Source organism: Symphalangus syndactylus, chromosome 7 (assembly GCF_028878055.3).
Source record: "Symphalangus syndactylus isolate Jambi chromosome 7, NHGRI_mSymSyn1-v2.1_pri, whole genome shotgun sequence".
Classification (NCBI taxonomy): domain Eukaryota; kingdom Metazoa; phylum Chordata; class Mammalia; order Primates; family Hylobatidae; genus Symphalangus; species Symphalangus syndactylus.
In genome coordinates, this window is record NC_072429.2 from 80,946,182 (window position 1) to 81,090,360 (window position 144,179).

Genomic DNA, 144,179 nt, shown 5'->3' on the forward strand with positions numbered 1-144,179 from the left:
CCTAGTTCAAACTTCCTGGCAGCTTTGTTTACACTGTGAGGGGAAAATCACCTACTGAAGCCTAAGTATTGGTGGATGCCCCTCTACCCACCAAGCTCGAGCATACCAGGTTGACTTCAGACTGCTGTACTGGCAGTGAGAATTTCAAGCCAGTGGATCTTAGCTTGTTGGGTTTCATGAGAGTGAGATCCGCTGAGCAATACCACTTGGCTCCCTGGTTTCGGCCCCCTTTCCAGAAGAGTGAACGGTTCTGTCTTGCTGGCGTTCTAGGTGCCACTAGGGTACAAACAAAACAAAACAAAACAAAAAAACTCCTTCAGTTAGCTCGGTGTCTGCCCAAATGGCTATCCAGTTTTGTGCTTGAAACACAGGTCCGTGGTTGTGTAGGCACGAGAGGGAATCTCTGGTCTGTGAGTTGTGAAGACCATGGGAAAAGCATAGTATCTGGGCCAGATAGCACTGTCCCTCACAGCGCAGTCCCTCATGGCATCCTTTGACTAGGGGAGGGAGTTCCCCGACCCCCTGTGCTTCTTGGGTGAGGCGACGCCCCACCCTGCTTCAGCTTGCCCTCCGCCATCCGTGGGCTGCACCCACTCTCTAACCAGTCCCAGTGAGATGAACCGGGTACCTCAGTTGGAAATGCAGAAGTCACCCACCTTCTCCATTGGTCTTGCTGGAAACTGCAGACCGGAGTGGTTCCTATTTGGCCATCTTGCTCAAAACTCCAAGTCAAGGGTTTTCTAACCTTGTCTCGTTCTCCACTCCAGCTTGTCTTGTTCCTTTAAGTGCAGGAAGAGACTCTGGAATTTTCTTAACTGACCAAGAAAGTCTCTTTCCAGAAGAAATGCAATTGTCTTTTTTTGTTGTTGTTGTTGTTAGACAGGGTCTCACCCTGTTAGTTTGTCACCCAGAATTCAGTGCACACTTTTTAATTCCACAGCTTTCATTTGGTTTTGTACATGGTTTATATTTCTGTTCTAAGATTCCCTACTTTACTACTTATGTCTATTTTTAAATCTTTACTAAAATATTTCTAATAGAGATTTTGAAGTTTATATCTGATTATTTCAACATCTTTGTCATCTTGGAATCTGTTTCTATTTACTGCTTTTTTGATTCATTGTTTGTAACATTCTAGTTTCTTCTCATATCTAGTAATGTTGATTGAATGATGGACAATGAGGATTATATTAATTATTGTGTTTATGTTCTCTTCCCATTATGTTTTCATAGACAATCATATTACTTGATGATCCTGCTAATGCTCTCATCCTTGACTTTATATTTCTGCTAATTTTTCTTGGGGAAGATCTGGCTCAGTTTTGGATTTTAGTTGCAGTGTGTGTTCCATTCACCTAAAATGTTTCTGGAGACTTTATTTTATTTCTGGGGTGTCAAATAAATGCTATGGATAGTCATCAAGGTCTCTATCATCTGGCTTGACTAAAACTGTAAAACCTCCCAACACTACACAACCTTCATCTTCTTTTGCATCTCACAGAAGTTGATTTCTGCTAGGACTCATGAAGACTTCATTATACTTGTGCGTATTTCTGTCAACCAAGAACTTATAGAAAACCCCACCCAGACTTCTGGTGCCTTCTTTCTGCTCAGCTGTTATTCTCTGCAACATCCTACTTCACAAACCCCAGCCACCTAGTCCCGATCTCCAGTATTGGTCTTTAGCTCAGCAAAGCCATACACTCTGGTTGGCCTCCATTTCTCCGCACCAGTCTGAGAATGACTCTAGGCCAAAAGTTTAAACAAATATGGGGCTCTTTTTTATATTTTTCCCTCTCTCATGCATCAAAGTTCTGCATTTTGTTTTCAATATCTGAAAATAGTTTTTTTATAGCTTTAGAAATTCATATTATAAAGGTGTATATTATATATACCTAATAGCAGGAAATCAAGCTGCATTCCAGTTACTCCAACATGGTCAGAGGCTTCAAAAATTTCTAGGAATTCCTGGCTGGGAGCTGTGGCTTATGTCTGTAATCCCAGCAATTTTGGAGGCTGAGGTGGGCAGATTGCTTGACGTCAGGATTTCGAGACCAACCTGACCAACATGGTGAAACCCTGTCTCTACTAAAAATACAAAAAATTAGACACTTTGGCACATGCCTGTAGTCCCAGCTACTCAGGAGTTTATGGCAGGAGAATCTCTTGAACTCGGCAGGCAGAGGTTGCAGTGAGCCGAGATTGCACCACTGCACTCCAGCCTGGGTGACAGAGTGAGACTTAGTCCGAAAAAACAAATAAAAATAAAAATAAAAATATAAATTCTAGGAATTCCCAAAGATGCCACAGAAAACAGTGGATGTGAGTGAACTTGCAGAAAGTTCTATACCTATAAATTGTAATGTGTTTGACTCTGCCTACAATTATGTATTGTGGTAGCCTTCTACAGATGTTGAATTATTGGAGTGTTATAAAAGACAAGGGAGATGATATATTTAATTTTAAAATTCATTCAGTTCTCTAAAAGAGTTGTACCATTAAATTTTTTTTTTAAAAGAACTGCTCTTTAATAAGACAAGGATTTTAACTACACCCACTGAAATGCTTGGAAATGAAATCTGATTAACAGAAAAGACTAGTTTTCATAATAACACAAAAAACTAAAGATAGGTGTGTTTTCAGTAGTGAACAATCCTACTTATTATATCAGTGGTAAAACTGAAATGAAAAACTTCCAAATACAAGTTATTCTTAGAAAACTATTTCATGCAATGTACTTATTATTCAAAGTTTGTTTCAAGATATTTCTAGTATTAATTGAATTCTGATTCCATTACAGAAACCAAACTAACGAATAGCCCATGTCAGTAATTAGGTAACAGCTTGATGAATGCTTCCTCAGTTTAACAGTTTTCCAGAATAGACATGTACTATAGGTGAAAAAAATTAAATGTGGATGGCTAAAGACCATTTTACTGATTTTTGTTTGCTTTTAAAATTTAAAATAGTTCATCATAAATGTTCTTCTATATGCCAAGCCTACTGACAAAAAATCAGTTAGCTGTCAAGTAGAGTTCATGTTACTGAAGCAATGTGAATTATTATTTTTGTATATGAGGAAAAAGTAACACAAATGGAAAACAGCTGTCAGGCATAATTCAATTCATTATTGTTTAATGCAATATACAGAGATAGAAATCTTATAAAATATTAATCCCACTAAAAATAGAAGCACAGTCATGGACATTTCTCTTAGTTCCTGACAGCACCAGGGGAGCCAACATAAAACTGTGTGATTGCCATGAAATTCTGGGTTATCCAATTTTCACCGTGTCTCAGGAAGGATTTAAGAATGGTCATATATTTGTGGGCAGTGATGTCAGAAGTTTCTTTTTTTCTTATAATGCAAACAATATAATTAGTATGCGGTGTTTGAAAAGATCACATATTTGAAACCTTTAAGATATCATAAATCAATTACAAGATAAATTTCATAATCAGTCTTAAAGACTATCTGCTTTTTATGAGCTTGTTCTGATCTGGTCAACAAAGTAGTTGTTAATTCCATAATTTAATATTTTTCCCAAATAATTTCCCAAGTAAGGCAATGGATCTCCACTCTTACCAAGCAAAAGGTGAGCAGTACTAATAAAGCCATGAACTGAATAGTCTTCCACTCTTCTAATGCCTTCTTAATCCTGAAGAACAAATCTATTTAAAGCACAGTTTTACTTATTTTCCTACCTAACATCTGTCAATGGCTTCTGCATTTAAAAAAAATTACAAAGAATAGTATCATGACACATGAATAAGATTTAACATGACTTGACCTTTGTTTGTCTCTCCAGGTTCACCCAAAACATCTCATTTTTCAACTGGATTCTGTGAATTTTTTTTTTTTTTTTTTTTTTTTTTTGAGATGGAGTCTTGCTCTGTCGCCCATGCTGGAGTGCAATGGCATCATCTCGGCTCACTGCAACCTCAGCCTCCCAGGTTCAAGTGATTCTCCTGCCTCAGCCTCCCGAGTAGCTGGGATTACAGGCACCTGCCACCACGCCCAGTTAATTTTTACATTTTTAGTAGAGACAAGGTTTTGCCATATTGGCCGGGATGGTCTCAAACTCTTGACTGCAGGTGATCCATCGGCCTTGGCCTCCCAAAATGCTGGGATTACAGCTGTGAGCCACCACGCCCAGCCCTTTTTGTGAATTTTCATTACAAAATTTTTTCACATTATACTCTTCAGTCCTCAGAATCTGTGAACACCCCTCACCACCTGCCCACCACACCCACAAACTGTATGATTCTATTATGACTTGCTTACTCATTTTCATTCTCTAAACTTCAAAATTTCAAACCATCATTTACTTTCAGAGGTCGAAGGAATTGTCTAAACTCCTTCTGCTCTCCATGATAAAATAAATAACCTATTTTTTTCTTCCTCTCTGAATTTTTTTCAGAACTCTTATTTTAAAATCAAATATATAGCATAAATATTTGTTTAACATACATCCCTCTCATTATAGTGGAAACTCCATAGGGCCAAGAACTATGATTGTTTTGATTGACCTCTTTATAGAATGCATGGGAAGTAATGTGCTAATATTAGTTGGATAAGTAAGTGAAAGTATTATACTAATTCATGAGCCACAGATTAGCAGTGACATAAAAGAGAATGTTTTAGGGGCTAGCTATATCATCAGTAGAGTAAATACAAATATTTTCATCTAACCATAAGGCAACCGATATCACACATATGGAGAATATACATACTAATTTGCAAATCATTTGGTCTTGGTTTTATTCAGTTCATGACTTCTTCACACATTTTTAGTTGTTTAATTCATGTAGAGCTATCTACTCAATAAGGATTGACTACCTTATCTGCAATAATAGGTGCCCTACTATGTCTTTCTTCCACATATTTTGTGGATCCTACTCCTGTTTTTAGTACCATGTAGACATGTAATGAATAGTTGACTTATCACATTGAAACAGATTTCGCATCCCTATATTTCAATATAAAAATAGTAAATACAACTGAGGAAAGTTATAAAAATATACAAGCTGATTATCTGTTTCCTCATAGACAGAAAAATAGTTTATACTTTAAAATTGGACTTCAAATCTGTTGCTTTAGCACTTTGCAGACACAGATATATAAATAGTGCCTTGAACATCCCCTTTGCAGTGACTCTTCTGAAGGTGGTGAGGGAGAGGAGAAGATGGGCAAGGAGCATCATTTTCAGGCTACTACTTAATAATTTCTGATTTGATATGTGGTTATTTGTTGGGGAGAAGTAATTCATGACAATCAGCAACCAGGCTTCAGAGGAACAAATAAGGTCTGTTTTGAAGGAGTGTGTGATGAGAAAATGGTAGGCATATGATGATAAGGAAAAATTGAGTCTCTGCCTAAGAAATCAATTTTAATGTTGAACTATACATTTTGTGCTGGTACAGATGCCTGAGAAGAACATAGAAAGTAAAACTAAGATCATATTATATGTACAGAAAATTAGAGAATTAAATTAATTTTAATTAAACCATTTCCATTTTTTCTTTATTCTAGAATCTATCAGATCAGTTTCCATATGGGTTTAGAAATTATAACAACTGCAATAATTAAATATTCTACATTTTACATAATAAGAATCCTACTTAAAATTTCATGATATTCAAAGTGGCATCTCTATCAGAGTAATTTTCTCTCAAAAAGCAGAAAGATTATTGTCAGGAACATTTCGCTTTGTTGAAAATGAGAAAATTAAAAGTGCAATTATCTTTCCTTACTTTCAAATTAAACTACCATAGGTATAAAATTGTCAATTAGACAAATAACTATGGGTTACAAATTACATTTTGGAGCCCACAAAATACCTAGTGTCATTAAATTGGATTCAATTTATTGCCATAAGTTAAAAAGTAGGTTTTTTCTTTTGTCAGACAATATTATTTTCTTTGCTCAAAAATACTTAGAACAAAATATTTATTTTTCCAATTCTACGTTTATGTCTTATACCGTAACTAATTTTTTACTATCATATAGTACCAGGATAATGAAATATGTGAAGTGGGAAATGTTTGTCTGTGTCTTCAATTCTCTATCTCAAATCCCTTCATGGTATCTAGCCTTGAATTTTAATCATTCAGTTCTCAAACAGTTTCTTCTCTCTCTCCTCACAACAAACTTACTCCAAGAGAAGAATTTTCTCTCAGTCATGTATTCTTTAATATGTGTTTTCTTCTTTTTCCTCTTTCTCTCTCTCTCTCTGTCTTTCCTAGAAAGTAATTTACATGCAATACCTCAACTGGTTTTTGTTGGTTGAATATAAACCTAGTGGGCCAACAGTTCTTCTTTAAAATTAAGCTGCTCTGTGAGCAACTTACTCTTAGTTCAAACTTTTAAAACTCTCTCTCAGCAAGCTGTACCCCAAAGTGTCTAGAAATACCCAGATGTGTAGGCACATTTTTCTGGGTTCTCATTGCCAAGTGCTATGGTGGTGTGTGGGTGTGTGTGTCTGTGTGTGTGCATGTGTATGCAAATCTTTGTATACTTACGTGAATTAGACTTAGACTGGCAGCTTTCAGCCCAAGCTCTCTCTTCCTTTTTGACACATATATAACCCGACATTTTCTTGCACACTGTCTTTTTTCATAATAAGAAATTTACACTTGAGGAAATATACAATGAGTTCATTCTTGCATTTTTAAATTTCCAGTCAATGATGGGCCTTTCAGTTTTTAAAAGAAGAAAATGCTTCTTTCTGTTTTCCCCTTTCTGGGCATTAATTAAAGTGAACTTTATCATACAAATGTGTGACTATTTGTACAACACGAAAATTGTGTTGAAAACACCACATTATTTGAGATAAGATATTAACACTTATTAGATATTAAGTTCATATTAAATATGAGGTTCCATGAAGTGAATTTTTAGTCTTTGTTATTTAATTTGGTTTCATTGTTTGAATAATGTTTCATGTTCTTTTCTCTCTTAAAAGAAATTACCTTGCATCTGAGTCTTTAACTGCAGAAAACATATCTATATTCTACGTTTGTGTATCCATTAGAAATATGTGCAATCTTACTTCAGACCTGGAAAGATATAGACTGTTAACTCTTCAAATGTTTCACTTAACTTGGCGTCTCCTATAGCAGCTAGCACAAAATCTCCTTTCAATGAATATTTAAGAATCAAATTATTGAAAGATGAGGCTTTTATAGGTGAGAAATATAGTGTTCATCTAGTAAATGAAATATATGTGAGCCAAATGATAATAAACCAAAATGTATGACCATTTAGCTCTGAAAGGTGACTTTACACTTAAATTAGTTAATTCAAAAGCCTGTGACAAGTGGCATTGATCACTCACTAAAGGATTAGCATGTGGTATTCAAAAAGGAATGAGACCTGAACTATGACCTAATGGATCTTCAACCTAATAACAGAAAAAAAGTTAATAAATTACTATTATAAAATTATATGCCACATAAAATCTAGAATAATGTAATATGGGTATTCAGGGGTGATAAAAGAATACCTTAAGTTGGCTTTGACACTTAAGAGATTAGAAGTATTTTCTCTTGATGATATTTCAGGTATATATATTTTTAATATCCCTATTTTTTCCTGACTTTCAAAAATAAAAAAAAGACATCTCATTATATTCAAGTTGAGATGAGCAGAAAACCGTAACATTTGGTAAAACACATCCATTATTCACAGTACAGAAACATTTGAACATAATACCAAAATATTGTTTCAACATGTAATCAATGTACATTATTAATGAGATATTATCTATTCAATTTTTTATTAAGCCTTTGAAATCCAAAACTATGTATTTTACACTTACAGCACTCCTCAATTTGGTATGCTCAATAACTACATGTGGGTGATAGAAAATATTGGACAACATAGCACTATATAAATATTTATTAATTTCTTTGTGTTTTCCAGAAGTCATAAATAACTAGAGTTTAAAATATGCTACAATCTTTTTGTTTTTGTTAATTTACATTAATGACTAGTAATGTTTTCTGCTAGGCTCTTCAGCTACAAAACTTTTATGGCCTTTATGAATGTCCTAGGTACTTTTTAAACTGTTATGTAAGTACTTTGTTTTCATTTAGTAAATTATGATTTAAATTTTACTTCAATTTTTTTAATATTCTAGTTTTTCCTTTGATTTCTTTTTTAGCCTAGAGTATTTAGATATGTGATTTTTAAATTTCCAGCTATTTAAGGGCATTTTATTTATTTATTTTTAACTTTCAGTTTAAATCCATTGTGTTCTAGAAATTATACTTTCTATAATTTCAATCCATTTAAATTGATTGAAACTCATTTAATGGCTTAGTATATGTTCTGTCCTTTAGAGTAGTCCATGTGAAACTGTGAAAAATGTGTATTTGGTAGTTTGGAGAATGCTATATATGTCAATTAGGTCAAGCTAATTGATAGTATTGTTCCAGTCTTCTACATCTTCTTGACTTATTGTCTAATTATCCTATCAATAATTGTGAGGTGGTCAACCACTGTGGCTTGCAGCTGTTGTCCTAGCTTCTCAGAGGTTGAAGAGGGAGGATCGTTTGATCTTAGGAGTTAGAGGTTACAGTGAGCTATGATTGTACCACTGCACTCTCCAGCCTAGGCTTAAGAGTGAAGTGAGACCCTGTCTCTAAATAATGATAATTGTCTCTAAATAATAATAATGCTATCATTATTATTCTGAGAATTGAAATCTCCAACTTCTATTGTGGTATTGTCTATTTCTCTTTTCCATTCTGCAAGTTTTTGATTTGTCTATTTTTAATCTCTCTTTTTAAGTGTGTATACTTTTATAACTTTTATATATATCTGATTTGTGAACACTTTATCGTTATGGAATATCCCTCTTTGTCAATAGGAATATTTGTCTTAAGTCTACTTAGCCGATAGTAATATTAAAGTTACTCTTCTGTTTGAGATTTACATAGTTTACTTTTTACACTCAATCTATTTTGTTATTGAATTGAAATCAGTTGTTTTCCATAACAGCATATAGTTAAATCTTGGATTTTTATTCAGTTTAGCAATCTGTGCTTTTTAATTGAGGTGTCTAAGCCATTCACGTTAGTGTAATTATTTACATAAGTGGATTTATGTTTGCCATTTTGCTGTATGTTTTCTAGATATTTCCTTTCTTGTCCTTCTGTTCTTATTTGACTACTCTTTTGTGATAAATAATTTTAAGAATATCATTATAATTCTTCTGTTATTCACTTTAACTGTATATTTTGGAGGTTTCTTTATTGGTTGATTGAGGGATAATAATAGACATTTTAACCAATCACAGACTACTTCAGATTAATACTACCTTAATTCTAGTTAAATATGGAAACCTGTCCAAATATAGGCCTGTTCCTTCCCTCTCCTTTTGGATATTATTGTCACATATACTAATCTTTATATAATATGCACCTAATACTACTTTGTCACAATTATTCACTTATGCTATCTTGTATTTTTAAAGTATTAAGACAGTAAATGATTTAAAAATATTTGGCCGGGTGCGGTGGCTCACACCTGTAATCCCAGCCCTTTGGGAGGCTGAGACAGGCAGATCACCTGAGGTCAGGAGTTCGAAACCAGCCTGAGCAACATGGTGAAACCCTGTCTTTACTAAAAATACAAAATTAGTTGAGCATGGTGGTGCATGCCTGTAATCACAGTTACTAGGGAGGCTGAGGCAGGAGAATTGCTTAAACTCTGGAGGCGGAGGTTGCAGTGAGCAGAGATCGCGCCATTGCACTCCAGCCTGGGCAAGAAGAGTGAAACTCCACCAAAAAAAAATTAGAATATTTCATACTAACCCATATGTTTACCATGTCTGGTGCCCATTCATATCCTCCTTTTGAAATTGAGTTACAATCTGAAGTCATTCTATCTCATTTTATAAAACTTCATTTAATGTTTTGGGTAAGGTGGTCTATTAGTTATGAAATCTTTCATTCTGCATATGACAATGCCTTTATTTTACCTCCATGTTTAAAGAACGTAGATTTTTGTTGGATATTTTATAGATATACATATATATGCACACACATATAGATGTATGTATATATGTTTGTTTATCCTTGGTTCTCAGGTTTTGGGATTTTTTTCCTTTTTTTCTTCCAGCATTTTAAGTATGCCTTCTGGCCTCTGCTTTACTTAGAGCAAAAGTCGGCTATTAATTTCACTGATGCTCTGCTGTGCTTAATGAGCCCATTTTTATCTTGCTGCTTTCAAGATTTTGTATTTATCTTTGGTCTTCAACAGCTGACTATCATGTGTCTATGTATTGTTATTGGATGTGGGGATTGTTCTTAATCAAATTCGGGAAGTCTTCAGTCATTATTTCTCCTGATTTTTTTCTCCCTTTCTCTACCTTCTCTCTTTACGTAATTCCCCTTACACATATGTTGGTACATTTTATTGCTACTTCACAGGTCTCTGAGGCTGTCCTTATTTTTCTTCAATCTTTTTATTTCTGTTCTTCAGATTGTATAATTTCTATTTATTTGTCTTCAAGTTCACTGATTCTTTTTTTCCTGTCAATTCAAATTGAGACTCTCTCATGAATAATTTTTGTATTTATTATTGCTATATTATAGCTGTGTATTTTGGGGGTATATGGAATTTTGATAAATGTAGACAATGTGTAATGATTAAATCAGTCCATCACTTCAAATGTTTATCTTTCTTTGAGTTGTGAACATTACAATTTTTCTGTTCTAGCTGAATTGAAGAATACAATAAATTATTGTTAACTATAATTCTATTAATATTAGTATACTTTTCAACTTGAGAAATTCCATTTTCTTATTTTTCATAATTTTTGTCTCAATTGTTGTGTTTTTTTCTTTAATTCTTTAAACTTGGTTTCTCTTAGTTTTTTAAATACATTTGTAGCAGCTATTTAGAAATGTTCATCTATTGTCTATTAAATTCACAATATGAAGGACACTCAGAAATTGATTCCATGAACAATTTTTATCCTAGAGTATGGGTTACACTTTCCTGTTTCTTTGTCAACTGAGTATCTTAGATAACATGTTGTAGCAACTGCAGATTTGATTTCCCCACTGATACCTGTTTTGTTGTTTTGTCTTTATTTCTTTGTCTAATAACTTGTTAAACTAAATTTATGAAATTAATATTTCTTGAAGTGGGTTACTGCTGATAGTACTGTTTCGGATTTTTGGAAAAGATTTTTATTTTATTTTTAAACCTGGCTTCATATATGTCACCCCTCTGTGTTTTTAAATTAGTAGTCAGTTCGATAGGGATTGTGGTCAACCATTATAAGCTAGCAAGGCTTCTTTCTAAAAGATCTGTTAGGGAACGCATTGAGAATTGAGGCCATTTTTAAGTCGTCTTAGCTGTTACTTTCCATTGGGCCCTTTTGAATCTTGTATTCACATGTGTACAACCCAGGACTGGCCAGGAATATGAGTCTGACTTAGGGTTTCTCCATTCTTGGTTGCACATATACACAGACTGAGACAGGCATATGCTTTTCCCAGTCATGCAGCTTTTGATGGTTAGAGCTGTTGGCCCTCCTCACTTTCTGGCCTCAAAGTTGTCAATTCCAGAAACAATGGCACTGGGCATGGATGTAATACACCACTTCAGTCAAGTATGTCTACTTCCAAACAACAGAAAACTTAGTATTCCTATGGCCTTCTGAGTTCTTATAGAACCTCCACATCAGGGTAAAGAAAATGTGGTATATATACACCATGGAATACTACTCAGACAAAAAAAAAATGAAACAATGTATTTTTCAACTTGGATGGGGCTGGAGGCCATTATTCTAAGTAAAGTAACTCAGGAAAGGAAAACCAAATACCGTATGCTCTCACTTATAAGCAGGAACTAAGCTATAGGTACACAAAAGCACACAGATTGCAGATTGGTATAATGAATACTGGAAACTCAGAAGCAGAGATGCTGGGAGGGGGATGAGAGATAAAAAACTGCATAGTGGGTACAATGTACACTACTTGGGTGATGGGTACACTAAAATCTCTGACTTCACCACTACAAAATTTACCCAGGTAACCAGAAACCATCTGTACCCCTAAAGCTATCGAAATTTAAAGAATAAAAATAAATAAATTTCAACAAGGGTCTAAAAAACTACATCAATGTTGTACATGTTTTAGAAATTGCTTTCTCAATCAGCTTTGTTTTTGAGATTTTTTTCCAGGTTCATACAGACATATCTAGACAATGTATTACCATGCAGTAGTCCATTGTATGAATAAACCACAGTTTATCTATTAAGATAAAAGAACCTCCACGTCAATGAAACTGAATGGTGAAGATAGGGCAGAGATGGGAGCAGCTTTAAAACAGAATGCCACAAATTCAACTGTTCTTACCCAAAGTTCAGCAGTTTTTCAAGCATAAATACTTCTCAGAATTTTGTGTGCCTTGGTAAATTCCACAGAAATTAAATGGTTGATTTTGTCAATTTTTCCAGCTTCTGGACAAAGGCTTTTCCAGTCTCTTCACTGGGACATAGCTAGATGTGGCACTCATTGCTTTTTTCTTGTATGCAACATAATATACATTATGTTTTCAAAGTTGATTTTTTAGGAATAATGTGAGCCCTAGAATGATGTTATGTTTTTCCAGCGACTACTTGCTTTTCTTCTCTCAGTTGCCCAGGTACAATAGCACTCTGGATTAAAATGAGCTGAGGTTGCTTTGATATCTTGCTTGTAACCCAAGTGTACACCAAGGTGGGAGTGCTTTACCACTGTTTTCTCCTGCCCTCACTTGTTTGTTAGAACAAATCTTGTTGTCTTAAGTCTTTAATGGAAGCAACAGTGCTGCTCAGCCTCTGGGTCTCCTACCATTCATTCTTGGAAATCACCTAATTTTCAAGAGTAAAAAAGTGGTCCCAAATGTTGCACTGAAATCCACGACCTTTTTATGGAACAGTTGTTTTCAATTACTTAGTATCATTATTAAGCATATTTTTGTTGTTTAATTTTAGTCATTTTCATTTTAAGCAGTATGTTTCTCTTTTTAATTCAATTTTCTTTTGTATGCTTGCTATTTAGGTTATTATTTGATTTGAATGTTAGGCATCTAGTTTTTAATTCTACTAATAACTATCTGTGCACTTGTAGTGATTATAGTTAATATATATTTATCCAATGATGATGTCTAAGAAAAAAAGGTGTTCTCCACCAGAATTATTATTATTATTATTGAGATGGAGTCTGCTCTGTCACCCAGTCTGGAGTGCAGTGGCATGATCTCAGCTTACTGCAACCTCCACCTCCCAGGTTCAAGCAGTTCTCCTGTCGCAGCCTCCCTGGTAGCTGTGACTACCGGCACATGCCACCATGCCTGGATAATTTTTGTATTTTTAGTAGAGATGTGGTTTCACCATATTGTTCAGCCTGGTCTCAAACTCCTGACCTCAAATGACCCATCTGCCTCAGCCTCCCAAAGTGCTGGGATTACAGGTGTCAGCCACTGTGCCCAGCCTCACCCAGAATTATTTTAACTGCTCTTGAAATCTACCTATTTTCCACTGTCTAGAGGACTGCATTGTTTTAATCTGGACTTGTAGAAAATGTAATTACTCTAACATTTTCAAAAATATTTCTTGGATTTTGCCTTTAAGTTTGCACTCACATCTGTAACAGTTCTATTTTGCTTCATATGTTTCACTGGTCTCGTTTCCTAGTAGTCCTTTCATACACTGATTTTCTTGTTTCAAAATAATTAAACATGTAGATAAACATTCTATATGCAGACAAATTTTCATCCATGCATGAAAGCAACAGTGAGATAATTTTACATATGCAATGATGCGAAGAAAAAAAAGCACTCATGAGCTCCTCAATAATAAATATAGCTGTTAACATGCTTAACCAAACGTATTGTATGTGGATGTATTCATTCATTAATTTTTTTCAATTCAGTGATAAGATGTGAATATTTACATCTGTCATTAAATATTTTTCCAAATTATATTTTAATGACTATGTCGAATCAAGGTGCATAGACACATCACAATATATTTAACCATTAATTTCTAAGGTAAGGCAAAGGAGTAGCTAAGAATGTTGGCTCCAGGGACCTGTTTACCTAGTGTTGAATCCCAGCTCTGCAAGTTAGTAAAAATATGAGGTAGTGGGTAAGTAACAGATTCTCTGTTCTTTTTATAAGAATATCTACTTCATGGTGTTACGAGAACTAAATAAGTAAATACATGTAAAGTTCACAGAAAAGTGCCTGGCAACTAAGAAGTAATAATGTTAAGCTTTTCATTTCTCATTAAGCATATTGCTGCCCTCAGGCTATCAAATTAGATTATCTCATTCTTATAGTATCTAGCAGAAATTTCTTATAATTTCTAGACCATTCATGAATGGCATTCCTCCTTAGTGCTTATGCTGATTTGATTCCTATTTTTTAACATTATTTTGGCCATTACAATGAAAAATGTTAAATGTGTGTGTGTTCATATCACCATCTCATCTGAAAGTCTGCCTTAGCCTAGCTTGCATTTAAATAATTCACCATTTTTTAAATGTCCTATCATTTCCCACTCTTATTTTTTGAATTCAATGAGATTTTTTACTTTTAAATAGGTCATCAGTATATCTCCTTCATTAATAGGCATGTGCTTATTTTGAATTCTGACACAAATTGTAATCTTACATGCAAATTTTCACTGAGGCTTTTCTTTAGAAAACGTTACGCTGGGGTAGAATGCAGTACTTTGTACTAGGTTGAAGTGAAGAAATTTATCCACCCAGTTGCAAGTTGAACCCAGTTTCAGGCAAAATATTAACTGTGGGACCCTCAGTTCCTATTGAAATTATATTGCCTTTTTTTTGAAAGCAAAATGAGGTTAGTAATATGTAATGTACATTTTTAAAATAGAGAAATGAATTTCATGAAGAAGGAAAACATTAACTAGAAATCTTCCACTCAAATGAAACATGATCCTTGACATTTAAAATGTTTTTTATCATATTATGTCATATTACTGAAAAATTTTCTGAATGAATATGGGCCATGGTATTTTGTGGCACACAAAATAATTATACTGATTGAAATATTCATCAAATATAATGGTAAGAAACTCATTAAATGCAAATATCCAAATGTATATACTCAAAGTGCCTAGGCCACAAGATTATGCCCTTATTACTCTTTTCCTCTCTAGGTCCCCTTCCTTGTTAAGTGATAACATTAAGTCACATACTTGGAATTATTATTTATTCACCAATAATCTGAACTTTGACTTTTCTCTAAATTATATAAAATCAAAAAACATTTCTCAGAAGAAATAGTATGGAGCTAAGTCTTCAAAAATTAGTAGAGGTTAACCAAAGAAGAGAGGGACTCTGAAGCAGAAGAATCAGAATTTGCAAAGGCATAGAAAAAAAAACTAAATTATTAAAACTAAATTTTAAAAATCGATGTTATATGTGGTTTTCCCAAAAACTAAATACAAGTTATGGAAAAAATTAAACACTGAATTAAAGTTTTTGTGAAATGCAAGTTTAGATTACCAGCTCATTTGTAAAACATATAGATTTAAAATTGTTGTGATTTAATTAAAATGATTTCATACTTCCTGAGTATATTTTCTTAAATGTGTACAAATTCTGTGCAGAAATACACTTTTAATACCATCCTTAAATAAATATTAGTCATCATTCCTGATCATACTATAGATGCTGCTCTTACTGGCTTGAATTCAAACACGTATGATTGGTCAATAACCAATTCATTGCCAACCGTAATGTTCATTAACTTAATCTCATTTTTTTACAATGAAAAACACCATCTACTCTGCTGCCAGGAAACTGACTCAATCTCATTTATATCATGCATTCCTTTTAATTGGCCTTGTCTCTCTAGATAGATGCCTGTGACCCAAGCAGTAAATGCCCTGAGCCTACTCCTTCAGGTCATAACCCTTTGATAACATTTCTTGAAGCAATGCATCCCAGTACAACAAGGTTTATTGCTTAAGCACATGTACACCTATATGTTTATTCACTTGGTTCTACCCAGGGAATCAGATTTTACTACTTTTCTGCTCGAAACACACCAACTTTTTATCACACTTAAAACCACATACATATTATTTCCCTGGCTCTTAAAACCCAAGTAGCTACTAGGTGCATCTGATCCTTTACCACAGCCCTGCTGGCTTTCTTGAAGTTCTTTAAATACACTGCAGCCCAGGGCCTTTTCACTTTCTACTCTCTCTGCCTGGATGCTCTTTTCTCAGATACTCATTGGATCCATTCTCTTACTTCATTTAAACCTCAACTTCATATTAGTTCCTCAGAACTAACCTTTGCTAACCACACTATCTGAAATAGACAGTGAGTCTGTTTCCAGTCTTTCTGAGTCTCTTCCAGAAGCTCCTTCTGAGTCTTTTTCCAGCCTTATTTGCTCTGCTCCATTTTTCTTAGAATTTGTCACAATCTAATATTGTGTTGGATCCTTTGTTTATTGCCTTTAATCCTCACTGAAATATAATATACTCTATGAAGGAAGACACTGATTTCTTCAATAGTCTAGCCTCAATGCTTAAAACTATGCTTTGTATGAATACACAGTAAGAATTCAATAAAAATTTGTTGAATGAATATTTGAATTTAATGACCTTCAACAGGAAACAATATTCTGAGTGAAGTAGCATAGCAATTAAGATAATTTTACTAAAGAGAGGTTAAGAATGAGTGGGAATGGGTAATGACTGAACAGGACCTCTTAAAATTAAGGAGTCAGGCTGATGAAAGTAATGACAAAATATTCATGAAAAAGCCATGAATCAGGCTGACTACACACTTTAGCTTTCAATCATCAGAGGAAGCATATCTGCTCTGTTTAGTTAATTCCTTTACCCAATGATCTTATAGACATATTCCATTCTTTCATTTTATTTCAATTTATCCATATTATATTTATTTTAATTTATTAATATTTATTTCATAATTATATTTATTTCACTTATTTCAATTTATCAATATTATATTTGGACTCCAAATTTGGTTCATGAAACCATATATATGCATCATTATATATGTGATGATTAGTGCTATATGCTTTAAATTTTAAAATCCTATTGAGAAAGATATATCTGAAAATGTTTTTTAATGAAAAATAAGGAACCATATATATATATACATTTTAGGTATTTTATTTATATTTTAATATCATAGTATATTATTCATCATAATATTTCTATTCTTTTAAATATAAGTATTTTGTTTCGTAAAATTTAGATTGTGTTGTTTGCTGAATTCTTTAAATGTGTTAAAAATTAGCAAATTGCACATTTATTAGGAGTGAATTTTGTGTGATACCTTGATACCTTTATAAATCACTTTGAAAAGTTAATACTCATGCTTGGTATTAGATCATTACATCAGAATTCTGAGATCATTTTCTTCTTGAATCTTGTACACAGTTTGACTGTTTGCACAGACACACACAGAAATATAGAATAAATTCCTCAAAAATGTCAGTTAAAACAAATTTTAACTATTTCCCTAAATAGTGTGAATTGTGCCAGAAATTGGATGGTTTGTTTATTAACTTATGGTTTCCTCTGGATGGCTGTTCTCTGGCTACTATGACCTGATTTCTAAAAGAGAAAACTATTTAAACTAGTTCAACTAAAGCCTTACTTACCTCGACTGATATTCTCTCCAAACTGTCTTTCTCTGCTTATACACCAGTGAGCTGCTTGTCCTGATGTAGCATTTCCAGGCATCAGCTATTTAGTATTTTGTCTCTTAGTTCAAATTCTCACTCGCAGGGATCTCACTGACTCCGGGCTAAAGGAGGAGGAGAAATCACAAGCACATCAATTGCTCCCTCCTGATCCAATCAGTTTGTGTCTTGATTGTGGCTTCCCATGGCCTTTTAAGCAACATCTTCAACACAGCAATGTCATGAGGGCTGGCAGACACTCCAACTGTGTCTACTCAAAGATGAGTAAACCATGTTAGAGTTTAAAAAATCTTATTTTCAGGCAGCGTGAGATAATTTGCCCTCAATCAACATGGACTACCTTTACATAGAGAAATAAATTTTAGAAATCATCTGGCTTATTAAATCAATGGAAAATAGGATCTGATAACAAAGCATTGTCTATTCCAGCTGAAAAAAAACCAAAAGCTTTAAAACTACAAAATTTTTATAGCACTTATTATTAATAGCACAATTTTTACATTTCTCATACCATAATTATAATATTTATCTAATTTGTCTTATAGTTTTGCAAATTTACTACCTGCTGTTTTGCAAAAAGTATTACATATTATGCTCTTTTTTTCTAGAAAATGTTGTTAGAATAAATACCTGCTTATTAATGTACTCATCATGACATGTGTATGGTGACTATTTACATGTCATTCCTTTGTCTGGTAGATAATTCTCACTTCTTCCTTTCACACTGTGGTAGGTAATCTTTTTTTAAGAAACAGAGTCTATAATAGTAAGAAGTAAATTTTCTTCCACTTACATTTATATGTGATTTAATTATGCTCATAAACAATCATGAGATTTATAGGATGCATCACATCAACTAAGCAAACTGCAGTGTCCCCTGGCTTATTTAAGAATGATTTTTAGGCCGGGCGCGGTGGCTCACGCTTGTAATCCCAGCACTTTGGGAGGCCGAGGCAGGCGGATCACGAGGTCAGGAGATCGAGACCACGGTGAAACCCCGTCTCTACTAAAAAATACAAAAAATTAGCCGGGCGTGGTGGCGGGCGCCTGTAGTCCCAGCTACTCGGAGAGGCTGAGGCAGGAGAATGGCGTGAACCCGGGAGGCGGAGCTTGCAGTGAGCCGAGATTGTGCCACTGCACTCCAGCCTGGGCGACAGAGCGAGACTCCGTCTCAAAAAAAAAAAAAAAAAAAAAAAAGAATGATTTTTAGTATATCATCAAGATTCAAAGTAATGTAAAAAAATGAAAAACTACTAAGAAAAGAAATCACTGCTGCAGGAAAAGGAGTGCTTATTTAGACAATAATCAGTACTACAAAGAAAGAAAAATCAAAGATAAATTACACAGGTATATCTGAGATCTTTGAAACTAGAGAAGAAAAATGAATATCTTATGAGATGAATATAGGACACACTAAAGGGCAGTTTAATAAAACATATTAGAAATGGTCTTGAAATTTTTTTACCTAAACCATTAATATTTTAAACAATAATTGTAAACATATTTTTGTATAGATTTTTTCCTGCACTGAAATAGATTCCCTCCTCCATCCTATCTTTCTAATAAAAAAAGGAAACAAAAACCAAAAAATGTAAAACCATTTTTTTTTCTTTTCTTTTGGGTTAGCAGTAAAATATATGCATATTTGGTGGTTAAGTGACCTAAAAAATAGGAAATTATTACTAAAATAGATCTAATGGAGACAAAAGTCTTTTCAGTTTGTCTTATTCATCTTTCTCACTAAATAGGCGCTCACAAATTCAAATAGTAGATGGAAACCTATTCAAAATGTATGTAGATTTGTTTTGGAGGGCATAGAATAGTAGTTGATAGCTGAGCATCATCAGAATTCAAGCAAACCTGTACTAGAATCCAACTTTTATACTCTCTGGGACTGTGACCTTACTCAAGTTACTAACTCTTGCAAGCCCATGTTTTCCCAGCTGTAAAGAGGAAATTATAATGACTCAAATATCAAAAGTTAATTAGAAAATTAAACAAGATAATGCATGTGTGAAAGATTGATTACAAAAATAATTGTGATTTTTCACTCCATCCTGTATCCTCTACAGTGTGATTTTGAAACTCCTCTCATTAGGCTGTGTTGTCTCTTTCCCTCTCCTTGAGTGGGCCAATACACTGTGGCAAAAGTAACTGAGTGCTAGTTTTCAGGTTTTGCATAGAGTCTCGTAGACTTCTTTCTCTTGAAACCTGGCAAACTATCATGAGCATAAGCCCATGCTAGACTACTGGATAATGAGAGAAAATTTGCTCATTCATACCACCCCAGTTGATAACCAGCCAATGACAAAACATGTTCATAAGGCCATCTTAAAACTGCCAGTTCCAGTTTCATCCATGTCCCTACAAAGGACACGAACTCATCATTTTTTATGGCTGCATAGTATTCCATGGTGTATATGTGCCACATTTTCTTAATCCAGTCTCTTGTTGTTGGACATTTGGGTTGGTTCCAACTCTTTGCTATTGTGAATAGTGCTGCAATGAACATACGTGTGCATGTGTCTTTATAGCAGCCTGATTTATAGTCCTTTGGGTATAATAAAAAAAAAAAAAAAAAAAAAAAAACTGCCAGTTCCTGGATGACCACTAAGTGACTGCAGAGTATATCTACTATAGACGGTAGCATGAGCTCACCCAGACTCTGGTGTGAATTCTGAGGAGAAGAATCATCCAGTTGAAACTATCTCAAATTGTCCATTAACAGAATTGTACACTACTACTAAATTAGTCTATGATTAAATTGCCATTGTTTTAAGGCGCAAAGATCAGGCTTATTTGTTATGTAGCAATAGCTAATTGATAAAGAAATCAAAGTACTCAGAACAGTGTATGACACATATTAAAAATGCAAATATTCCACCTAATACTATCAGAAGTTAAAATTTGTGTTTCAGTTGTTTTCCTAATGAGTAGAAAATGCAAACTTTTTAAATTAGTATTTATAAAAAGTTCACACACACACTTGGGGAGGCCGAGGTGGGTGGCTCACGAGGACAGGAGATCGAGATCATCCTGGCTAACATGGTGAAACCCCGCCTCTGCTAAAAATACAAAAACAAAATTAGCTGGGCATGGTGGCAGGTGCCTGTAGTCCCAGCTCCTTGGGAGGCTGAGGCGGAAGAATAGTGTGAACCTGGGAGGCGAGCTTGCAGTGCGCGGAGATTGCGCCACTGCACTCCAGCCTGGGTGACAGAGCGAGACTCCATCTCAAAAAAATAAAATAAAATAAAAATGAAAAACACGCACAAAAATAAAAGTAAAGGTTTCTTAAAATTTGCCCTGTACTTCATTAGAAATCTCTTTATCTTGTTATACATTAGTAATTAATTGTTTGCAAAGCTTTCTTTTTGATGTTTACATTTTTAATATCCAATGCTGCATTTATTTAATTGAAGTTAATTTTAATGTCTGGATTAACATTCTTCTCTGGGTAAAGCTTCAGTATCCTTTCATCTCAGATAATACTTTAACACATCACCCTGACAAACATATGTGGTAAAAAATTTATATTTAGTCCTTCGTATCAACTAAGAACTTTCAGTTTTCAATTGTTTCATTAGTAAGCAGATATCCCAGGGGACCAACTACCAAAGGGGAAAAAAAAAGGATAAATTCTGGAACAACAATCTACTCGTCAAAGTTCACCTCATAGGAAACAAGATAATGTCAAAGCCTCTTCAAAGACCTGAAAGAAAAATTAATCCTTAAATTAAAAAAATCTGACATTTAACTAAAGTTAAAAGTGAAAAACTTTCCCAAGTTTTATAAATTAAATGTGTCATTTGTGATTCTTAGGGCTCACTGTCCTCAGCTAACTTGGTTAATTGATTATGAAACTAAATACAATGTTGGCAATCTTCTCAATAATGAGTTAACTCCTACTGTCCTGTTTGAGTCATTTCAATGTTTACTATTCACCCTACATTTTCATTGACATCTCTGAGGACTTATGGGAATAAAAAGAAAGCAGAGAAAAAGATGTCAAAAGATATCTTCAAACTTACTATTAGAAAAGGACTTTTATAATTTTCTGCCACCTTGACATTTCTGTTTATAAAAATAACATAAGCAGCACATAGTGGTATTCATCTTGAAGGACTATAAAATTATAACTTTTATCAATCATAATTAAATAAGTGAAGATGTATAATTACAGGAGGTCAAGTAGGAGCTAGTAATTATCCATAGCTTGTAATGTTAAGTCTTTTTCCACATAAAGGCATGGGTATAAAAAGTTGTGTATTTTCAGTGAAACCCTGTCTCTACTAAAAATACAAAAAAAATAGCCCAGTGTGGTGGCAGGAGCCGGTAGTCCCAACTACTCAGGAGGCTGAGGCAGGAGAATGGCGTGAACCCAGGAGGTGGAGCTTGCAGTGAGCCAAGATCGTGCCACTGCACTCCAGCCTGGTGACAGGGCGAGACTGCACCTCAAAAAAAAAAAAAAAAAAAAAAAAACAAACCAAACAAACAAAAAAAGTTATGTATTTTGAAATTTGGAAAGTTATATTAGAACAAATGTGAAGAGTCTGAGATTTCATCCTACTTACAACCTAACAATTTAGCCTGCCATGGTTTCATAGATGCTGGTTTCATAAATGCTGGAAGATAGCACAACTTTTTGACACAAGACTTGTTGCTTACAGAAATAGTAGCTTGCGTACCAGCACTTTTGTGCCAGCTTTCTGAGTCCCAAATTCATGGACAATGTGAGGAGTGTGAAATTAGTATCTACATAGTAGTGGATTGTGTGTTCCTTGAGCTTAGGGAGCCCAAATCTTTCATAATGGGCCATAACTTGCCTGCCTGTATAGTTTTCTGTAATACTAACAAATTACCACAAATTGAGAATCTTGAAACAACACAAATTATAATTTCACAAGTTTTATAGGTCGGATGTCATGGCATAGAATGGATGGGTTCTTTGTTCTGGGTCTTACTAGGTTGAAATTAAGGTGTCACTTGGGCTGTAGTTATTATTTGGGGTTCAGAGGTCTGTTCCAGGCTTCTGGCTATTGAAACAATGTGTTTTCTTGCAGTTATAGGACTGAGGTTCCCATTTTCCTGTTAGTGATTGGTAGGGACACATATCAGCTCCCAGAAGCTGCCCACAGTTTCTCACAGTGTGGTCCACAGAGGCAGTTCAAAAAATGGATGTTTGGTTTCTTTCAGGTCACCCACTATGAGTTTCTCTGAATTTTTTTTGTAATATCTGCATTTAAAAGGCTTACCTGATTAGGTAATGCTTGTCCAGGATAAAGTCCCTTTTGCCTCATAATGTAACATGATTGCAGCAGTGATATCTCACTATATACACAGGCTCTTCACACACTCAAAAGGGAGGAGTTTGTAGAGAGAGATGTGTCATCAGAAGACATCTTAGAATTTGGCCTGCCACATTGGCTTTTTCTCAGGTAGGAGACACTATCTATATCTTCCAAAGAGGTAATCAGGCATGTCCTTCACTTCTTGGGGAGAATTATCTGTATCTTCCAGTGTAGCATTTGTCTACATCACTGAAAGATGAGGAATAGCAATGGCACTGGGAAAGAAACCTGCAGACAGTGTGACATGTTTACATGGCAAGTTTAGATTTTAGAGCCATCCTTGCTTACTTTGATAGACTTATGATAAAAGTTAACATAACTCAATCAGGCCGGGCGCGGTGGCTCACGCTTGTAATCCCAGCACTTTGGGAGGCCGAGGCAGGCGGATCACGAGGTCAGGAGATCGAGACCACGGTGAAACCCCGTCTCTACTAAAAATACAAAAAATTAGCCGGGCGTGGTGGCGGGCGCCTGTAGTCCCAGCTACTCGGAGAGGCTGAGGCAGGAGAATGGCGTGAACCCGGGAGGCGGAGCTTGCAGTGAGCCGAGATTGTGCCACTGCACTCCAGCCTGGGCGACAGAGCGAGACTCCGTCTCGAAAAAAAAAAATAAATAAATAACTCAATCAAATCATTACCAGTCATCTGGTAATTAATGGCTGATCTAGATAAGTCAATTAAATTTAAAGCAATTGAGACTTTAGGAGAGATATGCCAGGTCATTTTCCTTAATGAGGAATGTTCTAAGGCAGTTAAGAATTCTGGATGATAAATGTCATTAATACGCTTCTCTCCTTGAGAACTCTTGGTATCTGAGATGTTAAATTCTAAGACTGTTGTTCTTCTACTGTAAAAAAAAAATAGTATGTGCCATTCTAGTAGCAAATACTTTGCATATTGTTTCCAATCGACCCTATATGTACCTGGACGTTTTGTCCAATGTCAAGTGAAGGAGAGGCAAGGGAATTTTTACAAAATTTATAAATACCCGTGTAAGCATATGTAGAGATGCATGGTGCACAGTATACTCAAACATAAAATTATTATCCTTATGATCTAGGGCCATGAGAATTCAATAGGAAATCCAGGTAGTAAACTGGAATTAAGTTATAATTTTCTAGGCTTCCCTCTGGATAGCCTGCCACCTAGACGGTATTTGAACAAGTCCAACCAGGGATTGTCAGTAGGTAAGAAAGATATAAGATGCCCCAAAATAGTCTGAGCAGAATCTCAAATTCATAAAATAGATTTTTTATGAACTCTTATCACTTTTGTTGTGATTATTATTCAGAAATCAGCCGATATAATGTGTTCTCTTTCTGAGGACATCCACATTTAGTGACCAACTTGCCTTACTAAGGTAGAGAACCAGGAGGAAATAATGAAGGTAGAATCAGAACTGTTTTTGAGTCAATTACTGAGGAAGCCATTTCAATACTCCACCAGACTGGATGACTGTGGAAGGTAGGAGACATGGACAATTTGCCTATAAGCCCATTATTGTGGTTTTTCTTTGTTTGTTTGTTTATTTGTTTTGTTTTTTTGCAATAAAGTGTTAGATTACAAATAGTCTGTGAAGCAAAAACATGACAAAGATTAGTTTTAAGGGCTACAATGGTGTAGCCAGAATCAACCAAAATGCTAATTAATGCTGGTAGAAGACATAAGACTCTTGAGTCAGAGATGGACAGCTTATTGCTCAGAGCAAAAGCAGTAGTCAGAGTATCAGGATTCTTTTTCTGGTTTCTTGAACCCCAATGACTGCAGAGTGAGGTAAAGGCCAGTTAACACCTGCACACACAGTGAGTTGCTTTACAGGGAAAGAACACTGATCTTGGAGAACTCATATCTTTTAAAATAGAAATTAAACATTTATTTGCCTTCAAGGAATGCAAAGCTGTAAGATTCTTGATAGTAGCCTTTGCGTTTTTACTGGAGGGAGAGTGTAATTCCTCTAAGACTGCAGGAAAACTTGTTCATTTTTATAAGTCACTATATACACATTACGTCTGTAACTCAAGTTTGTTCACTAGAAAGATATCCTTGAAGAGATAGTCTAGGACAAAAGGGAGCACATGTCTTCCTTACAAGACCTACCAGGCAAAAAATAAAAACAAAAAACAACAACCAAAAACAAAACATGATAGACCCACATAGAACTGTCTTCCAACACTATTTCGAAATAATATAAATTAAGGACTCAACTCTTGAGCCTTTAATCAGTATTTGGCTAGATAAATACATCTACATGTTTTCATGTAGCAATTTCATCACATTTAATCGAATACAATTTGCAATTTATATTATTATTTTTATTCAGCTTTTGCAATCGGTTGTCAGAATTGCTTCTCATGAAAACATCTATGAATAAAGAAAACTATTTAGTATCCTCACAAGTGGCTGTGCAAAAGGCATGTCTGGATCATGGCAAATCCATTCACTGTAGGACAAAATGATGAATATTTTGGATGGCTTCCTGTTATCTGTACCAACTGAGTTGTCTAACTAGTTGAAAATGCAGAGTTCATGTTTTATATGTGATCTTAGAGCTGACAAGTTCATTCCTGGTTTTTCCAGAATATGTTTCCCTTTTTTTCTCTCAACAGGAAGTATTACCAAGTTAAAAAAATGAATTTGATATATTCTGCAAATTTGTAGTTTAATAGAAGATCTATAGTTATTGGATCACACCATTTCAATTCTAATCTACTGCTTTATAATCCATTAGGAGTACTCAGTTTTAATAAATATATCCTAGTAACAGATGACTGTTTGTCTATTATTTTATTATATTGGCCCCAAACTTCACTTCAGTTACCAATGACAAAATAAGTGTTAACTATAGAATATATTTTCCCATGGTATGATACATTTCAAGTGAATTTTTAAACATGAATAAATCAAAACTTATATAAAGACATAAAAAGCGAGGGAAATTTTCTGATGGGAAATTTGTTTATTTAATGGTAGTACCAAATAAGCATAAAAACTGCCCATTGCACACAGATAGATCTTGGTACAAATGCAATTCTTTTGTCAGTTGAGATCTGGATAATGTAAGGGACTCAGGTGGGAGAAGGAAAGGAAAGAATTGACAATGACTTGTGTCAGGTTAGCCTGCAGTCTCCTTGGGGGTTCTGTAACTACTCCCTGCAGAAATATATTTTACTAAGTTTCTTTTGAAGTAGAAGCAAGCACTCAGCACTTCAGGAGATAAAGAGAGATTAAAGAAAGGTGGAAGATGACACCTCAGAGTGAGCAGAAATAAAAATCTCTATGGCAACTCTTTTTTAATTTAGCATATTCTTAGACTGTTTTAAGTCAGGAAGTCTTTCGGTACTTAATGCAAATCAATAGCAGTGGAAGAATCTGAAATTTCAAAAATCAAACGTACAATTATAATTATTTCAAGTGGGATGATTTTCAGAAGTATAAAGATACATCTTAAGAATGCAACATAATAACCCAGTCATTTAATGAATTATGTGTGACCTGACTATTGATTTATTATCAACATTTAGACTCAGTAGTATAAAAATATTTAAAATGTAGAATATTAATAGTATTCCCAATTAACCGTGAAAAATATGAATATATTTACATATAAAACATAATATTCTATAATACAGTGATAAAATTTAAATGTTAAAATAAAGAATAATAACAAATAATGCATTCATGAAGGGAAAGGAAAGGATGAGACAATCACAGCATCAATAAAAACAGAAAATAATTTAAAAATCAGAAAAGAAAAAGAGAAAACCCATTTTCTAAGCTCTAATATGGAAGAAGATCTATGGAAGGCACAAGACAGAAAGCAAGGAGCAAATAGTTCCTCATATAATCACACAACACTAATATTACTTCACCTCTTCTTGTCCTCATTCCACTTGCCAATAGTGCCTAGGAGAAGGAAAACAAAATATAGAGATACAAAGGACACCTTTTAATGTATTTACCACTTTTATTCTAAAGTAGATATAAAATAATCTAGCCTCTTAATGGAGCATATCCTGATATGATAACCTTCATTTGGTGTACAGAATAAGACATATTTGAGAAGATAATGACTTATAGAGGTAGAGCAAGTTTTCTAATTTTTCTTAAAAAAAATGCCTTGATAAATTTTGGCTGTTAGATTTCTGTAGAAATTTTAGGATTGTCACATCGATTTCCATGAAACATCATGCTGTGTTTTTGAATGAAAATTGACTGACTCTAGTTAGGGGGTGGCCACATAAACAGGCTTGCCTGGAACATTCAAAATTTACTCTATTGTCCTGGTGTAAGTATAGCATCACATTTCACTTTTTAGAAGTTACACAGAATATAATAAATCATACTAATAATTCATCTAATTACTACATACTAATAAATCAAAATAATTTATAGATTATTTTGACAATAGTTCACATCTTCACAACATTGGTGTTCTAAAACATGACATATCATATTTCTCATAACTGAGTATTCAGATATTGTTCAATTTTTTTCTCAATAATTTCTTGTAGTTTTTTGTGGTGGGATCTTGTTAGATTTTTTCCAACATATATGTTACATGAAGTTTTGAATAACATAAATTATATGCAGTACTGAATAAAAATAATGATACCATACTGTGAGATTTCCTAATGCAGGGAAATTGATTTTGAATTTTAAGTATTATGTTTGATGTTTTCCATAAGCTTTTTCTTGTACATGACGTTCAATTCATTAAAGAACTTACCTCCTAGAAGTGACAGTTTCTGTGAATTTGCTATTACTATGAATTTGAATTTTATCAGATACTTGTATAAAATGGAGATCACGTGAATCCTTATGTTGTGATATAATTTATGTATTGAGTTTTGAAAACTAACTTAAACTCGCAATAATGGGATTAACTCATCATGGCATATTTTTTTTAATCTAAAACTGTATTGGCTTGATAACGTTTTATTTAGCATTCTGCATTTATATCCATAAGTGAAATTGGCTTCAAAACTTTTCAGAGGTCAATATTTAGAAATACTTTACAAATGTTTTATCTTCGTCTATTTACCAAAGAAATTTGCATAATATTGCTCTTATTTCCACCTTCTATATTTGAAGTAACTTACTGATGTAGTTGTCTTGGCCTGGAGATTCATTTTGTGGTAAAGAGCAAATTAAAGAAAAATTTTGCTTAATAGATTTAGGAATATTTAAATTTTCTACTTATTGTTATTTTTACAGTTTGAATTTTTCCAGAAATTTGTTTATTTTACTTAAATTTTCAAATGTACAAGCACGACATTCTTGGTTATATTATCTCATTCTTTTTAATGTCAGTAAAATCTTCAGTAATATTCCCCTTTTAACTTCTACTACTGCTAATTTCCTTTCTCTCTTCTCAGCTAATCAGAGGTTTATTGCTTTGGCTCATTTTTCCAAGGACAAAGATTGTTTGTGGCATATTTATTTTATACTTGAGAATTACTAAAAGAGTAGATTTTAAGTGTTCTCACCACAAAAAATAAGCATGTGAAATAATAAATACATTCATTAAATTGATTTAACCCTTAAGAAATAATCCAATTAAAATGCAATAATGTCTAAAGAAATTTTACTTTTAATTATAAACGATCTTTAACAAACTTTAAAGATAATTACTCAAAGAGTTTGAAAGCAAAATAATTAAAATACAGTGATGATAAATTTGATTTAAATATACAAATTCATTGTTTTCTCTTTGTTCTGTTTTATATTTCATTTTCTTTCTATTCTTGTCTTTATTTATTTATTTATTTATTTTTGAGACAGAGTCTCACTCTATTAACCAGGCTGGAGTGCAGTGGCACCATCTTAGCTCACTGCAACCTCTACCTCCCAGGTTCAAGCGATTCTCCTGCCTCAGCCTTCCAAGTAGCTGGTACTACAGACACACCACCACGCACAGCTAATCTTTTTTTTTTTTTTTTCGTATTTTCAGTGGAGACTGGGTTTCACCATATTGGTCAGGCTGGTTTTGAACTCCTGACCTCGTGATCCATCCGCCTTGGCCTCCCAAAGTGCTGGGATTACAGGCGTAAGTCACTGTGCCTGTCCTGTTGTCTTCTTTTTAATTAAAATTGTATTTTTATTATTTCATTTTAATCTTACGCACTTTTAGTTAAAATATGTTGATGCACTTTTAATAATAACACTGAAAATTACAACATGCATCTTTGGCTTATAAAATATTAATTTGAACACTTTTAACACTTCCCAGACCGGTAAAAGACATTAGAAACACCTAAGATCCATATACCTCCCCTGCATGCAAGCAAATGCATGTAATTGTTGCCATGCATTTGAAAGTCCATATATAATTGTATGTCAGTATCCCGAGGTGATTAGTTCTAGAACCCACTCCCACTGATATCAAAATCCATGGATGCTAAAGCTCTTATATAAAATGGCATAATAATTACATATAACCTACACACATCCTATGGTTTACTTTAAATCACCTTTAAATTGCTTATAATACCTAACACAAGATAAATGCTTTGTAAATAGTTATTATACTGTACTGCATTATTTTCAATTTGTGTTATATTTTGTTGCGGTAATGTTAGTTTGTTTTTTTTTTTTTGGTTTATTTTTTAATATTTTCATTTCATGGTTGGTTGAATCAGCAGATGCAGAACCCATGGGTAGGGAGGGCCAACTGTATAGTTGAATTCCACAAAACATTATTATTTATGTTTTAGGCAGTCAATGTTCATTTATATTTACCTAAATATTTATTTTTTCATTTGTCTTCATTTTTTTATTGCATTAAAAGTTTCCTCCTTTGATCATTTGTCTTCTTCTAGGAGAAAACAAAATTCTTTCTTATATCTTACTGTTGTTTTTCATGAGTCTTCTCCTTAATTTTGAAAAGTTATTGAGTATTTTTATTATAACCACAATTCCATCACCACATCTATTTGATATTTAACAATAACAACTTAATTTCATCAAATGTCTACCCATTGTTCATCTAATTGTTTCATAATGTCACAAATATCTTTTTGACCAATCATTTGACTCAGAATACAAATACATTGCTATTGGTTAGCTGCATTTAACATTTATTTCAATATATGGCTGTTCCCTCCATCTCTCTTGATTTTCCTTGCAATTTTTTTATGAGTAAAATATCTATTTGTCCAGTAGAATTTTATATATTCTGGATCTTAGTGACTGCATCCCATGGAAACTTTTAAAAATATCCCTCTTCTGATCAAGACCATCCTGGCCAATGTGGTGAAACCCCATCTCTACTAAAAATACAAAAATTAGCTGGGCATGGTGGTGCATGCCTGTATTCCCAGCTACTCGGGAGACTGAGGCAGGAGAATTTCTTGAACCTAGGAGGTGGAGATTGCAGTGAGCCGAGATTGTGCTACTGCACTCCAGCCTGGCGACAGAGCGAGACTCCATCTCAAAAAAAAATAAATAAATAAATCCCTCTTCCTTTTTATGTCTTCAAAAGTGTTAAATTCATTATGATTAATCATATGTAGATCTATCATTAGGTTGGTGCAAAAGTCATTGTGATTTTTGCCATAATTGTTATCTTTGATTTTTGCAAGACAACTGTATCAGCAGTGTAAGATTCTTTAATTAGCAGACACATAATCTCTCTGTGATTTTAGCATCAACTGATATGTAGTGCCTGTTAATTCACTTGAGATTGAAAAATAAAAATATTGTAATTCTATTATTTTTATTCATTTATTAGCTGGAATACTTCTATAATGAAAGCCTACTACTCAACAACTATTTCTTGAATAGAAAAGGCTCTAGAGAAAAATGGACTTTTCTTATCATTTTTGTTGTTGGCAGAATTCAGTTTCTTGCAATAATTATGTAAGACAGAAGTCCCCATTTTCTGGCTGTGTGCAAGTCTTTTCCAACCTCAAGAGACAGCTATCACTCATGGTCCCCTTCTTCCATCTTCAAAGCCAGCAACAGCAGGTAGAGTACTTCTCAGGCCAAATCTCTTTGAACTCACTGGGAAAGGTTTTCTGCTTCTTAGAATTCATATGATTACATTGGACCTACTCAAAGTGTCCAGGATAATTTACCCATCTTTAGATCCATGCCCTTAATCACATCTGCAAAATTCCATTTGTCACATAAATAACATATTCACAGGTTTTAGAGATTATGGCATGGGTAAATTTGTGGGGCCATTATTCTGACTAGCATACACTGAAAAAAAAAATCCTCCTCAAAATTGTGCTTCAGGACATGTGGAAGAACAGAAACTGGATTTACCATACAACAATGATCAACAAGAAAACCAGGCAAAACATATAAAACAGTGGATTTTAGCCTTTAGTCAACAGCTGGTACAGGGCTATGATTCCTAGTTGTAGGCGAATAAACAACATGAGCGCAATACAGTATAAGCCACCTACAGGAAATTTCCAGACTACAGTGCAGAGAGAAGGAACTCAAATAGATCCCAGATTTCTCAATGCAGACACAAGACAGAGACTGGAATTCAATGAAGCCAAGACAATGAGAATTTTTAAGCAAAGTATTGGAGAGGGGGAAACCAGATAGATAAATGTTCAAAACGGCCACTCAAATTGCTGACTCAGAGCTGATCTTCACAGTAATGAGAGGAGACTACTGAAAGCACAGAAAAGAATCATTGGCAATGACTAAGCTGAAAAGTATCCAAGACAACACAGGACTGGGAATAGTTTAGATTTCCACCAGACAGAGGAAAACACTTCCTAGTTATGAGGCATTTAGGTATTATCCTCTGAAAGATATTTTAGGGATGCAGAAGGAACAATATCATTAAAGTAAAAGTTGCATGAGAAATATTTAGAAAAAATAATTTAAACTTAATTCTTGAAAATATCCAACAGATCCCAAGAAAATTAAACGTGAAAGAAAAAAATATATAACACTGTTTAAAGAAATATAAAAATCCAGCACCTAAGGTATAAAATTCACCACTTCCAGGTTTCAGTGGTAATTGGAATTGTCAGGCACACAAAAAAATAGGAATATATGACCCTAAACCAGAAGCAAAATAATCAATAGGAACAAATCAAAATGTGACATAGATGGTCAGACACACAGCAAAGACCATTGTAGTATAAATTATAAATATGTTCCATAAGTTCAAGACGATACAGGGCATGATAAGCAAAGAAATGCATGATACTGTAAAGGCTGAATGAAGCTTTTTATGTTAAAGAATAAATATAAAATTTAAAATACATCATGTACCACTAGTAGCAAAATAAACACTGCAGAAGAATGATTCTGAATGTAGTAATGTAAATTTTCCATACTGAAAGATGCAGTGTATAAATACATTTACAAAGTGTATTCGTTGCCCAGAAAAAAACTATTAAGCCTTCCAATATACTTGACCAACTGAAACTAATTATGAACCATCAAATTCCAGACTCAGCAAAATATGTTTCAAAATTGAAGACAAAATAAAGACACTTCTGGGTAAACAAATGCTCAGAAAACTCATTGTTAACAGACTTGCACAACAAAAAAATACGGAGTCATTTTAGGCAGAAAAGGAATGATACCAGACGAAAATTTGAATATACATAAAGAAAAAAAAAGTTGATGCAAGTGGCATAGATGGATGAATATATAAAACACTTTTCTCCCATGTCTTAAATTTCATAACAAATAATTTACTCTTTAAAGCAAACATAGTAACAACATATAGAGGGATTTATAGCATATTCTAAAAAAGCAAAAAATATAGAAGGCTTGAAATGAAAATACGCTGTTAAACCTGGTATTAGACATGGAATAATATATTATTATTTGATGATTGAGTATTATATCATAAATTGTAGAGAAAAAATTTTAAAATTCATAGCGGTATAGCCAATAAATAAATAAGGCATATAATTGTATATAACCATTAAAATATTACATGTGCAAGGCAAATGTAAGGCAAATAATATCTAAATCTAATAATCTGTAAGACAAATGTAAGGGAAATAATATCTAAATCAAATAATCTATTAGACAAATGTAAGGGAAATAATATCTAAAATAATCTATAAGACAAATATATATTTATTATGATAAAAAAACTAGAAGCTCCATTAATAAAAAAGGCAGAAAAAGAAATAAAAGGAGGATATTAGTAGCAAATTAATACAAAACAATAGATATGAAACCCAATTATAATTATATTAACTATAAATAGCCTAAACATACTAATTAAAAAGCATAGAAGGTCAAACAGGTTTAAAAAATCTGTCTGAAAAAATATCTACTGATAGATGGCTTAAAGAATTAAAAATAAAAATATATGCAGTTTGTAACTAAAAGAAACATGAGGGAATAATTTGAACATCAGTCAAATAGACTTCAGAAAAATATCAATGATAAAGACAGGTATCACCAAATAGTGAAGAGTTAGCATATCACAAGGACATAATAAGCCTAATACATATGGATCTAACAGCAGAAATTCTACTTACAGAAAGACAAACTGTTAGAACTAAAAAGAGAAATACCAATCTATATTCATCTTATAGTAATTGACAAAATAAGCAAGCAAAAAACTAGCTAATATACTTGAAAATACTATGAACCAAGTTAACTTAATTGATAAGTTTAAAAAGCTCTTACCAACAACAGACGCATAAATATTTGGTTTAAGTGGACACAGAGCATTCACAGATATAAATCATTTTCTGGAACATAAAACAAATCACAATACCTTCAACAGGATGAAATTATACAAAGTATATTCTCTGACTACAATGAAATTAGAAATAACAGAAATATATCTGGAGAATCTGATAATATTTAAAAATAAAAAAGCACACATCTAAATAACTCATGGATCAAAAGATGAATTTTTAAGAGATGTATAAAAATACTTTGAACTGAATAAAGATGAAACCAAGACATATGCAAACTATAATATACAGATAAATCAGTGCTAAGATGAAATTTATATCATTAATGTATAGATAAAAATAAAAATTATTTGAATCCCAAATTTGAATATACAGATAGAGAAAAAAGAGAAAATTAAACCCAAATTACATATAAAAAAAAGATAAAGCTATAAACCAAAGCAAAGCAAAACAGAAAATCAATATACAAAACAAATAAAAATAAAATATGTCATTTTAAAATAATGCATAAACTTGATAAATCTCTAATAAAACTAATCAGGAAATCAGAATAGAAAGAATATTCAGAATATCTATATATATGGTGGATGAAAGTCAGAAATATTGCAGATCCTTAAAATGTGAAAATGATATAAAAAAATTATGGGGAAACTGATCCCAATAAATGTGTCATTTTAGATAAAATGCTTAAATATTTTAAAACACACAAGCTACCAAAGCTCATTAAAGAAGAAATATGTATCTTAAACAGGCTGAATGGACTTAAAAGAATTGAAATTATGGACTTCACTGCATAATTATAACACATACTTAAATATGAAAATAAACCTATTCTACTCAAGCTCTTTCTGAAAGTTAAAGAGGAGATAATGTTTCCTGACTAATTTTATAATCACAGCATTGCCCTGCTTCCAAAGCAAGTACGTTATAAGAAAAGAAAATGAATCCAATAACTCTATTGACCATAAATGCCAAAGTCCTTTGAAAATATTTGCAAATCTAATCAATTAATATATAAAGTTTATTACATCCTGTTCAAATATGGTTCATCCCCAAAATACAAGATTGGTTTAATTTCAAAAATCAATTGATTTCACCACATTAACAGACATTACTTTATATACTTTTATTAGATGGTTGAAATTTTCCATAGTAAAAGTTTTAACACATAAGTTATTTCACAGTAATGAGATCATGTGATCTGTACTTCCAGACATTTTTGTGCTACTGCCTCAAATAAAGATTCTGCATTATTTGTTTAGAAACTTGACTATTCTTTATTAATGTGTTTACAATCTGCTCAAATAGGGAAGAGGGGAAATAAAAGTAATTAATATTTATTGATGGCCAAGCCAGAAAAAAATTACTTCTCTAAGCTTCACAATTATTTTAATTCTTCTATAAACTCTTAAAAAAAGTCTTCTTCAACTTTTAGATTAAAAAATAGAGACTCAGAGATACCACCAAATAGCAAGTGTGATTTCAACATAAAATAATACCATGAAAATATGATTTCCAGCCTAACTAAAAAAACAAATTTTTTTATCTTATCATATATGAAAACATAAAATTAATAGAGGATTTACTTTATATTATTTTTGGAGCTCAATAAATTGTATTAAAGTTTAGAGGATACTTTTGAAAAAGAATAAAAAATTATTTTCTCTAGGACATCTCATGCACATAAAAGGAGTTATCTCAACTAAGTGATAGAAAGATTTTACCGTATGACCATACACAAAATCTGTATTCTATTTTCAAATTCTTTGATCCTTCCCTGAAAATATAAAAGTGATGACACAATGGAAAAATTTGCACGTCTTCTATATTTTTTCTGAGATTTAATAGTTTATTTACTCCTTTCTTATCTCTTAATCAGAATTTCCATCAAATCCTGCCTCACTCAAGTAAGATTTTGTTTGTTTCTTCTTCTCTCTCTAGTCAAGAAAACTACTTTTGAATCAGGTATGTTGTTAAAACATGTATTGACAATTATTTCTTTTTTTTTTTTTTGAGACGGAGTCTCGCTCTGTCGCCCAGGCTGGAGTGCAGTGGCGCAATCTCGGCTCACTGCAAGCTCCGCCTCCCGGGTTCACGCCATTCTCCTGCCTCAGCCTCTCCAAGTAGCTGGGACTACAGGCGCCCGCCACCACGCCCGGCTAATTTTTTGTATTTTTAGTAGAGACAGGGTTTCACCGTGGTCTCGATCTCCTGACCTCGTGATCCGCCCACCTCGGCCTCCCAAAGTGCTGGGATTACAAGCGTGAGCCACCGCGCCCGGCTGACAATTATTTCTTACTCTAACATAAAACAGTGTTGGCAACATTTAAAATCTCAGTAGTTAATCTTGCTTAGTGGATGTTCTTGTACTTGCTATTGATTAATTCTTAATACTGGTTTTCCTCTTGTGTAAATCTTTTCTCAATCATTAAGAATAGTTTATTTGATTGTTTTGGAATGGATTTAATTCTGTTTTTCAAATTTACCGTATCTCTCAATCTTACCCATTAAATTGAAAATTGGTTTTCTCTTCCTTAGTGAAATATGATATTGTTTATCTTTAAATTTTGGTGAGGGCAGGGAGCTAATGCCTCTTTATATCTCTGAGCTGTGAATTCAAAACTTAAGTAAAATTCTGATAATAGTCTCTAGTTCATTTAACAAATAGATACTTAGTTCTGAATTTTCCTTATAGACTATTTTAAGAACTAGGAATATAACAAAGCCCTTAACCTATATGTCTGTGCTATGTCATTATGTATATAATTTATTTTTTATTCAGTAAATTATTTTTAAAACCTAGTATAATCAGGGTACTGTCCTTGCACTGTTGTTAAATAAGAAAAGATATGGTTCATATCCAGATGAGGAAAAATGTTAAGAGATCTACTTGGTAAGGTAGATATAATATGAGTACAATGATACTATGGTACAGTATATGTGTTATAATTAAGTAGTTCCAAAATGTGATATCAGCATTTAGAGAGTAACAATTGTGTGTGTGTGTGTGTGTGGTGGGTTTGGTAGAGGAAGTTTGAGTCGAAGAAGTTGGCTATTGGCAAAATTTCTTCTAGCAAGAATTCTAGGCTGAGGTACTGGCATGGGTTGCAATACCTAGAAGAATCAGTGTGTTTCACAAAGGTGAGTACCCACACCCACACTTCTTTCTCTACTGCTCCCTTTTTGGCAACTTAGAAGTATTAAAGTAGCAAAAGTAAAACCTCACTTTCCTTCCAGAATGTTGTGTTATCTTCTCTTTTACAGCAACATATCTGCTTCAATTTTCTCAGTTCTTTGTCATCTTTTATCTCCAAACAAATCTGTATTCACATTTCCCTGTTTCTCTGACCGAGGATAGTGTTCCCACTCTTCTCTAGATTCCGTGTGATCTTGCTCCCTTTACCTTCTGTGGGGCCTTGCCTTCATAGTGGCAACAAATCTTTTCAGTATGCCAGCCTCTTTTCACCCTGTCTTATTTCCTATGCCTTTTGTATATTTAATGTATTTCTATCTACAAAAGTGAATTATACTCCTAACATAAATCCCTCTTTGATGAGTGTACTCTTTGTTAACTTGCACAGCTAAGTTTCCTGAAAGAATAGTCCAAATGCACTACTTCCATTTCATTATCTCTCATTAACAATTACATTCATTTTAAAAAGACATATTGAGTGCATATGCTGCTCTAGTCACTGTTATGATGCCAAGGACACAGACATAAGGCACAGTCAGATTCCCCTAGAGAGAGAGAGAGAAAGTAGATCGATAGCTTTAAAAAGGTCTGTTTATGTTACAAAGGTTTAGAGAAGAGACATTTAAACCAGAATACAGGATTTAAATTGGATAGCCAGTGAAGGTAATATTTGAATTGAGTTTAGAAAGATGATAAGTGGACAGTAAATAAGGGTGTTTGCCAAATATAATAAGCATAGTATTGAATTATTACATAATAATAAAGTAAATATCCATTGATTCATCCTGATATAAATAAATGAATGAATAAATAAATGAGGGAATCCTTCCTTACAAAATAATTTTAAATGATAAATATGTGGAATCAAGGACACAGAAAATCACCATTAGAACACCATAGAGACAATCACCTTAGGCAAAGTCCACTGATGAATGCTAAAATTAGAGATGGAACTTTTAAAGAAAAATGAGATACTCAAGGCCTCTCCTCTGAAATACTTATAACTTACTGTGATGGTGTAACACATGTCCACATACTTTTTGATAATGTTTTTTTTTTCCTAGAAGGTAAAGCTTAATTTTCTCCCCTCAAGTAATGTCTGAATTTAGTTACTTCCATGAATAAAGTATGGAAAGAAACTGCCTTACTCTGCTCTAACTGCATAACAAAATGCCATAGACTGAATGGCTCAAATGACAGAAATTTATTCTCACACTTCTAGAGGCTGGAAGTTTGAGATCATAGTGACAGCATGTCTGGTTCTGAGCAGGGCCTCTTCCTGGCTTGTAGATGACCACCCTCTTACTGTATATGTATGTGGTGAAGCAAGGAAGTTCTGGTGTCTCCTCTTCTTATGAGTGCACTCATCCCATCACAGGGTCTCTACCTTCATGACCTCATCTAAACTAATTATCTTCTAAAAACTTCATCCCTTAGTATTATCTTATTGGGTATTAGGTGTTCAACATACGAATTTTGAGGGGACACAAATATTCTGTGTATGACATTCTGCCCCGACCTCCCAAAATTCATATCATTCTCACATGCAAAGTGGATTTATTTTGTTCCAAAAGCTGCCAGTCTTAACTTGTCCCAGAATGAACTCTAAGGTCTGAAGTCAAAAGTCTCACCTAAATATCATCTACATCATCAGATACAAATAAGAGTAGAGCTATGGTCCATCCTAAGGCTTTCCCTCCAGCTGTGAACCTGTGAAAACAGGTAAGCTACACACTTCCAAACTACAATGGTGGACAGGCAAAGGATAAACATTCTTATTCCAAAGGACAGAAATCAAAAAGAAGAGAATAGTGATAGTAAGAGGTCTCAAGGAAGTCCACCACCTAGCAAGGCAAATACTTAAGGCTCGGAATAATTCTCTTTGGTCTGATGCTCTGCCTTCAGAACTCGGGTGAGGGGTGATTACTCCATAACCCCACTAACCACTTCATCTATGAAGCTGTCCCGGGAACCATATGGTATTTGAGTTACCTTAGGGGCCTTTCTTCCCTTGTCTTGAAGAGTAACACTGTTCGAAGCCAAATAGCACTCCTATAGGCTCTAAGAAGTCTGGCAGTCTTCCTTAATTTTGTTCGTTCAACTCAAACTGGCAGTGTTTCTAAAGTGCTGGCTGTTAGGTCTGTGGTTCATATTTCTATTAATCTCATCAAAAGAGGGTCTTCAGTCACACTCTTAATAATTTTTGCAGCATAGATAGGCTGAGAATTTTCCAAATTTTTAACTTCTGGTTCCGTTTGGCTTAACAGTTTCATCTTCAATTAATTTATTTCTTCTTGCATTTTACTATAAGCCTACAGGAGAAACTAAGCCATTCCTTCAAAAATTAGAAATCTTATAAATCTCCTCAACTGAATATTCAATTTCATCACCTGCAAGTTCTACCTTGCCTGAAACACTATAACATAAACACAATTCAGACAAGTTATATATCACTTTATAACAAAGATCACCATCTTCATCTGTTTCTGATACTATCACTAAATACCTAAGTCTGAGTAAATTATTATAAAAGAAGAATTTATTTGTTCACAGTTCTGGAGGTTGGAAAATCCAAGACCAAGAAGTTGTCATATTTGGTGTTTGGCAAGGGTCTACTCTTTGCTTTCAAGATGGTACCTCTTGCTGCATCCTCACATGGTACAAGGGACTGAAGAGAATCAATCCTTTTCCTCAAGCCATTTTATGAGGGTGCTAATCTCAGGGATCCACCCTCATGAATTAATCACTTACATAAGGACTTACCTGTTAATATTATCACATTCAAGATTAAATCTCAGCATATGAATTTTAAGGCATATTCACACAATAAGCAATCTCCTTTTCTCCGTTGTCCAATAACATATTTCTTATTTCCGTCAGAGACCTCATCGGAATGGCCTTTACCATCTATATTTATATCAATATTCTGTTCATGATTATTTATTATCTAAGAAGTTGGAGGCTTCCTGTCCAGCTCTTCTCCCTTTTTTTCTGTCTTCACCAGAATCACCAAGTAATGTAGGCTTTTTCTAGCATACACCTAAAGACTCTTCTAGCTTCTACCAATTACCCTGTTTCAAAGCCACTTATCTGATTTTACATAACATATTACAGCAGCACCCTACTTCTCATTACAAATTACTTAGTGTGCTCAGGCTGCCATAACAAAATACTATAGAATGGGCAGCTTAAATAAGAAAAAAAAATTATGTTTTTGCAGTTCTGTAGGCTAGAAGTCTGAGATCAATGTGTTGGCATGTTCGACTTCTGGGGAGGGCTCTCTTCCTGATTTGCAGATGCCTCCTTCTTGTGTATACTCAAATGATGGAGAGAGGAAGCTCTGATTTATCTTCCTTTTTAAAACTTGTTCTTCCTTTTGGTATTAGGGTGCTAATTACATCATGGATGCTCCACTCTCCTGACTTCATTTAAACTTAACTAATTCCAAAAAGCCCCACCTCCTAATACCATCATGTTGGAAGTTAGGGCTTCAACAGATGGCGTTTGAAGAGACACAACTCTCAGTTCATAACAAAGACACATTGTAATTTTACAATAGAGAAGTGTTTCAGACACCACTATAATCAAATGATCAAAGTTAAAATTACCAGTAATAAATTATTTGATATTATTTAATATGATGTGATGAGAAGGGCATTTGACATCTCTGATATTGTTCCCTAAAATTATATTCCTTGTGTAATCATAAGAAGAAATATAAACTTGAGAGATGTTTTACAAAATGCTTGACCAGTATTCTTCAAAATTATCAAATGTATAACACAAGAAAGAGACTGAGAAGCAGTCATAGATCCCAGGAATCTAAGGAGCCATGATAACTAAATACAACCTGGCATCCTGGATTAGATGCTGGAACAGAAGAAGACCTTAGTGGAAAACTGGTGAAACCTGAAACAAGTCTGTGGGTTAGTTAACAGTATGATACATATGTTTGTTTCTTGGTTTTGATAAATGTATTGTGGTTATTCAATATATTAATATTAAATGAAGCTCAGTGAATAATATATGGAAACTGTATTCTACTTGCAAATCTCTGAAAAATATAAAATTATTTCAACATAAAAGCAGGCATCAAAAGAAAGTACGTGTACAGCAAATAATATTTTAAATGGGAACAGAAAATCAGTAATCTCAACAAAAATAATAACAACAACAAACAAAAACCATGACCCAATTAAGGGGCTTCAAGATGGCTGACTAGATAGATTTGGTACTCACACATTCCAGAAAGTAAAACCAAAACAGCAAGTAGATAATCACACCTTAAATAGATCATATAAAAGAGAACACTGAAATTCAACAGATAAGTGACAGAAAACACCTACAGGAGAATAAAAAGAGGAAAGTGAGGCAGCCTGATTGGCCAGGATCAGCTGGAGGCATGAGGAAACTCTTCAATGTGGAGAAAGAATAAGTGAGATACCCCCAGTATTCCATATTCTCACTGTGGACTCCCGAAACCCTAGACATGGAGAGCCCCTTGACCCTTACATGCCCTGAAGCCAACATAGGGATATGCCTGAAGACTACACAACTGCATTACTCCAGAGAGAGAGCTCATGCTGAGTTCCCCGAACCTCCAAGTCCTAAGCAGCTACAGCATGGCATCATTTTGAGAGCTCAGCACCTCACCAGATTGTGTCCTGCTCTGGAGCTGAAGAGCCCTTGTATCTCCACACCCCTGTAGCTCCACTGACATTCCCTGCCTACTGCCAGTGCCACCAGGGCCAAAACAGGAATTGTCAACAGCAACCTCGCCCCTCCAATAGAGTGGCAGCTGTGACTAAAGGCTATCTTGCCTGCAGCCACTGATACTGCTGCCAGCAGATGTCACCCCAGGGCCAAAGAGTGAGCCATCACTAGCAAACCTGACGCCATCAGTTTTTTCAACACTTATTTGTATAGAGACTCTGCAGCAGTCTATAAACATTTGCTGAAATCTGTAGTATAAGGCTTATAAAAGAAAAAATATAAAATATTTGTAACATTATACTTTTGGTTAAATAAATCTTGTCTGGCTTTCTGATAGTAGTGTGATTTTCTAACATACCACACTGAGAAACTGGAGAGACAGTTATTTGACTTTTTTTTTTTTTTTTACAAATTCCTACTTTATTATGAACTGTGTAAAACTTTATTGACTTACTTGCTAAAATTTTGCTGCATGGACACATAACTCTATACATGCTGAATTTTCCCCTGGGCATATTAGTTATTAAAAGATGATGAAGAGCATGGGCTAACTCCAGCTGTGCTGGGTTGATCACATGCTTATCTTCAGATTTGTGTGAAGAAACATGATGGTGAATTTTGGCTAAGAATATATAGAATGTATCAACTAGAGATCGGTGATGTTCTATAATCATGAATCTGTTAGCTCTTTTGGAGGCAGGATGCATTAGCATGTCAGCATTTTTTGATAAGAACAGCTAGATTTGTGATTGAAGTAGAAGAGCTGGGAGTTCTTCTACTGTAAAAGCAGGTCAGGCATTTCTGCGACCTGCTTAGTATAAGAGAAGTCCAGCAGGAGAGGACTTCTGGTTTTCTGATCACAAGGGGCTTCAAGACCTGGAGGCAAAGTTTGTCCTGTGAGACTCAGTGATATAATGAAGAAGTCTGCACCTGCTATCTCTAAACCATTTTCAATGTATGTCCTTTCCTTGCTGGTGCTGCTGTGTTTCCTTTGCCTATAATAAATCTTTTTCAGAATAACAAAAACAAAAACCAAACAAACAAAAACCAGAGTCTTGTTTTTCCAGCAATTGTACACTTAAGGCAATTACTGCAGAATTAATATTAATATAAACAAGAAAGCCCAAAAACCAGCAAAAACAAAAATCCTAGCAGTAAAGTAGAAGAGTGGACCAATGATATGATTGAAGAAACCGTAAAGATGTCTTTATAATACTACAAGTTAACAGTGGTCTTTTTAGAAGAGTTTAACTGAAACAAGTTTTGGTATGGAGGAAGAGATGATCAAAAACTAACTGGCCTTTTAGAATTGCTACTACATAGTCCTCTGTATATCTTTTATTTTATTAGTACACTTGCATGTTTATCTCTTAATTACCTACTCTTAATTGTATATTCTTAATCTCAGGGTTTATGTTATTTTAACATGGAGACAAATTGTTATTTAATTAATAATATTACCAAATATGAGTCAATTTAAATTACTCTGTTTGTTATAGAATTATTAGAGTGTAACTGCTTTAACTAGGGCATCTCCTTCTTCAACCTTCCTTGTGGAAGTGAAAGTAAAAAGGAAAATTCAGATCCTTTGAATAAATAGGGTAAAGAGAGAGACCGCCTTGCTTACAATATCCATGTTTAAGGTTGGTGCTTGCTATGGATTGAATTGTGGTCCGCCAAAAATCTGTAGTGTATTTGTCACCCTTGATTTGATGGTACTTGGGGATGGGGACTTTGGGATACAATTGGATGAGGTCATGAAGGTAGTACCCTAATATGATGGGTTAATGGCTTTATAAAAAGAGGAAGATTTTTGTCTCTCTTTCTCTCTCTCTCTCTCCTCTCTCTTTCTGCTATGTGAAGACACAGTCAGGAAGAGATTATATGCAAGCCAGGAAGAGAGCCTTCACCAGAACTCACCCATGCTGAAGCTCTGATCTTCACTAGAACTCACCCATGTTGGAGCTCTGATTTTTCACTAGAATTCACCCATGCTGAAGCTCTGATCTGGGACCTCTAGCCTCCAGAATTCTAAGAGATACATTCCTGTTTAAGCTACCAAGTCCATAGCATTTTGTTATGGCAGACTGAATAGACCAAGACAGTCTTTTTAATGTGTTCACTGTTAGTGTTGTTTCAGGACACCAAATTCTGAAAGAATTCCTATTTGAGCCTGAGCTGACTTTAGGAAAGTTGAGTGACTAAGAATGCTAGCATGCTTTAAGTATGACTTGTTTGAGACTACTTGGAATTTCTTCATTTATGTAAGTCATTCTGAGGAAAAAGAGCAGTCAGTTAAAGAAAGCTTGACTTAACAATGAATACCCAGTCACTGCATGGCTAATTTTTTTAACTTTATAATGGAAATGTTACTCAAATTCACCTCAATCACTTCTCCATATGTATCTTATAATTATATATGTAATATATATTATATATTAAATGTACATAATTTTATATATCATTTATATATTTATAACTATATTAATTTATATATAGATGATAGTTAAATATAATTATAAATATTATTTGTATTTCTATATATTGTATATAAATATATATTATATAAATAAATTATATTTTAATTCTGACAGCGAGAATTGAAGAGAGGAGGACAGGGCAGTAGTATACAGTAATGAAGATGAGAGATGTTTTGGAGAAATAGTTTTCTAATTCACGCTTATTGCTATCTAAGGATTAGGTTTCCAAGAAATGCAAAACATAAAACTTCTAAGCAGGAAAAGAGAAATCTGGAATTAACATTACAAATCTAAAATGAAAGTGGCCAAGCTAGTTTGTATCTTTGTGCCTATCATTGCTCAAATGTATTCGTTTCAGTGTGAATGTATGTAATATACTGAATAAAAGTTAATACAATTATCGTCCCCATATAATATCTATTTATTTCACTTGTACAGTTTTGATTTTGTATGTGTGACATAATTTGTTCGCCATAATAAGGGCAATTTTTCTGCTATTTGTTTGTATAATTTATTTTACACAAGAGAAAATGTCATCTTATCATTCCTTCAGTATTAATTTGTATTATATGACATAAGCATATATGCTCATTTATGTTCTGATATTATTTACTTGATTCTGCTACTCTCGTTTTCCTCTTTGGTAAGGTGAGCCCATAAGCAGCAGGGATTCTCCTCTGATTCTCCATGCCATACAACGTACCTGGGCAATCTCTCCATGTGATAAAGGCCCACCCCATTTTGGAATTGTGCTATTTGGTTGAATTTATAGGAAACAGCTCATTTAACTCTCAAACCATATTCCCTGCAACTTTTACTTTGTTACAGATGAAAATGATTTCCATTTGCCATTCCCACCTTTCTGCCCTTAATTTTGGAAAAAGAAGACATGTTCTTTATTTGATTCATTTTGAGACAACTTTTTAATTTTGTCAATTTGATGCCTGTGTGGTGCATCTCAATGCTATACTGGCTTGCATTTCACTAATTTCTGGAGTGATCAAATATCTCTTCACTTTCTCTTTTTTCTTTTTTCTTTCCCCCGCCCCCTGCCCCAAGATGGAGTCTCGCTCTGTCACCCAGTCTGGAGTGCAATGGCACGATCTTGGCTCACTGCAACTTCCATCTCCCAGGTTCAAGCAATTCTCCTGCCTCAGCCTCCCGAGAAGCTGGGATTACTACAGGCGTGTGCCACCACATCCCGCTAATTTTTGTATTTTTAGTAGAGACAGTGTTTCACCATGTTGGCCAGGCTGGTCTCGAACTCCTAACCTTGCGATCCTCCCGCCTCGGCCTCCCAAAGTGCTCAGATTACAGGCTTGAGCCACTGTGCCTGGCCCTTTTTTTCTTTTTCTTTCTTTTCTTTTTTTTTTTTTTTTGTGTGTGATTTTGGATTTGTTTTCTGCGTCTTAGTATTTTCAGGTGCTACAACAAATGACCATAAACTGGGCGACCAAATTTAGTTCTCATGGTTATGGAAGCTGGAAGTGTGAGATTAGGGTGATACCATGGTTGGTTTCTTGGTGAGAGAGAGAGAGAGAGAGAGAGAGAGAGAGAGAGAGAAAGAGAGAGAGAGAGGAGAGAAAGAAAGAGTGGGCGTGGGGAGAGAGAGAGATATCTACTGCCTCTTTTTTTATTTATTTATTTATTTTTTTTATAAGGCATTAATCCCATTAGGGGACCTAACTAGCTCTTATTACCTCCTAAAGGTCCCAATTCCAAATACCATCACACTGACAATTTATTTTACACGAAAGAGAAGATGTCACCTTATCATTCCTTCAGTATTAATTTGTATTATATGGCATAAGCATATATGTTCATTTATCTTTTGATATTATCAACATATCAATTTTGAGACACAAACATTCCTTCAGTCCATAGCATTCTGAAAATCAACTATTCTAAATTTTGTAGTTTTTTTTCTGTCATTGTCTCTTCATGATTTGCATGAAATTCTTGTGTATAAAAATTATTTTTCTTCAGAGTTGGGTGCAGTGGCTCATGCCTGTAATCCCAGCACTTTCGGAGGACAAGGCAGGCAGATCTCTTGAGTCAAGGAGTTAAAGACCAGCTTGGGCAACATGGCAAAACCCCATCTCTACTAAAAATACAGAAAATTAGGTAGGCGTGATGGATATCTATATATAGATATATATGTGTGTTTATATACATATTTTTTCTTGTCTATGTTACACATTCAAACTATAAATGTTTTTAATATATTAATTTTAACTTTCCCTTCCCTCTTCCTGAAAAACAATTCTTAATTTTCATTAAATCAAGTTTAGCAAATATTTGACCAATACTTTGTTTTGTTTTGTATTATTTAGTAAGTCTTTCCATTCTCCACATCCACAAGGATATATTTTTATGTTCTCTTTATTTGATTAGATTTTTAAAATTTATAGTTTGCCTTTCCTTTAGGCATATAATTCATATAGTTAACTTTTCTATGCAATGTTTGTAAAGAGAGTTATGATATAGTTATATTATTTTATATATGTCATTATCTCCAATGCCATTTATTAAACATGCCATTTCTCCATTGATTTGTGATACTTTTATCATACATTGTATTCATATACAGATAAATCAGATTTTAGTCTTTATATCCTATTATTCTGATTGTCTTTTATCCACAAGCATATTTTGTTTGGTTTTAATTTTGAAGTCTTTATACCAAAATTCTTATCTGATGTAAATTTACCATCTATGCTGTTTTTTCTCCAAACTTATTTACCTATTAATGAAAATGTAGTGTTGTATATAAATCATAGGATGTGTTTTATATTTATACATATATATGTTATTCATAATCCAGGTATTTTTATTTGGATTTATTTTCATGAATAAGTTAAGGTGTAGAGAACTGAACATGAACATAGTTGGTTATATCTGTCTTATGAAGTGTGTTTTCCCCAAATGCAAAGGAGTACTTGGCATGTAGTAGACATTGAATATATGCTGAATTGTTTTTTACATTTGTTTTTCATGTTTTTGCATTTTTTTTTTGCATTTACTCAGGCCATTTACTTTTGTTAATAAATTTTTTTCTAAAGATCTTGAACAGTTAAATCCAAGAAAATTCACAGATTTTTCTGAAAATATAAGCATTACTATTTTCTAACATAAGTTCTAGTGTGCTATTATGCTAGAAAGAAACAGTACTTTATGGTTGATCTTGTATTTTAGAGCATTGTTGATTATCTTAATTTATTCTAAGATTTTATTAATTATTTGTGTTAGCTCTTTCTCTGACATTTTCTCGTTCAGTCCTTATTTCTCTTATTTCTTTTCTTTGGCTACAGATTTTTAGTATTGTTGATAATTGTTGTCCTCCCTTTTTAAAATGATCTTTAGAGAAATATATCTACAATTAAATATAATGTCTACCATAGGTTATCTGTTCTTTGTTGTTCCGCTTCCATTTTTTTCTTTCTTCATTTTTGACTTTCTTACATAAATAAATTTTCTTGTAATTCAACTTGTTATTCTAGCCCATAAAATGAATTATACTTTAAAAAATGTGTTTCTTTTAGTTCATTAATATAAATTGTATTGACAGAGTTTCTATACCACAGCTGTCCTTGCATTTCTTTTTTTTGTTGTTGTTGTTGTTTGTATGTCTTGTGTCCTTGCAGTTCTGTGATGCTTTTTTCTTTACCTTTATCTAACTTATAATTATATGAATGGATTATAATTATGTAATAGATTGCTAGTTATTGTTAACTTGTATTTTAGACAAGTATACACACTGTATCACTTTACTTTCATGTGTGAATAGGACTTTTAACTTATTTTATTTTGTACACTCTCAATGTGTGGATTTGAAACCAATATTTTAATAGACACTAAAAATGAAATGGAAAATTTTCTTTTTTATTTTTATTATAAAATATATAATGGAAATTTTAATGTTTCTCAAAATTGTGCACAAGTTGATTACTAACTCTGACTAGTGTGGGGATATTTAAGAAAATTTAATTTATATATAAATTTTACTAATTATTGTTAATCAATTTTTTCTTCCACTATTTTGAAAGTTAATATTTTTCCCAAAATATACAATTTTAGCTGTTTTTCTAATTTATTGGTATGTAGTGATTTATAAATAATTATATTTGAAAGACATATTTGTACTTGGTGTTTTCTCTTAGTCATCTCATATATTGTTTTACTCACAATCCCTTTTTATTTTTTCAGTGTTGCCATGAAATATGTTTTATTCGTTCATTCAAATGTCATCTTTCATTTACTAACCCTTTCAACTGTTGTTTGTTTTATATTTCATTGATTTATTATCTTAGTTTTTGCTTCATAGTTTTTAATTAAAGCTGCTTCCTTTTTTTTAATTATTTAGTGAAATATTTGTCTTATTTTTACCCTTTTATTCTTTTTCTTTTTTTTTTCTTGAGATGGAGTCTCCCTCTGTTGCCCAGGCTGGAGTGCAGTGGTGCGATCTTGGCTCACTGCAAGCTCCGTCTCCCGGGTTCATGCCATTCTCCTGCCTCAGCCTCCTCAGTAGCTGGGATTACAGGCGCCCGCCGCCATGCCCGGCTAATTTTTTGTATTTCTAGTAGAGACGAGGTTTCACCGTGTTAGCTAGGATGGTCACAATCTCCTGACCTAGTAATCTACCCACCTTGGCCTCCCAAAGTGCTGGGATTACAGGGGTGAGCCACTGCGCTGGGCCATTACCTTTTTTTTCTATTGTTTTGTTTATAGCAGCCTGTCATTTGGGATAGAAGATACTCTATCTTTGTCCACTATATTATCAGCAAGTTTTAAAAATATGTCTTGATATGAAATATGTGGTCATAAAATTGCAAGTTACATAATGTTAGCTCTGAAGTAAATATATTTAGTGAAATTTCAATAGCTGATTAAGTGGAAAAAATAAACAGATATATGCATTCTGTAAAAACATGTTGAACACTTCAGACCAGCTCATCTGTCAGCTGACAACTCCGTGAAGAAAACAACAAGCATCCCAGCTGAGTCTGTCTACGTGCCTGACTCACATACAATCCAGGAGTTAAAATACAATGGTTTTATTTTAAACCACAACAAATTTTGGAATATTTAATTCAGCAATAGATGTATGGAACATAATTTGTAACTGTAGATAAGGCATTTACAAATAAAACTTAAAATATTTGGCCTTGGCTTTGGGACTGAGCAGCTGAAATGCTAGCAGGGCCTGGAGGAAGACTTGAGAAATTTGATGGTTCTCATTATGTCTGTTGGTGAAAGTTTAACGGAGGGAGGGAAAAAAATAGTAATTGGAAGCTGAAGGAAAAGAAACAGTGTTATATAGTGGCAGAAATTTTAACAAAATTTTCAGCTGTGATAACATGAAAAGTAGAAAAATGTACCTAATGAATAGATGGATTTGACTGAGACTATTTCCAGGCAGGATGTAGAAAGCGTCAGTTGGTTTCTTTTAGTTGAGATTCGTAAGATGCTAATAGAGATATGATAAAGGAAGAATTATTCAGTTATAGAGCAGAATGTAGAGGAAATATAAAGGAATAAGGTTAGCTGAGTTAGAAAATACAACTATATATCATTCTAACTCTCTCAAGCAGAAGTTTCTCTAACTTGGAAAGGGCCTCTGGTTAAGGAGGAAATCGCTGTCGTTCTCAGTAAAATATTCTTCAGATAAAGATGAAACCAAGTGTTTACCTATTACACCCATTTGATCCTCAGAAAAATTTAAATTGGTTCCTAATAGACCATTTCCAGCAGAGAAAATGACTTTCAAGGTTTGCTTTGGCCCTCGGGTTAATCTTTGGGTCGAAATTTAGAACTTCAAAGATTCTCTCATGTTTTCTCCTACAGCCATCTCATAGCGACCCCAAGGTAGAGGATGGCTCCCAATAGAGACTGTGCATGTGTCCTTTCTCTCGAATAGAGCGGATTATAAACTGCTTTATAAAAATTACACAAAGTTTTTGAAAGACTTGTAGAATTGAACTGAAAAGGACAGAGACAGTAAATAGTAGATAATTAATAAAGATCTATAGATCACAGATTTTTTTTGGACGGAAAGCACAGTTAGAAAAGTACTCAATTGTAAAGATGGCTTATTTCTTATGGAAAATAAAAGAGGATTTAATGAGAGAAAATAAGAGCTGAGAGGGTGGAACCAAGTCATTCAAATGATCTCGAGAGAGCAGTCATGTGTCTGCTTGGTTGTCAGATATTGTACAGAACAGTGACATTTATTTCCATTTTCAAAGAAAAATGCCTTGTACCTTTGTTGTAGAATGTGGATATGAAGCAGATAATTTTAATCTTTAGATCATAGGTCTTTGGCAGAAGGGCAAATGTATCTGACAAGACATGAGACCTCCAGAGCCTATATTTCAATGCTAAATAGATGTGTTGAGAGAGGTAATCCTTGCTTTGCTACTGATAATATAGGGAAATGATGCAGTCTTTCAATATTTAATGTGATATCAACTGCAGATTCATGGTATATGCCCTTTATCAGGTTGAGGAAGTTTGTTTTATTCTTAATTATATCATGATTGGGTGTTGAATTTTGTCAAGTGCTTTTTTTCTGCATCCATTATTCAAAAATAGAAAAGAGGCATGTTCTGAGGTGCGTTATTTTCTTCCTTCTTCACGTTTTTGGTTAAGATTGCTTTTCTTTTTCTAGTTTCTTGAGATTGAAATTTAGATCGTTCATTTAAACAATTATTTTCTAATAAGAGTATTTAGTTCTATGAATGTCACTCTGACAGATTTTATAAATTTTGTTATGGTCTATTTTTATTTTCATCAAATTTAAAATATTTTCTAGTATCTTTTATGATTTTTGACTTATGAGACATTTATATGTTTACTTACATTTCCGATATTTGTGAGTTTTGACAAATATGTTATTGATTTCTAGTTTAATTACATTATTTCAATATACTGTGAATAATTTCAGTCATTTTACATTAATTGAAAATCATTTTGGCATTAAATGTTTTATCTTGTTGAATATTAACTTGTACAATTAAAATGAATATGTATTCTAGTGTTTTGGGGTGGAGTTATCCATAAATAATTGGATCGGTTTGCTTAACAGTTTTGTTCAAAAGTTGTATATCCTTTACTAAATTTCTCAGTAATTTTAATAAATTATTGAGAGAGGTATTAAAATATTCCATTATAAATGAGATTGTTCTATTTATTCTTTTAATTGCCTCATTAATAATTTCAATCTCAGTTATTAGGTATATACACATTAGTTTTGTTTTAGCCTCTTGATAAATTGATCTCTTCATCATTATGAGAAGTACTGCTGTATCCCTGGAATATTCCTTTCTCTGGAGTTTACAATGCCTAATATTGATATGGATACTCTAATTTTTATATATGTATTCAGTGTTCTCATAGTATAACTTTTGCATGCTTTTGCTTTTATCAGAAAAGTATATTTATATGTAAATACATTTCTTAAAGATAGGACATAATTGAGTCTTTAAAAAAAAATTCTAAGGCCGGGGGCAATGGTTCATGCCTGTAATCCTAGCTCTTTGGGAAGCTGAGGCAGGTGGATCACTTGAGGTCAGGAGTTTGAGACCAGCCTGGACAAATGGAGAAACCCCATCTCCACTAAAAATACAAAAAGTAGCCAGGCACGGTGGCACACGCCTGTAATCCCAGCTACTTGGGAGGCTAAAACAGGAGAATTGCTTCAACCTGGGAGGCAGAGATGGCAGTGAGAGGAGATCACACCACTGCACTCCAGCCTGGGCAACACGATCTCACACCAGTTAGAATGGCCATCATTAAAAAGTCAGGAAACGACAGGTGCTGGAGAGGATGTGGAGAAATAGGAACACTTTTACACTGTTGGTGGGACTGTAAACTAGTTCAATCATTGTGGAAGTCAGTGTGGCGATTCCTCAGGGATCTAGAACTAGAAATACCATTTGACCCAGCCATCCCATTACTGGGTATATACTCAAAGGACTACAAATCATGCTGCTATAAAGACACATGCACACGTATGTTTATTGCAGCACTATTCACAATAGCAAAGAGTTGGAACCAACCCAAATGTCCAACAACAATAGACTGGATTAAGAAAATGTGGCACATATACACCATGGAATACTGTGCAGCCATAAAAAATGATGAGTTCATGTCCTTTGTAGGGACATGGATGAAACTGGAAAACGTCATTCTCAGTAAACTATCGCAAGGACAAAAAACCAAACACTGCATGTTCTCACTGATAGGTGGGAATTGAACAATGAGAACTCATGGACACAGGAAGGGGAACATCACACTCCGGGGACTGTTGTGGGGTGGGGGGAGGGGGGAGGGACAGCATTAGGAGATATACCTAATGCTAAATGAGGAGTTAATGGGTGCAGCACACTAACATGGCACATGTATACATATGTAACAAACCTGCACGTTGTGCACATGTACCCTATAACCTAAAGTATAATAATAAAAAAAATAAAAAATAAATAAAAAATGTTTGAGATCTGATAGTTTAAAAACATATAGTATATATGTGGAGAACACATATGTACTATGTTCACCAAGAGGAGATTTACTACAAATATATTTTTTATTTCTTGTTTCCTTCAAGCTCTGAGTGAGTTTCAAAGTGGATCTTCTGAAGCCTTCCAACAGTCATGTGACGAAATCTGGAAGTGCATTTTTGAGGCTTTCCCACAGCCATCTGAGTGAGTTGGTAAGTGGATTATTTATAGAAATTTAGGATGACTACAGCTTCAGTTGATGTCTTGATTGCAGGCCTGTGAAACCTATTGAATCAGAAGCACCCAGCTCAACTACGCCCAGGTGACTGACCTACAAAATATGTGAGATTTTTAAAAAAGTTTTTTTAAGCTACTAAATATGTGATAATCTGGTATACAACAATAGTTAATGAATTTACAGATTCTCATATTTTATGATAGAGTTTTTTCAAGACAATTCAGGACTTGAGTGAACACTTTAAGATTAAAGACAAAAAGGATGCCATACATATGTTGTATGTTGATAAATTTCTCATAAAGGTATGAGTTAAACATTCAGAAATAGTTGTTAGAGAGAGACATTATAAATAAAAAGTGGACAGGCTAGAATAAATGGTGTGGTGTTAGATTGGAGTCAGTGGTATCAATATGTACTCATTTTATATATAAAAATACAGAAAAGGTGGAATAAGTATATGTCTGTGTATAAGCATGTGTGATTATACATGTGTCTCTTCTGTGAGTAGAAGCAGTGACACCACAATAGCATTGAGCACACCTGGCACCAAGAACGTAGTTCCTAAATACAATTCTTTAATTAAAGGAGTCAAGATTCCTTGGAGAACTGATTGATTTTAAGCCCCAGCAGGGAAAATACTAAATAAACTTGAAAAAGAGCCTGTTGGCAGGCTTCAGGAGGTCCACTTTCAAACTCAATCAGAGGCCTCAGGTCCTTAGTAAGCATTAGTCAGAGCTACTCACAACATGTTATTTGCTTCCCTCTTGTTTCCCTGAGGGAAACAAGATGTACTAAAAGAAATTCTTTTTAGAATGATGAGCATTGGATGTAGTATATTTGAGGAAAAAAAATTTATGCCGGGCATAATAAGTGGCATATTAAAAATATGGACATTATGAGAAAACCACTGAATTTGGAGTAAGTCTATGCTTTAGGAAATAGTGCTGGGCCAAGGTTAATTGCTTACGGTTTTTAAAATATTTTATTATTATATAAAACATCAGTGTAAGTAGAAGCTGGAAGAAAGATAAATAGAAAATCTCTGCATTGTTTTTGTACATTTCTGTAAGTCCAAAATTATATAATTACTCTCCCCCAAAATTTAACATCAATGAAATTTTCTTCAAAATTGCCTTTTATTTCGCAAAAACTCTTCTTATAAAAAGTGAAATTTAAAAGAAATAAAAGAAAATAATCTGCCTCATATAGGAGTCAATGAAGAGACTTAATAAACATTGCTGTTGGCTGCTATAGTAGTGTGTTACAATAAAATTAACTATAATATTTCAGATTGTTAATAAGGAAGGTGGCAAAGATACTCAAGGATTTTCAGATATAAGCCTGATAGATGAACAGAAGCATCACTGTGTAAATTGAAATTACTTTAGCATGGATATGCAGAACAGATTCTAGCAATTCTTTCATCGAGATATGTGGCAGATGGACTCACAGTGTATGTGGCTTAGTGCAGGGGAGATTCTGTTAGTAGACCAATAGTTCCAACAGCTGACATGTTCCGGAGACATAATGGTCCATCATATCAATGATCAGTGACCTTAAAGGCTATAAATATACCGTAACTGTCTTTTGTGTCAAGAATCTGCAAGCTAAAGGATGCCCAGGAACCATACCTTGCTTACAGTCCCTAAATATGACTCTATGTGATGGACTGTGACTGCTGAGAATGAGCCGTCATCGTCTACTGGATCAGTAATCGGCATTGTTAATATTCACAGGAGTTGTGCTGCAAAATCCTCCATACTTGACAGTAAAGGAAAAATGCACCCTTTGTCCTTCCCTTGTCTAGGTTAATTGTTTTTAAAAAATGTAAACTACCATGTCTTGAAATGCTGTTATGAAAGTTTATCAGTAACGTCTTCATCAAAGGAGATAAAATAGTTTTAGAATCTCTTTAATAGTATACAGAAAGAAACTTTGTTGAGGAAATCTTTCTTCCTTCATGCATCATTCCCACAATATTTTATAATCCTAAGCATGGCAATATTCAGCATAGCTCTTTCATTTCCTGTCTAAATTATAAGTACATTATTATCTTTTTATTTGCGTAGTCACAAAATGGAAGAATAATGGTAACCTTGTTGAACAAGAACAAGTATAAACTTGTGTCATTTATTTCCTTATATGGTAGAAAATTGCCTCAATTTTTTTATTTACATACAAAAAATAGGTTTTCTCATGGGTAAATTACCATTATTTCAGAATCGCATTCCATCTGTTAGAAACATTGTTAAATTTTACCTAGAGTAAAAAGGAAAAATCTAGCAGACATGTTTGGAACTATAAAAGTACTAGACCCCATTGTTCTGAACTCCAAATATATACACACGTATACTCATATACTGGCTCTGATGAGAAGCCATAGAGACAAAGGACTGATATTCTCAGAAACACTGAGATTAGTTGCCAAAGGTATACTAAGAATAAGTTATTATGAAGAATGTGGATCTGAACTAAATTTAAAATGCTTTTCTTTATCTTTCTTGTTGGCTCTTTAGTTTGAATTATTCAAATATCATTATAGCTTACTGATACCATTTAAAAAACACGTGAATTGGCTGCACCTATTAAAACACACCTGAAGAAGCAGACAAAATAATAGAAAAGACATAACTCAAAAATGAGGTATGCAACAAAGTAGTTATGTTGTATGAAAATGATCCCAAAGTAAAAATCAGAGAAACAATGATTTTTTAATGAAATATTGCATTAAATAATTAATTATTATGGAAAGAAAACTTGCTTTCATCAGCTTATGCTTCTAAATGATTAAAGGTAATATCATCATGTCACAAGCTTGCTTTTAGCAATATGGTAAAAGCCATTTTGACTACTACACCCTGATAAATAATGTAATGATACTTACCTAAAAATATGCGTTGTGCATACTAAATTAGATGTTAAAACTTCAAGGCATTTGTGGAGTCAACAGTGCTTTTTCTACTCTGAATAATATTTGGAATACATTAAATGTTTGTCAAGTTGGCAAATATAAATGTCCTTTAAATCATTGAAAAATAGAGGATAATTTAAAAATAAGAATTATCTCACACAATGTAGTTTTCTTAATCACATAAATTGTTTAACTTGGTATAATAAAAAGAACAGTGGATTCAGAATCAAAAGAGCTGGGTTTGAATGCCAACTTTAAAAATATTAACTATATGATATAGATAATATGAATTTGTTCTTTTAACCTCTGTTTTCTTCTGGGGTAGAATTAAACATTGTGAACAAACATCGACTTTACAGGACTTTACTAATATAAAGCAATATTATTCTTGTCACTGAAGTTTTTTATTTACAAAAGGTATAATTTAGACTTCAATGCATACATTTCTGTGGATTTTAGCAAATTCCTAGAGTCACACGTCCACCACCATAGCTGTTATGTAGAACAGTTCCATCAATTCAAATATTCCTTTGTACTGCTCCTTCGTAGGCTCTGCTTTGCTTCTATTTTACTGCTTAATTATTCCAGATGTCACATAGATGGAATCAAATAACATATAGCAGTTCAAGTCTGCTTTCTTTTACTTAAAAAATGCTTTTGAGATCCATCCACATTTTTTCGTATATCAATGACTCACTCTGTTTCTTTGCTTAGTAGTATTCCAAGTCTTTTATACTATTAATATGTATGTGTATACTAAAGTTTGTCACTCATCAGTCAGAGCACATTTGGGTTGTTTTCTGCTTTCTGTGAGTATAAGTAAAGATGTCATAAATATTAACATATAAGTTTTAGGTAAACATACATTTTTATTTCTTTGAGTTACGTATGTATGCATATAATACTATTATTAGTTATATGTTGAATTCATAAGAAACTGCTAAACCGTTTTCCAAAATGGTTCCACCAGTTTTCAATCCCAACAGCAATATGAGAGTTCCAGTTGCTCTGTATCCTCCCCAGTACTTGGTATTGTCAGCTATCTAGTACAATGCTATCATTATTATATTTTTGCTAGGAAGATGGAACCTTAATAGGTGTGCAGTGGTATCTCATTGCAGTTATAATTTGGATATCTCTAAAGGTTAATTATATTGAAAATATTTTTATATTATCATTTGTTATTCAGACATCTTTTTAAAAAATCATTTCAACTTTTATTTTAGATTTAGGGGTACATGTGCAGATTTGTACCTAGGTATATTGTGTGATGCTGAGGTTTTGGATATGATTAATCCCATCACCCAGGTACTGAGCATAGTACCCAATAATTAACTTTTAACATCCCTTGTCTCCCTCCCTCCCTCCTCCCTCCAGCAGTCCCATGTCTATTGTTCCCATCTTGATATAAGCACCCATTGTTTAGCTCCCACTTATAACTGAACATGCAATACATAGTTTTCTGTTCTTGCGTTAATTCACTTAGGATAATGGCCCCTAGCTGCATCCATGTTGCTGCAAAGTACATGATTTCATTCTTTTTTATGGCTATGTCATATTCCATGTAGTACATGTACCACATTTTCCTTATCTAATCCACCATTGATGGGCACCTAAGTTGATTCCATGTATTTGCTATTGTGAATGGTGCTGCAATGATCATATGAGTACATGCATCTTTTTGCTAGGAGAGTTTGTTTCGGTTTTGTTTTGTTTTGTTTTTTATATATAACCAGTAATGGATTGCTGGGTCAAATGGTAGTTTTGTTTTAAGTTCTTTGTGGAAAGAAATCTCCAAATTGCTTTCCACATTGGCTGAACTAATTTACATTTCCACCAACAGTGTAGAAGCATTCCCTTCCCTTTTCTCTGCAGCCTCGCCAGTTTCTGTGGTTTTTGACTTTTAATAATAGCCATTCTGACTACTGTGAAATGATATCTCATTGTGGTTTTGATTTGCATTCTCTGGTGATTAGTGATGTTAAACTGTTTTTCATATGTTTGTTGGCCATTTGTATGTCTACATTTGAGAAGTATCCATTAACATCTTTTGCCCACTTAAAAATTTTTTTTTTGTTTGTTTAATTAAATTCCTTATAGACTCTGGATATTAGACCTTTGTCGGATGATGCATATTGTGAATATTTTTTTCCATTCTGTAGGTTCTATGTTTACTCTATTTATTGCCTTTTGGCTGTGCAGAAGCTGTTTACTTTAATCAAGTCCTACTTGTCAACTTTTGTTTTTGTTGCAATTGCTTTTGAGGATGTAGTCATAAATTATTTCCTAAGACCGATGTCCAGAATGGCATTTCCTAGGTTTTCTTCTAGGAATCTTCAAGTTGATGGTATTACATTTAAATCTTTAATCCATATTGAATTAATTTTTGTTTACAATGAAAAGTAGGGTTCAGTTAGATTCTTCTGCACGTGGCTAGCCATTTCTTTCAGCGCTAATTATCAGATAAGGAGTTGTTTTTCTATTGCTTATTTTTGTTGACTTTGTTGAAAATCGGATAGCTTTAGATGTGCAATTTTATTTCTGAGTTCTCTATTCTGTTCAGTTGGTCTTTGTGTCTGTTTTTGTACTAGTTCCATGCTATTTTGGTTATTGTAGCCTTTAGTGTAGTTTTAACCCAGGTAATATGATGCCTCTGGCTTAGTTGTTTTTGCTTAGAAGTGCTTTGGCTATCCGGGCTCTTTTTTGGTTCCACATGAATTTTAAATATATTTTTCTAGTTCTGTGAAAAATAATGTCTGTGGGTTGATAGGAATAGCATTGAACCTGTGCATTGCTTTACACAGTATAGTCAGTTTGACAATCCTGATTCTTCTAATACATAAGCATGAAATGCTTTTCCATTTGTTTTTCTGATCTGGGATTTCTTTCAGTAGTGTTTTGTAGTTTTCCTTGCAGAGATGCTTCACCTTCTTGGTCAAATGTATTCCTAGGCATTTTATTTCAGTTTTATTGCAGTTATTGTGAATGGTGTTATATTTTTGATTTGGCTCTCAGCTTGAATGTTATTGAGGTATAGAAATGCTTCTGATTTTTTTACATTGATTTTGTATCCTGAAACTTGACTGAAGTCATTTATCAGTTTCTGGAGCCTTCTGGCCCAGTCTTTACGGTTTTCTATGTACAGAATCATCTCATCAGTAAAAGAGTTTGACTTCCTCAGCTGGGCACGGTGGCTCATGCCTGTAATCCCAGCACTTTGGGAGGCCGAGGCAGGCGAATCACGAGGTGAGGAGATCGAGACCGTCCTGGCTAACACGGTGAAACCTCGTCTCTACTAAAAATACAAAAAATTAGCCGGGCATGGGGGCAGGCACCTGTAGTCCCAGCTACTCGGGAGGCTGAGGCAGGAGAATGGCTAGAACCTGGGAGACGGAGCTTGCAGTGAGCCGGGGTGGCACCACTGCACTCCAGCCTGGGTGATAGAACTAGACTCCGTCTCAAAAAACAAAAAAACAAACAAAGCGTTTGACTTCCTCTTTTCTTTCGAATGCCATTTCTTCCTTTCTTCTGCCTGATTGCTGTGGCAAGGACTTCTAATACTACGTTGAATAGGAGTAGTAAGAGTGGCATTCTTGTCTTGATCCAGTTCTGAAGAGGAATGTTCCTAGTTTTTGCCTATTCAGTATAATGTTGGCTGTGGGTTTGTCATAAAGGGCTCTTATTATTTTGAGATATGCTTATCATTTTAAGGTATTGCTTATTATTTTGAGGTATGTTCTTTCAATGCCTAGTACCTTGAGAGTTTTTATTTTGAAGGGATGTTGGATTTTATGAAAAGTTTTTATGTGTTGATTGAGATGAACATATAGTTTTTGTTCTTAATTCTATGCATGTGGTGAATCACATTTATTGATTTGGGTTTTTTGAACTCACCTTGCATACCAGGAATGATACCAACCTGATCATGGTAAATTAAGTTTATAACGTACTGCTGAATTCAGTTTGCTGGTATTTTGTTGAGGACTGTTGTATGTATATTCATCATGGATCTTGGCCTGTCATTTCCTTTTTTCATTGTGTCTTTTCCATGTTTTAGTATCAGGGTGATGCTGGCATTGTCAGATGAGTAGGGGAGAAGTTGCTCCTCCTCAGCTTTTTGGAATAGTTTTAGTTGAATTGGTACCAGCTCTTCTTTCACATCTGGAAGAATTCATCTGTCAATCCTTCTGGTCCGGGACCTGTTTTAGTTGGTAGGTTTACCAATGATTCAATTCTAGAACTCAATATTGGTCTGTTCAGGGTTTCAATTTCTTCTTTGTTTGTTTGCATAAATGTGTTTATAATAATCCCTGGGTATCTTTTCTATATCTGTGGGATCAGTTGTAATGTCACCTTTGTCATTTTTTCATTTTTGAATGTGCTTATTTAGATCTTTATTTTTTTCTTTGTTAATCTAGCTAGAGGTCTATCAGTCTTATGTATCCTTTCAAAGATTTAAATTTTGGTATTGGTGATTCTTTGTATGGATTTTTTGGTATCAATTCTGTACAGTTTGGCACTGATTTTAGTTATTTCTTTTCTTCTGCTAGCTTTGGGATTAGCTTGTTCTTATTTTTATTTTATTATATTTATTTATTATTATTATACTTTAAGTTTTATGGTACATGTGCACAATGTGCAGGTTTGTTACATATGTATACATGTGCTATGTTGGTATGCTGCACCACCATTTAACTCGTCATTTACATTAGGTATATCTCCTAATGCTATCCCTCCCCATGACAGGCCCTGGTGTGTGATGTTCCCCACCCTGTGTCCAAGGTTCTCATTGTTCAATTCCCACCTGTGAGTGAGAACAGGCAGTGTTTGGTTTTCTGTCCTTGTGAGAGTTTGCTGAGAATGATGGTTTCCAGCTTCATCCATGTCCTTACAAAGGACATGAACTCATCCTTTTTTATGGCTGCATACTATTCCATGGTGTATATATGCCACATTTTCTTAATGCAGTCTATCATTGATGGACATTTGGATTGGTTCCAAGTCTTTGCTACTGTGAATAATGCTGCAATAAACATATGTGTGCATGTGTCTTTATAGCAGCATGATTTATAGTCCTTTGGGTATATACCCAGTAATGGGATGGCTGGGTCAAATGGTATTTCTAGTTCTAGATCCTTGAGGAATCGCCACACTGTCTTCCACAATGGTTGAACTAGTTTACAGTCCTACCAACAGTGTAAAAGTGTTCTATTTCTCCACATCCTCTCTAGCACCTGTTGTTTCCTGACTTTTTAATGATCGCCATTCTAACTGGTGTGAGATGGTGCCTCATTGTGGTTTTGATTTGCATTTCTCTGATGGCCAGTGATGATGAATGATGATGAATATTTTTTCATGTGTCTGTTGGCTGCATAAATGTCTTCTTTTGAAAACTGTCTGTTCATAGCCTTTTCTCACTTTTTGATGGGGTTGTTTGATTTTTTTCTTGTAAATTTGTTTAAGTTATTTGTAGATTCTGGATATTAGCCCTTTGTCAGATGGGTAGATTGTAAAAATTTTCTCCCATTCTGTAGGTTGCCTGTTCACTCTGATGGTAGTTTCTTTTGCTGTCCAGAAGCTCTTTAGTTTAATTAGATCCCATTTTTCAATTTTGGCTTTTGTTGCCATTGCCTTTGGTGTTTTGGTCACGAAGTCCTTGCCCGTGCTTATGGCCTTATTTTTCTAGTTCTTTTCTCCTATGGTTCTTATTTTTCTAGTTCCCTTAGGTATGACGTTAAATCGTTCATTGAACTATTTCTAACTTTTTGAAATAGGCAATTAACTGTATAAACTTTCCTCTTAATACTGCTTTTGCTGCATCCTAGAGATTTTGATATATTGTGTCTCTGTTTTCATTTATTTCAAATGATTTTTTTTAAATTTCTGCCTTAATTTTGTTGTTCATCCAAATGTCATTCAGGGTCAAGTTATATAATTTCCGGGTCATTTTGTAGTTTTGAGATATCTTCTTGGTGTTGATTTCTATTCTTATTCCACTGTGGTCCAAGAGTATGGTTGGTATGATTTCAACTTATTTTGTATTTATTGAAACTTGTTTTAAGGGATGCATGTGGATGATCTTGTAGTATGTTCCATGTGCAGACGAGAAGAAGTAAAATTTGTGGCTGATGGATGGAGTCTTATGTAGATGTCTATTAGGTACAGTTAGTGACATTTCAAAGTTAAGTCCCGAATTTCTTTGTTAGTTTTCTGCCTCAATGATCTGCCTAATGCAGCGGGGTGCCAAATTACTTCACTATTACTGTGTGGCTTACTAAGTCTTTTCATAGGTCTAGAAGTACTTGTTTTATAAATATGGGTTCTCAAATATTGGATGCATGTACATTTAGGACAGTTTAGTCTTCTTGTTGTATTGAACTCTTTGCCCCTTTGCCATTAGGCAATGCCCTTCTTTGTCATTTTTTTTTTTTTACCATTGTAGGTTTAAAGTCAGTTTTATCTGACATAATAATAGTGATCCCTGCTCTCTTTTGAATCTGCTTGCATGACAGATCTATCTCCAACCCTTTAATTTAAACCTGTGGGTGTTGTTACATGTGATATGGGTCTCCTGAAAACAGCAGATGGCTGGGTCTTGATTGATTGACTGATTGATTGATTTATATCCAACTCGCCACTCTGTGTCTTTTAAGTGGACTGTTTAGACCATTTACATTCAAGGTTAATATTGACATATGATGTTTTGACCCCATCATGAAGTTGTTAGCTGGTTGTTTCATAGTATCTATTATATGATTGTTTATAAAGTGTAAGGGATATATATGTACTTACATGTGTTTTTGTGGTAGCAGGTATTGTTCTTTTGTTTCCATGTTTAGAACTTCCTTAAGAATGTCTTGTTATGTTGGTTTAGTGTTATCCAAATATGTTATTTGTCAATGTTTATTCACATATAAAGGGTTATATGTTTTCTCATGTCTTAGTTTTGATAGTTTGTTATATATTCTGAAAAATTTGTTTTCCAGTAATGTGATTTACAAATATTTTCATTCTTTCAACATTCTTTTTTTGTATAGCAAAAGTTTTTATTTTTGAAGTCCAATTTATTTTTATTCTTAAAGGACACCATTGTTATACTGTATCTAAAAATTATTTGCTTAACACATGTTTGCAAACATTTTCTATGCTGTTTTCCTCCAGAATTTAAAATTTTAAAACTAGGCTCATGATCCACTTTGAAGTGATTTTGTATAAATTGTGAGGTCTAGGTCAAGGTTAATATTTTGCATATGGACATCTAACTGTTCCACCACCATTTGTTGAGAAGAGGCTGTAGTTTGGATATTTGTCCCTCCAAAAATCATGTGACAGTTTGATCCCCAGTGTTGGAGGTGGGGCCTAATGGGAGGTGTTGGGTCGTGGGAGTGGATCCCTCATGAATAGATGAATACGTTCTCCGGAGGTTCAGTGAGGGAGTTCTAACTCTGTTAGTTCTGTCAGTGCTGATTGTTAGAAAGAGCCTGGCATTTTTGTTCTCTCTTTTGTTTCTTCTTTCACCATGTGATCTCTGTACATGCTGAGTCCCTTTCACTTTCCCTCATGAGTAGAGGCAGCATGAATCCCTCACCAAAAGTGTGTGCTGGTGCCATGCTTCTTGTACAGCCTGCAGAATCCTAAGGCAGATAAACATTTTTTCTTTGTAACTTACCAAATCTCAGGTATTCCTTTGTAGAAACCCTGAACAGACTAAGAAGTAAGACAATCCTTTTGCCATTGAATTGCTTTTATAACTGTGTCATAAACCTGTTGACTCTATACATGTGGGTCTATATGTGGAACTCTCCTTTTCCATTAACTAATATACTTATCATTTCACCAACTTCACACAACTCTGATTACTTTTAGTGAGCCTCGATTTGGAGCACAGAGTCTCTTAACTTCAACCCATCAAAACTATCTGGCTATTCAAATAATTTGCCGATTCTAATATTTCTGCCTTTCCATATAATGTTCAGAAAAATGTTATTGATAAAATTTTTATTGATGAAAAGCCTGCTAGTATTTTGATAGAAATTTTACTGAATCTATAGATCAAATTAGAATGAATTGGTGTCTTAGCAATAGTTGACTATTTATCTAATCCATAAACATGGTATATCTCTGTATTAAATTAGGTTTATTTGATTACTTTTATCATTGTTTTGCAGTTTTCAGCATGCAGATCCTACGTTGATATTGGTAGGGTTACATCTAGGAATTTCAAAATTTTAGTGTTATTATAAATGGTACAGTTTTTTTAAAAAAATTAAATTATAGTTATTCACTGCTGCTATATAGAAATATAATTGCTTTTTATATATTGACATTTATTATATAACCATGCTAAATTAAGTCACGAGATTGTAAATTCTTTAGTATTTTCTATATAGACAATTATGTCACCTGCAAATATTGTTGTTTTAAAATTTTTTCTTTTCAGTCTTCTTGTGTTTTTAGATAGTCAATTTTTCAAATGATTTTCTGTATTTATTGAAATACTATTCACATTTTCTCTTTAGTTCATGTGAATTATATAGATTGACTTTTGAATATTGAACTAGCCATGCATTCTTAGGAAGAACTTCTCTCATTTTCTTGGCACATTCTCCTTTTTTTATTTTATTGTATCCAATTTTCTAATACGTTTTTGAAGATATTTGCATGTATGTTAATGAGGGATGGTTGTCTGTGTTTTTTGTCTTGTAATGTCTATTCCTGGATTTGGTATTAGGCTAATGCTGGCCCTATACAGTATGTGGGAAAGTGTTCTCTCCTTCTATATTTTTGGAAGACAATGTATAGAATTGACTCTGTTTTCTGAAATATTTGAGAGAATTAATCAGCAAAACCTTCTGGGCCTGGAGCTATCTTTGTTGCACAGTTTTAAGCTATGGATTACATTTCTTTAATATATTTAGTACTATTAAGATTATTTATTTTTTCCTGAGTTAGTATTGATAGTTTAAAGAAGTTTTCTACTTTATCTAAAGTGTCAAAATTATTACAAGAAAGTTGTTTGTTTCATTTCCTTATTATCCAGTTAATATTTGTGGTGTCTATAATGATGTTCCATTTTTTATGATGATTCTGATAATGTGTATCTTTCCTCTTTTTTACTTGTCAATCAGGCTAGATGTTTAACGATTTTATTGACCTTTTACAAGAACCAGTTTTGGATTTGGTAACGCAGCGTATTGTTATTCTGTTTTCCATTTCATTGGTTTCTGCTCTTATCTTTATCATTCCCTTCCTCTTATTTTATTTAAGATTAATTTGCTCTTATTTTTCTAGTTTTTAAAATATGTCATTTGATTACCATTTGAGATTTTTCTTTTATCCCCAAATTTTACTTTATGCTATAAATGTACATTTACATTTCGCTTTAGCTGTGTCCTTCATATTTTGATATGCTACATTTTTATTTTTACACAAATAAAAATAATTTATAATTTTCCATGAGACCCTCTGAGTTATAGGTATAAATACATGTCTTTTACTTTTCAAATATTTGGAATTTCCAAAATACCTTTCTGATATTGATTTCTAGTGTAATTCTGTAGTGGTGAACTGAAGGACATAGTTTGTATGAATTATTTTAATTTGTTAATTCAGGCTTTACAGCTCAGAATAGGATATATCTTGACTGTATATTGTTCACTTTTAGAAAAAATATGTATTCCTTTTTTCTTGGTTATAATGTTCTATATATGTCAATTAGGTTGATATTGTTCAGATCTTCTATACCTTTGCTGATTTTCTACTTGTTTCACCAATTACTGAGAGAAGAATGTTGAAGTATCCAATTATATGTGGGTTTGCCTATTCCTCTTTTTAGTTCTAGGAGTTTTCTTCTTCCTATACTTTGAAGCTCTGTTTTCAGATGCACACACTTTACAATTATGAGAATGAACTATTTTATCATTATACAATGTCCCTCTTTATTCCTTTTACTACCACTTGTTCTAAAGTCTACTGTATCTCATGTCAATATAACGACTCCAGCTTATTTTTACTAGTGTTTGCATATGTATAAATGTGTGCGTTTATATCCATATATATGCATATATATTCATTATTTTACTGTTATATATAGCTTTGACATAATTTGGTTTAATTTCTTCATGAGTAACAAAAACACTAATGTCATAAGGTTTTGGCTATACTCAAATAAGATAATCTACATAAAGTTATTAGTTCAGTGCTTGGCATATAGAAAGTATTTGTTTAATATCGCTAATATTACAGTGTTATTATCCTCCAATACTTGAAAATGTAACCTGTGTATCAGTTGACGTTAGTTATCTTAAAATTATTTATTGTGAAACATCTTGAAGAGCTTATTACTTTAAAGGCATCTTTAGCTTCAATCTCCTAAGTTTTCTGATTATTTTTCTTCTGACTGTCCTTTGTTGTGATCTGATATTATTCCAAATCCCAGACCAAATCTTCCTTACTTCCAGCTTAATTTCCCCTTTATTTCTGCCCTCGCCTAATACTTAAAGAACTACATACAAATGGCTTACAAGTATTAGAATTTTATATTCTCATTAAATATTTGCCTTATTGAAAGCTTTCTGAACACCTTATTCTCAGAGATTTTTCACAGAATAAGCTGCTACAAAGTACTCTATTCATCTATAGCAACTTACTCTTTCTCTATCTTGATCTTCTTCATTACGTTATTATATTCCTTATGAATTACAAGTTTATTATGTATTTTGCAGTTATTCTCTTAGAACTATCCACAGATAACATGAACACCCCATATTTCATATGTATATCCTTGCTACTTAAATTGAAAACAAACAAGCAAACAAATTACTCTCTTAGTCACACAAACTATTAAGAGTCATATTGTTTGTAGGAAGGACTGTGACTTGGCCATACAGTGTTTTAATCTAATTTTCATATGTTTGTTTATTATCAATAATTTGATATCTTAATTTTCAAATTTGTCTTTAGAGGTCAAATGGAGATAGATGTCTACAAAAATTCTGCTAATCGCTTATTCAGAGCTAAACACATTTAGATAAGATTTTAATTTGAGAATTTTCTCTCCCTACTTGCATTTAAACAAATACCAATTAGCTCTTGTGCAGACTGAAAAAAAGAGAATTCAAATAATGTATTATTCCTGTGAGTTGAATTGAATAATAAGTTACTTTTAGTCTTTTCCATAAATCTAATTGATAATATATTTGAAAATTAACTAAATGTATCTGCCATAGTGTGATGGAGTGTTGGTGGGTGTTGGGAAGTTGATTCCTCTCAACTCATATATATCTACAAAAGATTCTCATGCTGGTTCCATTCATGCCAATTACTTATCTATGAATTAGAGAATTAGCTGGAAAAATTAGAGATTGCCTCTCATGCCAAAATTTGAAATGCATTTAATAGTAAATATAAATCCTAACATAATGTATGTGCTTTTCCAGATAATACTTTCTTAGGGCAATAATTGAGATGTTCATTGGCTATCATTTTGTCTTAACTGTTAGGTTTAACTTTTCTTATCTTGAGACACTGCAGACAAAAAAAAAAAAAAAAAAAAAAAAAAAAAAGAGTAAATATGCCTGCCAGGATGGTCTTGTGTTGATCAGAGTTTGTTCTCCAGTGAACTTTAGGTGCAGAGATGAGTAATTTAATTTGCAGGGGAAGTATGAGGAAGCTTATGCCAAAAGATGCAATTTTCAAGTAATTGCCATGTTACTAACAGTGTGAAAACAGTTACAGTAACTATGTGTTTATTCCTTTCCAAAGTAACATTATATTTGTTTTCTTATTAGCTTTTCTTATTTAGTTCTCGAGTCAAAGGACTTCCAATTGTGTTATCATGTGAATGGAACATAATACGGAAATTCATTTTCATTAAACTCAACTTAGAGAGTGGCTTATGGAGCCTAGCAACAAGGGATAAAGGAAGAATTAGCCAGAAGCATTTTTGTCGCTGAATTTTCTGAGCCAAGTATTCATGTCATTTCACTCTGGGGAAAACCAATAATTTATTCCATTTTTCCAATCAGAATCACTTGGTGCTTAAGAGACAAACTTGGTGCTTAAACTAAACTTGAAAGGCATTATGTAGGAAAAGGAAACATAACCAAGACAATATATATTTTAGAAGAAGTATTATTTTTAATAATAGGTTAGTCAATGTGCAACCGTAACTCCCAAAAATGTCTACAAGAAAAGTAAGTTTTTTAGTGCACAAACAATGCAGATGGCTTACATTATCATGTTAATACTGTGTTCTTAGCAGACATTCAGTAATTTCTTTTTCCTTTAATATTTAGGTTGAAAATTTGCAAAACTAAAAACAAATCATGATTTTGATTCTGGAACTCACATCATTTAACTTTTTTCTCTTTAAATATGCTTACTTCCTAATTAGTCTCCTTGCTCTTAACCTTAATATTGTAGTTTATTATTAAAAAAAGAAGCTCCCAGAGTAATCTTTAAAAACAAAATTTGATCATATGACTCCTCAGCTCAAAGACACTTAAAAGGCTTCCCATCACCTGAGGAATAAAACTCCAAACTTGACCAAGCCAGAACACCCAGACCTGATCCTTGTTTACCTCTCTGATATCTAATCAAATTATTTTCCACTTGGCTCACATCACTTAATTACCTTTCTTTTTGTTATTCATACATGCATGCCACAGAATTATGTCTTTTTCATTGCTTTCCCTCTTAGAAATTTCTTCTCTCATGTCTTGGAATAATTATTTCTTACCAAATGGGATCCAGCATATAAATCAACTCAGGAAACACCTTCTTCCACTCAGGTACTATGTATCATGTTACTGCTTTATTTTTTAACAGTACTTATCACAGTACCATGAGATGTTATTTTACTTATTTATTTTCTTCTTCCCTTCACTGCAATGTAAGCTGTAAAGAATTAATGAACCAGGAAGAGAAAATATTACATAAACCTGAGTTAGAGCACCTGTTGGTGTAGTACTTATGGAAGATAATGGGCCCAAAAAGCAAGTGAGCTCAGCCTTAGAATAATTACATACTTAATTAATGCCTCCACCAATATGTATGAAAAAGTCACATAAATACAGATAATTGAGAAAAAAAGAGTAATTCAGCCGGTTAGAAAATATACAAAGACTTTGGAAGTTATTGGAAGTAAGATGACGGACATTAATGTTTCTATAGATTGAATATCTACTCTTTGTGAGATGTTCAAAGCCTCATAGTCATCAGAGTGTACTCACATTTTGTGAATGATATGATATGTCAGGTCAAATTATGAAAACGTACGTGAGGGAAATGTGGCCTGGATATATTGACGATTTCAGGTTATAGAGAAATACATTAAAGTAGTGGGCCTGTGATCACTTCTCTCTAGATTATGAGCGTGGAAAATGTCCACAGAGAAGGAATGGTAGATTATGGTCTAAACTTCTAGTAAATACACTGATAACTGACCTCCTGGTGGGTAGATTAACAATATTTTCTAGAAGGTAGGTTCTTATTTATGGAATATTCTTAGCACAAAGTTACTAGTTTAAAATATTTTATGGTTCACAAACGTTAAGTTCCATAGATTTATGGGACATGTCTCCCAGCACCCCACGTCTAGTAATCTGGGCGACAATCTGAGATATAAAATAGAGGCATTTAATAACCTAAATGCTCCCCACTTTGTGAGATGATTCCAAAACTTCCCTTAGAGAATGCATCTGTTACTCTGGGTCACTGCAGGTGAGTGATGAGCAAAGGAAGGAACCACATAGGATGTCCCAGATTTCCCTTTCTCTGCCTGGCTTCCTTGGTTACTTGTGTCCTCAAATTTATTAGTAAAATTTGACACAAGGTAGGATCTCTGTGAGTTTGATTTGATCATTTCACCAGCTGTGCTAGTTTAACTTTCTACACAGATCATTCTTATTGTAGTACTCTTGTCTAGGTACAGCCTTGACAAAAAGGATCTCTTTATGCTTATGTAACCATGTTTAATACCAGTTGATAACATTTCAACTTAATGTTACCTTTCATACTCTGTACATGCAGTCAGAGTAAATTAACATGCAGTTACAAATGAAAACATTAATATATATTAAATTTTATGTACATCCTTGGGGTTTTAAGTGAATTGTGTTGTTACAAAATTATTTGAAGTAGGGATTATTAGTTCCATTATAAAGGTGAATTAAGTGAAGTTCAGTTAACTCATTAACTTACCCGAGCCAAATTAAAAAGGCTAGAAGTGTAAATCAGTCACACTTTATTTTAAAATCTATTCTCAAAAGGCAATTTTACATGGATGATTCTTTCCCTGAGTAAATAAAGGCGAAGTAATTTTATTCATAAAGTTAAGGTTCATAGATGTTACAGCTTTATCAACTGGCAAATTTTATGTAATTGTATTTTATGTTCTGTGTAGCTAAAACATGGCGGAATAAATCAAATCAGTTCAATCTACTCTATCTCTTATTGGTATAAAATCACATATAAATAGTGAAAGAATTTTAGAAGTGTTAGTAAAAGACCCTTAAGATATCAATAAGCAAAACTTTAAATATCTTCAGTTTGGTGTTGGATACGTGTGACCATTTTCTCACTCAGGTCCATGTCCTGGTAATAGACGATGAGGAAGAATATTTATGTGTGACAGGAAGCTTGAAGTTTGGCTAAATTTAAAAAATAATAATAATAGTTAAGACCTTTAAACTTTTATTTTAGGTTTTGAGGTACATGTGAATGTTACATAGGACAACTCATGCCATGGTGATTTGCTGTAGATTATTTCATCACTCAGTTATTAAGCCTAGTACCCAATATTTACTTTTTCTGCTCCTCTCCCTCCTCTTTCCCTTTGACCTCAAGCGTACCCCAGTGTCTGTTTTTCCGTTCTATGTGTTCATGAGTTCTCATCATTTAGCTCCTACTTCTAAGTGAGAACATGCAGTATTTGGTTTTCTGTTCCTGCATTAGTTTGCTAAGGAAAATAGCCTCAATATGTATATTTTAAAGAGCTAAATGAACAGATCTCAACTATTTTATGTAATAGTTACAAAATTCTCATAGTCCTTCACAAATATCCAAAATTATTAGAATAGAAAAATAATTTATATAAATTCAAAGATACTGAAAATTTTGTTTGAATTAGGATGAACTGTTTCTCCATCTCAGCTAATATAAATTTTGATTAACATAACACTGTTCTGTTCTGGGTGAATAAAAACTAAAATATTTACATCGACACAGCAGAAAACTCTTTAAAAAAGATTAAAAAATAATATTTTGCTTCTTGCAGGACTTATTGGCAACAAGAATAATAACATGGAAAAATTATTTATCTTCATAGGGAAAGTCTCAGCCAGAAGCACTCTGTTCTAAAAAATATTTGAAGATGTTTTCCAAGTAATGTACTTTTCTCAAATTATACAGCCAAAGTCTTAATTTTTTATTTTCTCTTCATAGATATAGATTTGGAGTGTTCTTCTTCCCTTGGGGGTTCTCATACTTCTATGTACTCCTTTGTACTTAATTCTGTTAATACTGGAGCTTATGAGACAGTGCTTATCTATACAGAACCATGAGTAACATGAATATGGCCTAGAGAAAGGGTAAAATTGAGTTAAGACTTCATGAAAGCCACATTAATGTTACATGAAATAAATATTGGCTGACTTGGCTCCTTATTGACTTAAGGTTTTGATAGTAAATTCTCTGTCTACAAAAATGTGCTACAAAAATGTGTATGTATTTCAGAACATAATATAGTTTAGAAAAATGAAAGCTGAACTGGAACCTAATTTCATTTTTTCTTACTACTTTAAATTTGTTTTAATTAGGTAAATTGAAATTGTGAAACTCAAAGAAAAATGTATAATGCTAACCTAAGACAAAATGTACTATCTGTAAGAAATGAAATAATTTTACTTCTAAACATGCAATTATTTTTTTAAATAATAATTATTGCTATTTTTAGAATGGAAAAGAAAAATGTTCTGTGTTCTTATAGTCACAAATATTTTTCTTTTCAGTATGAAGAATACTGAGTACAGTAGGTATCCCTTATGTTTTAAGTTTTATAAAATGAATATTACTCAGAACTTTAAATCACAGCATAATGGTAATTTTGTCATTAAAATATTTACCTCTAAGAGAAACTTGAATTAAAATGTTACTTAGACTTTAAATTTCACTTATAATCAAGGGTAGTTTAAATTATCACTTTATCAAAGTTCTCTTATATTATTTAAATTTATATATCATAAATATATTGTAAATTCTAAGCATTTGTGATTATTTGTCTAAACAACTATAATGTAAATAATGAAGTCATAAGTGTGCTTTTTTTTTTTTTTGAAATGGAGTCTCACACTGTCCCCCCGTCTGGAGTGTAGTGGCACAATCGCGGCTCACTGCAACCTCCGCCTCCTGGGTTCAAGCGATTCTCCTGCCTCTGCCTCCTGAGTAGCTGTGATCACAGGTGTGCACCACCACGCCCAGCTGATTTTTTTATTTTTAGTTGAGACAGAGTTTCACCGTATTGGTCAGGCTGGCCTCAAACTCCTGGCCTCATGATCTGCCTGCCTCAGCGTCCCAAAGCGCTGGGATTACAGGCGTGAGCCACCATGCCCGGCCAAGTGTGCATTTTTATTTCGGGAAACTATTGATTCCCAAATGCAGGCAACATATCTCAGAACAGAAGTAGATACTTATAATTGTGATTTCAAATTGCCTAGAACACTTTTCATAAATTATAAGCCTTCTGTTTCCTTGTTTGTCTTTTGGTATACAAAATTTGCCTAAAGCAAGGGTTGAGTTCCAGAACTCTTAGAATTTCTGATTCTTTGTATTTTCCAGTTGCTGAATTTTATCAGCTATTTTTCTGGCAGTATAGAAGAATTTGAGCAATCATAGCTGAATCTTTAGTGTTTGTTTTTATTGAAGAAAAACGTTTTTCTTCAATGAAAATCAAATAACTACTCATACTGACCAGAGAACTAATACCTATTTCTTAAAACTAATCCAATGCCATAAAACTTTATATTTCATTTAATAAGCATATATTGTGTTATTATGCACGTAACATTTATAGACATTGTGGGAAAATTAAAGACTTATGAAGAAAATGTACTCATGTTCGAAGAATGTAGAAACTAGTTAAGCAGAAATAGGTAAATATGAATGTTTTATATTTTTGTTTGTTTTGTTTTAGAGATGAGGTCTGGCTATGTTGTCTAGACGAGATTGATAAGGGGTCAATACCCAAAGTATATAAGAAACTCAACTCAATAGTAAGAATACAGATATACCTATTAAAACATTGGCAAATGATCTGAAAAGACACTGCCCAAAATAAGACACCCAAATGGCCAACAGGTACATGAAAAGATGCTAGCATCAATAATCATTAGTGAAATGCAAATTAAAACCACAATGTGATATCACCTCACACCCATTACAATGGCTTTTTATCAAAAAGATGAAACATTACAAGTGTTGGAGAGATTGTTGAGAAAAGGCAACTCTCATACATTGTAGTCAGAATGTAAATTTGTATAAAACCATTATAAAAATAGTATGGACATTCCTCGAAAATTTGAAAATAGAACCATTATCTGATCCAGCAATCTCACTACTGAGTTTATGCCTAAAGAAATGAAATCAGCATGTCAAAGAGTGTCTGCAGTCTCATTTTCATTCCAGTATTTTTCTTTATTTTATTTTATTTTATTTTATTATTATTATACTTTAAGTTTTAGGGTACATGTGCACAACGTGCAGGTTTGTTACATACATATACATGTGCCATGTTGGTGTGCTGCACCCATTAACTCGTCATTTAGCATTAGGTATATCTCCTAATGCTATCCCTCCCCCCTCCCCCCACCCCACAACAGTCCCCAGTGTGTGATGTTCCCCTTCCTGTGTCCATGTGTTCTCATTGTTCAATTCCCACCTATGAGTGAGAACATGCGGTGTTTGGTTTTTTGTCCTTGTGATAGTTTGCTGAGAATGATGGTTTCCAGTTTCATCCATGTCCCTACAAAGGACATGAATTCATCATTTTTTATGGCTGCATAGTATTCCATGGTGTATATGTGCCTATCTTGTCTTGGCTGTTATGAAAAATGCTGTAATGTAACTATCATTACAGCATTTTTCATAACAGCCACGACAAGATAGTAAATCAGCCGAGCGTCCATCAACAAATGAATGGAAAAGAAAATGTGTTTATATACACAATAGAAGACCACTGAGGCTTAAAAAGGAGGAGATCCTGTCATTTGGGACAATATGGATGAATCTTGAGAGACATTATGCCAAGTGAAATAACCTAGGCAAATACTGCATGATCTCACTTATATGTAGGAATAAAAAAGAAGTTGAACTCACAGAAGTAGAGAGTATAATGATATTTACCCAAGGCAGGGGGTTAGAAGCTGGAGAAGGAAAGAATGTACAGTTGCTGATCAAAGGACGTAAAGTTTCAGATACACAGGAGAAATAGGTTTTCATATCTATATATAATAATATACATTTCAAAATAACTAAGAGAGTAAATTTCACATCTCACCATAAAAATAATAGGATTTTAGATAAAGAATATGCTAATTAGCTTGATTTAATCATTCCACATTGTGTAAATACATCAAAGTATCACATTGTACCCCACAAATTATATACTTGTTAAAAAATTGATAGAAAGAAAAAATTAGGAAGGGAGAGATTTGTACTTTTATATTTCAGGCTTTAACTTGGGAAGTAGATTTCATTTAGAAAATTAAACAATAGTAACTGAATAATTGAATTGAGTTGATGGCATTTACACCTCTAATTTTTTACACAGCTGGCATTTTACCTGGAGTTACTAGATTATAGTTGACTCACTGTATATCCCAGTTTGGACACTGTATATTCCATGTTGGACAATATAAGTTGGCATAATTTAAGATAGACAGTGAAGTCAAGCATAAAACTTGGGGGAACAGGATCATTTTTGTTAATTTATTTATTATTTCTCGTGAACCAGTCTTACGTACTTCTGGAAGTGACAGTAGAATACCAATAAATATTAGGTCCTTTTCAATTATCTACATTAAAGTTTTCTTAAAAATAGATGAATTTGTCTAAAAATTATTTTCTTGTTTCCAACAGAAACAAATTCAAACGCGATCTCATGGTAGAGCCTACAGACCAAGTGTATAAAAGCCTTTTTAACAAAATTTAATCATAAGATACTTTTTCACATAAGTTTCTTTATGAATTTATATGCTCAATACCCTGAAACCAGTTTTTTATAATTGTGTTTGGGAAGAGATACTATAAATATTTCATTTATAACCCTTTATACTATACACATAGAATGAATACTTTGTTGTAAAATCATGAGAAACATAAAAAGACATAATGCAGAAAATTAAAAGCCCATATGTGTTTTGTATATTCAATTAAAAATTATAGTAGTTTTACTTATTTTAACAAATATATGTTATATAGCATGTCATGCTTTGTTCTTCGAATGTTATTTTGTAGCCATAATTTATTTGTATTAATGTTATTTGAATACATGATTTAATAGCCACATAAAGGTTTACAATATGTTTACACAATATTATAATTTATTTTACCATTCTTCTGGTGTGTGATACTTTGTTAGTTTTCAATTTTTTTAAATAATAAATAATATCTTAGAAAAACCACTTTGTACATTAATCATTGGCTATTTGTTTTATAATTTATTTCATGTATCACCTTTTCCTTAATATACACATATAATTCATGATTCTAAATTTCAAACTTTCTTGTTTTCATTGCTTAATGAAACAGTCTAGTTTGTCAAATAGTAAATGAATATCGGTCTCTCTCTCTCTAGCTATCTTTCCCCAATATAATTATCTCTTTAATTCTTGTGAAAACAAACTTGGGCAATGAAATGCAAGTGAACTAAGTGGTCATGGCTTTTTAATATTTATGATATATTAGAACATAGAGTTGAATTTTTTTATTCAGTTTTAAAGTTTTATTTTTTAATCAGAATGTTTAATTAATTTTCATACAAGATAAAGAATAATATGGCTAGGAAGTCTACCATCTTGGCATTTGTTTTCTATCTGTACCATCAGTTTGTTTTTTGCTGTGGTTATTGTATAATGGTCTGTCTTCCCTGTCTTTTCCTGGTGAATTAATGTTTTTCACATTATTTTCAACTATTTTATTTAATGTGAAATAGAACCTTTTGTACTCTTGTTAATTTCTTTGGAATTTTAAATATGATTCCTTTACACTATATTACTTCACACATACACACACATGCACACATACATACACACACTGACACACCCCCACACCACCACCACGATATATACTTTATGACAGCCTCCATGTCAGCTTTCATCAGTTTATTTGTATGTTAATTATCAGCGATCCCTTGTGATCACTGCACTAAATGTTACATCTATGAATTATAAATTTACCCTCATGCTAATTGAAATATAATTTTGCTCTTTCTTTTTCATCATAACATATTTAGCAACATCTAAAGTGTTAGTATTTCTGTGCTGAAAATGGCAAAATTCTTGAATAGACAGAGGAAAGAAGGTTGACAAAAGAATTTAGACATGATTTTACATTCATATAATATAGCTTGATGTACTTTGGTTCATCTTACCATCTTTGAAGGAAACTTCGTGGTCAGAGAGATCTGTAAATATGATTCCTAGGGCTTCTGTCATTGGTCTACCCTCACTGCAGAGAGAGGTAGAGTTGGTCCTGCCTGAATCCCATGAAATCGTTTTCCATTGAGAGAGCAGCCTTCTGTTTACAGAAGAAGGTGAGGAACAAGTGATGGGCAGATGAATCTCACAGATAAGTTCCATACTTGGTGAATGTAAAATCAGAAAAAAGTGGTAATAGCCATATCCATCTTCTTGGAGTTTTCTAATCAAAACATGCTTTTGCACATTTACTCTTCTCTCAAATTTGCTCTTGCTGGTCTAAAATCCCTTTCTCCAAATTTGTGGATTAATCAGGTCTATTTTCTTATTTTCAATAAAACACTGATTCTAATTTTCACCTGGATGAATTTCTTCACCCTGAAATCTAGTGCTATCCAAAATCAGGGACATCAGATAACTATATATGTTACATGAGATAAAAATTAGGTTATGCATTTTTATCTATTTGTATTAGAAATACATTACGCATCTCTAATCAGTCATCATGATTATTCTCTTTCCAGGCATTTAACTTGATTTGAAGTTTCATTTTAAAAATGTGTAAATAACAGTACAGATATACTCTAATATAGCAAATATTATAGCGTAATAACTCACTAATGATGGATATTATGAATTACTCCCTGGTCTAATAAATGTAATATTCCTCTGTGCTTCCAAATCATTTATTACTCTAATATAATTTCTCTCCAATGAATTGTAGGTTCCTTAAAACTGATACAGTATTTAATTAAGTTTATTCACAATTCCTGCTACATCATAGGCTTTCAGTAGTGTTTGTTGAATAAATAAATGAATAATGAATGCACTAATGAATGAATTATATCTACAGTCAATTCAATTCAGTGCAATTGACACACTATATGTCCCCATACATAATTATTTATGATTAACTTTCTCAATTTTTTTTCTGTAATCACTGTAAATTCAGCCATGGTTTTGATTGCCAGAGAGTTTTAAATATTGGGTAGTAGACCATGAAAATGCCTAAATAACTGCCTTTGAATATGGAAGAATAGTGTGTTTTTGAGCAGAAATGATAAAAGATGTCAAATGAATATCTAGGACTAATATTTATTAGATATTCTGGGTGTTTTATTCACTACCTCTGTGCTTGAATAAATCTTTAGTTTTGGCAATGAAGTCAGTAATTTTGTTTTTTAACTAAGTAAGATTATGGAACTGTCATTTTATGTGGTACATTTTGTTTAACTGACCCTACTGCTGCCAAGTTACTTTAACACACCAAAGGTTTTGCTTCTCAAAATTAAGCTTTGCACATAGTTCCTCTCTCTATTTATAGAAAACTGATATATATTAAGTATGAATAATAAGATTTGACACGTTCCCAAACTTTCACAGGTCTATACATGTTTATTAAGATGTTGTCTACTTTTGAACAAGCATTTGTTCCTCAACACCATGCATCAATATAAAAAAGCTATTTCTTACTAAGGTAACTGCCATCTGCTCTTTTATACACTATATACACTTTATTTGATTTTATGCCATATAATTACAGTCCTTTTTTTGACCCAAGCACATATACGCAAAGCAATATATACTCTCACCTGGTTACCTCTTCGTCACTCCTCTTACTATACTTGAAGATTTGACATAAATATAAAGTGCAGATTTAAAGTGTTTTTTTAGGCCGGGCGCAGTGGCTCACGCCAGTTATCCCAACACTTTGGGAAGCTGAGGTGGGTGGATCACCTGAGGTCAGGAGTTGGAAACCAGCCTGGCCAACATGGTAAAACCCCGTCTCTACCAAAAATAAAAATAAAAAATTAGTCGGGTTGGTGGTGCATGCCTGTAATTATAGCTACTTGGGAGGCTGAGGCAGGAGAATTACTTGAACCCAGGAGGTGGAGGTTTCAGCTAGCCAAGATTGCACCACTGCAGTGCAGCCTGGGTAACAGAGTGAGATCTGTCTCAAAAAAAGGTGACTTTTTGTTTTCTAATTTATTATTTTTATTTTTAAAAATTGTATTTTAAGTCCTGGAATACATGTGCAGAAATTCCATTTTTCGTTTATTTTAATCAAATATATGCAAGTTGTATCATGAAAAGTTCATTCACAGAGAAAATAATAGCTAAATAACTTCAGTGGTTTAATTTTCCAACTAACTAGATTAATTTCCTTTTTTTAATAAAAGAGAAAATTAAGTTAATTTCATGTAACTATCTTTTACAACACATTTAATAATCCTTATTTTTTATTATTATTAAAATAAGACAAAATACAGACATCTTGTGGCAGTTATCTGGTATCTAATTAGTAAATAACTATGGGTTACTCAAGTTATAAAATTATAAACAATATTTTATATTAAATTATACATGTGCATTTAAACACATAACATTTTATATTAATTATATATTAATAGTTTTATGTGCAATATATAAAATTATAAGACATTTAACTGGTAAAATATTGGATATCTAATTAGAATATAAAACAAAAGTAAAGTTTGAAAATCTGGTTATTCAAAAAATTCTCAGGTACCCACACCCTAATGGAATTATATTTATTATTGTTTTGGTATTCCAGTGTTTGACACCCTTTCTGTATTGAGAACATTTCCTATCCTTGTTAGGAAGGGGAACTCCCTTGCCAAATACAAGTGTTGAAATTGTCAGATACTTATTTTCCTATCGTTTCTTGTACATGGAGCACAGCACATAACCTGGTCTCAGCCTACAAAATACATCCTCCATAGTAGTGTCTGGTGATGCAAAGAACAATGTAGAAATATTCACTCTGAAAAAAGGCAGTACCAGTTATGCAACATCTGAATTTCAAACCACAGGGGCATTACATTCTCCGGTGGCCTGTGCTCACAGTGTTGGCAACTACAACAGTGCCTAGATTTCAGCAGAGATAGCAGTAATGACTTGGAGGGACAGATTCAGGGTGCCATTGTGGCTAAAACTCTGGCTGCCCTGCATCTGACTTGGGTTCTTCAATTATAACATACCTAAATTCCTTTTTCTTTTCATTAGCCAGACTCTACTTCCTGCAGTTGTAACTAAGAATCCAAAATTTAAAGTCAACAAGACCACATGTAGTCAATGGATAGAGTCTAATTTCATACTAATTTGGAGACTGTACTTCATTTTCCTTTGATATACACTTGATGCAATGTCTATGCTACCTATTTACATATATCAGTTGTTTCTTTTGTTTTCACTAAAGCTCTTTCTTTATGGCAAATCACATCGATACTTTCAAAATTACATTGTAAAACTCACAGTTACATAATATATGTTCATATTGCAATACATATCTTTGGTATTTTTAACTATCTATAATAAAATTTTCAGTAAGTAGAAACAAAAAAGGCATAGCAACATGCTTAGATTATAATTTTCCCTCAAAATATTTGGTACAATCCACTATGATAAATTTATATGCCTTTTTTGTTGTTGTTCTTGAAGAGACAATGTATCCTGTCGTTGGCAAGTTAGAATAGGATATGGAAAAGGCAATTACCAAATCAACTGTTGTTGATTTTTAGATTTAGAAAGTAGCTTTTAAAATAAGCATATTTTAAAATATTTTGTTTTTATGTTAAAACTTAGTAATCTCAAAGACCTAATGTTAAGCGTTTTTATATTAAGCAAAATGTTGGTTATAATTTTAAAAATATCCAACCAAAACAAGTTGAGAAATTATTTCAGCAATTAATTTTTTCCCTCAACCAGCATACTCCCTATATAAATTAAAGACATTTCAAGATTAGTAAACAAAGTCCTTTGAAATAAACCATGTATTTTATAAAATATGGGGAAGCAGCAATGTAAATTGACTAAAGGGAGAAAATATGCTTCCTAGCACAACATATAAAGTCACCTGGAAAATATGAAGCTACTTGAGATTTCTGCTGGGCATGTGCTCTATCCATTCCTGCCTTCCTTTGCCTTCACTTTAGCAGTAAGCTGCTTGTTGCAGAGATTTTCTATTTCCCTTTCTAGTAAACTCCCTCCTTTCTCCACCCTACTCTGTACCCGGAGAAGCTGACTTACAAAGATTTCATAAATCAAGTCCTTTGCCCTCTTTCTTCCAACTGGTTTGACAGCAGTAGTTCAAGGGAGCAAGAAGATGAAGTCATGGTGCATATTCCCTAACTTTCTCCCTGTAAGTTCACATTGGATGGCTTCATTCCTCTCCTGAAGGCCACAGCTCTTGTTTGGTTGGTACCTCAATTGCTGCCCTTTTGGGCTTTAGTAACTGCTCTATCTCCTTGTCTTCTGAGGTTTAAGGTAAAAAGAGTTTCTGGCTATTTTCAGCTCTGAGGTCCTCTAATATCATTATCCAGTTGTCCTTAACTAGCTTTGTAAATAGACTCTCAAATTACTAATTTGAATGTGTTATATAATTATTGCCAAGACTCTATCTGATATAGCACTATTGATGCCTAGGCAAATGTCTTACCATTTATTTATGTTTTAAAAAAAGAACAGTCGAGATCCATTTCTGAAAAGATTTAGGTAATTCAGTCTAATGTACTTTGTATAACATTACTGTTTTTAACATTATTTTATCATTGTTAAGAAATTAGAAAGCTTTAATTTGCTTTAAATTAATTCATAATTATGTAAGTCCAGTGAGAATTATAATACCAAATGCTTTGTCCCCCAACCAGCATATTCCCTATATAAATAGTTCCACACAAGAAGTAAGATGATCATCAGGTGTCAGATTTGCCAACAGGGAGTAAGAGGGCATTGGTTATCCACCGTAAATAATAACCAAATTTTAAAGTTGGTATAATCTGAAGTGAACTGAAATTTATGAAGATTAATTTCCTATTAACTAAATAAATATAATGAGTGATAAAGGCAAGATTATAGAATATTTTGTGAGAAATAATTCTCTTTCTTATTTCCTAGGCCTGCTGAAACACTAAGTATTATTCTTTCATTTTCTCTTATTTGTTGATGTATGGACTTCCCAGCTTCAGAAATAATTGAGAAGAAATATTTTAAAAAATAGCACTATGTTCCACTAATAGAGCAGATAGTTCTGAGGCATACTAGATTTTAGAAGAGAAAAGTTTGTTTCATATGTGTGTATATATATAAATATATATGTACACATACATATATATACACACAAAAAGAATCTTTTACATAGTCTTATGTACATTGTACATATTCTTACCCACATTATTTTATTAACGATTGTTTTATTGGCCAAATTCATTTTATATTCATCAATGGGACTCATAAGTCGGACAAAGTTTCTGCAAGTGGCTCTTTTGAACATCTCGTGAAAGTGACACTACCTAACTGAAGCAAGAAAACAGTATTTATGGGAATGCCGTGGATAGCTCATGGTAACAGTGGATTATGAAAAATAAGACCTTCAGAAGAACAGAAACAAATGAATCTCTAGTTATTTAAGGAGCAGCAACTTGAATGCATTTTTCCAAGTACATTGGCATAAAAAATTGTCTGATGATGCTAATACAAGATCCGGCTACCTCTTATGCTAAAGTGGCACAGCTCATGATAACAACTCAGCCAATTACATCCCACCACTCTGCTTTTGGTGAAGGAAGAAGTCTGTGCTTTCCCATGGGTGATTATCCCACCATAATTTCAAGGGTGAGGAAGGGGCAGTTTCCCCAAATCATGCAATGCTGGAGAAACAAAAAAAGTAATGGTTCACAAAAATAAATCTGCTAATTTTAGAAAAAGAATGCCTCTTTTTAGTAATGATAAACATTTCATAGGATATCTTTTACATTTTCTAATGTATCAATTTTTTTCCTAAAGAATAGCAATTGACTGATTTTTAAGCAGCTATTTCACATAATTGGAAAAGTCACATCTGTTACTACCATGTTTGATTTTCATATCTGATTATCAGCATATATGTTCATATTAGATTTTATGATGGGTTAAGATAGATGGAAGACAAATAGATAAAAAAATCTTTTTCAATGGAACTTTCAAAATGATTTATGTTTCAATGAATTTCAAAAACAGAATTTTTTTCAAATTTGGCGAAGAGTATAAAATAGAACATACATTAATGGACCCTCATGCAGATTTCCTAAGGTTTATAATAATAACATTTGATTAATTACCTGAAGTAATCACTTTCCTAAGAACTCTATGTGTGTTAAGAAAAAAATGTAATTGTTACGACAATCTTATGAAGAAAGCACAATTTTAATTTTCTTTTATATAGGAGATAACTGAGGCACAGAAAATGTAAATAAATTCCCCAGAATCCAGAGATGTTACATCAGATTCCCCAGTCTGCATTGTTCTTAACTACCACCACCCATACTGCCTTTCTCTTGGACAAAGGTTATTAACATAAGCATCTGTTGACTAAATGCTAAAAATTTTAAATTGAAGCTTAGGTAAGCAGGAGACAAATATTGCTGTTATTTTACTTCAACATACATATTCTTTGATATCTATATTTCACTTAATCCTATTCACAATTATCAGTAGTAGTGACATGGGTAGTAGTAGTGTGGTCATAGTGAGACACATTAAGAGTAATTGTGATAGTAATAGCAGTGGTCATAATAAAAATAATGATGCTTACTGGTAGTACTAATAGTGTTAGTGATAATTTCAAAAACACCCATCAGGCTGATGCTGCATTAAGTACTTTATATACACTAAGATTTCAGAGTTTAATTTTATTTCATGTGTAGATGGCTATGATGATATTAATGGGCTATCTCACATCTCTGGGACTGTGGGTGTACAACCTCATTGACTCTGTGCCTGGTTTTCTTTCATTGTTGCACAAGCTAGTAGCTTTTGTTCATTTGATAGATGGGCAGATTCCAGGAGACGGAGGCTAGGTATGAAACTGGCAAGTGCTTCTGCCATGTTGTTTTGGCCAAAGGATGGTCATAAAAACAGCCCAAATATAAGAAGAGAGGAAGTAGATTTTAACTCATTGGTAATTACTGAAAAATCAGATTGTCAGAGCCATGGTTATTGAGACAAAAATAGCTGTGAACTTTTTTTGTTCTCTAGTATAGTCTGTTTTTAAGGTCTGAGCATGCACTGTCCAATATGGTGGTCTAAGCCATATGTGGCTGTTTATTGTAAGTAAATAAAATTAAAATTTAGTCACACAAACCTTATTTTAAGTGATCAATGACTACATATGGCTAGTGGCTACTTTATTGGACAAAATAAATCATAGAATTTTTCTAGCATCTCAGCAAGTTCTGTTGAAGAGTTCCATATAACAAGATGTAACTATAATTGATGTGTGTTTCTTCTGAGCTGAGGCTTTTAAGTGGTTTGCCCCTCACATAGCCATCTGCTGATTGAAGGCATTTAATAGAGCTAAGCTGAGACCAAAATTGCCCAGTTGAGCCCAACCTAAAGGCAAATCCAAGGAATTATGTATTTAATAGATGCCTTTTATTTGAAACCACAGTTTGGGCATTGTTTGTTTTGCAGTTAAAACTAATTAATTCACATTCTTGAACCTAATTTCAGTAGAGGGTTGGGAAGTACAATCCAGAAGTTTGATATGAGAAGAAATGGATTTTTTTGTGAACAATTTTCAGTCTACTATCTTATAGTAGGCACTAATGTAATCCTTTATGTTATTCATGTTGGTTTTTTAAATTCACTAATCCCAACAAATATGCTATAACTTAGATATTATTAACTATAATTTATACATGGTAAAAGTGTGACTGAGACGCTTTAATTTATTAAAAGATGTCAATTTATTTGGCAAAGATTTTATAGTTAGCCATAAGCACATGGGTCTATCCTTAAATTCAGGTTCTGTATGCTTCCACTTTCCACAGCATGCTGCCTCCATCCTTTATAATTTAACTTTTTTGTTTCATTTTCCATATAAAGCTAAAATTTGGAAAATACAAAAATAAAACACCTAAAATAAACTCATACTCTTAGCACACAGAGAAAGTCGTGTCTAACATTTTGCTAGGTTCCATTATACTAATTTCTCTAGGTAGGCATATTTATCTCATGTAGTTTGATCACAGGGTAAGTCAAATTTTGTGCTCTGTTGTTCTTCTTTTGCCAAAAAAGACTAGCTTATAATATTTGAATCATATTGGTAAACTATTTATCTTAAAAAAGGCTGCCTTGGCCTGGCGTGCTGGCTCACGCCTGTAATCCCAGCACTTTGGGAGGCTGAGGTGGGCGGATCACGAAGTCAGGGGTTCAACACCAGCCTAACCAATATGGTGAAAGCCCGTCTTTACTAAAAATACCAAAATTAGTCGGGTGTGGTGGCGCATGCCTGTAGTCCCAGCAACTTGGGTGATTGAGGCAGAAGAATCACTTGAACCTGGGAGATGGAGGTTGCAGTGAACCAAGATCTTGCCACTGCACTCCAGCCTGGGTGACAGAGCAAGACTCTGTCTGAAAAAAGAAAAAAAAAAAAAAAAGCTGCCTTGAGTTCCTTTCTATGGATTACTGATTTAATTTTCTCACATCTCTAATTTTTACATAATCTTAGGTTTTCAATTCATTATATATTATATATAATGTATATTAAAGTGTGTAGTATGTGTGTGTACGTGTGTGTGTGTCTGTGTGTGTGTGTGTGTGTGTATATATATATATATATATACTCTTACTCTCAAAAGAAAAGTGATATAGCCTCCAAAGTTCAGAGTAGTTTCACAGTGTGTCCAAGTTCACAATGCTTGTATGTGGTTTGGGGCCTATGAAAGCTGGGGTACATCTATATTCCTCCTCTGCTTTCCCCTTTCAAAATACAGAGGAGCTAACTCCTATCGCTGCATCTCCTTGGCTCCAGGCTGGCTTCTGGCTGTGTCTGGCCAATGAGCTATACTAGTGAGAGTTTGGGTGACAGGGGAGGGTAGAAAGGAGAGGGTAGAAAGCAGGCAGATAAGAGGGAACGGCAACAACTCTTTCCTCCCTGGGTTCATATTCTGTTAGATTATCCTTGACTTGGGTCTCTGTTAATGTCTCCTTCTGCTCTTCCAAACAAGTATTGGCAATGCCTTCTAGCTGTTAAACCACGGTTTGTTTCAGCATCCTTTGTTTGATATCTCACCTATTCCATTGTCTGCCTGTATAAGCATTTAAGGTCCTTTATTTTAAAACTCAAATGACTCTTGCTTGTTTCTTGGAGCCTGCATTTCTAAATATTGTCTTTAATATCTATTCTCAGAAGTGACATACACTTCTAGATCAAAATTTCTGTAAAAATTTGATTTGAATAATTTTTTAAGTATTAATGGAAGGAGGTTACTATAACATTTCTGGCTTCCTGGTAGATTTTTGTGGCCTGATCACATTAAGAAACTGATTAATTATGCCTCCCAGGATGACCTAAAGCTATGTGAAACTTTTAATAAATTGCAAAATCTCCCAGGCATTTAATGTATATTGAGGAAAGTAACCCAACATGCTATAGGCTTTTGGTCAACAGTTTTGTTTTCTTTTCCTCTAGGCCTATTGTGTATTCAGTATTACTGAACTCTTTAATTATGGTTATTCCAAAACTTTCAGAATTCTTTCATTTCCAGTTTCCATAAGTTGATACAAATAGCTCCATTTATCTCTGATATGAGCAATTTATTAGATATAATGCTCTTGTAGAGTAAAAAATCTAGAATTACCTGAAATTTGCTGTTCCCATATTTAATTTTTTTTCTGTATTAGAGTTTCTATCTGTACTTGAACTGTATTATAAATGTCCTCGTATTGCTCAACCAGTTTTAATAGTATCATACAACTATATTGTTCATTTCCCTCTCAGCTTTCTCCATCAGAATAGCCCATAAAGTATTTTCATTCCCAGAATAATAGAATTCTAGAAGATGTATTATATCTTCTTCATATAAAAAAAATTCTACTTTACCTAGTAGTGTGTTAGTAATTTTGAATAAGATCTCTTTTTTCACATAAAGTAATACAGCCATGAGAACTTTATTACCACATCTTGGAATTCTTATGTTAAACTATCACGTCAATTTTGTTACTTTCATGTTTGGTGCTGAATGAATAGTGCAATGTTCTTCATAATATCAATATTTACATTTTTATCTGGATATCTGGTTTGATTCCTACAATTTCTCTTTAAGTCCTCTTTGATCAGGTCAACAAAACTGTGGACAAAAAATATATGCTCTTTCTTCTTTTAGTGTGATGAATTTCATCCTTATCCAGCATCTAATATAAAGATATAAACTATGCTATATAAACTATATAATATAGTTATGTTTTATATGTATGACTATATTTATTAAAAATATATATTTTATAACATGTTAAATGTATATGAATACACATATGTTTACATGTCTTATCTTTTTCAAATTTAAGTTACTCATTTGGAGAACACAAATGAAACTCCAATTTAACCACAACTTCTGTGATTTTAATTCAGTGTTTTACTCATTCATCCATCATGCAGGCATGAACAAATTTATTCATTCATTAATGCACTAATTCAGTAATTCATTAATTTTTTTAATATAAATGTATTACGTTCTTGCTGTGTGAATTTTTCCATAATTTACTGTTGTTTTCCAGCTCTCTGTTTTACAGAATTTTTCATCCACATATTAAGCAGCACATTTATAAATCAGTTGTAGGTACTCCAATAAAAAATTACATTGCACAGCATAAAAATATAAATAATTTTGTAGTTGTTTTTGTTTCTCAAATTATAAATGGCCAGAGATATCTTTTTAAATCATATATTCATAAAAGAGCTGATAATATTTGGAGAGCTACCATCTACATGTTTAGCATAATATGTGATCATGAAACTATAAATTAACTACCCATGGGACCTTATGTATATAATGGTAAAAGTAAACAACTGAAACATCTTCTTTAGTAAATACACACACCTCTCCCATAAATACACGTAAGTACCAATGCAAAGATAGCAACGGAAGCAAGTACTTGGGGAACATGCCGTGATTAACATTTGTTCTAATAAACACATGAAAAAATAATTTATTAATAGCCAGGAATGCTATTTATAGAACATGAAGTAATCACAAAGTGGGACTTTATAATATCACATTTTTAAATACCACATATAAAATGTAAAACAAAGAACGCTAATGATAACATTTTGCTTTACAGTAGCTTAAGAATTAGATACTGACACAATACAATCATAGGATTGATGAAATTTATATTACAGTAGGTATGAACTGGCAAAGAAGAATGATAAAATTTGTAGCAACATATGCTCTTATATGAAATGTATAATTTGATTTTTAGCCACTAAGCTGCAATAAATTTTGTTTTCTTTCAGGTTATCTTGTTAAACTTGATAGCAGTAATTGGTTTTTATGTCATTTCTTCAATTTTATTTCTTGTAGCCACGAGTTTCAACAGTTCTCCAATATGTGTATTGATTTTGAAGCTTTGCCAGTGCTTTTGCCTTTTGTTACTATGCAAAGAAGTACATGTTAACCTTTCAAATTATTGATCCTTAGAAGAAAGAAAGAGAGAAAATGCCTTTATTTAGTGTTAATGTAAAGTTTATCATAATAGTTTTCTGACATTTGTTCATGTTTTAAACATCACATCTAAGCTCTGGGCAAAATTATTAAAAATGTAGATATATATTAGGTTTCCAAAAGTGTATTTCCCTCTATATCTCTGTCACTAATACAATTGAAAGATGTATTCATTTTTACCAAATTCTATAGTTAGTGAGCACTATGAGATTTTTAAGTATTCATATTCCATTCAATCAAACTAATATTTACTGAGCACAGAAGATATGACAGGCATTATGCTGAGAGAAGATAAGGTAATTCTTCCTAAATATATAATGCTCGACTTCACAGACCTTGGTAATAATCAACACAAACACAGACACACACACACACACACACACACACACACGTACGTTTGTGTCTTTTTTCTTAAAATGGAAAGAAAAATCGTTTACAAAAACATAATAGTTTATTAAGAAAGTAAATGCTGATGAATTAAAAATATATGATAAGAAAATAAGATTGGAAAAATGTTAAAGAATATGTCAATTAAAATTCTTGTTGAAAATAATATAAATCTGTTATGAATTTGCTTCTTGGAAAAATGGGAAGGTATTTGAGAAAACTGGCTTAACACATGAAAAACCAGGGCCACGATGACTGATTTTTACTAAGAATCATAAACTACAAAGTAGAAGCTGTCTACATTCATGTCAAAAGTCATTTTCATCTTGTAGCAATAATCTTTTTCCTGCATGTCTGCTTTCTTTTCCATTTCTGCTGCATGCCTTTTCTTCTCCTTAGAGCTGGCTGTCTCAGAGCACTAGCGTTGAAATCTGGGATCATTCTCCCCGTTTCCATTCACCCCTCAGGCTTTGGCCTTTCTGAGGGCCTGCCACCATCTGTTATGACTGCAAGTACACAGGACTGGGAGAACGGATGTGAAGTAGAGGCAGGGAATACTTGGAGGCTGACCAGTCAGGCTACATTAATTGTTATTTCCTATCTAGGGCTCTTCTAACATTGATGTAGTCATAAAATTATTTATTTATTTTATTTTTATTTTTTGCAGTTGCAAGATTTAATAGAGTGAAATAGAGTGGAAACAGAGCTCCCATACAAAGGGAGGGGACCCAAAGAAGAAAGTAGCCCAAAATTATTTATTAATATTACTTTTGTTTTATATTATAAGAAACTGATGTTTGTATAGATGAAGTGACATTCAGAAACCATACACCTAGGAAGTGGCAGAGCCAAGCTGATCTGACTGCACTATTAACCACTATATTCCAGTTCCTAGAGAACAAAGATGAAGACAAGAAATGGGTACAAAAGCTTTATTTGGGAGAAGAAATCCCAGACAATAAAGGTATGGAGGAAGAGAAGGAAGGCCAGAGAGAACGAGAAAAAATGCAATGTGTCATGTTGGAGTTCTTTCCAATTTACAGTGAGCCACAAGGGGACTTAATGAATGGCTCTGCATGTGAAATTTTGCAAATCACTGAAGAAACATCATAGAAAATATTTGCCTAGGAACACTCCAAGGGAGAAAAATAACTAATCTCCTTGGTTTTTTCCTATTTCCACCCTCCCATTGGAGAACAATTTGTTTCATTCAGAACTTTTGGCAGATGCTTAGGATGGTAGATCTAAAGCCCTGTGAAACACTTTCTCAATGAAGTCAGGAAGTGGACCAGAGAGGTAGGAGAATTGTTTGTATCATTTCAGGTGAAGAAATGGTACAATTGTTTGTACCATCTCAGGTGTGGGCTTGTCCAGAAGCAGCATGCTGTGGTAGATACTGAGGCAAAGGGAGGAGCTGAGAGTTCAGCCTCAGGTAAAACTGATAAAATCTGAGCAGCCACCTAAGATATAAATAGAACCAACAAAAATATAGTAGAAGAGGTTAAGAAAGGTCAACTCAGCTTCTGTTTCTCATGATTTTTCTGAAAAGCAATTAAAAACAACCCTTCCAATAAATTTAACTAAAGTTCGTAAGGAGACAGATGCCAGGAGAGTCAACACAGCCTATGGGAGGTAACGCAGACTTGAGCGAATCTATGGGGCCAAGACCAGGTAAAAGGACTATTATAGCATGGTTTATGCAACAAATATGAACTGTAATTAGATTTAATTGTAGATTCATGGGAGAGCCTAAAATGTAGGGTTAAGTGGAAAATGAAGCACAATTACTGGTTACAGTGTAGGAAAGTAGCGAGAGATTGTTACTTTCATTTGAACCAGGGGAACAAGTCATGTAAGCTACAGAATGCTAACATTAAAAGAAATACATAGCTGGAAGCACAAACAAATCTATAAGAACCAAATACTAAGTATTAACACGTGTTTTCTACGAGTGACCCACAGTTGATTCCATCATTTCATCATTTACAGTGTGGAAGTAAGATTATAAAGATAAATCCAACATTGGCAGATAGGTTTAAGGAGAAACCAGGTGGGCATTTAATAGGTAGTACATGCGGATTTACATAATGGATTAGAATCCCAAGGAATATAAGCCACAGAGTTGCAACTGCCTGCCCTTTTTTCTTACCTATTTTCACTGAGTCCCCAAGGCTAGTAAACTTACGACTAGATACGGTTTGAGATCTGAATAAGGATTATCCTAAAGCATGCAGGGCTTCTCCACAATACAAGACAGTGGAAATACAAAAATTTGAGAATCAAAAACTAGAGCAAAAGGGCTAAGAGAATTCAGCCTGTGATGGCTTTGTTGAGGACCGCATATCTGAGCTTCACTGAGTACTGTGTAGCCACCCTTTGAAGACTGGAGGCAGGATTACAAAATGGCTAGTTACAACCGAGGAGCAGAACACAAAGGGTACAACTGGAGGGCAAGGATGACCTTCCAGTGATGCCATAAGCTAGCAGGTGGCATATAAAAAGGCAAGGATGACTCTCCAGTGATGCCATAAGCTAGCAGGTGGCATACAAAAAAAGAGATTTGTCTCACAGCTTAGGAGGCTCTCATATTATTTGTGAAGGAGTACAATTTCAGCTGAACATAGACTTAATAAATTTAAAAGTCATACAGTAAATTATAGAGCAAATCTAAAGATACAAAAGATACACAACTAAAAAGACAATTCAAGGAAAGAATATTACCAAAATAGCCAGACCACCGAAAATAAGCAAGGAGAGAAGATAGGTAGGAACAAGAAAGAGATTGAATAAATAGAAAACAAATAAGTGGTAGACTTAAACCCAATCATATTAACAATTACATTAAATGAAAATAGATAAACTTTCCACTTAAAAGGCCGAGTGTGGTGGACTGGAATTTTTTTTTTTTTTTTTTTGAGAACAAGAAACAGTTACCTGTTGCTTACACAACACCTTTAAAATAAAATGACAGACAGGGTGAAATTCAAGAGGTGGAAAAAGATGAACTATGGAAACATTAAAGATCATAAAGTTAGGAGAAGTAAAAAAGAACATTTTCGGCAGGCCACGGTGGCTCATGCCTGTAATCTCAGCACTTTGGGAGGCTGAGGCAGGTGGATCATGAGGTCAGGAGATCGAGACCATCCTGGCTAACACAATGAAACCCTGCCTCTACTAAAAATACAAAAATTACCTGGGCATGGTGGTGCACGCCTGTAGTCCCAGCTACTCGGGAGGCTGAGATAGGAGAATCACTTAACTTGGGAGGCAGAGGTTGCAGTGAGCTGAGATTGCACCACTGCTCTCTAGCCTGGGTGACAGAGACTCGTCTCAAAGGGACATTTCCATTTACAAGGATCGTTTCAGAAGAATAGGTAAGAATCCTAAATGTATGTGTGTCAGATAAAAGATTCAGTTCATCAAAACACCTAACACTTCTCAGTGTGTACATACTTAACAATAGAGCTTTAAATTACATGAAACAAAAATTTACAAAACTAAAGTGAAAACTAGACAAATACATAGTCATAATATGGAATATTAAATCATCTTGGTAATTGTGTAAAACAATGTACAAAAATATCAGTCAGCATGTAGAAGATCTAAAGAACATTATCAATCACATTTACCTAATTGAAATTTGTAGAACACTGTATCAAACAAATACAGAATAGACCGTTTTTTTCAAATGCACACTGAAATTTTACCTAAATAGATCATATGATGTAACATAAAATAAGGCCTGATGAAAGTCACAACTCAATTTTAGAGTATGTTCTCTGACAGCAATTTATAAATCAATAAGCATCATATGAACAGAGAATTCCAAGATATTTAGATAACAATACATTATAAATTACTCATGTTTTGAAGAATAAATACCAGAGAAATTAGGAAATATTTGGAATTAAGTTATATTAACCAAAACAACATATCAAATTGTGTAGGATGACCAGGTGTGATGGTTCATGCCTGTAATCCCACAACTTTGGGAGGCCTAGGCAGGGGGATTGCTTGAGGCCCAGATCAACATTCTGAGCTGTTGATCTCATCTTTCTGAATACAATTTAAAATAAATTAGCTGGACATGATGACATGTTCTTGTAGTCCAGCTATTCAACAGGCTGAGGCAGGAGGATTGCTTGAACCCAGAAGAATGAGGCTGCAGTGAGCCATGATTGTACTACTGCACTCCAGCCTGAGCAACAGAGTAAGACCCTGACACACACACACACACACACACAATATAGGATGGAGTTAAAGCATTGCTTAGAGAATAATTTATTTTCTAAGTGCCTATATTAGAACAAAATAATGCTTTATTATTGATGCAGGATAGGCAAGCCCCAAAATCAGGGCTTAGCCTGGGAGGGTTCTTAGCTTCACCCAGGGAAGAATTCAAAAGTGAGCCAGTGGTGTTAAACTACTACTTGTATTGAAGTGGCAATATACAGCAGCAGAGATTCTGCTCCTTGTGGAGCAGGGCCCCATAGGGAGTGTGGCCATAATAGCAACCCAGAGGCAATTCTGAAGTCATATTTATACCCACCTTTAATTACGTGCAAAATGCCCCAGGGTTGCCATGGCAATGGTAAATTGACATTACACACTGGTGAGTGTATCATATGGAAAGCTGCTTCTATCGCAGCCCTGATTCAGCTAGTCCTCAATTTGGTCTGTCGTCTGAGCCCCACCTCCAGAATCGAGTCCCACCTCCTACTTCAGTAACAATGATTAATGTTTTACTTGAAAAAGCTAGAAAAAGAAAAAAAAAAAACCTAAAGCTCAAACAAGTAGATGAAATAAAATAAATAAAATATGTGCAGATTTTATTAAAGTAATAAAAATTTTTTAAAAACTATAGAGAAATCAACAATGTTAAAGCTTGTACTTTGGAAAAACGAGTAAAATGTTTAAATCCTAACAATAAAGCTGAAAGAGAGAGAGAAAACATACCAATTACCAATTAACAAAATCAGAAATGAAAGAGGAAGCACCATTACTAAATATACAGACATTTAAAAAAGATTACGTAAATTTATACTTCATAAAATCACATAAAAATATACATGTACACTTAAACACATGTGACAACATCAATGTTATACTGGTAAATCTGAATAAGTTCTTTGTATTGTATCTATGTCAATTTTATAGCTTTGATATTTTATGACAGTTATTTAAGATATTACTATTGAGTAAAAACAAAGAGTACATGAAACCTAATTGTACAATATTTTTGCAACTTCCTTTGAATCTATAATTATGTAAAAAGAAACATGTTTAAAATCTATCAAGACACATGCTACATAGTTGTTTCTCAATAAATGATAAATATAATAATAATAAATATCATAAAAGAGAGAAAGTAGATATTATGCAAACATGTCAACAAATTTAATAACCAATTAAAATGACACATTTCTTGAAATCAAAACTGTCAAAAGAAACACATTAGGAAGATTTCTATTTGAAAAATTAAATTTGTTATTAGCAATCTCTCAATTAAAAAAAATATATATAAGCCCTAATGATTTTGCTGGTTTATTCAAACAAACTTTTAAGCAATAGATAACACCAATTATCCATAGCTCTTTCAGAAATTAGAAGAGAAAATGCTTCTAAATTTTATTCATTAGTTGCATATACTTAATACTACAACTAGATAATTGCATTACAAAAAATAAGTAAACAAAAAACAACTACAAACCAGTGTCCCTTATGCAAATAGATGAGAAATTTATCAACAAACTATTAGCACACTAAATTCAGAAATATACACAAAGGAAAATATAAACAGCAGAGTTAATTCAATTATACAAAATTAGTTTAACATTGTGAAATTAAACAATGAATACCATTACATTATTGAAACATTATATTTTATCATCTCAATAGAGAAAAATTTTTTTACAAAATTCAATATTAATGCATGTTTACAAACAGAAAACATAAGAAAAAAATTCTTAAAAAAATGTCACACTTCTAACAAAGTATGACAATGCCATTCCACCAGAATTTAATGGCTAACATTATATTTGGTGCAGTATTGAACAATTCTGCCTTATGATAAGGAGCAAAGCAAGATTGTCTCCCCTCTATACTTTTATTAAACACTTTACAGTAAATTTCGGAAAGAAGCATGAGTCAAGAAAAAGAGATAAAAGATATAGATACTGAAAAGAGCATAAAAATGTGTCATCATTTGCAGCTTACTTGTGGTGTATTTAGAAAATCCTGTGCATAGTATCATACAATCTAATAATATTAATGAATGATTTGGGCAAGTTCGAAGACCACATGGTCAATATACAGAAATCAATTATATTGGTATAGACAGGTATTCATGGAAAAACTCTTTCCAACCATGTTTTTCCTCTGCACTCAAAGCCCACTGAAACAACAATCATCAACACAGAGCAAAATGTCTGTGATGAAAAGCGTGAGGGCTTTTCCCCACATACCAAGCAGTGGCCACCAGCTGAGTGTCCTCCAATTCAAGTCTGACAGTTTATTTACCTGGAGATGGTGTCAAATCCCACAGGTTGGGGGCTGCCACCTACACCCCCAGACACCAGCTGCAAACCTGGGTCTCCGGAACTTCTGACCAACAAGCATCAAGTTGTGGTTTCCAACAAGCCTCTCTTTGGGTTTGAGTAATTGCTTAAGCAGCTCACAGAACTCAGGGAAAACTAAACTTACATTTCCTGGTTTATTATAATGGATATTGCAAAGGATACAGAGAGAGATGCAGATGCATAGGACAAGGAATAGGGGAAGGGGCAGTGAGCTTCCATGCCCTCCCTGGGTGCACCACCTCCAGGAACCTCCATGTGCTCACCTATAAGGAACCTCCCTGAACCCAGTTCTCTTGGGTTTTTATAGAAGCTTCATAGCATTGCAGTCCTTCTTTCAGGGTATAAGGTAGCACCCTCCCTGGTCAGGGTCTTATGGCTCACAATCAGAAAAGCAAGGGAAGATTAGAGTCCTGCTTTGGGGAAAGTGAAAGGAGGGCTGGAGAAGGTCAGAAATACTGTTTTGTGATTACTGGTCCTGAGGCCTAACACATCTAACATTACAAAAAAAGACTGTATGGGAGTTATGAACCAGGAACCAGGTACCATAATACTACAACAGGTAAACAAACAAACAAACAAACAAACAAACAAAAAAAACATTGAAATTTAAAAACTTTTTAAAATTTTATTATTATACTTTAAGTTTTAGGGTACATGTGCACAATGTGCAAGTTTGTTACATATGTATACGTGTGCCATGTTGGTGTGCTGCTTTTTAAAAATTGTATTTTACTATTATTTTTGAAAGATGCATTAATTTTGAAAAACTTTCTGGCTGGGCCCAGTAGCCCATACCTGTAATCCCAGCACTTTGGGAAGCTGAGGTGGGAGCGCTGTTGAGTCCAAGAGCTCCTGATGACAGCCTGGGCAACATAAGCAAACTCCTTAACAACAAATAAAAAAAAAATAATTAACCAGGTGTTGTGGTGCACACCTGTGGCCCATCTACTTGGGAGGCTGAAGAAGGTGAATCACTTGAGCCTACAGGGTAAAAGTCAACTCAACAAGAGAATATAACAATTGTAAATACACATGCACCTAACACTGGAGATCCCAAATATACAAAGCAAATATTACTAAAGCTAAAGACAGAGATAGACCCTTCAATATAATAATAGCTGGAGACATCAACACCAACCGTTACAGAATACGCTTTCTTTTTCTCAGCACATGGATTATTCTCAAGGATAGACAATATGTAGAACACAAAACTTTTAAAAATTCAAAAAAATGAAATCATATCAAGTATCTTCTCTGACCATAATGGATTAAAACTAGATATCAATAATAAGAGAAACTTTAGACACTATATAAACACATAAAAATTTAACAATATGCTCCTGAATGACAAATGGGCCAAATAAACAATTAAGAAGGAAATTAAAAATCTCTTGAAACAATTGAATGTAAAAATACTTCTAACCAAAGCTATGAGATACAGTAAAAGGTATATTAAGGTTCATACCAATAAATGCCTAAATTAAAAAACACAGAAAAACTTCAAATAAACAACCTCACAATGCATCTTAAAGAATTAGAAGAGCAAGAGCAAAACAAACCTAAAATTAGTAGAAGAAAATAAATAACAAATATCAGAGCAGATACAAATGAAATTGAAATAAAAAACAATAGAAAGAATCAATTAAATGAAAAACTAGTTTTCTACAAAGATAATATTAACAAACCTTTAGCCTAGCTATGAAAAAAGAGACAAGACAAAAATAAGAGGCAAATAGGAGATATTACAACTGATAATGCAGAAATTCAAAGGGCCACTAGAAACTACCCTGAGCAACTCTATGCCAATAAATTAGAAAACCTAGAAGAAATGGATATATTCCTAGACAATAAACCTACCAAGATCGAACCATGAAGAAATCCAAAACCTGAATATACCAATAACAGGTAATGACTTTGAAGCCATAACAAAAAGTCTTGCAGAAAAGAAAATCCACGAACATGATGGCTTCATTGCTGAATTTTGCCACACTTTTAAAGAACTGATACCAATTCTACTCAAATTATCGTGAAAAATATGTTAAATGACGAGTTAATGGTGCAGCACACCAACATGGCACATGTATACATATGTAACAAACCTGCACGTTGTGCACATGTACCCTAAAACTTAAAGTATAATAAAAAAAAAAGAAAAATATTGGAGGGACAATACTTCAAAACTCAGTCTATGAAGTCAGCTTTACTCTGATACTGAAACTAGACAAAGAAACATCAAAGAAGAAAGTATAGGCCAATTTCACTGACGAAATATTAACGCAAAGGTCTTCAATAAAATACCAGCAAGCCAAATTCAACAACATGCAAAAAACATCATTTATCATGAAGATGTGGGACTTATCCCAAAGATGCAAGGGTAGTTCAACACATGAAAATCAATCAATGTGATACATCATATCAACAGAATGAAGGACAAAAACCATATGATCATTTCAACTGATACTTAAAAAGCATTTGATAAAATTCAACATCCCTTCATGATAAAAACCCTAAAAAACGGGATAAATGGAACATACCTCAACCCAATAAAAGCTATGTATGACAGACCCACAGCTAATATTATACTCAACATGAAAAAACTGAAAGCCTTTCCTCTAAAAAAGGACAAGGAAGAAGACAAGGATGCCCACTTTAATCAATGTTGTTCATGTGGAACTGAAAGTCCTAGGTAAGGCTCTACGATAATGGAAACAAAAAAGGGCATCCAAATTAGAAAGGAAAAAGTCAAATTATCCTTGTTTGCAGATGATATGATCTTATGAATTATATTTGGAAAAACCTAGACACCATCAAAAATATGATTAGAACTGATAAATAAATTCAGTAAAGTTTCAGGGTACATATAAAAAATCCATATATAAGAATTAGTAGCATTTATATATGCCAACAGAGAACAATCCGAAAAATAAATTAAGATAACTAGGAATATATTTAACCAAAGAAGTAAAATATCTTTACAATGAAAGTTATAAAAATATTGGCTAAAGAAGTTGATGAGGACACACAAAAAAAGGAAATATATTCTATAGTCATGAATTGGAAGAATGAACTTTGTTAAAATATTCATATTACCCAAAGCAATCTGCAGATGCAATGCAATACCTGTCAAAATACCAATGACATTCTTCACAGAAATAAAAAAGGAATGCTAAAATTTATATGGAACTACAAAAGCACGAAAGACCCAGAATAGCAAAAGCTATACTGAGGAAGAAACAAAAAACAAAAAACCACTGGATTAATTGCATTACCCGACTTCAAATTATTCTACAGAGACATATAGTAACCAAAACAGCATGGTAATGGCATCAAAACAGACACACAGACCAATGAAATAGAATAGAGAACCCGGAAATAAATCCATACATCTACTGTGAACTCATTTTTGACAGAGATGGCAAGAATATACATTGGGGAAAGGAAAGTCTTTTCAACAAGTAATGCAGGAAAAACTGGATATCCATATGTAGATGGATAGCTTGCTGATATTTCATTCTAGTTTCTAGAATAAGCTTGGATTCTTTTCCCTTGCCATATACAAAAATCCAATGAAAATGGATTAAAGACATAAATAATAGATCTCAAGCTATGAAACTACTTAAAGAAAGCATTGGGGAATCTCTCCAGGTTTTTGATCTGGGCAGGGATTTCTTGATTAACACACTAAAAGCACATGTGGCAAAAGCAAAAATAAACAAATGGAATAATATCCAGTTAAAAAGTTCATGCACAGTAAAGGTAATAATCAACAAAGTGAAGAGACAACCCACAGAGTAGGAGAAAATATCTGCAAACTACCCATCTGACAAGGGATTAATAACCAGACTATATAAGAAGCCTAAACAACTCAATAGAAAAAAAAATAATTCAATTAAAAAACAGGCAAAACATCTGAGGTGACATTTCTTAAAATAAGGCATATCAATGGCAAACAGGTATATGAAAAGGTACTCAACATCATTGATCATCAGTGAAATGCAAGTCAAAACCACAGTGAGATATTACCTTACCCCAGTTAAAACGGGTTTTATTCAAAAGACAGGCAATAAGCAATAACAAATGCTGATGAGGATGTGGAGAAAAGTGAGCCTCATCTGTTGTTGGTGGGAATATAAATTAGTACAGCCACTATGAAGAGCAGTATAGAGGTTCCTCAAAAAACTAAAAATAGAACTACCATGTGATTCAGCAATCCCACTGCTAGGTATACAGCCAAAAGAAAGGAAATCAGTATATTGAAGAGGGATCTTCACTCCCATATTTACTGAAGTACTGTTTACAATAGCCAAGATTTGGAAGCAACCTGTGTCCATCAGCAAACTAATGAATAAAGAACATGTAGTACGTATACACATACATATACACTATTAATATCAATACACACACTATACACTGTGCATAATATACAAATATACTATTCAGCCATAGAAATGAATGAGATACTGTCATCTGCAACATCATGGATGGAACCGGAGAACATTACATTAAGTGAAATAGGCTAAAACAGAAAGACAAGCTTTGCATTTTCTCACTCATTCATGGCAACTAAAACCAATTCAACTCATGGAGATAGAGTCACCAGATGCTGGAAAGGGTAGTGGGAATGGGAGGAAGTTGAGGATGGTTAATGAGTACAAAAATGTAATTAGACAGAATGAGTTAAGTTCTAGTATTTAATAGAATTACAGGGTGATTACAGTCAACAATAGTATATTTAAAAATAAATAAGAGTATAATTTGAACATTTGTAACACAGAGAAATGATAAATGCTTGAGGTGATGGATACCCATTTACCCTTATGTGATTATCAGGCATTGTATACCTGTATCAAAATATCTCATGTACCCCATAAATATATACTCATACTATGTACCCATAAAAATTAAATATTTAAAATTTAAAAGAAAGCAAACTATGAAAATGTTATTTTAACTCACTTTTATCAAAATTAAGCAGTCATGAGGGAATATGCTTTGAGTTATACATTATGAGTATAAAGCTGAATAGAATATTCCTGTCCTGGAAGCACACACACACACACACACACACACACTACACATACACCCATACATTTACAAATTTATTATGTACAAAAGCATCAAATTACAGTTATCTTTGATATTTAAAACATACATATCAATACATACAGACCTCCTTTTTACTAAAATAAAAAACTCCTCGTTAGGTGCTCTCTTTCTCCCCTCACCACGCTCCTCTACCTTTTGAAGATGCCAGTAAAAAAGAATACTGAAGGATATAGAAAGATTAAATTGTCTCCATATTAAATAATTAAATGAGAAAGGAGAGACCACAGTAAGACATCTGGGTTTAAGTAAAGTTTTCAATGATAGTTAAAAGCGAGAAAGCATGACATATGCCTCCATTAGGGAAACACTGAAAGTGATGGAGAACAGTTGAGTTAAAGTACTTAGCTTATGCTAAGAATTCACACCACCCAGTTGTGATGTCTCAATATATTGAGTAAAGGTTCAAACTTCTTCAATTATAATTGTTGTTCCGATGTGGTTTTATTGTATTATCACATAGAGCCTGGGCTATAGAGGGTGACGGTACAAAGACATATAGTACATATTATAGTAGAGGTAATGTATATTGGTCTGTTTTCTGTTGCTTTTAAGAAAAATACATGAAAATGAATAATTTATAAAGAAAAGAACTTTACTTCTTACAACTATGGGCCGAGAAGTCTGGGTTGAGGGATCTCATCTTGTGAGAACTTTCTTCTTGGTGGGGACTCTGTGAAGTCACAAGGCAGCACAGGGCATCATGTGACAGAGGGGCTGAGTGTACTAGTTCAACTCTCTCCTCCCCTTCTTATAAAGCCACCAGTTTTACTCTCATGAAAACCCATTATTCTGTTAATTCATTAATGAGTGTGGAACACTTATGATCCAACCACCTCTTAATGGTCCCACCTTACAATACTTCCACGTTGGAGATTATGTTTCCAACACATAAAATTTGGGGACACATTAAACCCATAGCATTATGTGAAGGTGCTGAAGAAGAGTTTAAGTTCTCCGAAGAATTTCAGGTAAGTGTTCTTAAAGGAGGCAGTGTTTCACTGCTTTTTGATGAATTAATAAAACTTAGGTTGGCAATGAGAAGGGAGCAGAAGGAGCAAGGAAAGCATCATGGATAAAGAGAGAAGCATTAAAGAGCACAGCTCATTTGAGAAAAACATGTAATTCAGTGTGGGCAAATAACGCAAAGCAAGTGGAAAAGTAGAAGAAAATTAATAGTGTTTTTAGTCAGAAACTGGATCTGCAAGAGATTCTATATGAAATGAAATATTACGTACAATCTATTTCATTCCTCACAGCTTTGCTTTCAGAAAAAATATTCATTACATTTTATTGAAAATTGATTTAGAAAATTTGAGCTTTTCAAAGAAGCAATTTGATTTAAATCCACAACATCTAAATTTTTTTAAATCAAAACGACACTTAGCTAGGTGCTCAAAGCTACACACAATACCACACTGGAGGTCTTGCTATGTGGAAACTACAAATTGATAATGGATAACGGCAGGTATACCTAGGAATATCATTTTCATTTTGAATTTTTCATATTATCTGAATGTTAACAATAAATCAAAAGGGAAAATTATTTTAATGATAAAAGAAGTAGATCTATAGAAGTGTTTTGAAAGAGAAAGAAAATTTAGTTTAAGTGGGGTTTTTAGAGATAATGAAATATATAAATTGGTTTTCTGAATAAAGGAACTGAGAAAACTATTAATGGTGAGAGAATATAGACTAGAACAGTAATAAGTAGCTGTACTGCTTGGCTAAAGTGTGACTGGAAAGCAGATTTGAAAATGTAAATGAGGACCAATTCATGACACATTTGAAGATTTGAATTCCAGGCAAGTTTGAATGACTACCAGGACACTGAGGTGATCAAGACAAATTGAAAATATAGAAAGAACAAATTTTAAATAAAAAGATGATGTTTGTGATTCTGAAGATATTGAGTTTGAAGTGATAGCAGGGCATTTGCAGGAATATTTGAGTTAGTAATTTGTTAAGAGATGTGGAAATTGATTTTGGCGAAATGCCAGTTGTAGGATTGGATTGAAAAAAAATAGCCTGTGAAATGAAATATATGTAAATGACTCACTCCTTCCCTACGGAAAGGCTCATTGCAGAAGAAAATAAACAACTTTGATCAGACCTCCTTGGAAAAGTACTAATGGTAGTACTAATGAAAAGTTAACTGAGGTCCTTTTTTAAAAAAATGCTTTTTAGCAGTATATGTTTGATTTGCCTGTTATTAATAAAGATCTGGATTAGTGGGGCTTGGATGGTTGATTAAAAGGAGCTTGTTGTGTAGGAATTTTCTGTATAAGAACATAAAACCAAGGAGCTCAAAACTGGGACAACATTTTTGAGAATAATATATCTGCACACATTTTTCAGGATCTTCAGTTATTTTTAAATCAATTTGGAAACTGTCTGAGGAAACTGTCTGACAGATATGAATTTCTACAGAAACAAGAGTTTCACCTAGATTTTTACATTACTAATGGAGGTTGGTGCTAGGTGAGGTCTGATTTATGTTACAATCCAAACCCTTTTGGTAAAACAATGACATATTTTGATGACAGGAGTTTCATTGAATAGGAGGAGAAGTGATGAAGATATGAAAGTGTTGATGAGGTGGTGGGAGAAGACACAAGAATAGTAAAGGTTTTGGAAATAAAAAAAATAAGAATTAAAATCAATTATTGTCAAAAGTGTCAAATTCTGAAATAATTTCTAAGGAAGACAACAGAGAAAATGTCCATTTATGATGATATAATGAATTTATTTGTAATAGTTCCAACTAGCCATCAAGATATTGAGAAAGCATTAGTAATAAAAATATAGATTCATTCTGAAAATATTTGAAGATGAAACTGGTGAAATGATCATAAACTAGTATATATGGTGGAGGTTAAACATGGTAAAGATATTTTATATGCTAATAATGTCAATTAACACATATTATTTGTCAGCCAATATGTTTTAATTGAATTGTTTCATTACATTGCTTTCACCAACTTTATATGGTTACTACTGTTATTTAATCCATTTTCACACATGAAGGAATTGGATTTCAAAAATTATTTAACTCCCAAGAATACAAACATAGTATATTTTAAAGCTAAATTCGAAACCCAGACATTCTTCTACAAAGTCCTGAGAAAAGCCTAATGCTGTACAAACAGGGCATCATTAAAATTGTGGTTCCTGTGGTTTGGACTTAATAGATGACCAAGTTAAACTAGAAAACTAGAAAACAGGGAAATAAAGCAAGCATGCCCTGTTGCATAGGAGTTAGGAAGTGAGAAAAATGCAAGTATATGTGGCTTTGCTCAGAAAGGAAATTTCACAACGAAAGTCCTAGAATATCTTGAAAATTTTGAGCAATGACTAGGCTTGGCTCAGTTATTAAGGAAGGATCACTGAAAATTCATAAATATTGCTTTGAATTGTTCAAATTCTGCAGACCTTTGAGAAGTGCATCCACCAAATAAGGCTGACTGTAATGACAAGTGAGCGGGCAGAAACCATAATGCAATTAATTTAAAGATTGTGTAAAAGGAACATAAACACCATGTTAAAATGGGTTTATCAGTTGACTTCGGTATAGGTATAGATTTTGAAAATGTTGTCAGCACAGCTGAATTAAAAGTCACACAAAAGAAAAACTCATATGCATTCGATTGATATTTAAAAGTAAATCAGGCACTGGGCTCTTTTGTCTCTGCTTTGTCTCTAATTTGCTGTGACCTTGGTCAGGGTAATTGATCTCTTGCAGTATTTTCATTCCCTGTGTATTAAATTGGGATAAAAATAAAACCTACCACCAAAGTTCTTATGCATATTAAAAGAAATATATCCAACTTTTAGTGCATTGACTGATATATTGTATTTAATCTATATTAGTATTTATATTATTATTAACTAATATTAACATTTTTATTAATTTACTAGTTAACTAACGAATACTAGTTACTAACTTGTATTAATATTTTAATATACATTTTATGTCTGAGTCCTTAGTTAACTCTGGTAGCGATTTTTAGTAAGACCATTATTCTCAAAAAGCTATTATATACTATCCCTCTGAATACAAAGCAAAAAAAAAATACTTAATATAATTTTATCCTATTATGTTAGATGTTGCTACAGTATCCACACCTTTCCCCTTAACTTTTCTTAGGGAGCTGTTACCTTGTCAGGAGCCACTAAGATGTCAATACACCTGCATTAACCTTGTTTTGACTCTTTTAAATAAGGTAGATACTAGTATTAACTGCTCAACAATTGAAATGACTTTATTTTTTTAATGCAGTTGTTTGTTTAAAAATGTACAACAAGTAAAGGAAATCAATTTGAAAGGCTGAGAACAGAATGTTAAAATATTACCTTCACATTGAGGCAAATTTAACAAGAGTGCATTTATTTATTGTGCCTGGAATTCTCTATATAATTGCCTTGTATTTCCCGACTGCTATTTGTGTATGAATAAAAGTCTCGCCCTCGCTATGCAGTGCCTCCTCTCTCCTATTAGACCTTGGGTTTGAGTTACAATGGTAGATTAAGTTTTAACTGTAGACATAAAGCTGCCTCCCTATCTGAAAGTGTAGCTTTATGCACTCACAGTTTCACTATGCAGCTTTCAGTATACCTTTATGCTCCAATTTCCTTTTTTTCTAGAATTCTCCAGGTGCTTGAATGTGATTGTATGAGGTGTATTTGGTCAGTGAAACATGTAATGCATTTATAAATTACATAGTCAAGATTTTGCACAGAAGAATTCTAGGCTTTATAGTACTTTTGAAAATCATACTCTTTGTTACAACATAAGATCAGGACTAAACTACAAAATAAAAGAAATAGCACTGAACCTAGTTGAAAACCATGGATCATTGTATTTCATTCTCTTTGTAACTTGCCTCCAATAAGAGCAGCTAACCTTAAGTTTGACTTCCTGTGTTTTTTGTGCCATTGGGAAAACATATAAACTCATTTAGGGAGTTTTTATGATGGCTGGGTGGAGGGTGAAATAATATGCAAAGTTTTAAGTTGTTCATTTAATTCTTACAACAAGCCAATAAGGTAAGTACTAATAATATCACCCCATTTTATAAATGAGAAAAGTGATGTTCAACAAGTTTAAGGAACTTGATAAAAGATACTCATCTAGGAAGTGGCAATCTAGACACAAACTCAAGTGATGACGCTCTAAAGTTCACATACTGTGACCAATAGGTGCAATACTACAGTTACAGAAGTAATGATGATATCTATGACATTTCAGAGCCTACTATGAGCCAACCACCACTATTATATTATCTTACTTAGTCTTTACAACCAATCCGAGAGTGATCTCTCTTCTACATAAAGATCCCCAGAGAGGTTAACTAACGCCGTCATTACAAACAGGCAGAATTCCTGAGTCTGTCTCAATATTTTTTAACTCCGAAGACAGTAGTCTATTTATGTCTTTTGTAATGAGTGAAAAGCCCTTGGATATGCATATACCTGGCAGGTCAAGGAGACTTCTTTGAGAGTTGTGATCTAAAGAAGGAAAGAAGGCAGAAATATAAAAATCACAGGAGAGTGTTACCAGCTATATCTGGCTTTTCTAGTTCTGTTGAAATTTTTTAATTGAAAATGGCTTTTTTGCCCGTTACACTTAGTGCACAGAAATACCTTTCCTTGTTTGCTAAGCATGGCTGGGTCAAAAAGAAGTTCTCAAAAATACACTGATTTTATGTTAAGCCATCTCAGATAAATTGACAGTGAGTTTGAGAAAGGATTCTCTATGTTTCAGAGTTCTAAAAAGCTTGTTGTTTTATCTGGGAGAGTGTATGAAGTGATTAGAGAGTAAAATGTGCAATAAGAAACAAAACTATATTTAATGCAAACAATCACAGTGATGTGAGTAGAAAGGTCTGTAATATAGGCCCTGCTGTAACCTCTGAACATGTGTGGGAATAGAGGGAGCACTCTACTTCTCTGAACCTCGGTTTCTTCATGTATAACATGTGGTAATAAAATGCTGGTCTCAGAAGTAACTGTCAGCTTTAGTAATATGTGAAATCATAGAATCTGGTAGAACAAAGGATATTATTTTTAGAAGAAAATATTGAATATGGTATTAGATATAAGAACCATTTTAATGGGTATATTTGTTAAATGTTGCCAGCAAAATTTCTTAAACTGATGCTGTTTGCCAAGAACTGAAGGTGCAAAGTGATTTGTGCTAAGCAAAAAAAGAAGATACGAATGTAAATCTTTAACTTGGGTGCATTTATCTGGAAAATAAATTCTCTGTCAGCCAATAAGAACACTTCAGTCTATAAAACACATTGAAATAAATGACATATATAATAGCAGATGCAGCCCTATAACCTTTCTAAGGCATATTTTCAATATTTACTCTCCAACAGCCACAGCTTCTATGATTTTATATTCTATCTTCACAAGCATATACAGTCAGTTCTGCTATAATGCTTGGTTTAAAACAATTTACTCCATGCAATTGATATATTAGTCAACAATTTAAATATAATAAAAATTTCATGTTTGCTTAGGCATGATTTGTTTCTGATAAACCCTAGGTGAATGCAGATAACTACATCCAGCTGAATTGAGCTGTGTAGGAATACACAAAAGACACACATGCATAGGCCTCAAACATCTGCCATCTACCTCAGTCTTGGTTCACGTTGCTTGTTATTCAACTAAGGTGTGTTTTGCAATTCTTTTTCATTCTTGAGAGATTATGTATGTTTATACACACACATATATATATATAATACTTATGTATATACATGCACACAAACACACACATATATAATTTAACACTAAATAAGTATAACACTTCCAATCCCAGAACACCAAACTGTGAATGAAAAAAGGAAATCTAGACAGTAAGAAAGAGATTGGAATAATAAAGTATTTTGGGAGAAACTACATGTGGTATCTCCAGCTGTAGGTATAAAGAAATCGGCATTGTAGAACATCAGAGACAATGACACAAAAATAAAAGAAAAATTTCAAGTGCTGCAAAGCCATAAGAACATGATCTAAAGAAACAGTAAAAGGGAAGAACATTTTGAGCCTAAGGATGGACAAATTGTAAAAATTTTGGAAGCACCATTTTCACAATTAAAAAAAAAAGCATTATATATGAAGACTTTAAATTGCTATGCCTACATTGTAGAAGGGTCTCATTTTAGTGCTGAAAGTGACTGGTTTAGTGATTTCAAACATTGCTATAATCTCCTAAGTATTTAGCTATTGGGTCAAGCCATTAGTGCACAGGTGAAATTGGAGGGGCAAAAAAAAATTCCCAGGCATTCTACAGAAATCATTTGAAGAAGACTACACATTTGATCGACTTTTCAATTTTGACGAAATAGGCATCACTCACAGATGCATGACTCAAAAGATTACATCCCAAAAGAATAAAAGCATGCCTCAGTGTCAAAAATAAAAACTATTTGCTGCAATTGTAATATTTGGTACCAACGCAAAGGACAATTAACCATTCCCAGCCGTGTATGTTGGATGTGTTGAAATTTCACATCCAATTTTAAGTTATGCTCCTACCAACATTTCAGAAAAATGAGCCACCTAACATCAACACTTCCTGTAGCAAGTGTCAGGTCTTTTCCAAGGCAATCTAATATATTTATGTACTGCTTTTGCATTTCTTAACTACTTAACAAATAAAATTTGCTATTTTAGGATTCTACTGTTTAAAAAGTATGTCAATGAGAAAATTTTTGTGTTGTTTCTCTATATTTCCATAATCCTTGTGATTTTTATTATGCAATATTGTGTAGCAAGAGAATTGTTTAAAATGCACATGTCACGTTATAGCAGAACTGACTACCTATTCAGCCAAGGGCAAAGTGGCTTAGCTGCTTTTCTCTTTTCTTCTTTCCATTCTCCCTCTTTTTCTTCATCTTCTTGCTTAATTATAAAGTTAATGTGCTTATTTAAACACCATTTTTTAAATAATTAAGAATTGTATAAAATTTTTTAAAAGTAAAAGAACTCCACAACCACAACCACTCTACAACTTAGCTTTTCTCAGATCTTTGCATTGTTATCAACAAACAAATCAAAGTGTATAGTTTGTTAATCCAGGTTCAACTCCCTTGTTCACGGGGAGACAATAGCAGTTATAAGCAACTGAAAAATAGAGTAGCATGTCCATTTACTTCATTTACTATGTAAATAATTAGTCTAGATCCATAGATAATTGATTCAACTGTATCACACCTAGATAAATGAAGAGGATGTCTATAGTATTGTTGAAACCAGTGGTTTTGATAGTGTACTCTTGGGTTGGCAGCATTACCACCTAAAAATTTGATAGAAATACACTTTCTCTGACCCCACTCCCAGTTTACTAATTGAAACACTCTGGGAGTGGGGCCCAGCGATGTGTGTTTTAGCAAGCTTCCCAGGTACTTCTGATACATGTGCATGCACATATGTGAGAACCACTGGAATAAACCTTCTCCAGATTAACTAACAATAGAGATTCTGAGATCAGATTACCTGAGATCCAAAATGTACGTTCTGGTACTTTCAGGGAGCCATATAACTTTATTCATTACTTTAAAGGCCACATTTCTCTGTCTTCAATTGTTTTGTGGATTACATTAGAAAATTGATACCAATAGAATACTTAGAAAAATGCCTGGAACGTAGTAAGTACTCAACAAATGGAACACTTTAACTTCATTCTAAGCAGCTCGTCTTGGGAGTACATAATAAGTTAAATGAAGAAATGCTCATTTTCCTTACTCTTAATCATAGTTAATAGCACTGAGACAACCTATGCTTTTGCATAATGAAAGCATACTGGAATTGAGAACATGAAGAAAATGTGAAAAATTCTTACCACATTTCACTGGTTAAGTTCTCTGGGAAGGAGACTGGGATGGAGTCTGACATTGTGGAAAGGAGAAGTAGGAAGCAGGGTCTGGCAGTGGGAGTAGTTGAGTTTCTGTCTCTTTTTTTAACTTTTATTTATTTTATTGTATTTTAAAAATAGTTTCAACTTTTATATTAGAATCAAGAGATACATGTGCAGGTTTGTTACATGGGTATATTATATGATGCTGAAATTTGGGATAAAAATGCTCTTGTTATCCAGTTAGTGAGCACAGTATCCAAAAGTTAGTTTCTCAAAACTTAACTTTCTTCCTGCCCCTGCCCCCTGACCAGCAGACCCCAGTGTCCATTGTTGCCTTCTTTATATTCATGACTAAACAATGTGTAGCTCCTACATATAAGTGATAACATGCCATATTTGGTTTTCTGTTATTCACTTACGATAATGCATTAATTTGCTTAGGATAATTGCCTTCAGCTGCATCCACGTTACTGTAAAGGACATGATTTAATTATTTTTATGGCTGCATGGATTTCCATGGTGTATATGTACCACATTTTCTTTATCCAATCCACTGTTGATAGGTATGTATGTTGATTTCTTGTCTTTGCTATTGTGAATTGTGCTGCAATAAACACATGACTGCAGGTATACTTTTGGTAGAACAATTTATTTTCTGTTGAGTATATAACCAGTGTGGAATTTCTGGGTCAAATGATATTTTAAGTTCTTCGAGAAATCTCCAAACTACTTTCCACAGTGGTTGAACTAGTTTCCTACCAACAGTGTATAAGCATTCCCTTTTCTCTGCGGTGTTGCCAGTTTTTTTCCTTTGTGATAGCCATTCTGACTTGTGTCAGATGATATCTTGTTGTAGTTTTGATTTGCATTTCTCTAATGATTAGTGATGTGGTGCATGTTTTCATGTTGGTTGCCTTCTTGTATATCTTCCTTTGAGAAGTGTCTGATCATGTCTTTTGCCCACATTTTAATGAGATCATTTGCTTTTTGTTTAATTGTTAGAGTTCCTCATAGATTATAGATATTAGCCCTTTGTCAGATGCATAGTTTGTGAGTAATTTTATCCCATTCTGTAGGTTGTCTATTCACTCTGTTGGTAGTTTCTTTTGCTGTGCAGAAGCACTTTAGTTTAATTAGATCCCAATTGTCAATTTTTGTTTTTGTTGCAATTGCTTTTGAGGACTTAGTCATAAATTCTTTTCCAAGACTGATGTCCAGAATAGTGTTTCTGAGGTTTTCTTCTAGAATTTTTATAATTCGAAGTCTAACATTGAAATCTTTAATCCATTTTGAGTTGGGTCTCTTGAAGGCAGAAGATGGATGGGTCTTTTCTTTTATGCAACTGGTAACTGTACCTTTTAAGTGGGGCATTTGTACCGTTTACATCCAAGGTTAATATTGATATGGGAAGTTTTGAAACTGTTAGCTTCTTGCTTTGTAGTTTATATTGTGTGGTTGCTTTATAGAATCTGAGGGATATGTATTTAAGTGTGTTTTTGTGGTAGCAGACATTGATCTTTCATTTCCATGTTTATAACTCTTTTAAGACTGTTCTGCTGGTAGCAAATTCCCTTGGCACTTGCTTGTCTGGAAGATATCTTACTTCTCCTCCACTTATGAAGTTACTTTTGTGGAATAGGAAATTTTTGTTGGAATTTCTTGTATTTTACAATGCTGAAAATAAGACCCCACTCTCTCCTGGCTTGTAAGGTTTCTGTGCTGAGACATCTGCTGTTAGCCTGACAGGGGTTTCCTTTGTATATGATATGACCTTTTTCATCTAGCTGCCTTTAAGATTTTTTTTTTAGCATTGTCCATTGCAGTCTGGTGACTATATACCTGGGGAATATTTTTGTCTTGTATAATATCTCACAGATGTTCTCTGAATTTTTATATTTAACCGTCTACCTCTCCAGCAGGATTAGGGAAATTTTCTTGAATTATTCCCTCAAATATGTTTTCTAGGTTGTTTACTTTTTCTCCTTCTCTCTCATCAATGTCAATAATTTGTATATTTTGTCGCTTTACATAATCTTATATTTCTTAAAGTCTTTGTTCATTTTTTTAAAATATTTTACTTTATTCTTATCTCACTGGGTTAGTTTGAAAGACTGGCCTTCAAACTCTGAAAATCTTTCTTCTCTTTGGTTCAGTCTATTGCTAACACTTTCAATTGTATTATGAAATTCCTTAAGTGAGTTTTTTCAATTCCAGTAGCTCTGATTCATTTCTTCTTAAGATGTTCATCTCTTCCTTTTCTTTCTAGACTGATTTAGAAGTTTCTTTGCGCTAATTTTCAACTTTGTTTTGAATCTCATTCAATTTATTTGCATCCACACTTTGAATTATTTATCTGTTATTTCTGTGTTTCCACTTTTGTTAGGGACCATTGCTAGAGAACTGGTGTGACCGTTTGGTGGTGTCACTACACTCAGACTTTTCATGGTGCCGGAATTCTTGCCCTGGTTCCTTATCATCTGGAGATGCTGGCATTTCTACTCATTGTAATTATTTTGATGTGATTAAGATTTTTTCCTTTTCTTTATTTTTCTATTTTTTTTTCTTTCCTACTCTCTCCCTAATGGGTGTGAATATAGAGAATGATGGATAGGGTCTTTTGGTTTTGCTTCTATAGCCCTATGCACTTTTGTTAGCACATTTTATATTGAGCTGTGTGGTTTGACCTACAAGACAGTAAGTGTCTCGGCTCTTAAGTGTAAGATCCAGCTGCAGCCAATGTGGCTGTGTTTGTATGTGATCCTTGTTTACTGGGAGAAGCTCTCTGTTGCCTCAATCAAGGGGCTGATCTGTAGAATGCATAGTGGTCTGAGTTTCCTGCTCTGCCTCAGGGGTGATAGGGGAAAAGATGAGCAGGGCTGGACCAAGCAGGCCTACCTGTAGGTCCCCCAGTAGCCGACATAAGCACCAGTGCCAAGGGATAATCCAATGGGTAGCCACCAAGCACCCAGAGGTGTGCCTAGGCATGGAGCTGGCAATCCTCCTTGGCCCCAAGTTCTCTGCAGATTGAGGGCAGCCTAAACTCCTAATCAAGGAGAGTGGGTGCTCCAGATTCCTGGAGATCTGCCTGGGAACTGAGCACAGAGGGCCCGACTTTACCACAATCTCTGCACAGGAAGGGGAGGGTGTTTCAGGCTGTTGATCTGGATGAGCAGGTGCTCCAAATACCTTGATATTTGGTCATGAAGCAGCAAATTGGGTTCCCCTGCATCACGATCTATGCCCAGGAAGGGTAGGGTGGCTCAGGCTGCTGGTCCAGGTAAATGTGTGCTCCAAATGCCTGGAGTTCTGCCCCAGAGTGGAGCATACAGGCTCTCACTGCACCACGATCTCAGGAAAGGAGGCTGGGGCATACAGCAGTAGTGCATGCAAATGGGTTCCAGGTTGCCAAACTGGTCCTGGCTGCAAGTCTTGTTGCCCAGTAGAAACTGCAGCTGTAGCAACTCTCCTCCCACCTCAGACCTGCACGAGGAGAGAGCAGAATTTCAGTATCTACTGCTGAGGAGCTTTCTGCAATTCTGGCTGTGGAGGTGCCTCTCCCTCTCCAGAGCAAGCACTCCAGTTTTTGGCCCAAGAATAAAATGCCTGTTTAGCCACGCTACTAGGTTTCCAAGGAATAGCTGACTTTGTATGCACTCGGATGAAAAATGTCATCCTGCTCTTCATCCCGCGTTTTCCCACTAACCACTTCCAAGCTTCTTTCCAAGTTAGCTCTAACACTGGGGAAAAACAAAGTGCTATCTCTTGGCCTGGATTATTGCTCAGATTCAGAGTGGAAAGATGAGTCACAGAAGGAGTCTCTCTGCTGATCTCACATACTGAGGCTTCACTCACTTTTATCAGTCGGATCCATCACAGGGGATGTTTGCCTACGTTCTCCTCGCAGGGATCTGGAATGTCCTTCCTGATTCCGGTGGATTCCCATTTTCCTGCTTGAATGAAAGCTCACAGAATTTATTTTTATGCACTATCTTGTTATTTCCAAGTGGCAGAGGTACACTAAAAGCCTCTAATCTGCCATCTTGGAAAATAAAACAAAATAAAAATGACAGTAGTTGGGTTCTGATGCTGATCGGGTGTGTCAGCCTCAACCAACCTCACGGAGAAGCTCTGGATCTGAAAAATCTGTTAAAACTGTCCAGTCCTTAAAAGGGCTGAAATGGCCTGGCGTTTACATAACCCCCTTCATCCATCAACACAAAGAAATAATAAACATTTGAGCTGAGGGATATCCCAATTACCCTGATTTGATCATTATACATTGTAGGCTTCTACCAAAATATAACGTGTACCCCATGAATAGGTACAAATATTATGTACACATAAAATTAAACATAAAAAAATTAAAAGGGACTGTAATACTTTCTGTAAGGGAGGTAGGAGCTTGGATATTAGAGAATATGTGATGTTGCTTTCTGTTCTGCTGTGCTCTGCCATGGATTTAATATGATGGGAGTTGTATTTGTATTGTGAGTTAGTACTGACATATTGGCGATATATCTCCTAGGATAAGTGGAACCCTGCCTCCTTCTAATACACTGAACTAAATAGTACAGTAAAGATGTCTCTCTACAGAAAATGAGGCTTTTTCTGATGTGCCATTTTTGTTATACAAAAGGAGTGAAATCAGGATAATTTTTTACTAGATATTAAACAGTATAAAATACAGAAAAAGTTAAAATTTCTCCACAAAATATAATACTTTACTAATATTTCTAAATGTTATGGCTTAGTAAATTTAGATTTATATAATAAAATTTAAAGTTAGGAAAAAAATTATATTTCTGTACTCCAGGAACTTAGCTGTCAAGTGCCTTATAGTCTACAATCTTTATCAAAATCTTGACCCAGAGCTTAATGGCCAGGGGGCTACACACTGTATTTCTATTTCAAATTCCCAGAGAACAATATTCTGTCCATTATATCTGACCCAAGAAAAATCTAGGCATGAATTTCTGAATAATTCCACTCTATGTGAAACTTGATGCTTTTGATTAGATGTTGCTGTGAAAGGTTATCTTATCAAACTAATAAATGAACTGCTGAACAAGCTGACAGACTGTGGCTGGAAATGGCTTTTGCCCCATGGCTCAATTACAAACCAGCCAATAAGAAGTCAGGATGGAAAGCTAAATGTGATTAATTGATTGCAATGTCACAGTGAGCTAGTTGACTCTCACCGCCCTAAATGTAAGTTGACAGTATAAATGAGAAGAGGGGAGAAACAAAACAGTTAGGATAAAAGCTATCAGACTACAACAGAAAAATTGAGAAACAAATAGGGGCTCAATTAAAGAGAATGAGCACATACTTCCAAAGGAATATATTTTCATCCCATTTGATTTGATAACAATCCCTGCCTTGGCTTCTCCTTTCCTCTGTTTTTTTCTAACTTAGAGCTATTCTAGTATATGAAGAAATAGACTACACTAACAAAATTACTTGTAAAATACATACAGAAAGATTTGAATTCTATTAATAATTTGTGGGTTTTAAAATAATCATATGGATAAAATTATAAATTGTTAGTATTTTTAGAGGTCGATCACTCCCCACTTTCCCCAAAGTGGGGAAGAATCTGAAAGCAGCAGCCTAGTGTTTTGTTCTACAAATGATATCCTTCTTCAGACATTCCCATTTCTCTACTTAAAATGAAATCTGCTTTCTAAACAGTAGCCAGATCAATGTGAACTACCTACTGAGTAATCTAGTGTCAATATAAGAAGACATTTGGAATGAAAACCAAAAGAAAAAGAAAAGAGGACAAATGAGAAGAAATGGGAAGAAAAGGGATCAAAGCAACATTAGAATGCTGTGAAAAGAACACAGAAGGGATGTGTTAAAAGCCATTTGTAATAGGAAGATTTTTTAAACCTGAACAGAATGGTGAGGAAGCTGCCAAAGAAATTGCAAAAGATGGTGACAGTGAAAAAAGAGGAAAAAAGAAAGATTTAAAGCCTCTTCAAAACACAAAGACAAGGAGGAAATCCTGAGAACAAAAATTCAAACTCGTATTATATGAATTACATCGAACTGAGGTTGCTGCTTTCTTCCAGGGTCCATATATCAGCTCAAGTTTTGACAAGGGAAGCAGAACAAAAACAGGAAAATAAACTATCCACATTGTGATTAATATATACAGATCTAAGTTCCCCAGAGTATAAGGCTCTCGGTGAACATTTATCAGGCACCAGATTTGTTAGGAAATGAAAGAGAGTCAAACCACTTTTTAAATCCAGAGCAAGTGAAAAATTAGAGACACTCCAAAGGAAGAAAGACTAAGGAAAGAAAAAAATCTAATTTGGATGTACTTCACTTCATTTAGAGATTTTCATTTCATTTTCAGAGGAAAAATAATTTTAATACTGCTTACTTTTAATCTTTTTTTTTAAACCTGAAGTTGGGTTATATATTTTAAAGCAATATACTTCAAGCTAGCCATATTATTTCACATTAATCTCAACTATATGAAAAATATCATTTTACTTGATAACTGTAATGTGTTTCTTATCCAGTGTTATAGATTATTAGCTGCTGTGTATAATATGAACAATCAGCAATTTATTCTTTCTGTCTACCATTCAGTTAGGACATAATCATGACTTTAGACAAAAGGCTTTTTCAAACAAATTTGTCACTTGGTTGCAATGTGCTTATTAGTATAGTGAGGTGTGACTTTTGCAGTATCGTACAATGACTAATACTGTTCTGAAAAAATGAAAAATAAAAATACTTTCTACCAGATGGTATTGTACTAGTATATTAAGTACATATTTTAAAATTTTTAAATAAATATTTTTATATTTTCATTTCAATTTTAAAAAATATTTTAAATAAATATTTTCAAATATTTTATATTAATTTTTAAATAATTATTTCATAGGTAAATGTTCCTCAAACATTTACCTGTATGCAAGCTTTTAAAACTTTTGTAGACATAGGAGATGAAGTGTTTTGTGTTAGGCAAAGAAATTAAACATTGTATCTTAGAAGCTTTATTTTAAAATCGTAATAAATATGTACAATGACCTGTATAGAATTCCATTCGTAATATTGCCTTATGAATTATAGTCTTTCATAGTATGTTGCATATAAGATTTTTATTTAACCAAAGGAAAATTAATTAAATATACCATTTACAGAGAGATTTTTAAATATTCTGACAAGAACAGATAATAGCTATCAGATTATTTTAAGATTACAGTTTAGGGTCAATTCCTAATATAGTTTTTCATTCAAATCTAGTATACACAAAGACTGAAAAGACAAATTGTCTTCATTTTTTTCTTTTTCATTTTTTCAATAATTTGTTAAGCTGTCAGTGATACATTACACTGAAGAAAGAAAATTTGCTAAGCCAATATTATTATGAAGTATAGAATTTAAAGCACTGACATTTTATTGTTATTTTTACAACTACTCTAGTTCTAATATATACATGCCAAACATTTTAAAAGAGTATCATTTTATAATATAACAATCAGACGGTTGGATTTTTTAAAAAGTGAAGTAGATACTGAGAGAAATTAAAAACTTGTCACAATTGTACAGGTACAAATTGTAAGAACAGTGCTTTTTATCAATTTTTTTTTTTTTTTTTTTTTTTTTGAGATGGAGTCTCGCTCTGTTGCCCAGGCTGGAGTGCAGTGGCGCAACACCACGCCCGGCTAATTTTTTTTTTTTTTTTTGTATTTTTAGTAGAGACGGGGTTTCACCGTGGTCTCGATCTCCTAACCTCGTGATCCGCCCGCCTCGGCCTCCCAAAGTGCTGGGATTAGAAGTGTGAGCCACCGCGCCCGGCCTTTATCAAATGTTTTTACCTGCTCAGTCCATCCAATTCCTTATTTAATACTGTGATTAATAAATATAGTTTGCATATTAGAAAATTATAGTTTTTAAATGAATTTAGATGCATAATTATATTTAATCGTAGTAGAAAAAATTACCAATTATGTTCTAACATGCTAATAAAACGTTTCCATCAGTGTATGCTTCCATATTATCAATGCACATTTGAGAAGTCACCAAATATAAAATCTAATTTATTTTGCTTGCTTGTTTGATATGACCCAATAACATCAAAACAAAAAGAAAAAAATTCAAAAAAGTGAATTCTTTAAAAATAATATTATAGATAAATTTGGTCAGATTCTATTTTTCTTTTATTTTTAATTGACAGGTAATAAGTATATATACTTATGGAATACAGAATGGTATTTGGATACATGTATGCAGTGTATAATAGTCAAATCAGGGTAATTAGCAAAACCATCACCTCAAACATTTATCATTTCTTTGTGTTGTGAAGATTCAAAATCCTCTTTTCTAGCTTTCTGAGAATACACAATAAAACATAGCTAACCATAATCTAGCTATAGAACACCAGAACTAATATCTCCTATATGGCTGTAATTAACCATTAACCAATCTCTCCTTAGTCTCCCTTCCCTTCTGCCATTCTTGGCCTCTAAAACCCACAATGCTACTCTCTACTTTCATGGGCTCAGATTTTTTAGCTCCCATATATGAGGATATACATTGTCTATCTATCTGTGCCTGAGTTATTTTGTTTAACATAGTGTCCTCCAGGCTCATCTGTTGACCAGATTCTTAAATTAAATAGCTGATTTTGCTTCATTAAGAAACATTTAACTCTTAATCTTATCCATTCTAAAATAAAAGAGAACATACTTGTACATAACGGTTCTTTGTATATAGAGAGAATATAACACAATGCCTATTCATCCCCTAAATTAAACAAATTTTATTCAGCGCTCTTTATGTGTCAAGCAGTTTTTTATACACTAGAATAGACCCAATAATACATATAAATCTTATTAAGATAGCCAATTCAATTTCAATAAAATATAATTAACACTATAATAGAGTATGCATCATCTGCTCTTAGGATATAAAGTGTAAGCACTAAATTAAATTTTATATAATTAGAAAACCTTTCCAGAAGTAATATTTGGGATATTGGGGAGTGAGTAGAAGTAGGTAAGAGTAATTTTTATGAAAACAAAAGAAACCCTGAGTTCAAAGACCAGCAAAAAAAGAGCGTGATAAATTATAGGAAATGAAAGATGCCTTCCAACAAGTTACTAGGTTCTCCACTAGAATTTAAGTTCTGTGAGGCAGAGCTTTTTTTCTATATCAGCATACACACAGTATTTTTTTATTTGATACTCAGTAAACCTTTGCTAAGTAAAATTTGAAGTCAGGTGTGCAGAGATAATCTTGAGAGGTAGAGAATGGATATTCGTTCTATTATTGTATTTAAACCTCATCCAAATATGGCCTATTTCCCTCTTAATCCATATAGAAGAGTAAATATATGATTTTTAAAATTTTGCTTCTGTATGTAGTGGTTAAGTCCATAGGCTATATTGAATTATCTGTTGCTGTTGAAGAAAAGTTTTATGTAATAAAACGCAAAGCTATTGGGATAATTTTCCTTATTCTTATTCTATAGAGACTTATTTTTCATTTCAGCCTAATGAATTCTCACTTTAAGAATGAAATGATTGTGAGCGTCTATTAACAGTACAAGGCACAAGGTGGTATCACATCAGCTAGGCATTTGTTTTGTATGCAGTATCTCATCTCACTCACTGGGCTTTCCGTTCACTGCTTCCTGTCTCTGATCCTATATCAAAGATTACCCATTTCATGCTTGAATTACCCTTTGTTTCTTAACTCAAAGCTATAACATGACTTTATCTCTTTCTTCTGTTTTAAGTATTTAATGTTACCTAGATAGCCTGCCTGTGGAATGCAATGGTTAAAATATTAGTTAAATAATGTTATGTTTGTATAAATTTGTTTTTTAATGTGTTATCTAAGCATGCTTCTGTGAAAATAAATTATTAAACAATATTTACTGGTAGTATAGCACTAGTTGCAAGGCATGCATAAGGAACATAACAATAATCTTTCATCATCAAAGTCACTTGTCCATCCAATAAAATGCAACTCTCTAAGGCAATCTCTAGCCAGTGCTTCATTATGACTTCTAACTCCAGAAATGATCCTTGTAAGTGCAAGATGGTGTAGTGAGTGGATCAGTTTTTCACTGTGTCATTGTCATTGCTTTAACAGAGATTGATTAGAGCATTGAGGATGCTGTAGGTATGAACTCAAATTATAAGGCAAGGTGTGATTTTTAACTTTTTTGTGACAATTTATATGTGTGTGTGCCTGTGTGTGTACACACATATATTTATATTTGCATGTGTGTATATATATATATACACACAAATATATATATATTTGTGTTTATAACTGGTCTTCCATACCTCTGGGTTCCACATTTGTGGAATCAACCAACCACAGCTCTAAAGTATCTAAATATGTACAGACTATATTTCTTTTCATTATTCTCTAAACAATATAGTGCAATGATTCTTTACATAGTACTTACATTGTAGAAGGCATTATAAGTAATCTAGAGATGATTTAACGTATATAAGAGGATGTGGATAGGTTATATGCAAATACTACACCATTTTCTATAAGCAACTTGGGCATCCATATATTTCAGTATCTACCAGGTGGTCCTGGAACCAATTCCCCATGGATACTGAGAGACAGCTCTACCTATATGTGTGTGTGTGTGTGTGTGTCTGTCTGTATAGGTAGTGTGTCTATATATGTATATATACACACACCTATATATGTGGAATATATATGTCTACATACATATGTAATATATATGCACCATAGGTAGTGTGTGTGTATATATATATGTAGTGTATATACACGTACAAACACACACACACACACACACACACACACACTTATGTACCTCGTGGATACATTGATGGTCATTACATTCTCAATTTTCTTTTACTACCAAATGCCAATGTTTAGGCTCACTTGGAATTTACTACCTACTTTCATTTTCTTTCCCAAACTCTCAATCTCTTGGATGCATTAAGCCTATATCTGAGTACGCATTACTGATTTCATAGTTTACAGAACATAATTGAATCAAGACTTAGAAATATTTCCAGTGAGATAAAGAGAAAGTTTGACAGAAGCTAATTACCTAAAGTTACACAAAAATTTACTACCTTTTCATTGTCATTATGTTTGCTTTGAAAAAAAACATAGACAAGTGGCTCAGAAAAAAATACATCACTATATGGCATGAGCTTCAATTATGCCTCCTTGATCATTGTATTCCAGGACCACTTTTAAAAAATTTTAGTCAACTGCAGCTCACAAAAAGGCAATACATTATCAAAAGGTAACTAATCATTGTTGTCTTTATGTATTTCAAGCAAAATTAAATACTAAGTTTCAAGTAGACTCCTAGAGATAGCATTGCTTGCTTATTGTCTATACTTGAATCTGATGTTAGATACACAGATGACAATGTTATATTCTATGAGAAATATTATTGTTACTGCAGGAATCTGGGGAAAATGTACTTCTCTACAACCCTCTTGTTGCTTTATTGAATGCTGCTTAAAAGTAGTTCATTATTGGCCGGGCGCAGTGGCTCACGCCTGTAATCCCAGCACTTTGGGAGGCCGAGGCCGGCGGATCACGAGGTCAGGAGATCGAGACCATCCTGGCTAACACATCCTGGTGAAACCTTGTCTCTACTAAAAATATGAAAAAATTAGCCAGGCGTGGTGGCGGGCGCCTATAGTCCCAGCTACTCGGGAGGCTGAGGCAGGAGAATGGCGTGAACCTGGGAGGCGGAGCTTGCAGTGAGCCGAGATTGTGCCGCTGCACTCCAGCCTGGGCGACAGAGCGAGACTCCGTCTCAAAAAAAAAGTGGTTCATTATTTTAAGCTAGAGTTATTTGTAAAACAGAGATAAATCATATACAATTACAATATACAAAATTAAAAATAACCACAAGCACTTTATGATTTTTGTAAGCTATAGAGTAAACTGCTAAATATAGGACATTAATGGCTAAGAGCAGTAGCTGTGCATTATGTATCACTAAAAATAATAGAAATAAATACTAGTTTGAACAACAAGTAAATTGATTGGCTCATCTACAAAATGTTCAGAGACAGGGTGAGCTTAAGAACATTGAACCAGTCATTCTGCAGTGTTATTAAATACTTGGATTTGCTTTTCTAATTTCATTTCTGCCACACACAGTGTTAGCTTCATCTTTTCACTTTCTGCCATAAAGAACACAGGATGCCATCCAAGGGCAATTAGATTGTTTTCATTCACAGGGGAGAGGGATAGTTTTCCAACTTCCCTTTCTTAAGATATAATCTCTATGCTATCATAAAGATTCACTTATAATTCATTGGCCTTAATTTAATAAAATTGTTTTTTAGTCAATTACTAAAAGCAGATATAATTAGGACCATTCCTGAGACTGAGGGAGGAACAACTTCCCCTGAGATATATGACACCAAGGAAGATTTTCCATTAGAAAAGAGGGAAATGGATGTTGGGGAGGCAACCAGCAATGCCCACTATTGTTTGATATGCCTCAGACAATACACCATGTATTTTATTGTTTTGTTTTGTTTTGTGTTTAAATCTCAGCAGTGGAAGTGGTTAATCTCAGATGTCTAAGATTATTTCTAAATTGACTACAATTATTTTAAGCAGATGATACAGAAAATTAAAATAGTTGCTGAATATGGAAGGCTGAAATGTAAAATACTGTATTGATAGACTGTTTAGTGATAATTGTAAAGAAAATGGCTCTGTAAACAATTTTTATATCAAAAGTAATATATAATCATTAATAATTTTATTTTAGATTTAAATAAAGATACATATTTTATATTTAAATGACATATTACATATTTTTCTAGAAATAAATATATTTTCAAAAGAAAAATCTTAGGTTCTTATGCACTTTATTTACTTCAGCTGAATGTAGCAAAAAGAATTGCATTCTTGCATTTATGAGACAATATGGAAAGTAGAGGGAGAATTTATTAAAATGTTAGAAAATAGGCCATCTTGAGGATAGCACATTTGAATAATTTTGGAATGAAAGCTGTTGTATTTTTATTACTTTTTCTAAATAGGTTTATAAAGACATTGTGTCCAAAACATTGTGGATCCTGGCATTGCTTTAAAACATAACGTGGTATTCTGAAGCTATGCTAAACCCGAAGTACTGTTCAGCTCTTTACAAAAAAGATATATTTAAATTGACATATATATGTGTATATATATACACACATATATGTGTATACATGTATATATGTATCTATATATGTGTGTGTATATATAGATACATATATACATGTATACACATATATGTGTGTATATATATACATATATGTGTGTATATATACATATATACACACACACACTTTGAAAAATAGTTTCTTAAATTTTAAATCAAAAATAAAAATAGAGAAGACAGAATGCAGTGTAAGCACAATATTGCTTTATTCAATTAAAATTTATAAGCAATTAGTTAAAACTGGTAACCTTTTAATAAGTTAAAAAAGACTTATTTAAAACAGCAAAATAAATAAATACTACTTGTATTTACAAATTAGATAAGCTTAATTTTTTAGAGCCTTAGTGGTAGATATTTTTTCTGGACTATCAAGAATCTATTTAGTCTTGTTTTGGTTTTCACATTTATATTTCTATACTATAGACTGGACATGCACAATATATACCACTTAGCATTTTTTCTTGTGTCCCAAGAGCTAACTACTTCCAACTGCAAGCACTTGTGACTTTGATTAAGGCCTTTCTCTAACTGCCTGACCCCACTTTGCCCTCTTACCAACCAGGTGGAAAGATCTATGGAGTTACCACCCTTTTGAAGCAGGCATCAACCAGTAATCAATAAGTTTTTCTTCCAAAATTTTCTAGTGAGATTGATCACCAGCTGCCTACATAGAAAACTGCTTAAAACTTCACCCTTTAGAGGCTTACTGTTTCATCTCCCAAGGTGAGGTAAACAACTGTATTCACATCATTCTTTTAGAGTCCACTTGTGTGAGAACATAACTAAAGACCTTTACTCTCATTTCTTGGGGGGTGGGGGCAGGAGGACAATGTATTCGTTTGAATTCATGACTATGATTTGGGCAGAAATAACCCTACTCTCAAATCCAGGAGTAGGTCCTCATTCACTTAAGACAACAGGAGCAGCACATTTTCCTGTCCATAGCAATTGGTTTACAAATAGCCAAGTGATATAATTTTGGATAATTGGAAAAAGCAAACCCAGGGATTAGTACAAATCATTGTAAGTGACTACTATTATATTATTCTCCAGTATGGTACAAAATGAAGATGTTGGCAGCTGCCAAAACACTTTTTTAACTACAAATGGAAGGCTAGAGATATATCAGAAAGGTAAATACCCAACTTACAATAATTAATAGAACAGCCAGACAGACTAAAATGAAAGTCAAGGTCTTGAACAACAGTAGAGACCAACTGAACCTAGCAGGCTTATGCAAAACACTCCCCTCAACAAAAACAGAATACATATTATTCTCAAGTAAGTGCAGATAATCCTCCAGGATAGACTATATCTTAGCCCATAACATAATTCTCAATAAATGTTCAAAAGATTACAATAATGTCAAGTATCGTCTCCAATCACAATGGAATGATTTGAAATCAATAACAGAGGTAAAACTAAAAGGCTAGCGGGGAGAGCAAGATGGCCAACTAGATGTAGCCAGGTGGAACAGCTCCCACCAAAAGATGGAGATGACTAGCGTTCTCCTAACAGATCTTCATGGGAAGGCACTGAGAACAGATGGAGGGAGGACACAGAAGCTAGGCTGAATGGGGAAAAAACTGGGAATTCTACCTGGGGTTACAGCATACCCAGACTAATTCCTGGTCCCTAAAGGCTCTGGAGGAATAGGTGAGTTGAACTGGCAAGGAGAAACCTGTTATCCCCATGGGCCTCTGGAATCCCACCAGGAGACCCCTCAACCACCATGGACATGCAAGTTGGCAGAGAGAGCTGCTTAGAGAACTTGTAGGGGCAGCAAGCCAACTGATGTGGAGCCCAGAGGGTTTGGTGTGGGAGCACCTGTGGTGGAGCATGGCCAGGGATGGCCATCCCACTAGACTCAGTTTGCTCCCATAGAAGACTTTAGCCTACAGGAACTGTGGTTCTGAACTCTGCAGGGTGGTCTTGCCCATCCGACCAGTTCCTATGAACTGAGCACCTCTTGGTCTGTTGACCTCTCCTGGGGCCGTTGCCTGACCATGACTGCTTGCAAGGCAGCCTCAGGTGGCTTGGGGGCCCGCCCCATAGCTTCTGTACTGAAGGACCATGACTGACTGATGGAGAGCCCCAGCAGGGTGGCCCCTAGGGCCACGTACCAGCCTGCAGCCTCCCTCTCCACACTGCAGCTTCCCCGGGGCCCACCACATTGCTTTGCTGGAGTGTGTCTGTGCAGATGGGTTTTGTTTCTCTTGCTCTGTCAGCCTGTGGAAGAGCACTTCACCCCCACTGCCGTTGAAGACAGAGCCTTGGCAGGCACAGATCCAGCAAGCCCTGCCCTACAAGCACCCCGCCTTTACTCTAACACTGGGCAGAGAACAGCAGATCCTCCTCTACCCTGAGCGACCACTCCTGCTTGCAGGGCATAGAGAAGGCACCCAGACCTGCAGCAGCCACTGCCCTGTCCTCATGCCAACACCACCACCAGCATGGCCATGTGCACAGTCACCAGCAGGCTCTGTTTGCTCCCCTGAGCTGCGTTGCCTCTGACACTGGTGAACGCTGGCAGGGAGGCAGGCACCCCAGCACCCACTAGCACTCTCGCAGCTGCCGTCACCACTGCTGCTAGCACTTGAAAAGGAGGACGGATCCTGCTGCCACTACACTATGAAATGCTTTGGCTGACACCACCCATTGGAGTGTAGTGATCAGCGGTCCCAGAGTACCTCACCTCCTCCTGCACAGTGGATTCCTAAATTCAAAGAGCCAGTAAACAAGATCAGGGCCCAATACAAGTCTCCTGGAGTTAGAGCGTGCAGTCTAGGAGTTGGGAACTGAGCACTGACCTGCTAAAATCTTACAGAAACAAAGCGAATTGGCTGAACTCACCTTATACTACCATCAGCTCCTCAAGGTCATCAAATAGAGAAAAGAAAATAACACCCATCCAAAGATCAGCACCTCAAATATTTAATGAAAATAATCCCACAAAAATGAGAAAGATTCAGCATAAGAAGCCTAACAACTCAAAAACCCAGAATGCCTTCTTTCTTCCAAACGACTGCACTACCTCTCCATCAAGGGTTCCGAACTGGGCTGAGATGGTTGAAATGACAGAATTAGAATTCAAATAGTAATAGATCATTGAGCTACAGGACTACACTACATTAAAAACCAAACCAATCCAATGAAGCTAAAATAATGATAAAACAATGCAGAAACTGACAGACAAATAGCCAGCATAGAAAAAAAAAAAACATAAACTGATTTCATAGACCTGAAAAAAATTAAAAAAACACTACAAGAAACCCTATAATGCAATCACCAGTATTAATAGCAGAATAGAACAAGTGGAAGAAAGAATCTCACAGCTTGAAGAGTGACTTTCTGAAATAAGACAGACAAGAATAGAGAAAAAAAGAAATAACAGGAACAAACAAAACCACTGAGAAATATGGAATTATGTAAAGAGACCAAATCAGTGACTCATCGGTGTCACTGAAATAGATGGGGAGAATGGAACCAACTTGGAAAACGTATTTCAGGATATCATTCATGAGAACTTTCCCAACCTTTTAGAGAGACCAACATTCAGATTCAGGAAATGCAGAGAACCCCAGTAAGATACTTCACAGGAAGATCATTCCGAAGGCATGTAATCATCAGATTCTCTGAGGTTGAAATGAAAGAAACAGTGTTAAAGGGAGCTAGAGAGAATGGTTAGGTCACCTACAGAGAGAAGCTCATCAGACTAACAGTGAACTTCTCAGCAGAAACCCTACAAGTCAGAAGAGATTGGGGGCCAATATTCAACATTCTTAAAGAAAAGGATTTTCAACCCAGAATTTCATATCGAGCCAAACTAAGCTTTATAAGTGAAAGAGAAATAAGATACTTTTCAGACAAGCAAATGCTGAAGGAATTCATTACCACCAGACCTGCCTTACTAGAGCTCCTAAAGGAAGCACTAAATATGGAAAGGAAAGACCATTACCAGCCCCTACAAAAGCACAGATAAGTACACAGATGAGAGAAACCATAAAGCAACCACATTCACAAGTCTGCAAAATAACCCCGCTAACATCATGATGACAGGATCAAATCCACACATATTAGTACTAACCTTGAATGTAAATAGGCTAAATGACCCAACTAAAAGGCACAGAGTGAAGCTGGATAAAGAACCAAGACCCATTGCTATGCTGTCTTTAAGAGAACTATCTCACATGCAATGACACGTATAGGCTCAAAATAAAATGATGGAGAAAAATCTACCAAGCAAATGAAAAACAGAAATAAAGCAGAGGTTTAAATCTTAGTTTCAGACAAAACAGACTTTAAACCAGCAAAGATAAAAAAAAAAGACAAAGAGCATTACATAAGGATAAAAGCTTCAATTCAACAAGAAGAACTAACCTAAATATATATGTACCAAGCACAGGAACACTCAGATTCATAAAGCAAGTTCTAAGAGACCTTCAAAGAGACCTGCACTCCCACACAATAATAGTGCAAGATTTTAACACCCCACTGACACTATTAGACAGATCATTGAGACAGAAAATTAACAAAGATATTCAGGACCTGGAAGCCAGCACTGGATCAAATGGACCTGATAGACACCTAAAGAACTCTCCACCCAAAAACAACAAAATATAAATTCTTCTTATCACCACATAGCACATACACTAAACTAGATAACATAATCAGAGGTAAAACACTCCTCAGCAAATGCAAAAGAATGCAATAAACATATATGTGCCTGTGTCTTTATAATAGAAGGTGACTCTGACGTGATACCAGTTTGTGTAGTCTGCAGAGTGAGATTCTGTCTCAAGAAAAAAACAAATCAACAGCAGTAGCGTGAGTCAGGAAAGATGACTGCACTATACAGAAGTTCACTGAAGCTTTGCTCACAAAAGTCCCTTTTCCATTTATAAAAATAATTTCTTTATCCAAAGAACAGCTAAAAGACAGTTCTTTTCACAAACTGGCTCATGTCTCTAAATAATTCAGAACTTAGAGAGAAAGGAAATACCTGAGATGATAAGTAGTTAAAGAAAACCGGAGTGCTGTCCTGTGAGAGATGTAGGCTTTGCTTGTGTGGGCCAAAATTAAAGGAGAAAGGTAAAATGTAGCTCTTTGTCTAGGATTCCACTTGGAGGCACACCCATGAAACGATGTCATCCTACTTTGCTATATTTCAGATACTGAATAAATACCCTGTGGACTGAGCTAAATGGAGTCATTTTCAGTGTGAGAATAAGAATGTGATGAGATGTCCCCCCCTCTTCAAAATACTACTAATTTGCTCATCTAAAATTTAAATTAAAATGACCCCAAATGACAATTACCTAGACAATACATGGTTGCGGTAGACAGTTAAAAAAAAAAAACAAACTATGTTCTGGTATACAACTTAAAAAGGAAAAAGTGGCAATTTTCTGCACTTCGATATAAACATTTAGCCTTTGCAATATTTCCTAATGGACTGTTTCATCTTAGAATTAGGAAGCTGTGAATAGAAATGTGTAGTATTAACCTTGAATGAGATTTATCCAATATGAAATCTTCTATTTTCCACAAGGTGTTCAACTTTTTTGTAAACAAACTTGTACTTATACAAGTTTTAATTCTTTATCACAAAAAAAGCATCTGGATGAAAAATGCTAAGATATCAATCAAATAAGTTACTGTAGAACAAAGAAAGCCTATATTCTAACATTCATATTTTAAATCTGGTGCTGCATAGACATTGCATTTAGTTGAATCAAACATGAGAAAGCATATTGCTGAGGCTGAGAGGTCAAGGTAAAAATGTGCAGTTTGATTTAACTTATTGCTTCTTTCCCTACCAAAAACAGGGAAACATTTTTAATGTGTATTTCTTCAAATAAAAAAGGGATATTATTTCTATGATTAAATTGCAAAATATTTATAACTTACCAGAGCCATTCAAATTGAAAAAAAAATAAAATACATTGAACAACCCTTACCGACCTTCGTATTTCATAATTGCAGAGGCAAACAATAAGCAATGAATCTGACTAAATTCTAGCATTCCATTTAGATCTACATCATGGCTGACAGTTCAAGAAAATTGATTTAAGCTTCTCACTGACTATGTGCCAAGTATGTGAATTTCTTGAATAATTTTATCCATTTACCATAACGGTTTTAGGCTCCCAATTATTAAAATTGCACAGATAAGAGGAAAAGTGAGAAATAACAAGACACCATACCAGCTGTGCTGAGCTATTTAGGCTTACACAGCTTGAATATTAAATTACACAGAAGGTGAAACAGTGTAATAAACATGAAAAGTATCTTAGTTCAGAGAACTGTTCCAGTCTCTGAACTAATAATGGTATTTTTGCATCTCTGGCCACTGTGATGAGTGGACAAATCACGTGGTCGTGTGCTCAGTGTATATGGAGATTCATCCTTCATTGGAGAGATAGCACAACAAATGTTGTAAGACCAGATTCCCCCAAAGCTTTAACTAGACCGTGCTGTAAATTAAGAAGCTTTGGAAATTGTTTTGAATCTCAATGATCATCAGGGTGTCAGCTCATTTAATATGAGGAAGTAATAAATTGTATTATGCTCTGATTAAATAATTTTTTTGAAGACAGCATTACTGCTAGTGTGCTAAATAGGAATCTGGAGAACAGAATGAGTGAAAACATATTTTGAAAATGTCTAATTTACAGCAAGGGAGTAGTTTAAGCACAGGAAGGATAACTGGATTTATAAAAAGGCAACAGTGAAATTTCATTATGCAACTACTTAATGGGGTGACAAGGGTAGAATTGAAAACTCAATTAAAAATAAAATCTTTTCATAACTATGTTTGCTTGCTTTTTGAGTCTTATTTTAAATGTCACTTGACCCTTCCATTCCTATTTGTGTTCTTGTAGCCTCTAGTGCTTTATGTTGGTCTTCAGACTCAGCAGGAGGAGAAATTGAGGCCAGTTTAGTTGATGGTAGTCAGACTTCTTAATCCAAATCCAGTTGAAGGTGCTGGTAAAATAATAATTAATGATATCCCTCTTGATATTTCTTAATGTCAGTCCTAAGAACAAAGAACATTAAGGATTAGAAGGAAAGGAGGAGGAGAAAACAGAGAAAAAGGGAGAGGAGGAAGGTGAGAAACAGGAGAAAAGAAAACCATGAGAAGGAAGCAGCAGAAGAGGAAGAAGAAAGAGGAAGAAGAGGAGACAAAGGGAAAAGAGAAGATGAGGAAGAGAAGGAAGATAAAGTTCAGAAAGAGTAATGGGAGAAGGTGAGGGAAGAGAAGGAGAAGTAGGAGGGAAGATATTTCTTACAAGTACCCTGAGAAAATGAGTAAATTTTAGGTCCAGCAAGAGGAAGCTGCAACACAAAAGGGTAAGTTTAAAACTGTATTCATGACCTTAGTCTGGAAAATTCTTCTCACTCTTTTCTTGAATTACAACTACTTTACACATTTACCTTGATTAACTCTTGTACATAGTATAAATATCAGCATAGACATTCCTTCCACAAGGAATTCTCTACCCCTCAAAGAGAGGATAGATACTCTTGTTGTATTTTGATTTTTCTGTGTCCCCACTAGATATTACTTCCCTAACTAAAGAGATTATGTGATTTTTGAATGCTGCATTCCCAGAAATTTTGAACACTTCTTCGATGTAAATCATTAGTTTTGCTATGGCTTTTGTAGAATTGTAGTCTTCTCTACATATCTTTTTTTATCTGAAAGTTCTTAATAAAGTTTTAATTTTAGAATAGTTGTAGACTTAGAGAAATGTTGGGAAAATAGTACAGGCAGTTTGCTTACATCCCCAACTCAGTCGTGACAATTATTAGCATCTTACATTAGTATGTTACAATCATCATGATTAATGGACCAAAACTGATACATTATTATTGACTATAGTACATACATTATTTAGATTCCTTCATATTTTACCTTATGTCACTTATTGATTACACAATTTCATTGAGAATGCCATATTACATTCGGTGGGTGGCTATGTCTTCTTAGGCTGCTATAGACTGAGTTTTTCAGAATTTCCTTGCTTTTGATGACCTTGACAATTTTGATGACAACTCTTCAAGTACTTTATAGAATTCCCTAGGTTTGTGGCTTGTCTGATGTTTTTCTTATAATTACTTTGAGGTTATAGTTTTGGGGAAGGAAGATTATAGAGGCAAAGTGCCACTCTTACCACATATATCAAAGGTACATGCTAGCAACATGGCTTATCACTGTTGATGTTAACCTTGATCACCTGGCTGAGGTAAGGTTTGCCATGTTTCTCCACTGGAAAGTCCCTCTTCCTTCCATGCTACACTATTTAGAAGAAATTCACTATGCACAGCAAACACTTATGGAGCTTGTTTTTATTTTAGATTCCTCAAGGATTTTCACATAGACAGTCACGTAATCATGAATAAAACCAATATTAATTTTTCTTTCCAGTTTTTATAACTTTTATTTCTTTTTCTTATTTTTTTCCACTCAGTGGGCCTTCCAGTACAATGCTGACTAGGAGTAGTGAGGGAGGGCATCTGTAACTTATTCTTTTATTTTATTTATTTTTATTATTATTATTTTTTGAGACAGAATTTTGCTCTTGTTGCCCAGGTTGGGCTGGAGTTCAATGGCGCAATCTCGGCTCACTGTAACCTCCACCTCTAGGGTTCAAGTGATTCTCCTGTCTCAGCCTCCAGAGTAGCTAGGATTACAGGTATGCACCACCACCCCTGGCTAATTTTTGTATTTTTAGTAGAGATGGGGTTTCACCATGTTGGCCAGGCTGGTCTCAAACTCCTGATGTCAGGTGATCAACCTGCCTCAGCCTCCCAAAGTGCTGGGATTACAGGTGTGAGCCACCAAGCCCGGCTCCTTGACCTGTTCTTGATCTTAGAGAAAAACAGCTTGGTCTGTCACCATTAAGTACAACATTAGGTATAAATATCCATAAATCTTTATTAGATTAAGAAAATTCTCTACCAATTCTAATATTTTGCGAGACTTTATCATGTAGGGGAATTGAGTTTTGTCAGCTGCTTTTTCTGCATCTATTGATAGGATCTTTTTATTTTCTTATTTATTCTGCTAAGATGATGAGTTACATTGACTGACCTATGAATGTTTAATCAGCACTCTTTGTTGGAATGAAATCCACGTGGTCATGATGTATTATCCTTTTTAAGTATTGCTTGATTAAATTGATAAGATTTGCTATGGATTTTGGTGTTTAGTTTCACAAAGATTATGCCCCGTGGTTTCCTTTCTCATAATGTCTTTATCTTTTTTTGGTATTAGTGTAATGCTGGCCTCATGCATGTTCACATTCCACTGCTAAGTGCATACATATTTAGGGTTGCTATGTCTTCTTGCAGAATGGTATTGCCCCTCTTACTCTCTGATAATTTTCCTTATTCTGAAGTCTGCATTTCTGAAATTAATATAGCTAATGTCATCTTTGTTTTGAATAATGTTAGGAAGGTATATTTTCTCTTCCTCTTTACTTTTAACCTATCTGAACGATTATATTTAAAGTGGTTTTCTTATACACGACAAAAAGATTGACTCTTTTTTTCATAATCCATTCTGAGAATCTCTCTGGGTATTTTGTATGATTTGACCATTCACATTTAAAATAATTTCTACTATTGTTTGGTTACTATTTACACTCTTTGTAACTATTTTCTTTTTTAAGTCAAGGAATAAAAGAATGGCCACTTGACAGCAAGAGCAGCCTCTTTGTATTTATTTTCTGTTCATTACATTTGTAAGTTTCTTTTTTCCATTTCTACTTTTAACTAAATATTTTATCTTTCCATTTTTCTTGTCTCTTAGATTATCATTTAAGTTTAGAAAACTCAGCGGTTACTGTATTGTTTAAAATATAGTTTGAAAATAAGTACATACACTTCCAAATAATGCTATATGACTTCACATGTACTATAAGAAATTTATGACAAGGCATTCCCAATTCGTCTCTCTCTTGCCTTGTGACATTATTATCATTTATTTATTTATTTATTTTTATGCTATTCTGATTCAGTACATTGCATTTATTTATGTATTTATAAAGTTTTCTTTCAGATCAATTAAGAATAAGAAAAATAAAATATATTATTTTACTTAATTTATTACATCTTTAATACTCGTTTTTTCTTTATGTATTGCCAAGTTTCTGACTTATTTCATTGTTCTTCTGCCTGAAGCAACTCTTTTCATATTTCTTGCAGAACAGGAAATTTGAGGGAATTATAACACTTCAGTTTTTAGTTGTCTGAGAAAGTCTTATTTCTACATTTATGAAGAATAATTTTACTGAATATACAACTCTAGGTTGATCAATTCTTTTTATTTTTCTTTCAACACCTTGAAGATTCCATTCAACTCTGATTTTCCCTGTAGAGTGTCTGATTTTTTTTTTTACCTGAATTTACAGTAGCACATCTAATATAATTTTTACCCATGTTTTTGGATAGGTAAGCTTCTCTCCTATTCTTGTTTAGATTTTGTCAAGATTGTTTTGTTGTTGTTCATTATTTTCTAAATTTTAAATATGATATGTCTAAGTGTTTTGATTTTGTTTTTGGAATTTACGCTTCTCAGTGTTTTCTGAGCTTCCTAGATCTCTGGTCTGGTATCTGTCAATATTTGTGGATAGTTTTCAGACATCATTACTGCCAATATTTCTTCTCAGTGTTTTTCTTTTTCTTTCACTTGTGGCATTCAAATTAGGTGTTTGCTATACCTTTTGATATTGTTCCATAGTTCTTGGAGGTTTTATTCTCTTTTTGTTTAAAACAAATATTTGCAATAGAGGTTTGAGAAGTTTATATTGACCTATGTTCAAGTTCATTAATTTTTTCCTCAGCAGTGTCCAGTCTACTGATAAGCCTGTTGGAAGCATTGTTCTTTTAGGTTACTGCAGTTTTGATTTTTAGCATTCCCTTCTGACATTTTCTTAGAGATTCCATCTTTCCTAACTTTACCCATCAGTTCTTGCATGTTGTCTAATTCTTCCCTTTAACATATTAATCAGTCATAGTTCATTTAAAATCCTTGTGTGAGAATTTCAACATATGTGTCAAATCTCAGCCTGGTTTTGATGATTGCATTGTCTCTTGTCATGGCTTGTATTTTTTTTTTCACAGCTGGATATGTTGTATTAAGTAACAGAAACTCAGGCAATACCTTTACTGTGAGGACTTATGTTAGTCTGAGTACAAATTGTGGTCTCTTTTTGATGTAACTACGGGCACCACAGCCTTTAAATTCCTCCAGTGTCTTTTATTTTGATATACCCTCTTGAATCTAAGTATTGCAGCTCTTTCAGTTATAGTCCACTGCTCTTATTGTGGACACCTGTTGGTGTGATAAGATGGGGGAGATGGGAAACATTCGATAATCCTCCAAGTAAATCTCAGTCTTTTAGTAGACCTATTTACTAAAAGATTGTGGCCTTCACAAATATTTCCCCATGGTTGTAACTTTTTACCCCCCATGCCCAATTAGCATTGCATATCTTTTGCCCTGAGGCCCTATCTACTGTTGATGCTGATTTCAGTTTTGTATTATTTTGTATTTCCTATTAAGTGTCATAAGAAGGCTGGAAAAGACTGGAGTGATGAGTTATTCTTTTCTTCCAGTTGGGATAAAATTTTAGAACTGTACTCTGACAAAGCCCTTTCCTCTGGATAGTAGCTCTTTTTTTTATGGAGGAGGTGCTGAGCTTATTTCACAAAAGTTATTCTTCCTCTCTCCCTGCTAGGATTGTGGGATGGGGTTTATCAGATCCTTGGAGTGGGAACCTGGTGAGTTTACTAGAGGAAAAGCCCGTGCGAGTGAAAATACCTGCCTAAGACTGCAGTCCTAAAGAGTTACTCTATCTCACACTATTCCACTCACAGCCTCTAACAATTCTTCAAAACTTCCATCTCAGTGTTCCGATCAGCCTGTGTCTCCAGTGGCTTCTCCTCCAGGTATGCAGCTCTCTCTTCAAGTACCTCTCTGGATGCTCATTATTTGATGGATGCAAGAAATCATTAATTTTTGGTTTGTCCATTTTTTGTGTTTGTTTGTTTTTGGTAAAGACAGAGGTGACAACTTCTATGCGGACACTCGGTATAGGTTATATTTCTTTTTAAAAGGAGAAAAACTCCCATTTTTATAAGCAATATCTGGTTCATGTTTGTAATCTAGAGCCAAACTGTCCTTATAAATAATGACAGGTCTTTGACTAACAGACATAGGGCTGCTTTTAGGTGATGCCATGTTTTTTTCCTGATAGAGAGTAGTCAAAGTTGGGGCAGAGGTTAAGAAGTTTTTGTAATTTGTATAAAGTACACAGTTATTTATAGTTTTATTATGGCTCTAGGAATTCACAGGGTGGAGAATTTTTTTTCCATTTTTCAACTCCATCAGATGTTGCTTCTCTGATCTTTTCTTTGCTTTCCCCTTTGATTTCAGAATTAACTGTCTTGCCATCATTAGAGGGTTTCATAGAAGTGCTGAGGAATAAGAAATTAACTCTCTCCCTTGATTTCCAGAAATGGTCCTTCAATTAAAATAATGTGAGAATCATGCTATAAAAAGTTAGAAGTATTGACTTCTCCACATCCTTCTTCACCTATTAAATGTTTATTTAGTTAACTTCAAAGTTATTATTGCATTCAAATACCAACATTGAATGCGCTAATGTGCTTAGGTTGAGTGTGTGACTTTCTTTTGCTAAGAGTAAAAAAAAAATACTGATAGCACCCTATGTCAATATTATGAGATATAAAATTGAATAAAATATTGAATATAAAATGAATAAAATATTGAATATAAAATTGAATAAAATATAGCTACATGAAGGGGAATGGAAGGATAAAGGCCAAAATAATCTGTTTTATAAATAATTCAAAATTTGGCAAACATATGCAATATTTTTTCTACATCCTGAAAACTAGAATATTGTCAAAATATTTATTTTTGAGTCCTGAGATTTTGTGCTTTAGACCATACTGTGTCATAAAGATCATTTATAAACTGTAGAACATGTGAGGATATGAATTCTAATCATACGTTTACTGTTTGTCATCAATTACATCTCCAAAAAATGTATGTGTTCTGTTAATTTTTGTGCATATTTTGTTTTCTTCTCATAATAGCACTGTGAGAGAAGTAATATTATTATCATAATGTTATAGATGGAAAAACTGATACATGAATTTTGAACATGTTAACAATTACTCATCTAGTAAATGATAAAGTATAATTATATTTAATAATTGGCATGATTGAAATCCGTATTCTCATCTTCTCAGCACTCAGAACGGAGGCCAAATTTTTGTCATTTTAGTAAAGTAAATGACTCTAACCCATCTACATAAAGAAAAACATATTTTTAGACTGGGTCAAAAAGCACATCTCAACTTAATGTTTTATATTAAGAATTAGGGCATCTTTTTATTTTTGAGTTAGCTCAATCACTGCTTTAGTTATATGCTAAGTTTTGATTTCTGCTAATGTTTTACTTGCCTTTTTCTTAATATTAGACAGACAGAATTTGACCCAAACAGTATTAAATGTTATAAAGAAGTAAATATTAAATTTCACATATTTTTTATTTCCAGTTATTAAAATGACACACTCCAAACTTTGCAAGTCACACTGAAGAACAAATAGATGTAAAATATATGCCCTAAATATCATGGCAGCAAATTTTGTAAAGCAGAAACTGTAGAAGACACAAGGAAAATTAGAAATATTTTAATATTAGGTTGGTTGTGGTGGTTTACACCTGTGATCTCAGCACTTTGGGAGACCAAGGTGGGATAATTGCTTGAGCCCAAAAGTTTGAAACCAGTACAGGCAATATAGTGAGACATTGTCTCTCAAAAAGAATTTAATTAGCCAGTTGTGGTGATGTGCACCTGTATTCCCAGCTACTCAGGAGTCTGAGGTGGGAGGATAGCTTGAGCCCAGGGAGATGAGGCTGCAGTGAGCCATGATTGTGCCACTGTATTCCAGCCTGGGTAACAGAGTGAGACGCTATCTCAAAAAACAAACAAACAAACAAACAAACAAAAAATCCAAAAAAAAAATAAACAAAAGAAAAAGAAAAGTAAGTAAAGGCAACATATTAATATTAGAAGGCAATTAATTATTTACCTCCCTAATTAAGACAAATGAGGTAGTCAAAAATAATGAAGGTTTAATAATCAAACTTTGAAACATGAAACATTGAGAATACAACTTTCTTCTAAGCACGCCTTGAATGCTTATGAAATTTACTATATATCAAAATAATTGAACGCCTCAATATTTTCTGAATTATGAAAAGTGCAGATATAATTCTGATCTTAATCTGGATTAAGATCCTGGAAATTAATGACAATATAAGGAAACCAGCTTTTTGTCCCCCTTCTTCAACGAAGTTTTATTGTAGCAACACAGCCAGGGCTTAGAACTGTTTCTAGAATTCCGTTTTGCTGCATGTTTCTGTGTAACATCTAGCCAGAAATGGAACTTTCATAAAATTTGAAAGGGGGAAATGAAAAAGGAGCCAGTATTATCAGAAGGTTATGATAGCCTGACAAGGTCAGAGACTTTACTCTGCTACAGATCTAATTAGGCTTCTGGACTGCTGATCCTTCTGATTAACAGCCCTATCCACCCCACCCTTCCAATTGGTGCTGTACAGTAACCTATGCAGGAGCTACACCAAAGACACAGCTCTCCAAGAATTGCCAGCTCATGTTAATTTTGTCACAATTGTCTATTTTGTGGTCCCATTTGAGCAGCTGACCGTGCCTGGTTTTTCACATTGTTCCTTAAGCTCCAACTTTTCTTTCTGCACTACTGACTTAGGATAACTGATTGGTTACTTTTTACTTGATTCTCTCATTTATTTTTCAGATTTTTATTTCCAATTTTTAAATAAATTCTAAAATATACCTTTTACTTCCATAATTCTTATCATGGATCTATAATTCTTATCGTGGCTCTGTTTGTCTGACAGAATTCTGGACCATATGCAAAAGAAAATTCCCTCATTTCTCTTAAAAGCAAACATCAAAACAAAACACAAATCAAAATAGAAGGTATACTTATATTTATATGTGATAAAGTAGACAAGTTAAAGACTGTAAAAAGAGACAAGGTCACTATATAATGATAAAGGTTTCAGTTCAACAAGAGGATTCAACAATTATATATAATCTATGCACCCAACACCAGAGCACCCAGCTGTATAAAACAAACACTAATCGATCTGAAGAGGGAGACAGAGTAACTGCAACTCAATAATCGTAGGGCACTTTAACATCCCACTCTCAGTAATGAGTAGGTCACTCAGACAGAAAATCAAAAAAGAAACATCAAAGTGAAACTATACTGTAGCCCAAATGGACTTCACTGATTTTACAGAACATTTCACCAAGTGCTATAGAATACATTCTTTCCATCTACCCATGGAACATTCTCTGGATTAGAGCATATCTTAGGCCAAAAAACAAGGCTTAATAAATTCAAAAAAGTAGAAACTATATCAAGTATCTTTTCTGATCACAATAGAATAAAACTATAAATTAATAACAAGAGGTCCTGGAAACAATAGAAATACAAGGAAATTAAACAACATGTAATTGAATGACCAATGAGTCAATTAAGATGCTAAGAAGAGTATTTAAAAATGTATTGAAACAAATGAAAATGGAAACACAACTTACCAAAATCTGTGGGATATGGCAAAAGCTGTACTAAGAGAGGTTTTAACAATAAATGCCTACATCAAAAAAGTACAAAGATATCAAATAAACAACATAATGATGCATCTCAAGGAACTTACCCAGAAACATACAGGAAAAGGGAATTCTGGAACTAGAAAAATAAGAACAAACCATATCAAAAACTAGTAGAAGAAAAAAGAAATATTAAGTATGAGTATAAATAAATAAATGAGATGAAAAATACAACTATCAACAAAATTAAAACTTGTTTCTTTGATATGACAAACAAAACAGGGAAACCTTTAGCCAGACTAAGAAAAATAATAAACAAAACCCAAATAAATAAAATCAGAAACAAAAAGGAGATATCACAGTCAAAACCATAGAAATACAAAGAATCACTAGAGATTTATGAATGATCATATGCTAACACACTAGAAAACTCAGAAGGAATGGATAAATTTCTGAACACATACCACCTACCAACATAAAGCCATGAAAAAATGGAAAACATGAACAAACCAATAATGAGTAATGAAATCAAAGCCATAATAAAAAGTCTCCCATCAAAGAAAAACCCAAAATATGATGGCTTTGCTGCTGAATTCTACTAAACATGTAAAAAAGAATGAATATCAATTCTACTAAAACTATCCAAAAAAATTGAAGAGGAGGAAATACGTTCAAACTCATTCTACAAGGCTAGCATTGTCCTGATACCAAAACCAGATGAGGACACAGCACAAAAAAAAAAAAAAAGAAAAGAAAAAGGAAAAGAAAATCATAGGCTAATATAATTTATAAACATAGATCTAACAATTGCCAATAAAATACTAGCAAACCAAATCCAACAGCAAATTAAAAATATCATTCACCATGAATAAGTGTGGTTAATCCCAGGGATACAAAGATGATTAAACATACACAAATCAATAGATGTGATATATCACAATAACAGAAACAAGAAGAAACACTATATGATTATTTCAATAGATACTTAAAAAGCATTTGAAAAAAATTCAACATCCATTTATGATGAAAATTCTCATCAAACTGGGTATAGAAGGAACATATCTCAAAACAATAAAGGCCATATAGGACAAACCCACAATGAACATCATATTAAATGGGGAAAAATTGAAAGCCTTTCCTCTAAAATCTGAAACAAAAAAAGATGCCCATTTTCACCAGTTTATTCAACATAATACTGGAAATCTTGGCAATAGCAATTAGGCAAGATAAAAGAAATAAAGGGTATCCATTTTGGAAAAGAAGAAGTCAAATTAGCCTTATTCACGGATGACATGATTTTATATTTGGAAAAACGTAAGTCTCCACAAAAAACCCTCTTAGAACTGATGAATGAATTCAGTAAAATTGATGGATACAAAATCAACATGCAAACATCAGTAGAATTTATGCACACCAAGTGTGAACTATCTGAAAAAGAAACTGAGGAAGTAATCTCATTTACAAAAGCTACAAAGGACGTAAAATGCCTAGAAATTAATTTAAACAAGGAAATGAAAGATATACACAAGGAAAACTAAAGAAATACTGATGAAAGAAATTGATGAGGACCCAAAAAATAAAAAGCTATTAAATGCCCATAAATTGGAAGAATTATTATTGTTAAAATGTCAATAGCTGAAACAATGTACAGATTCAATGCAATCTCTACCAAAATATCAATGGCATTGATCACAAAATTTTTTAATGAAAAGTTAACGTTTATATGAAACCATGAAAGACCCCAAATAGCCAAAGTAATCCTAAGCAAAAAAAAAAAAAACAAAAACTAGAGGCATCATACCATCTGATTCAAAATACACAACGAACAAAGTTATAGTAATCTAATCAGTATGGTACTGCCATAAAAATACACATAAACCAGTGAAACAGAGTCAGGAACCCAGATATAAATGAATTCATTTTAACAAACTTTTATTTTCAACAGAGGTGCCAGTAACAGACAATGGAGAAAGGGGAGCCTTTTCAATAAATTGTGCTGGGGAAACTGCATAACCATATAGAGCAGAATAAAACTAAACCCCTACCTCTCCTATATACAAGTATCAAATCAAAGTGAATTAAAGACATAAATCTAAGAAGTAAACCTATGAGACTATTAGAAAATAAAACATTTTTTGTGGGGGAAATTCTGGGACATGTTCCAGGACATTGGTCTGGGCAAATATTTTTTGTATAAGGCCAGAAAAGCACAAACAACAAAACAAAAAATAGACAAATGAGATTACATCAAGCGAAAAAGCTACTGCACAGCAAAAGAAACAATCGACAAAGTAAAGAGACAACACACAGAATAGGAAAAAAATATTTGCGGGAGGCCGAGGCGGGCAGATCACGAGGTCAGGAGATCGAGACCATCCTGGCTAACACGGTGAAACCCTGTCTCTACTAAAAATGCAAAAAAAATTAGCCGAGCGTGGTGGCGGGCCCCTGTAGTCCCAACTACTTGGGAGGCTGAGGCAGGGGAATGGCGTGAACCCGGGAGGCGGAGCTTGCAGTGAGCCGAGATCACACCACTGCACTCCAACGTGGGCGACAGAGCGAGACTCTGTCTCAAAAAAAAAAAAAAAAAAAAAAAATTGCAAACTATCCATCTGACAAGGGATTAAGAACCAGAATATATTAGAAGCTCCAACAACTCTATGGTGAAAAAATAATTTTATTTTTAAATGGACAAAAGATCTGAATACACATTTTTTGAAAGAAGACATACGAATGGCTAACAGATATAAAAAAAAAAAAATGCTCAACTTGACTAACCATCAGAGAAATGCATATCAAAACCACAAGGAAGCCAGACTCAGTGACTCCACACCTGTAATCTCAGCATTTTGGGAGACCAAAGAGGGAGGATCACATGAGGCCAGCAGTTGGAGACTAGGTCTCTACAAAAATAAAAATAAAAAACATTAGCTGTGTGTGGTGGCACACACCTATAACCCCAGCTATTTGAGAGGCTGAGTTGGAATGGTGGCTTGAGCCCAGGAGTTCAAGTCTGCAGTGAGCTGTATTATGCCACTGCACTCCAGCCAGACAGAGTGAAATCCTGTCTCTAAAACAAATGAACAAGCAAACAAACCACAAGGAGATATTATCTCACCACAATTAATATGACTTTTATCAAAAAGAGAATGATGAAATTTTCACAAGGATGTGAAGAACGAGGAAACCTCATGCACTTTTGGTGACAATATAAATAAGTACAGCCACTATGAAAAATAATATAGAGTTCCTTCATAAAACTATAAATAGAACTACTATGTGATCCAGCAGTTCCACTACTGGATATATATCCAAAATAAAGGAAATCAACATATGAAACAGAAAGCTGCACTACCACATGTGCACACTTCACAATAGCTGAAATAGGAAATCAACTTAAGTGTCCATCCATGGATGAGTATATAACAATAGTGGTATATATACACAACAGAATAATATTTAGATATACAAAAGAATGAAATCCTATCATTTGTGACAACATGGGTGAGCCTAGAGGACATTACGTTAAGTGAAATAAGCCAAGCACAGAAGGACAAATATGGCATGTTGTCACTCCTATGTGGGAGCTAAAAAAGTGGATTTTATGAAGATAGAGTAGATTCCTGGTTACCAAAGACTGGGAAACAGAATAGGGCTGGGGGAAGGGGATGAAGAGAGGTTGATTAATGGGTACAAATATACAATTAGAAGAAATAAGACCTAGCGTTCATCAGATCAATAGAGTGACTATCGTTAACAATAAGTTCTTATACATTTCAAAATAGCTAGAAGAGAATAATTTAAGAGTTCCTAGTATAAAGAAAAAATATTTAAGGTGATGGATATCCCAAATATCCATATTTGATCTTTTTTACACATTACATGAATTGTCAAAATATCACATGTATCCCCAAAATATGTATCACTATAAAAAACAAATAAAGCAAAACACAATAAAAATAATAATGAAAACACTACTTATGATAACCTACAAGATATTGCTAAATTATTTCTTGAATTGTATGGACAGATTGAGGTATACTTATTGAATTGGTTATAATTCAACCATTCAGATTCAATAAAATGACTCAATTTTATCAAACTTTATATTAGCTAAGCACAATTTTTGGGCAAACTATGTTAGTCAACATATCTGCAACAAAATTTCTAGAAATATTTTTAATATCCTGTTTTAGAAATATAATTATGTTCTAAATATGCTGAAGTAAGAAATTTCTTACTTCAGCATATTTAGAACATAATTATATTATATTCAAGAACATTTTTATGTCTGTCATTAAATATAATAAAAAAGATAATTCTATGATTTTTTTGATCCACTAACAATAGCTGGTAAGTCAAACTAGTAGTATACCTTTTCATTAGTGAGCAAGAAAACCTATTTTATATTTATTTATTTGACTCTTAACCTCACTACAGGGCCTCTGATTTCTTTCAAAGCAAAATTAAATTGCATTTCAGGCTGAATTATTTTATTTTTCATGCAGTATGTGAAAAATATCATCTTGAATTCTATGTACCTGCAGCCCTGTGAAAATATCTAAAATGCTATATTTGGAAAGAACAAGGATCAAGTTTCACTAGAAGCAGTGTGTGTTTTATTTCATGACTTTTTAAATGCAAAAAAAGGTATAAAAAATAATAGAATAAACACCAATGGATTCACCAGAGGGTTTAAGTTATAATGTGTCATTTGCCAGAATTCATATTAAATGAAATGTTAAGCACCTGGCAGACATTTAAAATGCACATTAATACTTAAAAACAATTGGTTATTTTGACTTTCTTAACAAAAAAATGAAAATGGGCTTTCGCCCTCAGACTTGCATAGATATGTTTACACAAGAGACATATGGTTTCGCGTGCCAAGTGTCAAACTGACTCTTCTTGTCAATTTGGGAAATGACTATTTGAAAATTTACTATTGACCATCTGTTCTGTTGACAGAGTGGCAGGTGTTCCTATTTTGCTTTACCAAATCTTAATAATTTATTGAAGTTTAATGATACTCATGGAGATATAAAGACTGTTGTTTTGGTTCACTAGTTGCACAGCATAAATATTTTCATAGGAAAAACATACACAATTTAATTCTAATATAATTATCTGTCTTCAATAGCCTTGTTTACATGTGGAAAAGTACAAGTAATCATTTTTAATGAATGCCTAATATGCCCAGATTTTTTAATTGGATACAAATTAGAAACGTTCCAGTTGATTTTTGTGTGAATATGTCTATAGCTTCTTTGCATCTATATTTGCATCTATCAATATTTCTTAATTATTGTATTATTTTCTGATAATTTTATTACAATATGTTTGAAATGCTTATACATGTAAACTGTCATGCAGGCAGTTCTCTGAAAAGTGAGTATACAAATAACAATGAATTTCCTTTAACACATAGTAGACAGAAGTGTTACTTAATCACTTATGTTATTTTCAGGCACTGAGTAATATGAAAATTTGCACTACTCTTTTTAAATTAATAATGAAAATTTAATTAAACCATGTAATAGCTAATATTGTTACATGCAATAGGATTTCTCACTAGCCACAAAATAGGATTACAGTAATATTTCCAACCCTAAAAACTGGTCTTATTTTTAATAATTGCATTATTTTTATAGTTATATTATTATTTTTGTTTGTATAAATGTAAAGGGTACAAGTGCAGTTTTATTATATAGATATATTGCATAGAGTCTAACAAAAGAATATACCATGAGTATATACTTGATAGAAATATTATAATTCTCCTTCTTATATAAAAAATATATGTTCACTCCGGATAGGGAAATATATTGGCTCTCCAAGAGAAATCTTCCATGCAGTTTAACTAGTATGTCTTTTATTTGACTCACAGCAGTATCCTTTGGCTAAAGAAAAAAAAAAAAAAAATCACCCCTAAGGAAAGGCTAGATTTTGTCTCCTCTCTGAACCTTGTGAATTGGATGTTACAATGACCGTAATGACAGCATTAACTACATTACCTAAGAAAGGGAGGATACAAATTATGTATAATATGCATAAATTAAGCCTTTATCTTTTTCAGCAATTGCTGTAATGTGAAATAAAGACAAAGATGAGATTACTTAGATTCCCCTCTATTCGTTTTCTCTTATGTAAGCCTTCTAACATAAAGAATGTTGCAATACTGTTACATACTTATAAACTGTCAAGGCCATATGGCACCAAATATTTTAAGATAAAACAAAAGTTTCACATATCATGTCCAGAAAACTGGTCAACACAATATGATTTGCCTTGTTTCTATATTAGTTACTTGTTTATTTGTTTTTAATATTCACCTATCTTAAAATCAATTGGGAACCAGAGGCTGAATTTCCAATTCATTTATTATTGTCTACAGTTCTCA